Here is a 132045-nt window from a genome sequence, read left to right as displayed (position 1 = left end):
ATCCTTTAAAACCCCTCTCCCGAGATACGATTTGTTTCCTGTAGCTCCTCAGGAGCCTTTCTCTGCCCAAGTCTTGCTGGATTAGGGCTGACCAGAGCTGTGCCCAGCTCTGTGCCCACACAGAGCCAAAGCTCCACCAGTCCCCTGCCAATATCAGGGCTGTTCCTCATGACCATATTCCCTGTCTTTACCTGGAGAGATCCCAATTCACTGGAGATTCCCATCATTCATCTTTCCAGCAGCCAAGTTGCACCATTACTTGTGCCCCCACCACCTGAGCCCTTCCTCCTTGAACAGGAACCAAGAGATCCCAGCCAGTGCCTCCATGTGCACGTTCACAGTCTGCCTTAGAAATGTCATAACATTATTCCAGCCCTAAAATTTTCCACATGTTCATGCAAGGCTTTAATCCCACTTCAATCCAGGCAATTCCCTTGAATTTTGTGGCACTAACAGATTGCATTAGCCCATTCCCAGGCTTTGTGGTGGCAATTTGAGGAAACCTGCAGTGTGTAAGGCACTTCTTGTACCATCCTGAGTGCCAGTGTCCAGAAACTGCTCGTAATAATCATTCTGTCAGCCCTCACCTAATAAAAATGAACATCCAGTAGAATGATGATTTGATCAATATAACTCAGGTCTTATGTAAGGGAAACATAACAAGGAGCTTCTTCAATAAATAAAAACACTCCCACTTCTCTGCCAAACAATTTTTTTTTTTAATTACAGGTTATAAAGAAACAAAGCAGTGCTCTCAAATTCTGTGTTCTTGATACTTTAGGTATCAAGAAATGTTAGACTTAGAGCAGGCAGAAATTAGTTTTATGTGGGCTCAGTCTGTACCATGGTACAATGCAAAGAGTCCATTGTTTTATCACTAATCATTTAAAGCTGCTTCACAAAGGATATGTCTCCCTCAAAGCATGAAATAATCAAGAATAGTCAGATTATTTACTATGATTCTGTTGCAGCAGCACTTCCAACCCCAAGCACTCAAATGTCACGTCAACAACAAGTCATGAACTTGGCCTAATAACTACATTTTAGGTCAGTGTGTTTTCATGTCTTTTTAAAATTTTGTGTTTGTATTTGGAAGCTGTGAGATTCCTTTTTTCAGGGGATTTTTTTCCATCTTCTCTTTTCTAAAATTTTTTCTTCTCTTCTCCCTCCCCTTTCCATATTTTCATGTTGGACCATTGGGATAATGGCTGAGCTGGCCTGGAAAAGGCAAGGCTATACTGGGAGATGATTTAACAACTTCCCAAGGTTTCAATTCTCTGAACACCTGATAGCAAAGCAGCTCTCCCACTTCCTTCAATTTTATGCTGTTCTGTGCACTTTGCTGGAGTAACACATGGAGTGGAGCCACGTTTGAGGTCCCCCTCGGGGGAAAGTGAAGAGGTGTGGAGCCCAACATCATCTCTTTCCTGTGAAAATACCTTTAGGAGAAGACATTTTGGGGGAAGAGTGGGAGAAAAGAGTTCAGAGGTCTCTTTGGAGGTGGTGTTGTTTGTTTTTTTTCCCCCTCAGCATTCCAACCTAAAAGAGGGAACACCATGGGAGCCGAGTCCTCCCTGGAGAATCCACCACACAGGGACAGATTTTGATCCCAGCAGTGAACAAAGCACAGTCCTGTGCCATGATGTGGGTTTGGCTGAGTGGGTGAAAAACGGGATGTGTTTGTGTGTATTTATTTTTCAGCTGGATTATTGTGGTTTTTGGCGTGACTGTCCAACACATGGCAGTGGGAGAAAGAAATCTAACAATCAGCTTAGTTTGAAACACTCAATTTAGAGCACCTTTGGATTTTGGAAATGCTCTGAAGCTTGGTTGCTGGCATTGGGGCTTTGACCTGTGTTGGTTTCCATCGCTGGAACTGGGATTTGTATGTTATGAAGCTTATCATAACAGTAGTTGAAATGCCAGTGTATGAGGGAAAAGACAGCTGGAGCATCATTGTATTATGGCTTGTTGCTGACATGACAAGGTTATTTATCCTTTTATATGTAAACTTCATGAGACACTGCTTTGTCTCAGTGTCTGTTCATGAAAACTGCCTTAGCATTGTGAGGCAAATGCAATATCAGTGGCCCTCACCTGATAATGCAATGATAACTCATAGTTCAGTGCTTTAATACTTATTGGCAGAAGCTGTACAGATTTAATTGATCCCTTTCACATCCACTCCTGTAGCACAACTAACTAATGCCATCCAGTGGTAATGGTACAGCATAAATTGAATGTGTCAGGCTGCTCACCCAGGGCTGAGCTACTGCAAAACTTAATTAACCTGAAAAATACACTGATGAGTGGCAAGTGGTTCATTCCAGCAGATGGCAAAAGCAGGGAATGTATTTTATAATACCTAAATGACTGTAAGACCTCTCCCCTACTTACATAAAACCAACTAGTCAAGCTGGGCAAGATTACCTGGTAGAGAGGGGTGTGGGTGTTGAATTTTGAAATGAAATTATTTGTCACCCAAGTTTCTACTGCACAGAACTTAGATTTTATTGAAATGTTGACAAGATGTTTCACTCCGGGTGAAAGCCCAAGGTGTGGGTTGGTTTGAGGTTTTTTTGCATTCCTAATATGAAAAAATTGACTCAGATTTGGTTATTTCTGCCTAAAATGTGCTCGTATATGCAAGAAAAAGAAATCTAGAGAATTAATCTCTATAATGGAGACTTTTGCATGTCTCCAAGACTTCACTGTCTATAGCAATACATAAATCTTTTCTGTTTTCTACATGGAAAAATGGCCTCGCTCTACGTTCTTAATGAATGCAAAGTGCTTTGAAATCTGAGTAATTCTGTGTTTTGCTGTGGGGTTTTCAGCCATCTCTTACAGGCACTAATTGCTGCTGTTGTTGTATTCTTTGCAATTCCAACAGCCCTTGTATAACTGTGAAAATTATCCACTGCTGACACCGGTGGTGCAACCGAACTAAGGACAGACGTGTTGCAACTGCAAAAGCAGCCAGCAGAAAATAGTTGTGATGCTGAACCCTGGATTTCTGCACTGAGGGTAATCCTGGCTTCTTCTTCACCACACATGCTGAAAAATTAAAATTTTTAACAGCTCTGTTCTGTTCCTGTTAACAAGCACATGATATCAGCAAAAAAAGGCACATTTTATCCTCCTGTTAATGTCAGCTTATGCTTACTGTGCTAAGTTGAACAAAGGGCCCAAATTCAAGTATATCTAACCCCCAAATTTTATACAAAATTACTTGTAACCCTTATTTACAACTTTATCCATATCTCTAAGTAATATAATAACCAATTAATATTCACTACAGTAAATATTTTGGAAAAGGCACTTGAGATTTGATCAGGAATACCCAAGGATGGGAGCAAATGCCACCTGTGTGTCTTTGCCATCTGCATTGATCAAACAGAGTGTCTGAAGATAACTACAGAGTAAAAACTTGTTATTGAGTGCTGTCTTTGTGAATGCTGATCAATCAGTATTTGGTAAAGCACTGAGCTAACTTTTTAATTTATCAAGGTGTGTAACCAGCTGCTGAGTCAATATTTTAGACTCTGACCTATTTCCCACTGGGTATGTGAACACAGATCCCAAACTGAGGAGGGAAAACATTGCTTTTTCTGGCTTCAGTGGCAGAAAAGATTACTGCCTGAAGCTACTTGCCTTTTACTTTCTGTGCAGGAGTTTACTCTCTCCAATAAGTTAGCAAAGGTTTCATTTAGATAATTTAAATAGGTGGTCTGAGACAGTCTGCTTAATTTTTGCCTTAAAAATGAAGTGATTCATGTGAACTCCACTCCCAGGGGATCAGGAGGGTCATTGATGAGCACTTAGGGGCAATAACCTCTTCCACAGGCACATCTGGGTCTTGGAGGGAACATCTGCTCTCCATCTCTGGCTCTCTGGTATTAACCAGCTCGAGATCTACTGTATCAGAAGCAGAGATTGAGCTATAAACCAGAATTTCTGAGGCTGTCTCCTCTGCTTTTAATCCTTCCCTCAACTTGCTAGTACAGAACCCTACAAAACCCACACAGGCAATCCCACAGTACAATATTATGGCACAAAGGTGTGTTTGGTAGTGACATGAATCAACGTTTCTCCTTTCTCCCATCCATGCCTTGTGAGGGACAAAATATCCACAAGTTAGAACCTGCCTGCTTATAATTGCCAGAAACGCTCAGAATATAGGAAGAGTATCCTAAATATTATGATACCAATGGCACACATGCTGCCTAGTAATTTGCATGGTATAATAATGAAATTCTCTCTCTTGGACTATAGCTCTAAAAAAAAAAAAAAGCACATATTGTTTTCATCCTGCATGAAAACAACCACCCAGCCCTGAATGCTAAAATAGAATTATTTCCATTATGTTTTGCCACTGATTCTGGAAGACGAAGTGTGCAGACTTCAAACAAAAAAATGAAAAAAGAAGCCTGAATTATTTGTATAAGCTAAAAGGTCATGAGTAATTTTTCCTGCCAACTAATATCTATTGCCAAAAGAATATTCTATTCAGACTGAAGTATATTAAAAAATGTTGACAGCACAGAAGACCTTTATCTGGGAGAAAACAGTGTTAGTTATGCCACACTGATTTAAACTCATGGAGATCTGGTGCATCATTTAAAATTCATGCTGTTATTAGTTTGCCAGGTATGTTTTACAGCCATCACATTTAAGAAAATGCAAGTACTGCCAGGGCCATTGAATTGCTTGTCTTAAATATTTTTCAGGCTCCCTGTGTTTTTTGTTTTTGTTTTTTTTGTTGTTGTTGTTGTGTCTGTTTGTTTTGTTTCTTTTTAAAAGTTGTTTTCAAGTACTATTGAAGAGACCTTGGGCACAACAGTGAGGTGGGAATTGCTGGTGGGTGTCTGGAATAGAGCTCAGGGCTCTGAGCTGCACCTGATTCCCTCAGCTATGTCTCAGGGAAAACGGCTCTGCAAAGGGGACACGGAACCAGCACCAGCTTTAGCTCTTTGCAACAGCATTTAGGCAATTTTAGGTGGTAAAATAGTTATTCTGGAGAAGCCTAATACAGTGTGATGGCTAAAGCTGAATGAAGTTTTTTATGTAAAGCATAGATGTAATGATTTCATTTAAAAAATACTTGAAATTATGGTACTTGCTTCTGGAGCATATGATCAAGTAGATGTCACAATTAGGTTATTAATTAATACATCATTTTAAATAATGTGAAACTCAGAATCTTTTCTGTCCCTAAATATCTCAGTTCAGAAAGCTCACTTTATCATGGCAGGTGACCTGACAAAGATACAAAATTTGGCTTCCTGGTGCATTGTATAGTTTTAAAAAAGTTGTGTTATCAGTGGAAAAAATAGCTGCATGAGCGCCCAATTAATGTGTGCATGAGCACCCAATTACTTTATGCATGTATGCACAATCAATTTGTGCATGAGCACCCATTTACTTTATGCATGTATGCCCAATTAATTTGTGCGTGAGCACCCAGTTACTTTATGCATGTATGCACAATTAATCTGTGCATGAACACCCGCTAACCTGATGCACGAGCACCAAATTAATTTATTCATGGAGCACCCAATTAATTTCTGTATGAGCAGCCAATCTCTCCTTGCATGACTGACCAGCTCTCCTTGCTTGGGTGCTGCATTAGGGCACAGCTGAGCACCCCATTCCCTCCTGCACCAGCCTTGTGTGTCCATACATCTGGGATTCTGGGAGCTTTTGCACCCACTGACTTCTCCTGAGGCCTGGGATTGTCACAATTTGGGTTTATAACAAACATCTCATTATTATTCCTGTGCCAACAAGGTCTCAGCACAGCAGAGAGCTCGGGCTTTTCACATGCTGAACAATGTAAGTGCTGACAAATAATTTCCTGCGAGCGGCTCCTCCCGTTCTATTCTGGGCCCGGGGAAAGGTCAGGCCGTGTGCTGGTCATTCACACTCCTGATACAGTGAGAGTTTTGCAAAAGTAGTGTTTAAAAACTATCCTTGAAATGAATAGAATTCCTGGCTTCATCCTTCCAACAGGGCAGCACTATCTCTGCCTGCCTTGTTGCCCCCTCCAGCAGCTCCACGAAGGCTCCGTGAGGAGGTGAGGGCAGCCCTGGGCAGCAGAAGAAGGCACAGCCTGCACAGTGCAGGTGCTGCTGGCTCATGGCAAGAAATGAGGGTTCAAAAATAGCCACACTAATGCACTTTATCATTTACTGCCCTACTTAATCATTAGGATGCACAGCCACAGAGTTCTGTAATTTGTAACGTAGTAATGAATTAATTGCAGTCATCAGGCGGTTTTCCCCCATTTATTTAAACAGTATGAAATTGCTTGCTGCTATTTATGTTATCATTCTTCTTTTACACTTCTCCATCCTCCACGTAGTAATATTGATACAAATAATTCCTTTTGCCTGAAATGTGCATTTCTCAAGCCAAATCACATTAATGCTCCTATTGTACAGCTTTTAAATAAGCAGCCCTAAGCCCTACATTTACTTGATTTGCATATATAAAAATGCAAAAATGCACAAAGGTATTCTTCAAGCTTTTGTCACATTAGTTCCATTATACACTGGCTTCTGAAAATAAAGATTCAGGTGGCAGGTTTTTTTAAGTCTTCTTCTACCTTAAGCCGGGATTGTTTTAGAGTTGATTTGACATATAAAGGCAATTTTGTCTTTCCTTTTTTCTCCTCATGTATTCTCTGCTGAATCAGTAAACATCTCTAATTTCTGACAAGGTCACTTAATTATCAGCAGTGCTGGCTGAAAAAGAGCTGCCTTATCTCTGTTGCTTCTGCTTCCTTTGTGGAGCTGAGCATTACTGGGACACCTCATGCGTGTTCATTAATTACTATTCAGGAGCCACTCAGTGCATTAAAGCATTTTGCCTTCCTTAAGACTTCCATGTCACTGTGAGTTGATTGTCTCTGTGTTAAACATCTCTCTCTCTAGTGTGCCAGCCCCCCAAAGATACCAAGTTTGAGAAACAAAGATAAGCAAACAGTTTCAAGCCTCCTGACTAGTAGGAGTAGGTGGACATGGGAGAATTAAACAGTGTACAAGGAAATTAAGGAACGTTGGTTTCTCAGCTTGACTTTTCTTTCCCTAAGGAATAAGGAACAGTGGTTTGTGTTTGATGTTCCAGATTGTGACTTGGGAACTTCAGATTCAATTTCCACCTTCATAACAAATGTCTTATGAGACACTGTGCATAACATCAACTCTTCCTGTGTGCCATGACCTCATCTGTACAGTGGGGATAATAATCTTCCATTTATCCTCACCACTACACAATAGTAGCTGAGACATTTGTTAATGCAAGTAAAGATGGGGGCTCTGGATATCATCAAAATAAAATATAACTTGATCTCTTATTAAGATTCAACTGTTGGTATAAAGTATTACAGAACAAAACTATTGCCAGCCATTTACATGTCCTAAAATAAATAGCCACATGTGGTCTCTCCCTCCTCCCCCATCCATCTTCTGTTCCTTGCCAAACACATTTCAAGCAGTGAAATCAGCCCAGAGATTGTCTCTCCCAGAGCTTTCTGCTTGGGTGTGCTGTTAGTGTCCAAATTATTTGAAACCAGGTCACAGAAAGACTTGGGAATTGCTTTGGATAGTTGCAGGGAGCCTTCTGCTCAGTGTACAGCTGTGCTTCAAAAAAAAAAAGAATAAAAATGCTAGCTGATATGCAGAACAGGACAGAAAATGATATGGTGCCATTCCAGGCACAGACAGAGCAGACAGACAAGCCTCACACATTAAGAGATGCTGATTTCAATGGAATTATACTTGCATAAAATGACAGTTCTGCTGAATCAAATTATATATTTCAGATCTCTTAATTTTTTTCTCTTCTCCATCCAAAGGGAGAAAAAGGTCCTATTTAAGCAAACAGCCTCCCTATGAAATGAGGCTGAAAAGGATTAAGAATATTATCCTGGTGGAGAACCTCATAAAATAAGAATGTATAAGAAGTATGCAAAACAATACACAGCAGGTGGAAGGAAACTCCTATTTACCCTTTCTCACAATACAAGGACAAGCGAGATGGATCACTTACAAATTTTAAAAAGGCTAAAAGGAATCGGGGTTTTTACACAAAGAAAATTTACCCTGTGGGACAGATAAGGACTTAGTAGGATTCAAAAGGGATTAGACATTTGTATGGATAATAGGAACATCCACAGCTATGTTAGATAAGATTACAGAAGGGGAAAAAAGGTATAAGCACTCCTGCTTCAGGGCATCAGCCAATTACTGAGAGAGAGAGACAAATTTTCCAGTGGAATATTCTTCCCCTGGAAAATGTCTTTTTTGTAAAGTGTAAGGGTTGTGCAGCGATGTGTTCCTGTCAGTGAATCTTCTGATGGATTCAGCTTCAAAATTATTTCTATTTTCTTGGCAACTTACTCAAGACAAGGGATTCAAGAAAGTGGAGGATATGACGTGGAATGGTCTGTTGGCTAATCTGTTTCAGATGGTAAACCTCATTCCTGTCACTATATGCTATGATTAGGAAAATATTCTGCTGAATCTGGGAGGCAAAAAATGTCTCATTTTCTTCCCAACGTGGAATTGCAAAATTTTTGCAATTTAAAAATTTTTCTTGGAAGAAAAATTCATCTTTTAGCCTCAGAATTTGAGCTGGAGGCTAGTTATTCCCCATTTTTTTGTCAGATGTTACTGAACTTCTTGACATAAAGGCCTGGTAGCGAGCAGAGGACCTGGAGACACAGTTTAGTGAGGTGGTTCTGCTGTCAAGGGGTGTTCTCCCTGAAGATTGGCTTCAGATTAAGCTGGAGATTTTTGTTAGAGACGAGTGATTGCAGGTAGAGGAGAGAATTTCACCTTGAATTCATGTTACTACCTTACTGAAGACAGTAAGTAATGATATTTTACAATTATGTGAACTATCTCATCGCAATGCAGCCAAAAATTCTTTACAGGATTTCTGGAAATATCACCAAGGAAAGGTTTCTGTTTTGGGCCATGGCCCTCCTCAGTTTGCACTAACATTGGTAGGGTGGTGATTGTGGCTAAATCCACGTGTTTTCCATTCTTCCTGTTCATTTGCTGCTCCCCGTTTTCCTGCTCATTTCCACTGGGTCCTGTAACCTCCTGTGTGATGCTCAGTTTAACCTGTGAAGTCAAACTTTTTTTTCAGATCTCTGTAGCACTTAACCATGACAAATGGATGTCAGTGTGTTCTCCCTCCTGGCTTAAGCAGGAAAAAATGTGGCTGCAGGGACAAGTCTTAATTTTTGCTTTATGCCGTTTATAGATTACCCAGTTATTCATTGTGAATAATTAATGCCTGACCAACATCTGACCCAATCTGTTGATTTGTTGTGCAGGGTTTTTTTGTGTTTGTTTGTTTGTTTTTTTTTTGTTTAGTATTAGAAGAAAGAGAAATGGAGGAAGATAATTAAAGAGAATAGTTTAAATGCTTTTAGATCTAAGCTGCTGAAAGGCTAGCTGTGCAAAAGGAAAGTAACCATGATAAATATGGCATGGAAACAATAGAGAGCTCAGGCAGAAAAAGAATCTGGTGCAGTTGCACAAGACATTTTTGGCAACAATTCCATGTAAATCTCTCGAATGAGTTCAGGTACTTAACAGGCAATTAAAAAGACAGCCAATGTAAATGAATTAATAGCAGAGCCTTAAAATGCATTAGCAATGCTCTGTAATGAATAGAAATTATAAAGGAAATGAATGCTTGCTTACAGCCTTATTAAGATCTGAATGTTACATCACAGTCTGAATTGATTGGGATGATAAAAAATTCAGAGGAAAATATGGAAAGCACCATTAAATACTTGCCAAATCTCAGCAACATTTCAATAATGTGCAGTCACCATGCTATATTTCAGAATACTTATGCAAGATGACATTCAGAATATTTCAGTGTAGGTACTGAAGAGGTTTATCACAGTCCTTCAAGAACTGGGATGGCAATCATAAAGGCAGCTCAGTAGTCTAAGGTGGAAGGTCTCATGCATTATTCAATTAGCCCAGTAATAAATTAACTGCTGCATAAGCTCAGAATCAGTCTTGGATGTCCTAACACTGTAAAGCTCCATGAAATGCCCATCCATTAGCAAATCTCACTTCATTTTTCATTCCCAGGCTTAGTTCTGGGGCTTACCAGAGACACTGAAGGAGATTGTTTGGCTTTCAAACTGGTCTTCTGGCTCGAAGTCTCCTACTTTTTTCTTGTACAGTAGCGGCTCCCATATCAGAGGGCAGGGCTTTCTAACACCTTCTAGAAATATTCTGCCTTTTGTCAAATTTTGAGTGTGAACTCTTGGAGCAACAGCTGTCCATTGGTGAGTGCAAGCAGCAGTGCAGGTTTTGTACAGAATCACAACAGCCTGTGTGGGAGCAGAGCACTTTGCAGATGCTTCCTGACCTCAGAGAGAGAAAGGGAATGCTAATTGAATAGGTCTTTAAGTGGCATTCTGCCCCCAGAGCTGCTTTATAGAGATGTTAGTTGCCCATCTGACCTGTATAAAGTTGTTGATGTTTCCCTGGCAAACAGCTTGATGCAGCTAAATTAAAGGAAACGTAGTTCATATCCAGCATCCAGATCTTGAATAATAAGAAAGAATCACACAGAAATAGCAAAAAATCATTTTCAGAGTAAAGGAGAGAATAAGGAATATTAATTTCAAGGGAAATACCTGCCACTTCTGGAGTGATCTACAATGTTTGTCTGTGCATTACAGCAGAGGAGAGGAACAGATGTGAATGCTTGAGGCCAGGCATAGTTCTAATTGTATCCTGAGAAGTTCCGTGAATTTTAGAATGGGGCAAACTTAAAACTTGTGTATAAGAATAGAAGATAAAGCTTATAAGAATAGAAAAAAAAAAAAAAGAAAAGAGGCTGAGAGCTATTTCAAACTCTTTCTTTGCAAGTGGAGGTGCTGGAAAACTGCACTTATACTTAGTATTTCCACCTTATTCTTTTATATTCGTTTTCATGTCCCAAAGTTTCTTCAAGGATGACTGACCTTATAAGAGACTTTGTTGAAATGAAACATTCTGGGTAGAAGCTGTGAATGTTTTAACAGTCAACAACAGACCAACACAGAAATCCTCCTGCCATCTTCATAAGTTTTTTTTTTCTAATATTCCTTAGTCTTCTTGCTGTTACACAGATGTAAAATTCTTAGATGTGAGGTGTAAGGTTGAACTATGAGTTTTCAGTCATCACCAGCTGAGAAAGCTGCAGTTTTCTCTATCCAAAACTTTTGAAAGTTTTGCTGACCTTCTCTGGTCAAGTATCTCTTAACCTGATCTGAGTGATGTTACATTCTTTTAGATCCTCTTCTCTTCCATAAATTGTACCCTGTATCTGCTCAGTCTGTATAATACTGTACAAAATGATATGGATTCAATTTTATAGTAAAGTAATTGTTTTTCTGCCTTTAGTTGTTGCTAGTGATAGTTAATTGAAGTAAAACTTTTCAACAGTCTCTGCAAACTCATCCAGAGCAGGTGAAGGAGGGTCAGCAAAGAGCTGAAGTCCTTGTGAGCTGGGGTAGGTAACCATGGGAGCTGCCCAAGATACAAGCAAAAGACTAAAACCCTTTCCCTTGGGGTCAGAAGTAGGAAGATTAAAAATGTGCCACAAATAATATGGGTCAACATGGATAATGTGGGGGGTGAGAGCCTTGCAGACCTGTGTTGGAAAAGTTGGAATCTAGGGTTGGAATATCTTCTGAAAACTTCCAATTGCCTTTCAAGCCGTGGCCTTTTGGGTAGGTGCTGCCAGCACATAAACTTTATTAAGTTCTGTAGGGTTTTGTGGCTACAGGTTACACAGAGGCAAAAGAATGGAAAAAGAATAAAGACAAGAAAAATTGAAAGGATGAGGACGGTGGTGGTAGAAAGAAGATGTGAACAGCAGGAAGCGTTTCAAAGTCAAAAGGCTGCAAAGAATTTTAGATGCATCTAAACCACCTTCTGTTCTTGAATGGGAAAGCCAAGGTCTTGGTGGGTTCAGATGTGGGAAAGTGAAAGTTGCCTTAATATCCATCCTGACAAGCTGGAGGGTCTTGTGTATCCTGGGCTTCATTCTCTTGCCACGTGCTTGAAACTGTCTTAATCCTGTGTCCCACAAAATTTCTGTGTCCCACTGTATCCCTTCATTTTCACACACTTTCTTCCATGTATTTACATGAAGTTCCAAAGCAGCAAGGACCTTACACAGGAAATCTTTCCATTCAACAGATTCACCTACTGAGTAGCAATACTTGGAGTAGCTCTGCTGGTTTCAGCTGGACTATTTATGTTTTGAGTTGCTCAAATCAGCCAAAACTATACAGGCAGCAGAACTTTAATCTATGTGGGAGCTGACTTTTGGTGTTTGCTTACAGCAGTAGTTAAACAGAAAAATTCATCACAAATTATGAGATCCTGACGTGAAAAAGTCCAGAAGTCAATTTTTTAGTGGCTAAGTTTTCCTTTTGCCTCCTGTAAGTGTGGCTGAATGGGAGCTTTGTTTGTTCTGTGCTCCCTGTGCTTTTGGGAATTCATATCTACAATTTCTGTAGCCTCCATGTAGCCTGGAGAAGCTCACAAGTGAATTATAAAGATGGGAGAGAGGCGTTGGAGTGCACTCAGCGTGTTGGGTTGGTGAGCATGCCAGGAGCATTACAGAGCAGAGAGCTCTTTAGAAGTTGCTGACAGTCTTGTACCACACACATTTCAAGAAACATTGTCCCAGATGCCTGTACAAACCCCTGGTGCACAGCTCTGGTATAAATGGCACAGTAATTAGAAACCTGTCTTAAAAAATATCAGCCCTGGATTAATTCCCTGGATGGGAATTAATCTAAAGAACTCTGGAGACTCCATTTTATGCCTTGCTGGTTCTTTACAGGGCTAACCCTTGTGTCAGCTTGAAAAGCATCAAAACAAATCTTTTGCATGGCCAAATCATCAAAGGTTGTGTTATAAAGAGTGGGAAGTTTGCAATTAAACTCAAAATAAAACAAAGCTCCCTTGGCTTTTGAAGTTTGTTGCAACCTGAGTGAATGACAGTCATGAAAAGGATCTTAATGGTCATGTATTTTTTCCCAAACTGGAGTTCGTGGAAGGTCTTAACCTCACATGTAGTCTTGGATTAAAATCATGAGGCTACATGATAAATCAAAGAAGTTAAAAACACAACTGTGTCAAGCAAACTATTAAGTTTGCAAAAATAATATGAATGGCCATACTAATAGTAATAATAAACATTTGTAATTTCCCCCATTTATCAACTACAAATTTTGCCTTTTCAGCAACAACAAGGTTGAATAAGTTGAATGAGCAGACTAAGAAGTCACAACTGCAGATACTTAAGTAGCCACTGAAGTCCAAAGTGATGCACGACATTAAAGAATGCTGCTGGATTTGTCAAAAGCAAAAGATAGTCAATAAAGAATCAAGTTTAGATCGAGTTTACTTTCTCTGTCAAAGAAGGAGCTGATCAGACTTCCCTAAAAAAAAAAAAAAAAAGCTTCCCCCTGCTTGGAAACATATGTTTGTACTTGCAGCCTAACTGGATACTTGAACCTCTGTGAGTTAATAGATAAACTGTAGACAAGAGACCACCAGTGGAGAGAAAATGTATTTTGTATCTTAGAGTTAAGAGATCAATTGAGGGGTTTTGGTATCCTTCCCACACTGAGCCATTTCAAAGTAACAGAATAACCACAAGACAGCTTTGTGGTCTGGAATGCTGATTAAAAGGAGCCCTGAGCTTCCAAGAGGCAGAACTCAAGAGTGTGCAGAGAAAAAAAAATTGCTTCCAATTACCAGAAAAAGAAGTTTTAATTTCATTTTTTTTAAACCAAACCCTGTATGGATTAACCAGTGATAACTGTTTACATGATTGAACTGGAGAAAGAGGGCACTGAAGGAGCAGTGAAATGTTTCTCAAAGCCTCTCAGATCATGGCATAAAGGCAGCAGAAGGAACAAATGTTCTTGCTAGAAGTTTGTGATGGGCTGACTCTGACTGGACACCAAGTGCCCACCAAAGCTGCTCCATCCCTCCCCTCCTCAGATGAGCAGGGGAAACAAAATACAACAAAAGAGAAGGACAGGGACAGATCCCTCAGGAATTACTGTCAAAGGCAAAACAGGCTTGACTTGGGGAAAATTAATTTAATTTATTGCAAATCGAAGCAGAGAAGGGTAATGAGAAACAAAGCCAAATCTTAAAACACCTTCCCCCCACCCCTCCCTTGTTCCCAAGCTTAACAGTTCCCAGCAAGGCTGGGCTCAGGTGACAGACAAGGGTGGGCTCAGGCTGAGCATGAGATACAGGGGTCTGTGCTGCAGTGGTTGGAGGTGGGAAGAAGAGCCACCTCCTCATCTACACCTGCAGATATCCTGTGCAAGCCAAACAGACCAGAATTTTTTATATTTCTACATGTTTCCACCTTCCCTTTTGAGCTCACACTGTCATACAGTCACCTGCTGCAGCGCTGTCCCCACCAGAACTCTGCCAGTCCCAGGGCACTTCTACATTTACATAAACCAGGCAACATCTCTCCTTTGTTGCACAAAGGTGTTAATAAATGCCTGGCTTTGAATTAAAAGGTGATAATGGAAAACAGAGACCCCCAACGTGTCAATCCTTCTGATGCCTGCAAAACACCATCTGATGTCTCAAACAGCCCAAAACAGCTGTGCATGAGCTGAACAAAACCCTACTTATATGAACAAAACCTTAAAAAGCTTACAAGGGAGGAGAAGCTTGTGGCAGGTGGATATGGAGTAGAAGAACAACAGAAGCCTGAAATAAATGTGAGCAACAACTTTTAAAGGCTGCAGCAAAACTCTAAACCAATATTGCAAGGGAAGCCTGGCTGTTAGGTAGAAAATAAAGTTGGAAGGTTTATTCTTCACTGTATTACCACATTTAATCAAACTTTTGAACGTTGTAAGTGAAAGTTCTCCATTCCCCTACTGTCTCTCAGTATGATTCTACCTGCACTTTACTCAGTGCAAAGGTTTTTTCATTGGTTCTTAATTCAGATTTTGCAGTAGTTGAAAGGACTGAAGATTGCAAATTGTCTACAATTCTTGCATTTAAAAAATCTTGATCAGGAATCTTTGCTTGCTGACAGTAGTAGGAGCCTGTTAAAGCCTGGAGTAGCTTTTGTTTGGCAGTGGGACTGGAAAATCCACCCTGAGGTGTATCTGATGGAATAACTATTCAGACATGCCATTCATGGTGCCAGGTAGCCCAGCTTCATGAAGTTCTAGAAAGACTAAAACTTATTTTAGGAGAACCTTTAGTTCTACTAAAACCAATGCTGTGGCCCCTCACATATTTGGTGTGGTGATCACTAGATCCTGGTCTTCCATCTAGACCTCAGTGGGTTCTCTAAAACAACACCTAAACCAGCATAAAGGTGTTAATAAATCCCCAATTAATTTATGCATGAATGTCCAATTACTTCCTGCATGAATGCACAATTAGCTCATGCATGAGTGCCTAATTATTTTATCCATGAGTGCCCAGATAATTTATGCATGAGCACCCAATCAGTGTGTGCATGAGTTCCCAATTACTTCATGCATGAGCTACATCTTAAATACATGTGTGCAGTTTTACTTTGCATATGTAAAATTAATTCACTTGTTGTCATCACATATTCTGAATCAAATCAGAGACCAAGCAAACCTAAACTCTACTTTTTTATTTCTCTACACATACATGTATAAACCTAAGCATTTACTGAGGCAGGACTGTGATTCTGCCAGCTTTTTTTCTCAAAAGTAAAGCATCACAAAGTTAAAACTCTTGGCTGCTGGCTGAGTTATGGGCCTGATAACACATTGAAAGACCCCAGCCAGTGTGAGTACTCCTTTATATTTCAGAGATAGGAAGGGATAGAAAAGAGGAACATAAGATCCAACTGACTGACCACAGCACATCTGTGTCTGGGACTGCACTCGGAAAAGGCAGCGTGACCTCACCAGCTGCTGCATTAAGCAAAAGAGACAAAATTTTATACCAACTTAACACTTGCACTTTCCATTTTCAAAAGCAACCTGCAGTGGGTAGGAGTATTCTAAAGCCTTACCCCCTGAGCTCCTAAGCCACTCTTAAACCCATCTGCATCTCTCTCTGTGCTGCTTACACGTTGCTTCTTGCTGCAGTCCAGAAGTCATCAGTGGACGAGCCTGGGCAGAGGTGGAAGAGCTGGTTCACACTTCAATCTGTTCCTCCAAACTCCTTTCACCCAGTTGGAGTTGTTCATGTAAGACACAGGGACAGCAATGCAGATTGGCACGTGAGGAAACACAGAACCTTCATGTCGGGATCGGCCACCCCAAGTGTTCCCCTGGCACTGAGAATGGGTCTCTCCCAATATCCATGGGTAGGAGGGAACTGCAGCAACCACTTCCCAGCAAACCTATCCCTGCTGAGCAGTCTGGATAATAAAGCACCCCCCCAAAGCTGTGACCTGTGAAAGGAGCAAATTAATGTAGCCATCACAACTGCAGGCATCTGTCTGTAATTCTGTGTCTGCGTCGCTGCCCTGAGCTCCGGGAGGTGCCCTGGCAACCCATTGTGGTGTGAAACCTGTAATTACTCCGTGTACAACACTGAAGGAAAGACAGGCTGCCACAAGGTTAACAAATCAAGCTCTGGGAGACAAATAGGAGTGGTGAATTGTGAGCCCTTGGGCCCTTGTGACAAACATGGCACTGCAGAGTGCTTCCATTTGTTATCCAGGCAGTCCCAGCACCTGTTAGCACACGGGCGCCTCCGGGCTGGTGCCAGTTCCATGCCTTGCCTTTAAATCAGCTGTGCTCAACATTCAGCTACAGACCAAAAGGCTCTGGGAGATTCTACTTTGCCCGTTTCTTAGGTCTCCCAAGCACTGGCAGATGTATCTTCTAAAATATCACACAGTTTGGATCCAACATAGCGTAACAGGAACCTTTCTGTCTCCTTTTTCCTCTCTGTAGCTGCTAGATAAAGTTCAGATTATGTAAATCACTTATGCACCTTCTATTTACTTGATTACAAGATCCAGTCTGTTTCTTTCTTGCTTATGTGAGCATTAAAGTGGCAAACATTACTAACTTCAGTTAAACTTTTCCTGATCTACATCAGTATAGTTGAGAAGCAAATTGGAACCTTCATGAAGTAAACAAATCCCAGGATAAGTATCTTCTATTTCAGTCACTGTTCTTGCTGTTAATAAATTTTCCATTATCTGAGCAGCAAAATTATATCCTTTCATTTAAAATTGCAGGTCCTGACAAAAATGTGTATTATTGGGCTTTAAGAGACATTTTAAAATCTGTACTTGCAAAACAAGTCTTCGTATTTATTTTATCATCACAAACTTTTGGTTCAGTATCATTGTTGATTAAAGCATTAACTTCTGTGTGTCTGTTTGAATTTGCACAAATCATCCCACAGTGGTTAATGTGAACGTGGGTTAATGGCAGTGACTGGAAACTAAAGTGATTTCATCTTTTCAGCTGAAAAGCTTAATGTTCCTTTTGTCTCTCCTTGAAATAGGAACCTCCCAAAAATATTGTTGGACTTATTTTTTTGGTGGAAGGGATCTTCTTTCTTCATTGATTAGCTCCTGTTCTCTAAAATAATGAAGTTTCCTTTAATTGTCTTGCTATTTAAATTTGAGCAGATGAAAAACTGTTGGAGAGATCATCACAGGATGGGCAAGGCTTCATTTTTCTGGCTGTGCCAGGAACCTCTTTCGATGCTGGGGAAGTTGCTTTGATGTCCAAGCCAGTGACTGTTACTCTGCACCAGCTGAGCCCTAAGAATTCACTGACTGTGCATGGGCTTAGCCTCTTGCAAGCTGAAAATGGAGCTGGATGAACAGTGCACATTTCAGCTTGAATGGAAAAATTATATTAAAATACATTGGCTTCTATTAATCCAAAATAGGAAGTATTTTTGTTTGTCTGTGAAAATAAATCCCATGGATTTTATTTTGAGGCAATATTTTATACAATTAGCATTTTTTATTCTTGCTTCATATTAACCTTTTTTTAGCCTCTCTCTATAATCCCCACATCCTCTGTCATATAATCCCATTTTAAAAATGCAGTGTTGAAACCCAATGATGAAAGATTGCATTCTGGAAATTGTTCAAATTGTTCAAATTGTTCAAGCTATTAAATAAGACATCCACGATTTCTTGTTTTGCAGCGAGAAGTCGTGAAGTTTGTCTCTTCTGGTCTTCCCTGGAGAATATTAAAGTATTGTAGCAGAGTGTATTATTCCATCAAACTCTTCTGCACTCGCTTTTATGGCTGTTGGCCTGTGTTTTTTTGTGTGCTGCACCTTTCAGCTCTGACAGGCTCTGCTGTCTGCAGAGCTGCATGGGTGTTTGAGCTCGGGGTAGCCTGAGACAGACACCCACCTGAAAGCAACACTTTCAGGAAAACCTGTTTTGTTCCATCTTTTTTTTCCCTCTCCTTCCTCACGTCAAAGTCATTCAAACTGAAAATAGCTGTTGAACTTTGGTTCTGTAGAAATCCAGCACAGCAGAGACGCTTTTCACATTTTCCTGAGTTGTTTCCTTCCAACACTACGATGTTCAGGAGCAGTATTGTGTATAAAATGAATTTGGTGGCATTGGCTGAATTGATTCCATCATGATGAAATTCATTAATGAATCATTGTGGTTTTGTTATGATAGTGGTGATTAGTACCTGGATTTTCTAGTGAATTCTACCTAAGAATCAGTTGTGCTGTTGGTCTGATGGATTCTGTGTATTTATCAGACAATAATGGCCAATAAAGCCATGGGTTTGTACCAAGTACAATCAATCTCTGCTGGAATATCCAAGCCCAGGGAGTAGCTATGGGGGTGATAACAGCACTGTGAGCTAATTCCTTTTCACATCACAAGCTATTCACCAGAAACTGCCTCTTTATTATCCTTTCTCCGTGTGTTGAGCTTATTGACTGTTAATCTGGATTAACAATGCTGAGTGGTGACAATAAATGATAATCATTTTGCTCCATTAGATGATGTTGATTCTCTGTTACCTCTCCCCATCACAACGCACTGCTGAAGTTACTGATGCTCTGGTTCTTCTACAAATTACATTCTTTAGGGCAAAAAGAAAGTTCTTTGTGTACAGGGAGTTTGTGCTGCTAGAGATTTAAGGGATGTTGAAATCATGGGAAACAACAGAGTTCTTAAAGGCTGTGGTTGCTGGGTTTATTTTGAGATAGGCTGTTCCTATGTAATTATCTCTCCTGAGGAACTGGAAGGAGAGGGAGAGGAATGGGAATACCAAACAAAACACAAATGTATGCAAAATACAAATTTCTTTAATTGGAATTAGGGAAGTAGCAGGGAATTCAAAAACATTTAGAGGAGCAAATTCAAATTTTGTAAGCCCTGACCTAGAGAACAAAATAAAACAAAGAATGACAAGAAGAAAGAAAAACAACCTTCTGAACATATATGTGGGGCCAAATTTAGAAACAATGGGACATCTTCTTATCTACCAGTAAATAAAGACAATATGTTTTGATTGCTTTCAATTGGCACAGGCTGGATGAAAAGTTCAAATGCTGGGGAAGGAGAGGACATAAAAATGTATTTTTATGAATCAGAAATGCAGAAAACTGATTGTAATTCATAACTCCATGCTGGTTTTATTGTTTTCAAACCACACATCAGTGCTTATGCAACAGAATTCTCAGTTTAATATGTAATGAGTGTGCTGTTCAGTAGTATATTTTATTAGGCATTAGGAAGAGTTATGGAGCCATCCATATGACATGGATTACAGAACGTGTCAAGAAATCAAGGGTGATTTTTGCTTCTTTACCAAACAAAATATACTTTAAGTAATTGCTATTAACTGATATTACTTGCCAGGAGACCTATTTTTATATAACAGAACAAAATGGAAAAGGAGAAGAAGATTATGAAAAGTAAGTAAACACAGAGCTGGATTTCACAGAAAAAGGATTAGTTTTTTTTTTTTTATTTATTTTAACTAACATGCAATCTTAAATTAGATCTAGTGTAGAGAAATCAAAAGATGGAGCTTTAATGTTTCTTAATACTTAGTTTTCACAGAGGAAAACTCAATGTTCTCTAAATGTTTTTGGACCACTTCCACGGTTAGAAAAAAATTCTGTAGTTTAAAATAATAAAATTGGGCAGAACAAAAAACATAACAGGTCAGAAAAGTTTTCTTTGCATTTTGAGACACGTAGTTCTTTAAGGATGGAGATAACAGGGCTGCAGAGCTCTGGATTTGAATGTTTGGTTCAGTTGAAAACTTTCTGAATGTCCTTGGATAAATCAGCTGATAAATCCTAAAGACCTCACTTTTTTTTTTCTCTCTCTCTTTTTTTCCCCCCGATCTGATTCCCTTGATTGTTTGATTTTATTAGCACTGACTGTTGACTCGATCTTTGTGCAGCACCCAACACAGCAAGAGTTGTTTTGAATTTTAGTGGATGATGATTGAAGCCTCTATGCCCTGTTATAGTAATAAAAAATACTTATTAAATTTTGCAAACATTTGGCATAACCTCCATTCAGTGTAAATAGGAGAATCCACTGAAGCTTTTCTGTTACAATTTAGTTGCCTGCTGTATTTTTTCATTATATTTGAAGGCTGTGTGCCAGAACTCTCACGCTTCTCCAACAGAGTTTTAATGTCTATTTTCTTACCCTGAAAAGAAAAAGCATCTTCAGAATGAAATGAGTCACGACAAGAAAGGAAACCAAGATAATTGAAAAAAATAAATTAAATACTTTCTCAACTTATTCTATACTGTTACAGACTTCAGCCAAAACACAGCTTTGTTCTTACTGGTGTGAAGACTCTTGCAAAGGACCTGTGTATATCTGAACTGTAAGAACGTGTAGAGTTCAAATAAAGAGGTAAAATTTAGAATACAGCCAAGAAATGCTGTCTTGAGCTTCTTCACATAAAACAGAACTGTATCTTCATAACTTTAAAAAAGTCAGTTGCATCCTAAAAGACTTCCCCTGATAGAACAGATACTAAGGAAGGGGATTTGTGCACTGAAAACAAATAGAAATTCAACATTGATTATTCTTCCTCAAGCAAAAAAAGTCCTTCAACAAAGTATTCTGCTCCATGTAGTGTAAACCACTGAGCAGGTTCCTTAAGTACCAAAGTGCTTTATTTTATCACTTCCATCATATCCACAGAGAGAGTCATAATTAACCCACAAGTTCTTTAAAGCTATAAGCACCAATTCTTTTAATTGGTTAAATGTTAGAAACTTACATTATGTAAATGCAAGGAGGGTTTACTGAAATTTGTTCTAGTGATAATCCATCTGTCTTGGAGGAAGGCCAATGTACAAGCAATTGTGCCACTCTCAAAGAGCAGTAGAAGGAAGATTTCTCTTTCGTGTTCCACATGACTCAATGTGATCTCTGTATACTTTTATATTCCCAGCAACAATCACAATGGCTCTTCTGAGCAGGATGCCAGATAGTCTTTAACATGAGCAGCTTACACTGCTTGGAAATGGCACTATAAAAATGAATATGCTTTATTCTTTTAAAACATGCATAGTATCAACTCTTTGTGGCAGCTAACAATTTTCAAGCAGAGGAGGCTCAACCCAGTTAATTTTAAAAGCATTAAGACAGAAATATGTATTTTCCACAAGCATTCAAATGTTAAAGTAGCCAAGACAGAAAGACAAAACCCCTTTCTGCTGCCCTGCAGCAAGAGAATAGACAGATAAATTTTTTTGACTGCTGTGCTTGCTGCTTACATTTAAAGTGTTTGATAATGGCAGGATAATATCTTAAATTAGGGAGGCACATGCACAATTTCATTTCACTGGAAACATATATGCAGTACACTTTCTCAATTCTTTAGAAATATTTCTATAGCACACTTTAAGTAGTAGGAAGCTGCAATGATAATTTCATTTATCCTGCTTTAGAAGACAATTACATGTTGCTGTGTGAGGAGCCTGGCTTCTGTCTGGCATTTGTATTGAATTTGCTGTGTCCCAAGTGATGCTGTGAGGTGCCTGACAGCTGTAGGGAGCCATCCTGGCCAGACAGACTCCCTGGCAGCACAGGGCTTTCAACACCCCCTCCTTCAGAGGCAGCTCAGGCCTCTGAGCCTGCAAATCACAGTTGTGTAAAAATACCTTGAGTCTTGTGAACAGCTCCTCACAGTTCCGAGCATCAAGCACCACCCGAATTCAGTTTAACTGTGGGGGCCAAAGGGTCAAGGGTTTCCATGCAGGAAAGAAGCACTTTAACCCAAGGTGTGGTTGGTTTTGGGGGGCTGGAGGGACAGTGCAGTGGTTCTCACAGCTGTATAGTAGAATCATTTAGGTTGGAAAAGACCTTTAGGATCATCAAGTACAACTGTAAACCCACACTGCCAAGTCCACCACTAACACATCATCTGAGCTACCTGCACCACAGAGGGGAATGTTAACCCAGCTGAGTTACAGGCAGTCTTCACATCCAAAATACAGCAGAGAGATGCTACAATGAGAGTTAAGCAAGGAAAACTGAAGAGAAATGTTTTGGGATGTCCTCAGGGCACACCACATGTCCCAAACCTACCTTAACCTCCCCCTGACCCCAGAGTCACTGTGCCCAATGCTGTCCTTGCTTCACAGACGAGCATCATCCGTGTGTTTCCATTCCAGGTGGCACTGAGTCATTGAGAGTGAGTAAAATCCCACATTGGAGTGTCCCAGTTTGTTGTTACAAACACTGAAAAGTTCAGAAGATTGTTTTCTAAATTGTTTCTGAGATGCTATTACCTTCCTCCTCTTCCAGTGAATCTGCAGCAGCCAAATGCTCTGTGCTGTTAAAATGCTTCAGATGCTGCCTGTAGTTTATTGTTCCCTAGAAGCAATTTATTTCATTATAATGTACTCATGAAAGAACATTAGTGTTTAATTATCAGGAGAACTATTCTTAGCAAGGCTCAGGCTGAAGTATGAAGTCCTTGACTGTTAGTTGCTGCTCATCTACAAACTGATGGCTGACAGAGCAAATGTCAGGTGCGTTGGTTCAACGACCTCATGCAAATAATATCTGTTGTGAACTTTATCATTTTTTTTCCATTAAAATTCTTTTCGAGAATAAATCTTGCCAATTCGACATACTGTGGCTGGCAGAGTGAAAACTCACGTGAAGTAGCTTTGTACCACTGCAAGGAAAAGCTCAGTATGGTAATATCTGCGTGCACGGTGGTGGTGGTAACCCTGTGTGAAGGAGGGATAGAAGTGATCACGGATCCGCTTTTGCCCTCTGCACTGGGAGGAGAATTTCATTCTAGTTTGCTGTGTCAGTTACTGATGCTGATTCTCTAGCTATAAGCAAAAGATTCAAAGTAATAAACATGACAGACCTGAGGTAATATAAGGAAACCTTGATGGGAACCCTGGTCTTTCTCCTATAATGCTGTAGCTTAATAGCACTTCAGTTAAGGAGTTATTTTATCCATTTACCCTTAGTAATTTAAAGGCAGTAGCACCATTTTCTCAGTCAATAGATTATGGTCCCAAGTTTTGACCTGAATACCAAGGTATTCAGCAACTGCTGTACTCAGGAGTGTGAATCACACAAATTGTAACGAGTTGGTAGGTGGATCCATAGCTTTGGATGCAAAAGTCTGGCAGAGTACAACAGAATTACTCAGGAGTAAAACAGGGAAATAATCAAAAGCGTGGCAGAAAGTTTAGTTCTTGTCCATAAATCAACATGAACTGTTTGTTGAAAAATCAGTGAGCCATGATGATAAAAAAGTGATAAATATCATTACAAGCAAGTACTGAGCTATGCAAGATGATTTTATTCATTGCTTCTGTACATAGTACCTGAATATGCATGGCATTCTCTGGATACACTGGGATCAATACTGCAATGAATAAGCTCCTTTAACTTGAAATAGCAAAACACTGTTTTCCTGTCATTATGATTTCTGCATTTTAGTTTTAATCTTGCCCTATGTTGTCCCTCTTCCCTCCTCTGGTAGTAAAATCCTCTGTCCCATATGTGATGGAGAAGACAAACCTTCACGGAATTTAAAATACTCCTGGATTTCATAATCACTGACAAAAAGCAAAACACCTAATTTCTTTTGACTTCCCCACGAAGTCTAATTCTGTGAAAAAAATCCTGCCTTTATCAACAACATCAAAGCTGAAGTTTATTCTTCAAGGCCTCAGAACTTGGCCTTTAATCACAGGTTGGCTAAATACCACGCACGGTGCAAACCAAAATGAACCTCGAGTGCGAGTATGTCATTTGCAATCCCAGCTGATTAATCATTTTGTTGGTGTTATAAATGAATGTTAATTGCCACGTGTGCATCTCTGTGCCCAATGCATTAAAACACGAGGTGGGAATTTTCATCCTCTCTGGCTGAATGTTCCCCCAGGGCAGGACGCTGTCGCTGAGCAACGGGGAGAGCTGTCACCATCCCCCGGGCTGGGGTGGGACCCTTGTGCCAGCAGTGCTCTGGGCACGTGAGTGTGCCCTGAGTGTGAGCAGGGCACCCCATGTATAAACATGAACCCCTGTGAGCAGGGCACCCCACGTGTGACCACGTACCCCCTGAGCGACGCATCCCACGTGTGAGCAGTGCACCCCACGTGTGAGCAGTGCACCCCACGTGTGAGCAGTGCACCCCACATGTGAAACACACCTCATGTGTGAGCAGTGTATCCCATGTATGAGCAGTGCACTCCATATGAGAAATGCACCCCATGTATGAGCAGGGCACCCCACATATGAGCAGTGCACCCCACATGTGAAACGCACTTCACGTATGAGCAGTGCACCCCATGTATGACCATGCACCCCCTGTGAGCAACGAACCCCATGAGTAACACACCTCATGTGTGAACAGTGTATCCCATGTATGACCGTGCACCCCCTGTGAGCAATGAACCCCACGTGTGAGCAGTGCACCCCATGTATGACATGCCTCCTCTGTGAGCAGTGCACCCCATGTGTGAGCATGAATCCCTGTGAGCAGTGAACCCCATGTATGAGCAGTGTACCCCATGTATGAGCAGTGCACCCCATGTACAAGTAGTGCACCCCATACGTGAGCAGTGCACCCCATACGTGAGCAGTGCACCCCATGAGTGAGTAGTGCACCCCACACATGGGCAGTGCACCCCACACACAAGCCCTGCAACTCGTGCGGCTGCACTGAACACAATGCGCTCCCTCTGGGAGTGTTGGGAGCCCCTGTCCAAACGTGCCCCACATCATGTCACTGCTCCCCAAACACCAGAGTACCCCAGGTGGGCGCTGTTACCCATGTGGAGCTAATGAGATCTCATTATTGGCCCCACCTGTGCTGGGGGGATGCTGGGACACACCGGAGCACTCTAAAAGCCCCCTGGAACACAGCACAACCCTCCTGGAACACACCAGAACCCTCCCTTGTCACCTGCTGCTCCAGGAATCTCCTGCTCTGTGTGTTCTGGGCTCCTGTTGTGCTTCCAAAGGTAAGGGAAGGCTTAAACAAAAAAACTTGCTTCGAACCCTCAAAATAGATGTTGTTGTTGGAAGTTATTCTTGCCCTTGTTCTCCTTTTGCTTTGTTGTCACTTTTGGCCTCCTCAGTGGTGCTTTTTGTATCATGCTGTGCTAACGGGAGAGCTCACCCTGGCACAAGCTTTGTGGCTGTGTGGTGCTTTTGGAGGAATAAACAGGAGCTGTGTCCCTTCAGACACCTGTGTAGGGCTGCACAGTTACAGTGGTGGTTGTTCAGGGTGTCAGGAAGAAGTGACACTGTTTCCCCCCAGCAGCTCAGCTGCACAGCAGGTTTTGTGAAGAAAGCTGCTGCTGTGTCCAGGTTGCTTTTGTGTTTTTTTCTGAGGGAGTGAAAAAAGGAGTTTAGCACATGTGTCTTTGCTGCTTTAACTATAGCGCTCACTATCCCATGAATGCCATAATATGTATTGATTTGTTTGCTTTCCACTGTGAAGTGTTTAATGTTGCTACTTGAAAGATGATTTTTTAAAAGTGTGGTGTTATACTGAGTTGGTTCTGACATCAAAAAATCAAGGGAAAATGAGCAGAGGAGAGAGCAAGGATATCACAATGATTAATTGCTGCATTAGCATTCAGGCACTGAGTGTATTTTGCTTTACGGATGCTTGTTTCTAGGGGTATGATCGTGGCTTCTGGGTTCTATTAAAAGATGTGTGTCCTAGGTATTGAAGCTCAATTTCAGAGGGATTGCATTCCTGTAGAATGAAGGAAGGAAGCAGAGGAGAAGGGAAAAGAGAGAAAAAAGTTCTGTGGTTAAATACCAGCTCCAAACAATGCAGAGTGTGGAGCCTTGGACAAGTTTGATCAGCCAGCATTTGTGAAACTGAACTGCTACCAAAAAAATACACTCTTAAATTTATTTGGAAGTGCGTGAAAATTGTTTCTGCCACGTCTCTCACATGAAAAAAGTCAGCACTGTGCAGTCCCCTGAGCTTTTGATGGGGTTTGGGGTGATCTGCTGGATCTGTGTTTGCTTACTTCATCTGAGTTGAGGTCGGTTATTTGGTGAATTTTTTGGTGATGTTGTAGAGTTTGGAGAATTGTTCAGGAATCTTTAACTTAGTGATATATCTTCTGTTATGATTGTTTTTAAAAGTACCATTATGAATTGCTCAGTATGACTTCAAATGCAGGTACAGTCTCTGTTTTGGCTTGGTAGCTAAACCTATGTCTAATTTTATGTGTAAATCTAGTCCCACTGTTACCACTTGTGCTTAAAAGTAGGCACATGCTACTTTTTTGTAAAAGCCACATGCTTTTACATTTTATATATATATATATATATATATATAAAAGACCACAAAAATCCACAAGTGTTCCCCTGTGTTTTGATGCTGTTGCAACAGCACAGAAGCAACCAGGAGCCAGACCAAGCAGTTGACCGAAAGGCTGACCACAAACACATATCTGTGGCTTGGCTGTGTGCCAACAAATCCCAAGTCATTCGTGGTTTCATTCCCGGGCCATCCAAGTGTGTGTTTAACAATCCTTTCAGGAGCTTTGTGCCAAAGAACTTTTCATGAGTGAGGCATGCACGGCCTTCAATGGATTTGCAGCCCTGAAGTAAAGGATGCATCAGGGAATTCTGAGGTTCACTGCAGTTAAAGCCAGAAATGACCACTGGCTTCAGCACCCCTGGCTTGAGCCTCTGGCAATGCCCATTTTCAGATTAGGTGTGGATTTTGTGGACAGCACTGGTGAAATTCACTGTTGCAGCTGAGAACAGACAATGCTGAGCAGAGTGCCAAGAGCCACGGAGCTTCAGGTCTGTTTGTCACAAGGCAAGTTGTTTTTTATACATTCTCATCTTGTGGAACCAGCCATGCATGATTGTAATGAGTGATGGCCTGATTAAATCAAAAGCAGACATGGAAGAAACACTATTAATCTGTAAGCATATGTGATGCTAACAGCCATCAAAACATAATGTTGCAATTATCCTAGGTAGGCAAGAATAATTCTCTCTAATTAAATTCTGAGGATATATATTTGGATGCATGTTCTGGATCTTCTGTCATTTCTATACTGCTAGAAAGAAAGGTACCAGAATAATTCCTAGTTATCCTGACCGCATGCCTTTTGATTGCAAATTCATTTTAGCACAGCCTGCCTGGGGACAGGCTTTGTAAATACAATGTGCTATCAAAACAGATCATGTGTTCTCAAACATGTCAGTGGCATCAGTATCTTTTCTTTTCTCTTTTTTTTTTCCTCCTTCTGTGGCAAAATAAGATGTAATTTCATATCAGATCATACAGCTTCACAATAATATTTTTAGAAACATCAAAATAATAGTAAAGAATGTGTAATATACTGTAGCAAGTTGATTTAGATAAAGCAGCCTCGCTGTATACATCAGCTGCAGCTCCAAAGACTCCTTCTGGCAATTCTTGGAAAGTGGAGGGAGAAATACAGTTTTGTACTATTCCTTTCTGGGAGTTTTTTTGTATTTTTTTTTTCCCACTTTAAATCCCCTCTAGAAAATCTGCTGACTGCTTGTCACTCTTATTTTGATTAACAAATGCAGCAACCCTCCATGAATCCCCCAAAAGTCATTCTGGGCAGAAGTGTCACCTGCTGCACCTTGTGGCCATATCCTGGGGTCACCAAGGACAGACTTAGGGCTGATGTTGCAAAGTGCAGCACCCTGAGGAGCTTCATTTACAGTTTTGGTTGCTCATTATTTTGTTCCTTTTTTGCTGGTGGCTGAAATCCACCCTGATGCAAAATGCCAACACAAACCCCTTCATCCCTATTGGTCTGATCTTCTTCAGGTGCAAATAAAGTTCTAACAAGAAGTAGGAAATAGTTGTCTTCAAAGGTTTCTTGTGTCACTGAGGCCCAGGCACACACACAAAATTTTTAGAAATATTTCCCCTGTCATGTATCCCTTTCAGTGTCCAGATACTCTAATTTGCTGCTGGGCATGGTTTGGAGTTTGGGTGAAAAACTTGAAATTGCATTAGCCTTTATCACTTTTGAAAATCAAAAACAAAACAAAAATGGTGGCTAATGAGGATATTTGATGATTTGTGGTGACTTTGATATAATAATTGACTTCTAATATGTGGTTTCAAAGCAGTTGGATGAGATTCACTCTTGTGACTTCTGTATCTATTCTATTCTTATCTTCAATGTCTATTATAAAGAGACCTCTCCACGTCTTTGTACTAAAATTCCTTTTATCATTTGAAGATTCTTGAAAAGTATAATAGGAAAAAGAAATTACCAGGAACACACCTGATTAATTCACAAATTAATTGAGGCCAATTTAGATGACATTAGAGCATGATGACTTTCATTAATAAATAAAACTATTATCAAAAGGAACGAGCATTTTTTTCCTTACTTTGAGTATACCCGTTCAGTTCCCATAATTTAAATAATCCAACAGTTTCTCACTTCCCAGTGGTCACCAGGGGTGCAATTCATTGTGGTGGAATAGACCTGCTGCAGCTCAGATATTCAAAATAGTAGGAGATGTCTGGTGCATAAAGCTTTGTCCTAGATCCCTGCATGAGGGGGAATGTTTTAATTGTTCACATTACAGCTGCAGCTTTTGCCCCAGACACATATTCTGAAAAATATGCAGGCAAATATTGCTCCTGATGGCTTAGAAGTGTAGTTATGCTGCAGAGCTATTATTGGAAGGGAGGCAGAATCACTGTGGTGAGTCACTGATGGATCAGCCTGGGACGCTCTGTAATTCCTCATTTGCTGTAAAATCAACAGTGTTTTCCATCTGCCACTGTTGCCATTTGTGTGATGGTTGTTCCTAGAGCTTCTCTTGAGCTTGACTGGACAGATGTATTTGTCCAGTGCAAAGTGCAGGGGAAAAAAAAAATCCACCTTTCTAAGTAAGTTGTGATCTTAGAGGTGAAAGTGTGGAAAGGGACAGGTGAAACTCTTCACTGAGAGTTGCATAAATCAGTTAGAACTGAGACCTGAACCTGCCCGGGTCTGGAACCTCAACATGTAAGTCCAGGTGAGGAGAGGTCCTTCCAACTTCCATAAAAGTGGGATTCAACTCAAGCGTGTCAAGGGCATGGCAGCAATGTTACTGGGAAATGATAAACAAGGATACTTTGCCTGGATTTTTTAGTTCTTTTACCTTTCTTGGAGTTGGATGTATATTTACCATTCCTTCAAGCCTTGTGTGTAGTAACATTAATGGTAATTTAGAGTGTTATGTCCCATAGAAGAAGCAGTTCAAGACATTACCAACCATCCATTGCCTTAGCAATCAACCTGCAAACTCCAATAATGAATTGATATGCTGATATATATATATATGAATTTTCTGAGTGGCTCTGTTCACCCTAGTGTGCAGTAATGGTAATGGGAGAGGGTTTTACAGCCCTCCTCTCCCCCTCCACCCAGGCTGTATCTGACAACAGCCTCTGACCCCCCACTGTTATCATTATTTAGATGATAATGGTTCAGAGAGGAGCCAGCTGGAGGAGGGGTTATTTTTAGTTATTCTAAATACTTCAGAGTCTTACATAACTGGATTTGAGCAATAGTTGATGCCAGACAATCTCACATAATCAGTTACAGCGCTCCATCAGCTCTCTCCTTATATTCACAGAACAGTTTGTGCCCCAGAGAGGGGGTTAGGCAGCAAACATCACATCTAGAGCTGCAAAAACTGCAAGAAAAAAGCAATGGCTTGAAAACTCCTGAACAGTGAGAGCATACATTGGAAAATCAAGCCCTTTGGATAATTTCCAAAGGGGAAGAACTGCACTGGTAAATATGCTCAGGTTGAAGTTGTAAGGTTCAGTATTGGATGTTTTTTAACAAGCATCTGCTGGATCTGTTGATACCTTCATCTGTGGTGCTTGATCTAAGCCGTTCTGGTAGAGTTCCAGGCCTTGTGTTAGGAACAGGAGGATTGCTTTTACCCCTACAGGCGTGAACACCAGGAAACTCCCTCACAGTCCTGGTGTCTGGTTGTGCTCAGCATGACTTTCATTTGTGCAGTGGCTTATTTATGGCACTTTGCTTAGTTGATGGTCTTTGTAAACATTCCCGTGTTTAAACAAATAAATAAATTGTGCTCTTTCCATGAGGGACACGTGAGATCCAGCCTGAGGACTGCTGGTGTATTCTTACATTGCTCAGTTATGCTTAGTGTTGACAGAAGTTCGCTGCTGTTTGTTCCTCTCTATCCAGTTGTGTGGTATCACCTACTCAAACATTTGGGGGTCTCAGGAGGAATTGTAGAAATGGCCAGGAAAGATAAAAGTAGAAGGTCAAACAACAAACTGCACTGTGCAATTAGCCTGGCTGCTGTTCCTGAGTCACAAATGGAGGCTATTTTCCAAAAAAGGGATCAATATACAGTTTGTTATTGTTACACATGAAGGAAAAATAAATAGTGTCTTGAGCTTCTTTTCGTGAGGAATTCCTTATCACTCCTGAGCAGCTTGGGATAGCACAGAAGGCAAACAAGCCTTCAAAGGTTCCCCTTGCAGGGAGCGTGGCTGGAACATTCAAATGACATTGGTTCAGTTCCAAGTTCAGCTGATGTTGACTTTTAAACCTCAGCAACACAGAAGGTGTTGGGCTGTGGGAAAAGCAGTGCTCCAACCCGAGTGCCAAGGAAAGTTTGGCGTGACTGAGACCAGTCTCACATCTGTGCAGGTGAGCATCCAACCCCTGCATGCTGCATTCTTAGCATGAGTAGTAAGGCTGATGTGCAGACAAGCCAGATTTCAACTTATTTAAATATATTGCCATCTGTTGCCTCCTAGAGGAACCAGGACACTCAGGTCCTGCTTGGGCTTTGCACTGTCTTAGGGGTCTGTATCTGTGGTATGGGAAAATGCTGCTTGTTTTCCTGATGGTCTTCAGGTGAAACAGCAGGTGCTGATGAAATATGGAGCAGCTTAACATATCAGAAGTAACCCAGGGACTGTTCTGTTCTAATCCTCCACCACCCTTTGGATCAATTCCTGTCCCTGAACACCCACAGCTCATGGGCTTTTTGTGACGTGGTGATGGTGATAGCTACCCTTGAGAACCCAAGAGTAGGTAGGGGACTGCTTGACATTCTCCTACAAATGGATTTAGTGCATGAAAGAAGTACACAAACAGAAAAGAAGTGGGGGGAAAAAATATAATTGAAGGTCTATTCTAAGATGAGAGGCATCTGATTTTCTGGCTTTAAAAAAACCTGTTTGCCTTGTTTTTGCAAGGAAAGGCCATTTCTCTCTTTGTAGTGTCTATTTTTAAGCAGTTGAATTAAAATTAATTATCTCATGTCTGATAGCCGGTTTTGCACAGAGACCTGTCTGAAAGAGTCATTGATTTCCCTGCTCGCAGCGTGGTCACTGCCTGCACAACGAGTGCTTCATCTTTTAATCTCCACTATGAAAGGAACAACAGAGGTCACTGTGGACTTATATTGTTCAAAGTGATTACAGCAGAGCTGAGAGAGCTTGCAACAAGGCCAGCCTGCTCTTCATTTAAGTATATATATATATATTTATTTCTCTCTGCTCCCCCACCACCTGGGACCCACACATTTGTGAATCCAGGGAGAGCTAATTAAAATGGCTTGTTCCTTTTAAATAAGTCTGCAAGCAGCTTGGTACAAAGCCAGAGCAGGTATCATTTTCATATCCCTGCTTTAAAAAGGAGGATATTGTCCTTTCCTTTCTCTCGAGCAAAATGTCTCCTGGTTTTGTTCCTCCTTACCCCTACCTTTAATTACTATTTATTAGAGACATTGAGCTGCCCTGGAGACTTAAAAACCAAGCAAAGTGGACAATCTGTTGGAGAACCTGCTATAGCAAATGTCATGCCTTTTCCACCTCTGCTATCTTACCATAGACCCCGTGATAAGAAACAGTTCATGTCTGAAAGAACTTCCAATAACAGGCAGGAGATACAGGCATAAAGAAAAATAATTATACTGTAAATTATTTTCACACCATTTACCCATTCAAATCTGTTTGGAAAGCAAACACTGTCCTTGGACTTTCACATTCACTTGTGCTTTCAAAGATCCTGAAGCAAATGGACTAAGTGAAAGAAATTAAATATGCTTTCCCTGTAATGGAAAATACATAATGAGAGGCAGCATTTTCATGTCTGCTTGTAACCACAAGGATTGTTGCATTCCAGTATATTCCAGGGCTGGCAGTCAAATAATCAACAGCACACTGGATCTTTCAGATGAAAATGAATACACAGCTTTATCATTAGAATGACAGTCATCCCATCTTTACCATCCCTCATGCTGGTAACTTATATAGAATATTTACTTTTTTGAGTCTCTCTTTCGGTAGCTTTTACTGCAACCAAGACAAAACCCCCACAACCTTATTATATGAATATATTTTCAACTCCTGATCATCCAGTCACAGGGGGCCACTCGGTCTGACAGCTGCAAACACAACCAAACGTTGTGCTGCACGTGGACATTTCAGGCAAATGTTTAAATTGGCATTTGCAAAAGTTGGCTGTCTGCCAGCAGCAGTGAGAAACAAATATTGCTTATCAGATCATATTACACGTTCCATAAATGCCAAAGTCATCCCTTTCTGCTGCTCCAGTGCGGCAAAGAACTGGGATGAATCTGAGACCAAGAAGCTTCTTCTGGTTCTTTACATACTATAAAATACTGCTGTCTTTTCCCCACAGTTGCAGCACTCACCCATGGACTTGATGCTTCCATTACAAGAGAGTCATAAAAAAACCCTTGTAACTGTCCATTGTGGTGGCATATTCCCTCTCCATTCAATTATATGGGAAATTGTAGCCAGACCTAATATTAAAAATGCCTTCACACATTAACTTAATGCATTGCAGCTTCACTAATAGGATGCATTGGAAGCTAATTCTAACTTTTAAAATAGTAAATTCTATTAAATCGTAAATATGGCATCTTTGGTGTGATGCCTATTGTGTATAAATTACAGGGCAATGCTCTATTTGACTTCAGCGATTTCTTCCCTCTCTTGTTTGCATTATGCTTCCTGATCTGTTTTACAACAGTTTATTTTGCAGTTTATTTCTACAATAAATAGAAGAACCACTTTGACATGGGACAGCCCTTAATGCTTCTGTGTGAGCTGTCATTCCTCTGGGGATCGTGTTGGCTTCTCCAAAACTTCTCAGAACTGGTTAAGAAGGAATTCCAATTCTGTGCAGAGGAGAAGCACGAGGTCTCCTTTTTAACTACTCAGAACAGGGCTTAAATGTTGCAACAGGAATCCTTTGCCCAGGGTGAACTTCATCCTGACAGTAGGATGAAAACAATGTGGTCTGAACAAGCAAGCTCTTTTTTACTTCTAATTCTGTAATTCAAACCCAGGAAAGTGAGTGAAGTGCAATTGATTGCTCAGTAAAACACTCAATTAGAGTAGATTATCTGAAGTAAAAGAATGGCAAACAAGAATTTATTTTTCTTTGTCATTAAGGAAGCTTGCTAACAGAATCACTGCAGAACCAAAGGGGAAGTCATCAGCAGAGAATTATTTTATTTAAAAACGTGCATTGTGTTCCTTCTCAGAGGCTTGGGTTTTTTTGGAAGGGATGTTGAGTATTCTTGTTGCTTGTTTATTTGGGGGTTTTTTGGCTCTTGATTCTACGGACATGGCTTGGGCCTTCCTTTGCCTGCTGATGTCACCTCACCTTTGCTTCTTTACAGTGTTTGCTGGTCATTTGTACCAGCAATGGCAATAGTCAGTGGAATGTGATATACCCATTCAATACCATGCTCCCACTGATGGAAAAGTGGAAAGGTGTAATGGACTGTTGAAGACAGTCAGTCATTTCTCTTCCATTGGCTGCTCAAGCAAAATGCAGATTTCTCCCTCCTGAAACAGTACAAGTGGAAACTCAGCTATCGTCGCTGATCTTAGATATTAAAGTTTGTTGTTTTACGCATTTTCTTCTGCAAAATAACACTGACAGATTGATTTTTCTTGCTGTGTTTAGTGCTGGAATCAGTTTGTGCTGGTTTGTTGAGACTGCCCTTTGCCAGCATGGCAAGACCAGCGATGGGCCTCTCATCAAAATCCCGTGTCTCCCAGCACTCATTAGTGTTCTGGGATGGTTTCTCCCCCTCCCTTTTCTCCTGTGAATTAAACTGTCAAATTATTGAGCCAACAGTTCGTGACCAGTCTAAAAATACTGAGGAAAATAAGTTCTGCGTGGCTTATAAACAGAGTTATGGGTCACGTTGGATGACAGAGAGCAGCAGACATTAGATTACGGGGGTTTTTCACCGCCACCTCTTTCCTCTGATTATTCAGAGGGGTCAGGCTCTTGCTTGAGCTCCTCACCCTCCCAGGCTGCCTTCTGTTGCTCTCCCCACGTGCTGCAGAGCTGTTATTTGTGAAAGACAGGCGGCATCTGTGCGGGTGGGAGCAGAGCTGTGCCCCACAGACAGGGCAGTGCCTGCTGGGGAGGTGGGAGCCTTGGCCTGCTGATGTTGTTCCCAGCAATAAACAAACAGGAAGCAAAGTCCTGTTTGCTTGCTCCTGAGAGCCCCCACCATCTGTCATCCTCTATAGATTTTCAGACTCGCTGGTTTGCTAATTAATCATGTTGGGTGCGAGGGGAACGTGCATTTGGTGTTTCTGCAGGGAAACAAGGTAGAAGAGGGAAGTTGCTGCAGCGTCCCTGCCCTGATTAGCTTTGTGATAAGGGGCAGCTCATCAGGGATTGTGAGTACCTCCTGGCTGCTCTGTCCCCTATCAAGAGAGCAGGTGGTGAGTGGGAAGGCAGGGACAGGCTGTGTATGGAATTTCTGCTCTGCCTGCCCTGAAAACGTGAATCGGTGTTTATGATGGGAAAAATGATCTGTGCCAGATAAAGGGCTGGTGGAGATGACATCTCTAGGCATGACTTTGTGCTGATCTTCCAAAAATTTTGCAGTAGCTCCACAGATACCATGTCTTGGCTGAAAGACATGCTTAAAGGTGTCTGAATAGCTGACACAGTGTCACTGGTAAATGACATTGCAGTAAATGCAGAGGGAGAAGTTCTGTATTCCCAATATGTGTTGTATATGGTACGATGAGCACACACTGAAGAATGGGAAGCACATATTGCAGAATATAAAATGTCTCTGGCTGCACATAAACTGCACTTCAAGTATTCTGTGAAACTGGCCTATTTTTATGAATCTCAGATATATTGACAGACAATATATAGGCAAAATGCTATTGCAGCAGTTCTAAAAATCATTTTCATGATGTAAAGTAGCAATATTTTTCACCAGTTATAAAATTATATTGGCTTCCTATAATTCATTTAATGGCAATTATACTAAAAATACTTCCACTTGAAGTAAGTATCTGCAAGAGCTTCACAGAAGTGGGAATGTTTGCCAGATATTTGCTTACACAAGCTACACCTTCACAATGTAATCAAAGAAGCTGTTTTGCTATTAGTTCTGCATGAATTTGTAGCCTCCAAGCCACTGACAAGATGTGGATGAATAATGCCAGTGTCAAGGCACTGTGAAGGCTCAGAAGGAACCTAAAATTCCTTATATTTCAAATTACTCTCCAGAGCTTTCAAAATTGGATTCAATTGAATGAGTTCTTGGAAAGAGGAAGAAATAGCTTGTCTCCATTTGTAACTGGGCCAGGCATAAACTACAAGCTTTACTGCTGCTTCCTACACTGCTCAGGAATTCGAAAATGTATCTGAATGATGAGCAGCTGAAGAGGTTTTGCCAGGACTGGAACTGCGTTATCTCTGCCTTGAATCATTTTTAATGTTTGACTCTGCAGAGATTCAGATGAGGAATCAAAGGGCTGGATTCCTCTGTCTGCTAAATTGAACCGGCTGTTGAATTGGCTGTTCTGCTATAAATGGAATGTGTTTGGCCAGAAAACATCTCCCCAAGCTTCACATTTCTGTTAGTTGAGGTGCTTATCGTTGCTTTTCTGTAACTCCCCTCTCCCAAGCCCCACCAAATCTGGGCTGCCCAGAGCTGAGCAGAAAGGACACACAAGGAAGCAGGCGGGAGGGGGAAGAACATGGGAACAAGTTCAGGGTGGGAGGCTCAGCCACACCTCCTTATCAGCTGTTATCAGGTTGTGTCTGCCTTGAGTCTGCTTGGAGCAGATCAGGAGAACCAGGAACGAGGTGGCAGCAGCCACTTTCCTCTGGAACGTGTTGTTTCCCTGGTGTTTGGTTCCGTGTGGTGGAGAACTGAGTCAAACCCTCCTGCTGCTGTTCTGGGTGGGCTGTGCTGGTGACAGACACGGTGCTGGGGGCTTGGAGGGTGTTGCAGCTTGGATCTGCTGGTGTCTCTGGAAGTAGGAGGACAATGATAGTGCTGATAGTACCACTGTGTAATGTCAAGACAAAATCAAAGTTCCTGGGAAGTTTTGTGCTGTCACTGCCTTTGCCTGTGTAGTTTGTTCCGTGGGCTCTGACAATGATTAAAACATTCCATGCTATGAGAGTCTGTCCCTTTTTGAACTTTATCCTCTTCTTTGTCCTGGGTTAGAGAAGTAAAAAGTGCTTTTCACTTAGCATGATGAGTCGCTCCATTGTAATATCAAAATCTGGGCATTTATTTGGAATTGGAGTGAAATAATTTATAAAACCCTGTAGAAACTATCTTGATTCAAATGATAAAAAGATATCATTATAATTATTAAAATAGAAGGTACCTTTTTCAGAATACTTTGCCAGCCTGTTTAACTAAAGAATGGAAATACAGCTGTGCGTGAGAAAAATGATTTAAAAGAATTCTAATACTATTTAAGGGGCAATTTCATATCAGTCTGGATGAACAAGACTGCCTCATTTGTACCTACCACATGAAATTCTCTGAGTATATTGATTTAATTAATTGCACTAAATCGCAGAAAAATGTTTCTGGCTTTCTAGGAAGCCATAGCTAAAATATCTGACACCAAACTTTCTCACTTCACTCATTCCACTTAACATTAGTTCCCAATTTAGAGCAGCAGAAAAATGTTCTTTGCAGTTTAAGGAGAAAGGGGGGAAAAAAAAAAGCTTCCTAAAATAAGCAAAGTTAAAATGAATAACTTGTGGTAATCTTTGTGGCTCTTCTTAGAGGTCTCTAACTCTGTCAGAGGGGCTTTGTGCAGTGCAATGCAGCCCTCTGGAGAGTTCTCCAGGCAGCTGAATCCATCAGCCGTGTCCCATTAGCTCTGGCTGTGCTCCCTTCGTGTCTCATTTGGAGCCAGCCCTGAATATCCCCACACGGTCTCTGCAAACTCTTGGCCAGGTGACAGCATTGTCAGCTTGTGTGTGTGCTGGAGCAGATCCATGGGGAGCCTGTGTGTGTGATTCTGAGGATATCTGCAGAAGAAAACTCCAGCCCAGTTCTGTGTCGCCTTCTAAATATGTCCTGTGGAGGACAGAGCTGTGGAACAATTTGTGTTAGAAGATGGTGCTCCACCCCCAGCTTCAACCCTTCCACTCTCATGGGTCTCCTAGAACTAAACAGATGTGCTAGAACTGCTCCTTTGTTCTCTTTCTGTGGTTGAATCTATCCCCATTTTCCCAGGAATGATGCAGCCAGTTTTTGGCAGCTGCAGTGGCAATACTCATAGTTACATTTTGTGTTAATGATGCTGTGATAGATCAATAAATGAGTCCTTCAAAAGACAAAAGGACACTTTTAAGCTCATCTTTTTTCTCTTTGCTGTGATTCCCCACCACATAACATAAATTACTACTATATATGGTCTTCTCCGGAAAGTATATGGGGAATCATAGAATCATTTAGGTTGGAAAAGACTCTTAAGATCAAGTCTGACTGAAAAACTAACACTGCCAAGTCCTTCATTTACTTTAAAATCCCTAATAATAAGCTTAGTCATAAATATTAGTTGCAAATTTTAGAATAAATGCTTTGCAGGCCCTTTAATCTAACAGATTGTATCAGTGCTCAGAGGAAATCCAAATAACAAAAATAGAGGGCAGGGCTTGGCATTCTGTGGGAAGATTCCTGCATTGGATGTGCATCACAAATGGTCTGTGTGGCTCATGTGACCTCGGAATATGCTACCATAAGGGAAACTCAGGCAGCACAGAGCTAACATTTGAACATTTGCTGTTCTCTGCTTTGAAAGCATAAGGGCCATGCTGGAGGTGCAGGTCTGTCCTGCCTCTCCTGGCTGCCCAAACCACCAGTTTAGTTCCTGGCTTCACTGAGGTCGACCACCAAATATGAAAACAGGGAAAGATTTGGAAAGTTTGCTGCTACAGCAGTTATCAGGGACAAAGAATTGAGGTCTGAATTTCTGATTGTGCTTCAGAAGGCAGAATAAAAAGATCTGACTTGGTTTGGAGGGTGGCTTGGAAACTTATTTTATCCTAAATACAGTAAGTTAAGTAAGCTGGGCTCCTTGTCCAGAGTGTTTGTTCAACTGTGTTTAGACTTGATTTCTATAGTGCTCCTTTTGTTGATGGGCAGTTTTATCCTTCCTGTCTAACCTTGTGATGTCACCCAAACTTTGACTTGATTGAAACTTCCTAATTCATGCACAGTGATTTCTAAAGATGCTGCTCTACACATCATAAACACATGTGGTTTATATTGTAAACACATCTTTTTTTTTCTTGTGGACTTTCACTGTAGAATAAATTCTTTTCCAGCCACTAGTACTACTGGGTTGCACTGATAGTGGGATTCTTTTATTGTGGGGTTTTTGAAATTATTTTATAGATTACCTATCATTGCTTCCAACAGTAGATAGCTTTAGCTAATGTAGTGGAACTAGAATTTTTCCCCTTGATGTCTGCACTTTCTGGCCTTTTGTTCCATGTGTAATAGATGGGATGTAATAGAGAATCGTGCATCGACCCTCCAAATGTTGCAGTCAGCTGTGGCTTCAAACATGTGGTTCAAGGAATAAACAAGTGTCAGCTAATTTAACATCTGCCAATTTCCACTGAATTCTATGGGGTAGTTTCTTAGGGATGATATGATATCTACAGTTAAAGTCTCTTATCATTATTGGATGGTGAATGGGAGTACATGGCTGTTAACAACAGCCAATAAAGGCTCTTGCCCTGCCAGACAAGCTGTGTTATCCAGCTGAATTAGAGTCAGCTCAGCTCTATCCAGCCACACTGGCTCACTTGTGTCCTTCCAAATGCAGCATATGTGCTGGAGTTTGCTGCTAAGGATGAAGGGTGATGCTGGGAGAGGTTCTGTAGGGCAGGAGGGTGAAAGACCCATTAAATGTAGGTGAGGAATGAGGTGGTTAGAGCTGCACACCAGTGCCAGTAGCAAAGCCATACAGCACCTACTCTGTGATGAGGAAGTCTGGATTTAAATTAAGGGACAGTGGTGTTCAATATGATGTGTTTATTGAAACAAAACTTGTAGCATAATTATGTGTGATGTTGATAAAAAGCAGCTCTTCCCAACCAGCAGCTTTGGTGTGATGGGACAGAGGGAGCTGAGCCAGGGGGGTGCTCAGTGTCAGGTGGGCTGTGTCTGCTTTGGCTCTGCAGGACTCTGTGCCTCTCCAATGCTTCCAATGCCACAGCATTTTAGGAATCCTGCACCTGGAACAAGGACCAGGAGAGGCTGCCTGGGAATCAGCTTTTATCCAGCTGTCTAATGTTGTCAGTGCAATAACTTTTTCTCGTGAAAGTTTGTTATTTGGCAGGTCTGCACTGGAAGTGGAAACTGTACGGCATGAGAGCTACAAAATAGATGAATATACAAAAGGAGACAAAAGAGATGAGAACTGCTTTTAATCTTCTCATGCCACAGTAAATTACCGACTGACCCAAATGCTGTTTTGATCTACTTTAGTCTCTTGCAATGCTCTATGAGATGGATGAGCTTTTTGGTTGCAAACTCTTCATTAACACAGCAGAGAGACACAAATACCACTGCTATTGGAAAGGCAAAGGGCTGGAACTTGAATAGACCAAACCTCTTAAATCTGGAATTTAAAGAGAGCTAGGATCTTACAGGAGAAATTGTTTTCCATCTCTTTCACCCAATTCTCAGAATCATGTCTCTTGGATTTGTAAATTTTGGAACTTTGTTGTTGGAAAAAAATCATTTTACGTATGTCAGCACATTCTATAAGCTCTAACATGCCAGAAAACAGCAAGTGTGGTACATATACATGAAGGAAACTGGGAGACCTCAGACATGGTTGCATGTGGGGGAAGTGGGGTTGCTCTTGACAACAGCAGGCTGTTGGGTTCTTAGTTGGCTCTCCCCTTAGTTACTTGCCTAAAATGTTCACGTACCTCATTTCAGAGCAGTTTTGGATCATGCTACAAGTTTCTCACCTTGTCTGTTGTAGCTTCTGAGATATTTCAAGACTGCCCTACTTGCAGCAAATGGTGTGGGAACTGTTTCCCAGGGAGAAGTTAAACACTGGGTTTTTTTCTAAGGCAAAAAGCGTCTCCTTACAGTGCAGAGCACTCGCTGGGTGGGTTTGCTCTCAGCCTCTGCAGCTGTGGCTGGAACTCATCCACTGCCCAGCACCTCGGGTTTGATGAACCATCCAGAGCTGCAGACACGCAGTGACTGTCCATGGACTACTCAGGCAGGTTGTTGTTATCTCCTAAAGCCAGAACACGATAGATGTAAAGTGCTGAAAGGAGAATACCTGGGGCTGGCCCAGAGTTGTTTTATTGTTGGGTGCAGAGTGTGTGTTCAGCAGCACAAGGACAAGAACAGAATAATCTTCAGAGGCAAACTGTCAGATTTGTGGGTCCTCCTCTTCTGCATCACCATCAGAACAGCACTGAAAACACAATTGGCAAATAAGTGTGGTTCCCCAAATACCCAGAGTTATGCTGGGTCATCCCACTGATCTTTTTCTGTAAGGATCAGATTTACCTGATCAGAGAGAAACAAGTGACTTGATCCACTCTAGAATTAAACTGCTTAAAAGGTACAGAAATGTTTTCCGTAGTTTCTTTATACTCCTGTGGCTTGTTAGATGAGATGTCAGATGGTTTTCATGGTACACCACTGTACACAGAAATGAACTTTCAATATTTAACATTGCCTGCAATAAAGGCAGGTTTGGTTCCTGTCCTTTTCTGAATGTCCTGCTGACTTTGATGTGATTATGTACTCCGTGCTTTTCAGTGCTCAGATATAATTTGTTCCATTAATCTGTCACAAATTTCAACTTAGTGTGTGTGTGTGGATTCTGGAGCACCTGTGAAAGCCAGGAAGAGATTTGCACTGTAAACTATATTCTTGTAATTCTCAGCTCCTTGGTAGTCCTGTCAACATTGCATGATTATGGCTTGCAAGATTGGAATGACACAGATCAGTGAAGAGAGATCAGTCACATTGCTATAACAAACCAAATGAAATGAGATTGTTTGATACAAATAATAATTTTATTAGGGTTCTCATTAAAAAAAAAAGTTACCTACAACATCTCTGTCCTTCATCCTACACAAAGTTCATCCTTTAAAAAAATACTAAAAATAATAATTTTTTTTTTTCAGTGGAGCTTTGGTTCCATGCAGCTAATTTGTATCAAGAAAGTAGAGCTCTGTGTGAGTCCAAAGATGAATTGCCCCATGCTGTTTGAGTTTTAAATGTGACATTTTAAAGGTGAAATGCAGCTGGAAATAATGAGTGCATTGTTGTTTTTGTCAACACTTTTTAAGAAGCAAAGATATCTAAATTTCTCCAGCAACAAAAAGCCTGATTCTGACCTTATGCAAACTTCACATCAGTGTAATCTCAGTGGGTTTCTGTACATCAGGAATAACTTCAATGGTAGGTAAAGTCCACAGCACTGCATTCTGGATAACAATTTCCCCCTGTGTAAAATGTGAATGAACCAGAATAACACTGTAATGTCTCTCCAAATTCCCTTTGTTGAAATCACTATAGCAGACAGAAATATCCTGAGAGAAAATCAAGTCTAATAAAATTGGGCTTGTGTAAATAGCATGCAAGTGTGGAAATAATTAGATTTAAAGCTAAATAATTTTCCTTTTGTGCCTGTTTGGCTACTACTCAGATTCTTTTTTTATGCCTAGTAATGAATACATTTTGCTGGAAAGGGAAGTGTTATAAAGTGCTCAACCTGCCTGAAAATCTACCTGAGCAACCTATTTATCTAGTGACAGGAAGGTATAATTTTCTATTCTGAATATCCAGTAAAGGTAGAAAAAAACATTATCTAAAGTAGGTGCCTGACCACTGAAATCATGCAGACTAAGGAGTCTGGATAAAGACATAAATAACAAAAGAATTTGACTGTCTTCTTTCTGGAAAGGAAATGGGTGGTCAGCTCAACACGTGGCATTCTGAAAGCAAGTCATAAACTAAACAAATTGGCAGAGGTTTTTATCTGCTCCCTTGACTGGCAGTGGGACACAGTTCTCTTTCTAAAGAGCTTTTGGTTAGATCCCAGAAAGGTAAATATCACAGTGCCCATTCCAGGGGCTTGGGACTAAATTAATTTATTTGTCTATCGGTTTGCAAAGAAGGTTGTTACACAGATACGAATTAAACCTATTGTCTTCTTTCTCTGTCCAAAATGTCAACTATGCAAGCATTTTCCAATACATGGGTGGTTTTTATGTGTATTTTGGGTTTTTGGGGGGATGTTTTTGTGTGGTGTTTTTTTGGTTTGTTTCTTTACATCATAACATTTATTACTCTCCTCAATGCTGGTTGCATCATCACAAATCCCCAGGCTGGAACTGTGACATTCTTATCCAGCATCTCTCCTACTTTTTTTTGCTCTGACAAATCATCTACTTTTACCAGACAGGCCAAGAGCCATTCTGAAATTTTCACATGCCCCACTCAGTCAAGAGGCTGGTATTTTTCTTTTAACTGTCAGAGGAGAGAGGGAGAGCATGTGTGGCATTTTCTTGTCCAGACAAACTTGCAATTACTTCATGTATCTACCTTTAAAAATCAGTTACTCTCATTCCTCTCATCTCTGAAAGATTAATGTACCTTTGAGCCAGGGATAAACTTAAGGAGCCTCCTCTGAGAGCGGGGATAAGTAAATTCTGTGCCAACTTCCCCTTCTGTGACCTCAGTCTTGGCTCTGAGTAACAGAACTTCATTTTCATTGCCAGAATAGCTTCAGGGCTACTTTTCCAGAGCTTCTTACACATTCCCTTCCAGTCTAGTGCATGCTTCTCTGAATTATCATCCTGTGTAGCAGTAACAGCACAAAAATAGCTTTTCTAAGCCTTGGCACAGTATTGCCATGAAACAAGGGTGGTTGGGTGATGGCAGCTTTTGTGTGATGTTCAGTGTGAGCCACATCTCTACAGGTGATTTTGGGTGCCCAGAGTGGGGGTGATTTGGGGTGCAGTCTGACCTGATGGTTATGTGAGGAAATTGGGCATCTCACCAGGGTTCTCTACACTTTGACTCTAGGATCCAGTGATTCCACAAAGTGTGTAGCCAAAGGACTGAAGGAGCAGTGAACACAGCTTAGCTCCACTGGCCAGTGAGTGGATAAAGTACAGCTGGAGAGAGGGTAGGATAACCTGCTGCTGTTATAGATGTGGAGCAAATAATGAGCAGGGAAAAAACTGTACTTCATAGGAGTTTGTAAGTCACAGTGGCTGTTCAATCAACTGCACCAAGAGTGACAGCTCTAGGGGACCCTTGGTGGGAGGGCAGCCAGAATCCTGGTGTTCTCCTTCTCCTGGAGAGCCTGAGCAAGCCCAGGTTTCATGTTGTCCAAGCATTTGTCTTTATCCTGTGCCAGGTGATGTTGGATCTTTAAAAAAAAACCAAAAAAAACCCAAAACAAACAAGGAAACCAAAAAGTTTTTATTTTTGTCTCTCTGACATTAAAAATCCTAATGCAGATGGAGTAGTCAAAGGCTGCCCAGGGTGCTGCTGCCTGCCCCCAGAGCAGGTACACTTCAAAAGGTCCTCTAAAGCCATCTCACTCAGATATATGAGTCCTCTGAGAAACCAGCTGCTGTTGTACCACTGTGAGCTTGCTCTCACAGGCAGGGAATGTCAGCAGGCAGCAGTTTTGTCCTTGGGGCTAATTCCCCCCGTTGCTTTCTGTAGGATTGCAGACACTGTGCCCCTCAGTGCAGAGCTGTGTCACTGCCTGCACCTCTCCCTGCAGACCTTCCTTCCTTCACATCCTTAGACAGAGGCAGCCACAGCGATGCTGCAGCTGTGTGGGGTGTCCTGGAGTAAAACAGGGAATGCTTTAATTATTCAGATGGAATCAGGACATCTTCTGTGAAAGGTGTTGTTGAAAAATTAATTGCAGCATAATTTGACGCTGGATTCCCAACTTAATATAAATATCAATTCTATAGAGTGGTGTGTAGTTTTGAGTGAGAGACAGGTGTTTAAAAGGGGAAAATGGGAAACTTTTGAAGCTCTGAGGAATTAGTCTCACAGGAATCAATCTCAGTCTGGCTCTGCCCTCTCTGAGGTTGCCTCAGCCCCTCTTGCTGCCTACGGCTAAACCACTCTCGGGGTGCTCACAACACTTGCACTTCATCTCACTGTCACTACCTGAAATATTTAAACTCTGGAATGCTGGTTAGCTCCTGTTTTGTGACTAAATCCAAGGATTCCACTGGAAAAAAGAGTACTCATTTAGGAATCTGAGCATTTGGTTTCAAAGCTCAGTGACAGTGTTTGAAGGTTTCCTTGCTGCAATGCAGTTACCAGCATGTAACAGAGATGTTTGATTCAAGAATTGATGCCTACCAGCAGCTATTAGATAAGATACTCTATTGAATAAGCCAACATTACCCAAAAATATTGAAAAATACTACCTAATGAAAAAAGACTGGATGCTGCCATGGCCAATCCAGTTCACTGTAGCAGGAGCTTCCACCATTTTCTCTTGATCCACCTACAGATAAGAGAGGTAATAACTTTGCACTCACAAACCATGATGCTGGTAAGAGCCAGCTGTCTTGTGCTTCTGGTGTCCCAAGAGGAAGAAAGACCATGACCCCTCTTCTATACTGAAACCTTGCTATATATTATCCAGGCACAAGATGTCTCTGTGGGCTCTCCAGAAATTCTAGATTAAAAAAATAAAACAAAAAAAAAAACAAACCCAAGACAAATCTGTAGCTCAAGCTGTGTGGGAAGCCTGTCAGCTTGTGTTTGTGGTTTTGTTTGTTTTCTTTAACAAATACTTCCTGCATTAAGCAGGCTGATACATTATATTTTATAATTCCCCTGCTGCCCCAGTCCGTGGCAAAGGAGAGACACACATGAAGTGAGGGTAGTAAAGGACCTGCATGTGGTATAGATTGTTACTGCAGAGGTCTTGGGAAGGAGGTCCTCAGAGCTTAGGTAGGTAATAAAGCAGTTCATCCTCTATTTTCCATGTGAGAGAGTCATTCAAATTGCCTAATGCTAAATGTTTAGAACATCAATAAATACGGTGTTCATTGCAGCTGAATTAATAAAACTGAAGAGAACTCAAGTTTGAAATTTCCTAGAGTATGAGTGCTTGATTTGGCACCAGAGAATTTTTCGTTAAGAATTAATTCTGGTTTAAATATTGTTTAGAAATTTACTTGTTTTAAATAACAAATCAGTAGGACTTCTTTTTTAACCTTAAAAAAATTGCTGCAATCATGTGTTACACCGAAGCATTTAGCAATTTCCAAGAAAAGATTGTAAAAGCGATAACTTGTGACTGGCATTTCACCCCTGGATCTCAGATAAATAACTTTGCTTTCTAGATTTGATAATGACCCCTTTGGTCTTCCTGGTTATTAAAAAACCTGTTAACTAGAGCTGTGTTCAGTCATGCTCAGTGGAGCAAGTCATAGTTTTACACTGGGCACAAAGTGGCTTGATAAGTCACTGACTCTCATTTAGGCTGAATTCCACCCCGAAGTCTCTGGCCTGCCAAAAGTGTAACGGAATTATGGGTCTTAAAACCCCACATCTTTTCAGCATAAACAGGAAGCTCATCAAACCTTGCTCAAGTCACACTATTACATCACACACAACCAAAGGCAGGAGCTCTGCAAGACTCTCCCTTAACTCGAAATAAACTGAGTTTGAGTTTACATTTGATTAAAAAATACGGGTTTCTAGTTGCTCAAAAATCCACCAAAGTTGGAGAAAATACATTTTCATGTGAAGCTCGTTCAGACTGATTGCAGGTTCTCTTGCAGGATGATGGTTTTTAGAGCATGGCATTAAATTTTTATATGGTAGCCAAATTGTAATGATGATTATGTGGAGTAATTGCATTAGACTGTGCTGGAAAAATAATCTCCTTATGAACAATGCATGTGATAACTAAAAGATGAACACTTAATTCAGTTGTCTGTCACCATCCTCATACTGCTTACTTAGCCTTGCTTTACAGGCAATACATTTTTATTTTTGTAATGGAAGTGTTAGTTAATCTGCAAATGGTCATTGAATTGTTTGTAGATTTACTAACACTGTGATTACAAACTGGGGCAGTTCTCTTTAAAATCACTTTCCCAGATGAGATCTGAAGATGTGCCATACCCTACTGACACAAATTGTTCCCTCTGGGGCTGAAGAAAGTAAATAAGGTACAGGAAAAATGACCTCCTGGCATTAAATACTTAATCCTGTATCTTTGCTTTGAATCCTTTATCTTTGATTGGACCTAATACTGATGCAATTAAGAGATTCTCTCTCATTTACTTCATTGGATCTCATGTCTCCAGTCTTGTTTTACGATCCTGTCAATAGTAGGATTGACAACATTTCCACTTGAGGCATTGTGTGGTAGGACTTGATGCCAATCAGCAAAAATCCTGTGACAAAGCAACCCTAAAAATCTAATTGGTTTTATAAATTGCAAATATATTGTTAGAACTGTATAGGGAGCACATTTTTTTCTCTCCCCAGAAAAAAAAAAGAAAAAATAAAGAAAAAAAAGCTGTTAATTAGACTTTTGATGTGCAGTTTGAGGGGATGGATTTGTTAAAGAACTGGCCCTAGATGTTCTCAAGGAATCAGTAAGAAACAAGACAGACAATGAACAGGAATATTTCTCTTTCCTGATTAGACCAGTTGAAACTAAAGGGGGTATGTGTGGAATCTGAACAACTAATTTGAGAAAGGGGTTGAAAAACTGCCAAACCTGTGAGAACAGTTCAAGTGGTTGAAATGTCAGCTAGTGTTTAACCAAGGATTTCCATCAATCAGAGAAGTCCTGGGAATCAGGGAAAATACACACTGAACTGACAGTGGCCAACCTCCTCCCTTGTGCAGGTATCCCCGAGGGCTGTCACCTCTGCCAGGCTCCTGCAGTGCTCTGTGATAGGTGAGGAACTGATTAACTTGATTGTAAATTAAGTGTTTTACTATTAATCAATAGTGTTTAGAGTAATAAACCTTTCAGAGTCAAACATTCATGTTCAATTACATGATTTAATGAGACAGAGGAAGTTTCTTATTTGGAGGTGCTTTGTGTACAACCCTTCTGTTACAGACCCATTCTGTAATTTGAATTTGTATCAATTTGTAAGGTTTTACAGCAGACAGATATTTCCTTTGTGATGGTTTAGGGAGAGTTGGGAATAGAGGATGAAGACAGGTACAACACACTGTAGAAGCTCCAGATGGGGTATGTGTGTCATGGGCTTGAGGAGACTAAATCCTGAGTTTGGGTATTTAAAGCGTGTGTGGTTTTCATTTAGGAATATCACATGTGAGACATCTGTGTTCTATGAAAATGCAAAATTCCAGTGTTCTGAGTGGTTTTAGGCATGCTGTTTCCTTAATTTAGTGGGTAAATTTTTAGATTAAACAAAAGTTTGAATGGAATGTAGATTTTTCATGGAGTGTGTTTCCCTTGTCAGTTTGTGCCCCAGTGAGTTTCAAGTTAAACAAATGTATTCCCTTAAATGAGTGTTAGTCAGCAAAGCTCCATTTTCACTAATTTCAAATAAAATGTAAGGATTTTATAAACCTTCTAAGAGCTATAGAATTAGGACTGAAATAATAGAAGCCAGAAAAGGGTGAGGCTTTTGCTACACTTATATTTAAAGTGTGACTTATGAAAGGGAAATTAAGGAGTTGTAGTTGGACTTCAAAAATTAACCATTGATTAAATCTCTCGGGTTTGGGTTTCTTGTGTGCCTGTGTCTTTCTGGGAATGAATCCCAATTATTGCCAGTAACATGCTCGTAACATCCATGTGCTGTGGAAAGCAGCACCTGAAGAAACCTTGGTACTGAATCTCATTCCTTCTGCCCCTGAAACTTTTTGTTAACCTTAATAATAATACACTGATCACTCAGTCAACCTCTATAAAAGGCAACTTAATTGTAGTTCTTACAGTCTTAAGCTCTGCCAGGGGAGGTTTAGGTTGGATGTTAGGAAGAAATTTTTTACAGAGAGAGTGATCAGCCATTGGAATGGGCTGGATTCTCCATCCCTGGAGGTTTTTAAGATGAGACTGGATGTGGCATGAGTGCCATGGTCTGGGAACCACGGCAGGGTTGGATCAAGGGTTGGACTTGATGATCTCAGAGGTCTTTTCCAACCTGGTTGGTTCTATGATTCTTTTGGTTTATAGAACTTGCCTCAACAAGACTATTTACAACACATGGGTCAGGACCTTGAAGGCAAACATGAGACCAGATGAAGTGTAAATGTTCTAGTTTCCCTCAAGTATTGTATAAAAAAACCTGTATTTTAAGTTACAATATTTTTTTATTCGAAACTTGTGCTTTAGTTCCCAAGGCAACACAAACCAGGAATTATAATGTAGAGCTTCTCCTAAGTACCCTTTGATATGAAAGGGATGAGCAGTTGGAGATTTCCGATTTGTGGCTTGGAGACCTGGTAATGAAAGCTGTCACTTACAGAGCCCACAGTGTAACACAAACCCAATCCTTCAGCTTTGCCATTAATACACCCTGCACCAGAATTTTAGGGTTCTTTATTACAAACCACGGTAGGCCCTGCCACACTTCACTAATCTCTGCTGCCTGAAAGATGCTGGGAATAGTGAGTGTCTATACATCAGAGTAATTTTAAGTTTTGCTCTCATAATGAATGGAAATTGAATCAATCTCTTCTGGGACTTACTCCAAGATTAGACATTAAAGCAGGATTTTTACACACACACCCTACACACACTCCGGCAGTAAGCATAACTTCAGTTAATATTCCTAACAGCTACATTTTCTCCTCAAAACCTCACTCATTAGCTTGTAAAATATACAGGATTCAGGTGCTTGATAGCAAATAAAGCCTTTAAAAAATTATGTTTAACCGCTAGGGATTTTAGGAGCCTGACAAGAAACAGCTATTTCACATACAGCTTTTTTTTTTTTTGAGGCACTCTGGAGCAAGTTCAGAATTCTAATTTTGGAGTTAAAAATTTCAAGGTTGTTCCTAGGAGGAGACAGGAGGAGAATGTGCTGCTTGGAGGACCAAAGTCCTCTACTGCGAGTCAGAAAATGCCATGAGCTGTGACTGCCTCTAGGCAGAGACATAATTATACCTTCAGCAAGACAGAGAACTTTCAAGGATTTTTTTTGTTTTGTTTTGTTTCAAGAAGTGAAGAAAACCAAAAGTAAAAGGAAGAGGTGAAGGATTCCAAAAAGTTTAAGCCTCAGTTACTTTAGCACCTTAGGAAGGTGTTCTCTATGCAAATTTGAGGGGTGTTGAGAAAAGGTAAAAAACTTAGAAGTTTAAAAAGGAAAGCTTGTCCTTCCTTGTGGGATTTGGGTGAGATACAGACGTCATAATGAAATGTGAGCAGTGGGAATATGACATCTTCTGAAGGTTTTAAGGACTAAAGGGAAGTACAAACCATTTCCATAAATTATTTTGTGGAACACCTATATAAAACCAGGTGCTGATTTACTATTTCCTTCTTCATTGGTTTTTCTGTTGTTCTGACAAACACACTCATGAGTCTTTTAGCCCTAGTTCATAGCTCAGGCTCTACCCTGTCACATCCTTGTGCCAAAGAGGGGAGCCATTTCTGACTCTGATGGAGTGGTTCCATGTGCTCTGTAGCTTTCCATGTTTGCTTTCAGCTCCCTTTTGTTGAGAGGATCCCGGTGTTGTTCTGAACATGGAAAAGAAGCTGTAAAATCAGGACCTGTGCAGAGTTGGTGTCCTGGGATGACCTGTCTCAGTACATCAAACTCCAGCTTTTAGCCAAAGCCTCCTTGGTCTCGATCTGATTCCTTCAGCAAGGGAGTGGGACAAGGCAATGGACTATAAAAAGTGATGAGTATATGAGGATTTTAAATATAGAACTTAAGATGGTAAACTGGCACACTCCAAAACGTGGAAGTCCCCTGTTCTTAGAGAATTGCTCATTGTTAACTGATGGGCATGGAGGTTTTACACAGAATTGCACAATGGTTTGTGTTGGAAGGGACTGTGAGGCTCATCCCATGGGCAGGGACACCTTACACTACATCAGGTTGTTCCAAGCCCTGTCCAACCTGGCCTTGTGCACTTCCAGGAATGGGGGAACCACAGATTCTCTGGGCAACCTGTGCCAGTGTCTTACCACCCTTTTGCTACAGAGCTCTTAGCTGCAGCCTGTCTTCTGTTCTCCCAAATGCCACCACTTACTACATGCCTGTATTTTCATCTTGGTCAGGAGGTGAATCATCCATTTGATTGACACCAGCAATGAGAGCTGAGCAAACAGCTCTTTTTTTTTTTTTTTCCCCTGAAATGTTCTTAATATCACATGGTTAAAGTTTAATCTCTCCTGCACACAAATGTGCCAATGCAAAATGACTACCCCACTCTGAAAGTCCAGTACCATGTGCTGGAGTCATAGTCATGCTCCTCTCCTCCTCCCACCAACCCTGAAGTAGTCCCTGTTTCTTACTAAGATAAATAACTCCTGAGATTTGACGTGAACCTTGCAAAAATTACAGCAAAGGAAGGTTTGTGAATGCTGCACACATTGGCAGGGGGACATTCCCTGTCTCACATCTCCCACTTACACATTTAGGATACCCCATCAGTCATTGCTGGAAGCCTTTATCCCAGCAGATCCCTGCATTCCTTTGCAGCTCATTGCTTGCAAGGGCAGAGCTCCTTTCATCAAGACTTTTACGGCAAATATCATAGATTAATAAAAAGGTGAAAGAGCTCTGGTCCATTATTTATCCCTGACTGATATTTATTAGCCAAAAACAATTTATGCCGTGATTCCTTTATGGTTCTGCGATTGCAGTAGCTGGGGCAAGTGGTAATTAAAAAGCTGCCATGTGTCCTCTCACCTCAAAATTGGGCTTTAAAATGATGACAGGATAATGAATGGTGAAGTCTAATATCCATATTAATTTCTCTGGGTGTTCACATGTGTGGCTGTGTGCTGTGTAGGTGGCTGGAGGGTTCAGGCTGTTTGACAGCCAAGACACATTGCTGCTGGCAGAGCCCATCTGTCTGATCAGCCTTGGTGCTGGGATGTGAGTGTTGGTTTGCACACCAGCCCAAAGCTTTGGGCTTGGTTGTTCCCATCAATCTCCACCAGATTTCCTAATGAGCTGTTGCCACGTGCACATCTCCAGCTAACTTTGGTCAAGGAACATGTTAAAGCAGTACATTAATTTTAAGAGCTGGCAGAGTCCTGTGAGATGGATATTCCTCAAAGTTCACAAAAAAGGTAAACTGAGGCACAGGCTCAGGTTGTCCAAAATTAATTGTGGAAGCAAGCTTGGCCTTTGAACTGAGGAATGTTGGTTCAAGTTCATTGCCTGACCTCTGTTTCCCACTGAAAGCAAGAGCTGAAAAACTGCTTCTGAAAGTTTTTGGAGAGTCAGAATCTATTCTGTCACCTGGCCTAGGTCTGCTCACCTTGGGCTGTTCTCTGGATAGAGAACAGAGTGCCTTGGACTCCTGGCAGCCCTCAAGTGGGCATTGCATTGAATCCCTGGTAAGGCATTTTAGGCTCTTATCAGAAGTTATGGCCACAGCATTTATGTTATAGCAGGGACAAAGCTGACTCAGTTGATGAAAAGGGGATGAAAATTATGTCTGCCGGTACATTCTCTGAATTCAGTACAAAACCACTCTGTGGGGTAGGTCGAAGGTACACTGAAATGAGCCTTCTGCTGGCTGTGTAGGTGTGTTATGTGTATCTGAACTCAATGGGGAAACCAGCATCAGCAAGATGATTTTCCCAAAAAAGTGATTTACCTCTGTCTCTCCTTCCTATCTCACTTTGGCCTTTTGGAGTCAAAATAATGAAAGCAAAGAGGGGCCACACAGGTTTCACTCACCAAGGAGAGGCTTAACCTAAGGCAAGAAAGGAACATTTCTTACCTGCAGACCAACTCATAACTAATTGAAAGTGATCTAATCCTTTTGATCACATCTTAAGGGAGTTAGTCCAGGCTATTTATAAAAGCCTAGTGGGAATTTTTTTTTGTCATGTGGAAATTTCTCACATTTCATTATTTTTCTTACTCTCAATCAAGAAGAGAAGTAATGAATACAAATCCCTTCCTCTCTGGATTTGTGTTTTTAATAAATGAAGCAAAAGAATAGATTAGTCAAAATAATTGCGTTTAAATTCAACACCTTCTTTTCTGCAAGTAACCCTTCATGCTGATTTTTTTTAAATTTAAAGCATATCAACTGGGAGATTCTAACCAGTGCAGATGTTCTTCAAGTGGATGAATTCAATGAAATTGGCTCTTTACCCTCAACACTTTTGATTTCCGCTCCTTGGTACTTTGCAATATAGAATCCTGTGCAGCTCATGTTGCTGTTTTGTGTGTTAACAGCACAGCAGACCTTGCCAGTGGCAGCACAGTCAAAAAGACTTTAGAATGACTTCATCATTCTTGGAGGAGAGGAGCAACTCCTTCAGTTTTGCAGGACTATGTGCAAGCAGTTGCACCTGCAAAGGAGAACAAGCACAGCCCAATAAACTTTTTCTGTCCTATGAATTAGTTTTCAATTCAGTTTTAAACCTCCAAACAATTTTCACTTTCTTTTCTGCAGTCCCTAATTCTACCACCTAGAGTTGCAAAACACTTAGTAACTCCTCCTATCCCCTCAGTTTAGCAGCCTATTTTTAAAAACATCAAGAAAAGTAAATTCTAATGAAAAATGTATCTGTGCAATGACAAGGACTGTTGGTTTATGTTAATTCAACTGATCAGGCCATTAATGTCTCTACCCCTCAATTTGATATAGTTGCTTTACTATGAGGCAACATAATTTCTATGCTCAGAACACATTAGAATTTAATTAGTGCTGGCACAGAACAGTAGCACCTTGAGTAAAAGAAATACTAAATTGCTTCATTTCTGACATAGAAAATCAATGCATTCTCTATTCAAACTTGAATTTTGTTTCATTATGCTTCTAAATGGATTTACAGGAGTCTCTGTAGGACTTAAATATCACTAACACATTAAAAATTCAAATACAGTCAGGACTGGGTCAGCTACCCAGGTATCAAAAAAATGCATCATCATGGTTATTGAGTCTATTCATCCATTAAGTTCATGTACTTCTCACTTTTTTTGGTGGAAATGATTTTTACAGACTGACATAAATATTTCACCATCGTTCCCAACTGCAAAAAGTTTTCTCTCTTCTGGGTAAAGTGAGAATTAGTTGGATTCCCAGCTGCTGAGGTTTATATGAGGACTGGGAGATGGGAAGGAGCAATGGTTGCCTATCAGCTCTTTTCTGCAGTTATAGCAGGCTTAAAATTTTTGCTCTCCAACCTGAGCATCAGTGAAAAACTGGTGTGCAGTGCTCTCTGGCTGGTCCTGTCCTCACTTTCTAAGGCCCAAAGTTGAACTGAAAGTTTTTAGTGCAAGCTCCCTGTTTGCCCATAAGAAAATCCAGGGATTAATAAGATTTCTCTGAGGTTTGAGTAGTCTGGGCTCCGAGATGAAGTTTAATGGACCCAATTAATCGGCAGCCCCAACTTGCCTGTTGGGATGTGGCAGGTTGGTTACACCTGCCCAAGTGAGCGATTCACTCACATTATTCTCTCCCTGAAAATCAAATCCCTCCAGTAGAATGGAGCCCTCCCCTCTTGCTACATGAATCTCAATTATGTCCAAACACAGCCTGAAGGTAATATATCACCAAAGACAACTCTATTAGACAGTTGGTGTTGCTTTAAACCTCACCCATTTTACAAGGTCACTGTCTTTGCTCCCCTTCCTCTTCCCAGGAGCTGGTTGTTTTACCGTCTCATCAGCAACCTGCTGATTATTTTGTATTTTCTGAATACTTTTCTCAGTCTGTGCTGACTTCTGATCTCCTTTCACCTGCAGTTGAAGGGCATTCCACTGCTATATATTTTAATCAAGTCTCACTGGACTGCAGTTGTTTTCCAGCATTCAGGTATTGACTCCTGTTCCTGCCCACAGCCTTGTGTAGAAGTACTTATGAACTTTAAATATTTGAATATTCAGGGATAGCCTTTTAATCTCTAATGACCTTAACTTGCCATTTTCAAAAGATATGCATCATTTTCCCTTTTGGTTCATTTTCTGAGGTGGCAAGTTCTCAAGAGAGCGAAGGGAAATATGCATCCAGAAAAAAACAGTCTTTCAATAAATGTCAGTCTGCAGTAAAAAGTGTTTAGCAAAAAAGTTATCTTTCTGCAATCTTCAAAGCTTGTTACACAATTTTTGGAATTTAAAAACCCTTAATATGCTTCTTTTGGCTGTCAGTCAGCAGACAAGCAGATCCTGAGGGAATAAGCCCACATATAGTGTAATCTCCTTGACGTGGACCACAAAACACAATGCCAGCTCACACTCATTATGCCAATTACTTCGTAAGGAGGCAAGAAGCATCTGTTAAAACTATCAGACAGCTCTGTGGCAACACGCCTTTTTTACCTTCCTATTTGAAACTCGGAGCAATTAAGGGACGGCTCTTTGAAACAGTAATGAGAATGTTTGTAAATGCTCACACAGAAAGTGGGCGGAATTTGGGATTTTTGACATGCTTACTCCAAGATTAGTGCAGAAACTTTCCGAGGAAAGAGATTTGTCAGCAAATCCTCCCTGGCGGCAGATGTTCGCTTTGGAACGTTTCAGGTTTGATGAACTTCCCGCAGATCAGAGGCAGGGAATTCTGAGAGCTCGTGTTCCAGGCAGGCTGCAGAGCCTCCCTCAGGGCTGTGTTTGTCACCGTGTTTGTGTTTGCAGTGCTTACAGAGCTGTTTGAGCTTTGGCCGAGGGACCGAGCAGGAGGGTTCTGACCTTGGGACTGCAACGGCGCATCTTGGCTGGAGAGGGATTCCCTTGGAAAAGGAATTGCAGCATCACGAGTGAATGCAAGAGTTCAGGCTACCTTAAGGCTCTTCCAATAATCTAAATATTTATATCCCTTGAATTACAATGCTTATTCCTGCAAGGGTAACAGTCAGAACTGTAATTTGTAAGGAATAAACTTCTTCCAATTCAAGGAACTGCCGTGCTTTTAGTTCATGTCTGTCTAAAAGATTCATTTACGGGAACAGACTGTTAACTGATGCTTCTGGAAAGTTTTTCTGAGTTTTAATCTAATTGAAAATACAGTATTAAGTACTTTTTGTTCATCATTACAGACTTTCCTTTAGGGCCTATGGATCTTTGTAGGACAAGAACAGGATTTAGTTTTAAATACCAGGCTGAGACATGATGAAAGCAAGACGCAGAGGCTGAGACCTTAATTAAAACAGAGTTATATTTCAGAGAGTTATTGAAGAAGAAGGAGGTGCTAGGGGCTAGAGAGTAGCTATAAATGTTTTTCAAAGCCCATTTGTACAGTGAAACAGCCAATACAACAGCCCTATTACTCACCTTTGCCATGTTAGTATTTGTGAAAGGCAAACTTCAAACAGGCTCAGAGCCAGGAGCAGCCTGTCCGAGGGTGATGGGCACATCAAGGAGTAGGGATGAAGGAATGGATGCTAGCAGCTGGAAGCACAGAAGCTCCTCTGAAGTTTGCTAATGCTTTTTGACCTTGCTAGAATTCATTTCACTTCATGATCCTCTCGATTTCAGCGTAAGTTCTGGCAGCTTCTCTGCTCAGCCATCACTGCGAGGAGCTTTTCATTTATTGTAGCTCCCTGTTTGAATTCACTTGTGCTTGGTGCTTGTACCAGACTCCAGCATGACATCCTGCAAGATAAGGAGAAAGCAGTCAGGTTCCTTAGAGATGAAGCAAAGGTAAAGTTAAACCAAGCTGGTCAGAACTGGACAAAAACTCAGGTTGATCTGGTTTACTAAAAAACCCTGAAGATTTGGGGTATTTTTTTTATTCCTTCTGATCTGTAGCTATGCTGTATCAGGGTATTTTTCCTGCTATATGGATCAGAATTAGATCCTTACAATCTAATTTATAATCATATATATTTTAAAACCTATAAATAATTTTAAATCTTTCATTGGCAAGGAAATAATGGGGCAGACAGTGTATGGGAATCAGGACAGCAACGTTATATGTCCTGTGGACATGTCTCCCTACCATGCTTTCATTCTTCAGGAGGTATCCATGTCATCATCTTCTGGGAAGCAGTCTAAGGTCATCTCAGACATGCTCTCTGTATATTGTGGATTTGTCAGCCAGCTGCAGGCTCCTGAAGAGCAGGATCAGAATAACTTGTTACCCCGTGCCTTAAGATCCTCACAATCCAAAACTCAGAACACAGCCCAAGATCTTTGCATCTCTTCTGTGTGCTCATCTGAAGGATGGCTTTGCCCAAAGCTCAGGATATTCTCCTTAAACATGGAGTGTTGCTGTGCCGTGTGATTAACACGAGAGAGATGCTGGTTTCTTTGGGGAATTATCTGCTGAGCTATCACCACTTTTCCCTGCAGTTCTCTCGAGAGTAACTGAATTAAATATGATAAGAATTGATGAACTGTACTAGAAAACCCCTCAAGGCTATCAGATATCCATTTACAGGAGCAGAGAGAATCATTGTCCGTACCCTGCTTGTGTTTTATCACATTATTGATGCTTTAGAGACAACTTTGTGGATGCCATCTCATTTCAAAGTTGGGTTGGGTGGTTTTTTCTCATTAGAGCATGACATTTTTGGAAACTACTAAGAATTTATTTTTTGTGTCAGACCTTTGGATTCTTTTCTTCTAGAAGTCTGCTAATAGTTCCTAACAGGGGACTAATTTATGTGTACTCTGTGTGTGTGCATAGATAAAATATATATAATATGGAGGCATATAAGGGATTAAATTTCCTACATAAATTACTGACTTCCATTTAGATTTTTGCATAACTGGTTCTCAAGGAGGTGATGGTATTGTGTTTGGGGTTTTTTTTCGTTGTGATTTTTGTTGGGGATTTTTTTTTTGGTCTTGTTATTTATGAAGGCTTTGAAATACAGTTTCACTTTTTTGGTTCAGAATACCAAGGCTCTGGTTGTTGGCCAAAGGAAATATCTTCCAGTTAATAGTTGTCCACTCAAGCAATAAACACAAATAATTGATAAGTAACAATACAAGACAGTAAAGCTTCTAACTTCCTGGCAAGATTAGGAGAACAAGCCACTTAAGGCTTGTTGCTAACAGCCTCTTGCTTTATCACAGATTCAAGGGTCAGGCAGGAACAGATTTCTACAAAAGAGAGGGGTTTTCATGTGGTGACATTGTCATGTATCCAGAAACATGAACCCTGGTCCCATACTGACGTGAGATAATGTATTGCCTCAGGAACAGGGATCTGTGGCAGATACCTGTAACAGGGAGTTTTAACCAATAGGCCTGGTAGGAAATCTGCCTGTGGAATTCTCTGGATCTGCAGTCAGCCAGAAAAATTATTCTCTTTGTGAGTAGCTCATGAAACACAGTTTACTCAGTTACTAAAAATCTTGTATCCTGCAAATCTGTTGGGATGAGCTGTGCAGAAACTTGTTGTTCTGTGCATGTAACTGCAGTAGTTTCTGAAATAAATGCTGCATGTTTCAGATGGCTGGTAATTCCTGCTGCCTTGGTGAAAGCTATTAATAAAGGAGTTACAGGCTGAGTCATTCAATATGCTAAATGTTAGTGTACTCTCCCTCCAGACTAATAGAGGCACTACAGCATTTAAGCATTTGAATTCAACAATAGTTAAAAATTCCTACCCTAAAGTCCTCAGCATAATTTGATTTGGAGTAAATGAATTTCTTTCTAGGCTTAGTCAAAGCAATTACATTCAACTAGATGCTGTATTATGGCATAACATTTATCATCATTTAAGCACTGCAAAGTACCAGAGAACTCAAACTTATCTTTATTCCTGTGCTGGCAGTCTGGTGGTCAGGCTGACTTTGCATTCCCTCCTCTGTTCATTGGTAGGAAGAAACATGAAATTCAAGCAGAAGTTGAAATGTTAACCCAAATGGGAGCAAAGAATAGGCAGGCCTAGGTTGATATGAGGTTTGTTTACAAATCGAGTTTATATCACAAACCTCTTGGTTTTTGTTGTTGTTCCACGAGGTTGCTCCTAATATTAACAGGAGTTAATACAAAACATTTTTTCCTGTTCTTCTCTACTTACAACTTCATCTTCCAGCAGGATGTGATTGCAGATTTTTGCTAATGTGAGGTCTATTTTGAATTATTAAAGTGGGCATTGCTTGTGCACACTTGTACTGCTGTACAAAACTTGAAATGGTTGGAAGTACATATGGACTGTGATAATCTTCTGAAAGAGAAAAAAAAATTTAACTTCATTTTGGAACAGGGGATGTCTGCTGTGAAACATCCAAACGTTCTGTCCTCTTTATTGTACCAACAGTTGCACTAAACTTCAATTAAAGAAATAACAGGTATATAAAACGGAATATATATTTTATATGTATATAAAGGGAAAACTCATTTTAACTAATGAAAGCTAATGTTGAATTATGCCTTTCCCCCTCCTTATAATAGGTATAATAGAATTTTATTATAACTTGTAGTTTTTTCTTTTGCAACTCTAATTCCAGAACATGGTTGCTCAGAATTACTAGATGTTGTATTTTAGGTCAAACTTTGTTTTTTTTTTTTTCCCCATTAACAAGGAGAATGAAAAGGCATTTCATGCCACAGCTAATACACTAATGGCATGTTAACAAGCATGTAAAGCTTTCAATTTTTTGTTCAGTGGATAATGCAAAATGAGGCAGAAGCAAATTCAACTTGCAGTCAAAGAAGGTTATGCAAAGTCTTCTCTAGAATTTGAATTGTCTAATGAAAGACTCCACAGGCCAACTAAGTCTCAATTATTTGCAATAAATGCAGGATGCTGGAAATGTGTTTTGTAGATCCACAATTAATTTTACAATTGTAGTTAGACTGCATTGGGATATGTAACCAGGATGATCAATAAGAAAAAGTTGCTATTTTGAAACTTTCTGGGGTGTTTCACCCTCTCTGGAACAAACATTTCCCTGTACTTATCTTCCCCTCTTAGAACCAACCTTCAGATGCAAGTCTGGGGAAGGTGAACATCTCTATGTTCACCTTCTCATTACAGTCTTGCTATTAAGCTTCTTTGAAATTCTGGTTTCTTCCTCTCCCTGCACCTTGGAAATGCATTACCTTCTTTAGTATTGCTCCTGTTGCATCGATGCCAGAGGACAGAAAAGCTTCATTTAGTTTGCCCTTTTCGTTCATTTTCTCATGTGAGCCAAGTATGAAATGTTGAGACTCTTTTCATTAGTTCCCTTTTTAAAGAAAGGCTCTTGAAGTGATTAACATGCAGAACAACACATGCTTTGATGTGCATCTTTATGCTAACAGAGGAGATAGTTATTAGTTATTTTAACCCCTTTTTTTCCTCCTTAAGAGGAAAGGGCTGCACAGTCAGGAGACAGAGGTGCCGAACACCCAGAAGTTGTAGGAAACCTGACTGGTTTTAGTTTTTCAAGGTTTACCATGTTTGGGATTCTTCCTGACCTACCCCAGTAAAAACATGGAAGGATTAAGACCTGGTTCCTCAACACCTCATAGCATCATTTTCTTGCTTAGAGGCTCCTAGCCTCTTCTGAGGAATAAAGGCTTTGAATCAGCTTCCAAAAACTGTTGTAAAGTCACAGTTTTTTTCTACATCATACTTTGCCCTTCCTTTATTTTATTTATGGTGTAGTTTAGTCAAAAGGAAGTCCTTTTGCCTTTGTGTTATAAAAGAGAGTGTCTCCATCTACCTCCCTCAGAAGCAGGATGAGGCCTGAGCTCTGATCAAGGCAACAGTTAAGAATTCACCCTAATTTTCAGAGGTGCTGACCCCTCTTTGATCTCATTCTTTTGAAAGTGGGTTGAGAAACATCCAGGTAGGATCTGGGTCAAAGGCGATTAGAAACTCCAGTGCTTTTTAGGACAGCAGAGAATGTACTCTGAACTGTTGAAAACCCTCTTTCAAACCAGTGTTCTGAAACACGTGAATAAGAGTTTTGTCGTCCCTAATGGGAGGTGAAGCACTGAAAGATGAAACAGGAGGTTTATGACAGTGAGCTCTTGTCCCTTTGTCCTGCAGAAGGTTGCAGATCCCACGGTACGAGAGCTTGGCTTTGATTCATTAAAGCATCCAAGTATTCACGTCTTTCTGTTCAGTTCAGCTGCAGAGTCCTCTGGCCAGGAGAGTGGGATGGCTTCTCTCTCTCAGCCATCAAACTCCCTCCAGTGGAAGGTTTTCCTCATCCAGCAGTTTCCCGCTGGCACCTGGAGGCAGAGCTGGTGCCAGGCTGAGGCGTGTGGAGCCCAGTAAGTAAAATTCAGAGCTGACAGTGATGTGAAGAAGATTAAGTCTGGCAAAACTCGGGTTGCAGATTGTAAATGGTCTCTGTGACAGTGGTTTCCAAACCGGCTGGTTCTGGTTTCTCCCTGTTAGATTCTGTAGTTGCAGATTTATTCACATTGCTGTATCTTGTTAAAGACAATGCCCTGGGGGTACTGAGGTCTTGTCTGACTGCAGAGCTAAAATATAAAATTCCAAAATCCCCTCTCCATTGTACCTAATTAAGGAACCCCATTAACCCTCTCTGTGGATAGATTGAGGGGATGTCTCCTTTCTGCTAATAGGCTTTCTGGTAGAACAGCACACTTCCCTGACCCCTGGGATTAGGCACTGTGTTAAACGTGCTCTGCCAGCTCGTGGCAGTGACATTTCCTTTTTTGTCCATTCTTTCTGAGAAACTTCTCTGAACTAAACCTATTTTTCTCTTCTCTCATCTTGCTTCAGGAGCACTGCCAGTTCAAAAGCTGGGAAACCAGTTGCCCAATCTCATGGTATTTTTTGGGATTCAAAGGGCCAAGGATCTGCTGGGGGTTGGTGATGGTGAGCTAATATTTTGTCAGTTCCCTCAGTTGACTGTGCAAAGAGTACTGGTCCAACAAATTCAGCACAATGCTGGTCATAATTTTTCCTGCACATCATCTCTGCACCATGGAAATTTTTTGAGGCATATGTAGCAGGATGGTCTGTACTACACCAATGCCTCTTCTATATTTAGAAAGTTATCTGCTGTTCCATTTGTCAGGAAAGCAATGATCTGATATTTTTTTAACATTCAGATCTGCTGTCTGGGGGCTGCTGGAGAAAATCTGGATGCTGATAAGATGATAAAGGACTTGCTGCTGAGCATGGCACAGGAACAGTGCCCAGCTCCTGCAGGGAGCAGCTCCAGCCCAGCAGGGTTGAGCGATTCCCTCTCAGCATTAGCTCACCAGATTAATCCAACTTCAGCAGTCCCAGTGGGGTGTCTTCCTCCTGGGGTCCCCAGTGCTGAAGCACAAGGCTGGGTGCAGGTGCCTGTGCCAGAATTGCTTTCCTGGAGTGCCAGAATCTGGGAGCAGGGGCGTGGGCTCCCCGCTGCTCTGGCGTGGTGGGAGCCAACAGCCCAGCTGGGCTCCTGCTCCCTGTTTGGTGCAGGAAGAGGAGCTGTGTGTGGCTTTGCTGCAGCAACCAGAGCTGCTCACGGGGCACATGGAGGTGTTTCATCAGGTGCTGTGTGACTGAGGCTGCCCAGTCCCCTGATCCAAGGGAATATCTGGATGTGGGGAAGCAGCGCAGTATCATGTGGGCTTCTAAGCAGGCAGATGCTGATGGAAGATTACCAGAAAAAAAAGAGAAGCTAGAAACACCCCACATATTTAAAATACTTGGTCTGTACTGGAATTGAAGCGTGGAAACTTCAAAAATACCCCTGAATTTCTGTTTGCTCAATGGATATGTCTGTGGCTGAATTCGTACCCTAAGCTGCCATGAGGATTTGCTTATTAAGGAGAATGTACTATTTGCTTGGCCTTTCCCTTAGCAGATGGGGAACTGATTCTATTGAAGTGGGCTTTAAATAATTAAATGGAAAGCAAAAGGAAGAAACAAAGTTGCACTCATTTAGCACAAGTCCAAGAGGCTGCTCAAATTTAAGTAGTGAAAGGGCATGAGGAGAAATTATTTAATTTCCCATTCTTCACTGGATAAGAGGAGTTGAAATATTTACAAATGTGTTATTTGAACTAGCTGGTGTTATTGAAACCTGCAGAGAAGATTCACATTTTTGAAATGTTATAGAAATACTTGATTTTCACTAGGCAGAGCAGGCTGAACAAAACAGCAGGCAAGAGTAGCTGCCAGTTGGTAGCAAACATGGAGCACTTGCTGATTCATATTTATATAACAAAGGATGAGACAGGGTTGCCTGCTGCAGGCCACCATCATACCCACGTTAGTGTTTGAAGAAGTCCCCTGCAGTCAATATTTCTTGTTCAAATCCCTGCCCACACTGGTGTTCCTGTTTACTCTTCCCTGGGTCCTCACTCTTCCCAGCCCTTTCATCCCTCACGCTAATGGCCACAGGTAACTCTGTTGGGGTGATTCATGTGCATTACACCTCAAGGAGAATATGCTGTGAAGTGGAAGGACTGTTTTCCAGTCAATGATGATAAGCAAGAATCAATCATGTACCAACACCTGCATATATATATCACAGAAAAGGACATATATTGACCAAGCTCATGGCCTGAACAATACGCTGGCTTATTAATTTTCATGATTTTTTTCCAAAGACCCATTAACTTGGACAACACAAGGTCACCATGCTGAGAGCTGAACAGGGACTGCAAATCATTTTGCACAATTTTAAAAGAATTCTCTTATTCCCTGTTTATCCTTCTGTATTGTAATCTCCACAAAATCCCCAGTGGTGAAGTTCACTCCTTCCCCTGGCTTTGTGTGTGTTGTTCACGGCAACTTGCAGAACTAGTTCCTGCAAACAGTTTTTAAATGCTTTTGCATAACCATGAGTGCCAGCAATGGTACTGGAGAAACAATAGCACGTGAATTACCCAATTAATGAAGCCACCTGGGACTATAAAATTACCCAAGGGACCCTTTAGTTGAGTTGAATAAGGGAGGAAAAAAGTCACCTTAGCTATCAGAGTCAAGCACTAAGTGATTATATTTAAGTGAAATATCAAGACTGGTATTCAGATAAAACCGTTCCCCTGTGGCCTTTAAATCCACGGCCTTTAAATCATTTTCTTGCATCCATTGAGCTATTCTGAGGCACATAAGTTGTGCAAAGTTCTCTTAAACTATCAGAAAATATCGGTGCGATTTTTCCTCGTGATCCTTCCTGTTTGCCATGCAAAGGATGGAGTGGCAGAGAGGATGCCACATGACTCTGTGGCTGCTGGACCACACCTGGCTTGCAGGACAATGGTCTCTTACAGGGAGAGGTTTGGATTTGTTTGTACCTGCCCATTTTTTCCCAGGTAGAATGAGGTAAAGCTATGATTGGGCTCGTTAAATAGATTTTCAGTACTTAGATTTTTTCCTTCTACTGGACAGAACTTTTTATTATGGTGTATATCAGGAAAAAAACAGCATTAAAGAAGACACACTTTTAACAAGAAAATCTCTGCAAATCCAGATCATCACCTCTGTAACTTGGTAGATGCAAAAGAAAGATGCAGACAGAGCGAACAGCACTCACACAGAATGGAGTTTGTCTTTAAACCATCAATGTGCCTTTATAAACTGGACTAATTGGTTGTGTGTGTTATTTTGCTGGCTAACATAATATGTGCCTCATACTTACATAATACTGAACTTGAAAAATTCCTCAAGATTATACATTGGCTTTGCAAGACTCCTGGGAAACCCAGGCCTACTTGACTGGTGTAGGAAACCGAAAACATCCTAATTACCTAATTTACAAATATTTCAGACCTGACGTATTGATGAACCACAAGGTTAATTGCTCTTCTAACTCAATTAGTAGGAACCTTATGCTCTTTATTACATTAAAGTAAGCCATTATCACTTTCTGCATTTTATATTTGAGGTTCAATAATGACAAAACTTTTATCTCAACTCTGCAAACCTTAATTGGTTTCCATCTGAATGCCTGTTTCTTCACAAAACCCCAAATCTCAGTATCTTGTCCATGTATATTTGCTCTGTGATTCCAAAATGGGATTCTGAAGTAGGATTTATGTACATTTTCTAGGTGTTCTGCTTCAGTTCTTTTTGGAAGCTTTCAAATTTCTACAAATTCATCTTCTCTACAGTCGCTGGCTTAGTTGGCTGTGAAAAGATAATTTTTGCCCAGTAGGTCAGAGATGGAACTTATCAAAGATTTTTTTCTAGCATCTGTCAGACCTTACCTTTTTCCAGAGCCTATTTTATTTTTTATTTTATTTTGTTGTGGTTGCTCAGATTTCTTGACCAGATCAAAGGGAGTGTTTTAGATATATTGGGAAACAGCATTAGAAATTTTCATTTCGAAATGACCTTTCAATGGCAAAGTATTCTGTATCGAGGAAAAAAAAAGTCAAAATTGACATATAAAACATTTTGATTTAACTGAAAAAAAATTTGGGAAAGTTCTCCCTTGAAAAAAAACCCCAAAATTTTTCTTGTGCTCTTCTTTGGAACAGGTGAATAGAACAAACTTGGGAATTGTTGTTGTTTTTTTTTTTTTCCCCCTGGAAATAGAAGTTCCCTTTCCTTCTCAAATTTAGTCAAACCCACTAAGTTGGCGGGTTTCCACCTTTGCTCTGCAGGACCCAATGGGGTGCATGAGTTCCTCTGAAGGGTCTGTGTGAGACAACTCATAAAAACTGGGCTATCACTGACAAACTGAAATTCATTATCTGTTCCTCAGCTGCAAAACTCAGGCCTTGCAGACTGGAAAACAGTAGTTTTCAAGCTCCCAAGGCAACAATTTCTGAATATGTTCCTCTACACATTAGTAGATGGTGGAACAAATAATTTATAAGTAAATGGTGGTTGCTGTTGGAAGCCTTTTGATGCTGCACACTTATTACCATCAGTGCCTGCTTTTTGTCATTGTTTGTTTAGTGTTGGGAGGATTTATGTCATTTCAAATCATCCTGCGGTAGCTGATAATGTTTTTGTTTAAGTAGGTTAACTTGTCTAAATAATGAAATACTTGCAGATGCTTTGACCCAAACTCAATTGAACACAGATGGGCTGTCTGTGATGAAAGAGGGAATCAATAGGAGATTCCAGCCTGAATAAGTCAGTGAGTCAGATTTCATCTTCCTGATGCTACACCTCTCTGATCTTTATCACTTCTGAAATAACATTATGCTCAGTTCATATCCTAAAGAAAAGAAACATATTTTCCCAGTCCACCTTCTTAGCAGAGGTCATCCTGTGCTGCTGTCTAAGTGTTACTGGGCTACAGACATTACTGGAATAGCTGTCACTTTGCATGTTAGTGCCCTGCATATTATGTGTTCATCAGCATTTGAGTTTGCTGTTGGGGGATAGGAAGAAAAGTACAAAATTGTCAAATCCAAATTCATTATAATTCTGAGAGATTGAAAGCAAAAAGCCATCTTCATGCAGTGTGGGGCAGCTGTGGGGGGGTGGGATCTGGCCAGGAGAGCTCACCTGGAAGCCGGTTCAGAGCAGAACAAAATGTTTCTGTGTGTCTTTGTTTGTCTCATCATAAATACTCAGGACAACAGTTCCTCTGCTGGGAAGGGCCCTGTGATGTTACTGCACAGGTAGCAAGTCATGGGGCATTCCTGCTCCCTGGGTTTCCCATCTATTCTGCCAGGTGACCTGAGCTGTGCTGAAGTCAAGGCTGAGCTCTGATCTTCCCCTGAGCTCACAGAGGGGTTTTCAGGCTCTGAACAGCACATTCTCCATCGCTGTTTTTCCACCCTCCACTGAGGTTCCGTGGACACTCTTCACTCTCTCATATTTAGATGGGCACCCTCATCCTCTTCAGATAGCGTTAGGAAGAAAGTGTTTGGTTCTGTAGCTTCAAATCAACTCTTGTTAGCATGTTACTGAGCAGTCTCCTTGATTGTATTCTGTTTTGGAACAGCCCCTCTGATTCTGCCTGCAGTGAATGTGCTTGTGCCTTCTCATTTTCACTGTCATTTTATCTGAGCCACTTACCCCTTCAGTCAACCTGCATGCCCCTGGAAACAGAAGAGAAAACCTCCAGAAAGGTTTGATTCCCTGTCACTCCCACAATTGGAAACATGTTTTTCGGGGTTTTCCCCTACTGTTGTGGGGTCAAAGAGTGGTGATGTAAATCAGAACTGATAGGAAGCAACCGAAATCTTGGTCAGGACTAGGAGTGGCCTTAAGAACCAAGTAAATAAACTTTCCTGAACCCAGAGAAGCTCCCAAACTGGAGAGAATGAAACCCTGCATCTTCACCTTTGCCTTTTCTATATATCTGGATATGCCATGCTAAAAAAAGAAATGCAATCATCAGAACAGTAAGTATCCTTCCAAACTATTTTATTTCATCTGAGATTCTCAAAGCATTTCTCAGGCCAGAGCCACCACCCAGTATCGATACCGTGGCACGATTTCTGTGCCTGTTCCATCAGTGCTCAGACCACACAAATGCTGCAGTGGAGTATTTACACACCTAATCCATAGGAATCAACAAGTGCAATCCAACAGCACTGCTCCTGATGCTTTCTACCAACCATCTGTGTGGAGAAAAGAAGATCCCCCCTCTCCCCACTGCTTTCTTTTGGGCTGTGGTTTGCCCAAGAAGCGATTTGTGATTGCTGAGATGTGGATATCAAGAGGAGTTCAGTCCCCACTTTGGCGTGATAAGGCAACTCACAATGCAAAACTAGTTTATAATGCAAACCACAGCCTTTTCTAACTGCTCTGAGAATTTCCATGTATCATGAGAGAGCACTGGTGTCGTTCCTGACTCGGTGCATTCCTGTCAGCCCTGCTCAGCAGGGGCTCTCTGGAGCAAGGCTGCACTTGGAGGCACATCAGCACAGCACTGCTCTGTGTGCTGGTGGATCTTCTTCTACCCTCAGGGTATTTGTATTCCTCTGTGTAACTTGGCTGTCCCAATATTTTTCTGAAGTAATTTCAAATGCAGTCAAGTCTCTACAATACAGATTGCAAGCAAATTCTCTTTCATGTCTGTGGTGTGGAGGCTTGCTATTATTCTGTAACATCTTATTTATGTATTTCTTGTGCTGTTTCTAAAGGGCTGTCAAATCACTGTCAGTGATTTATTCACATCAGGTGGAGCAGATGTAGAGGAATTGCCATATCCAAAGTTAAAGAGCACTATGTTAAAACTTTGTAGGAAAGAAATAATTCAAATTTTAATAACCCTACCTTTTACTCGTGTTTTTTTTCCCCATTTCTAAGCTTTTTAGCGTGGGTTGATTATGATACACATTGCTGTAGGTGATTTTGTTTGAAGGTAGTTGAGTGAAAAATAAAGATTAATCCTGACTGAATTTTTAATCATGTTTGCAAATGAATTGCAGCAGCCAAATATCAGCTGGTGTGGAAATGCAGTTATTAAGAACATATGGAACTGAAAGCATTCAGAATTGAAACTGAGACACTTGGTAACTTTACCAGCTTAAGAAGCTCCTCATGACTTATTCTATAAAATTATTCATTTGGTAAATGATGTGGCTGTCTTTAAGTAACCAGCATTGGGGAAAACCTTATATATGGCAGTGTGTGATGATGGAAAAGAGCAGGGGTGGGAGAGTGGGTGGCACTGTTGGGAGACTGGTGAGGCTGCATTCAAGCCTCTGTTCTTTCAGGTTTTCTGTAGCAGCAAATTCCTTATTCCTTTGCTGCTGCTCATTTTTATGTAAAATGGAGAGGGAGGCACTGAGAGGTGTCATGTGATGCTTGGATAATGTCCTGATGGAGGACCCAAAGCTGATGTAAAAATGTATTTGAAAGGGCTGAATGAAGTGGAATCACGGACAGCCGGGCTGATGCGTGTGGCATGAAGATGTGCTTTGAGCAGCCCTTCAAATCCCTCGCCATAAATCGCCAGCCCTGGTGTTCCTGAAGGTCCAAGGGGACAGATTTGTCTCCTGCCTGTCATCCCTCCTAGGAGCAGTTGTCAGCTGCCTCATTCCCTCTCTTGTTGCAATGTATCTTTGGGTACCTGAAGTGCCATTGACTCACCTCAACCATTCCTGCCTGCCCAGTTCTGCTTCTGGTAATCCTTTTGAAATACAAAGATCCCAAGTTCCTGACTGGGCTGTGGCACAATCCCTCAGAACTTTTGGCAGAAACGTGGTCTGAAGGAGTTTCTTTTGGGACATTGTAACTTTTGTTGATATTGCTCAGTCATTCTGTACAGAAGAGGTTTTGGGAATTCTTTAGGATAGTTTTGGTCAGACGCTGCTCCTGTCGAAATTAGTGTGATAGTGATTAGTGATTCAAAGGAAGCTCAGTATTTTTATTAACAAATCCCACTTCTACATTTTGAGTCATTGTAGTTTGCTCAAATTAGCCCATACCATCAACCCACAGATTTCATCTCTGTTTTCTCAGACATTGGTACCTTGGGTAAAATGCCTGAGTCTGTTTATTTTTCTATAAGGCAAATCCAACTGACTGAAACTGGCAGATCTGAATCTCATTTTCATTGTTTCATCCTTACTTAGAAGGTTATAAATGGTCTGAGGCAGAAAAAAAAAACTTCCTTATGTCAGTTTATCTTTTCCTGAACCACTTGGGACTGGCAACTGACAGTGAGAGACCATTTCAGCCAGTCTGTGATGAGAAGTCCCCTCTTCTGTCTTTCCACGCTTCCAAGGGGCACATCATTTAGATTGAGTTGTTTTAGGTTTTTGTTTGTGTTTTTTTAGTTGTTGTTGGTTTTACCTTCCCCTCCACTCCTTAACCTAAGGAAAACATTTAGGGGATTTTTTTTCTGTTTTCACTTTAAAATCATCAAATAACCTTGCAGTGTTCATCACTTTCCCCGTATTATCGTTGTAGACAGTGCTAGGATTCTAACTGATTGAGTTTATTGATTTCTGAGTGATCTCTTGAGTGCTATTTCACATTCATGATCTGTCAGCATTGTGTAGACAGCCTGTGTTAGAGAATTTTGTATTTATTATACATAAAACTACTTCTCTGCAAAATTCCCATTTCAGGGCGTTGAATGGATGCAGGAACACAAGAGACAACATGCACAGTCTCTACAAACCACTTTGTATTTGAGTATTTAAAAAAACACAATTAAGAATACTTGGAAAAGTATATTCAGAGCATATTTCCTTCTTATTTTCTATAGTAACTAAGTCAAGCCTAAGAGCACAGCCACATACTAATTTGGACAACCAGGGGAGGAAGGGAAACAAAACATGCTGTCCTGAATTCTTTGTGTTGGGCACATTTTTTCCATAAAAACATTTATTTATTTTATATGTATAACAAATAGTTTTCATATTTTCTGCACCAATATTTTCTAATTAATGTTTTGAACTCATTTCTGAACCACGTACTGACCGTAGAAACCTGCTGCAAACCTTGACCTGCTTCGTTCCTGTCCAAAGCTCGGCAATAACGTTTTATGAAGAAATATTTGGAAGTGTCATTGTGATATTCAAGGCTTCCCATCTTCCTTGTGCCCTGGAGCAATGCTGCTGCTTACCAGGATGCCTTTCCCTTTCCACTTGTCTCTGAGCTATTTTAGGCAACAGCCAGGTAATGCTTTTCTCTAACAAAACACCTCAAAGGGCTTGCCCTGAGCTGTAATGTTGCACTCTCTTAAAAGGATGTTCTTACAGTGCAGTGACCAAAATGCCTTTTGGAAACAGCTCAGAAATATGTTCTGCATCACGTTACTCCTGCTTTTCCAGAGACCTTGATGTTAGCAAGTCAGAGCATGTCTATCAGCATGGTGCACATTAAACTTGCCCCATTGGGTCATTTCAGAAAGCAAGTGTTAAAAATGCCAGGAAATTGCACAACTGTTTGAAATCAATGGAATTCAACAATCTTTAAAAAAAAAAGGCAAGTTTTAATTCTCAACATCATGCACAGTTTGCATATTCTTCAGTGGGACTCCTGAGGACACAAGATAGGTTTATATCAGTCAGCAATTGCCCATCCTGGACTACTTAGAAGGTTTATGCCATTCATTTTCCTGTTGCTTGGTTGATTACAATGATCACCAGGAGCAATGTTTTATAGGGAGAGGAATGGGGAGTTGTGTTAGACCACTGGCAAAATGCTCTTCAAGGGAAAAACTCAGATTATCCACTTTGAATGAGTAGAGAGCAATCACAGAAATCTATGAAAGTAATTTTCTCATGTATTGAGTGTTTTGGTTTTTTTTTTTTTCCCCTTATCAAGTATTTTTTCCTGCTTATCCTTGGCTGGCAACTCCAGTCTCTCACATGATGTAAACAGCAGCTACCCAACCAAGAGCTACATCCATCTTGTCTGTCATTAACTTTCCACTTTCCCATCTGCCATCAAACTGGGCTGTGGATCCTCGAAATATCAGTCTGATCTGTCAGCAGCTTCCCTCTGTTTCTCTTAGTCACTCAGTCCAGTCACAGATTGCTATTTTTTTGTTCTCACAGAATGATGTTTTTCTTGTATTCTTCTATGAAATCTCATACCTGTCTGCTGTGACTTTTTTTCCTTGCTGTGACTGTGTTGCAATTAGTGAGGAGTCAGATTTAAAGAGTTGGCTCAGGTTCCCCAGAGTTCAGAGGTTCATCTGTTTTTAGTACAAGCCCCGTGACATGACCCACAGGGGAATATGACAAACCACTTACACAGCCATGGGTTTCATATGTATTGGTTTTGTTCCTAACATTACTCCCTCATTTTAGAGTACACTGATTGCTTAACTCAATTTGATTTTCACTGGTGGTGGTTGAAATTTAGTGTGTTTTATTAACTCCCAGTAATATTTTGTAATATTCTTCTTTAAAAGCAATGATTGGAAACATTAATTTTAAAATAATTGCATAAAGTTAAATTATGAAGCTGAGCCAATTCACTGGGATTTGAGGCAGCTGAGCCATTTCTGCTCTTTTAACTCGTTTCTTTTTCTAGTTACTGAATGAAGGTTAAAATAACATTTCAAGATGACAGAAGTGAATCACCTACAAAAACACAATGGAAGGTGATTGTAAGAGTGTGGTGTGATAGAAGACCCAGGGCACTGCTATTGCATGACAGACTTTTGTAATAGACAGGAGCGAGGTCAAAGGCAGAACCCCCAGTGATTAAGATGTATTGCCAGAGAAACAGGAAATCTTTTGGGAAACATGCAATCGTGAACTAAATGCCAATAGATGTAACAAAAAGTAGACAAGATACATGTTAAAGAGAGGAACCGGGGGATTCATGGGCTGGGGAGGTGTGTGAAGAGTGTTTTGGGAAAAGGGGATTCTCGTGAGAGTGTGGTAGAACTTTTTCCAGCAGCGTAAGAGGCAGCAGTGTTGGTCAAAACAGATACTGCAACTTGAAAAAAACACTTACTAGAATTCAATTCTGTCTCAAAGGGCATTTGTGCCATTTCCTTATGCCTCTGGTTGGTTTTGCTATGACATAAATATTGCTTGATGGATCCAGTGTAGTCGAGCGCAAGGAGGGATGAGCGACTGAGGATGATCTTTGTTTTCTTTCATCCCTACTCAATTCTATAAGGAATTGAACTGATTTCAATGGTTTTAAAGACTTTGGCATTCATGACTTCTCTAATTTGTAGCATTTTCAATGTATTTGATCTGTAATTGTATTGGAATGCAAATTTGATCTGTCAGGGTTCAGAATTTAGGGCAAAAGAAGGTAACTGTAACTGCTGTCAGTCTTTACTTCCTGTAAAGGGGTCCATAGGAATGCCCCATTCACACCCCTGAGCTCCTGTAATGCTGGTGTTCAGCCCTGCCAACAGTGCTCACCCCTGTGGAGCTATTTGGAATATTATCAGTCCCTATCCAAGGGGGTTTTATGGCATTCCATTGGTTGAGGGGAAAGGTAGGTATGGCAAATTCCTGCCCTCTGTTTATAGAAACGTATTTTAGATTTTGTATTCTTCCTTTAAAAGTAATATTAACTGAGCATTTCAATTTTTGTTAATATAATGAACAGGTAAAGATCTTTTTTTCTCCTGCATGACCATTTTTAACAAGGCTTTCTCCTTACAAGTGGCACCTTTCAAACAGCTGCAGTGCTGCCAGCTGTGTTATTACTGTGCTTTTATGTAAATACAGCCTAGCACTTAAAGCTTGTACCATTCTTTCATTCTGGCAGAAGTTGTTTTCTTCACACTCTTTTCATTATTTTTAAACCATTGAACTCCCATTCCTACAAATTCTAAAACTGCACAAAGGCCAAGCAAAGCAAGAGCATTGATTTGCCATTGGCAGTGGGAAGGGCGAGTATTTTCCTCGGTACTGGATTCACGGCACAAAGTCAATAACAAAGCAATATTTATAGAACTTGGAGATGATTGTAAACATACTTCAAAAAAATTCTCTTCAGCAGCACTGAAAATGTAATAATCAGTGATCACGAGTGCTTGAGTTATTTTTTCTGTTCTCGCAGCCAGGCACTCTTATAGTACTGTTCTTGCTGTTTCCACTCCTATATTAATATAATTTTGCTGCAAACAATAAACATAGCAGGAAACCAATTAATCAGGCATGTTGGTGAAGTGCAGCCTCCAACAGTTAGCAGTGTTCAAGACAAGGTTCAACTTAGCTTTGAACCTTTGAAATACCATCTATGATGCATGTTTAGTGCTCCTGCATCTTATACACGTTCTTTTTTTAATGAAAGTGCTCCAATAAAACATGATTTGTGTGGTCTTTTGGGGCACAAAAACTACTACTTTCTTTGTTCAGTGCCTATTCACATCCATCACCAGAACTTTATGGCCTTGCTGTATTGGAACTCATACCTAATTTAACTCTTATAGAACTGGCTCAGTGGCCAGATAATAATAATTTTGCTAGTAAGACTCCACAACTTAACAGAGAAGGCTGAACACAGACCAGTTTCCTGCACACCAGAGCACCCAACACCAAAGAGGAGATTTTTGCCTAACCCCCAGAGGCTTTTCTGTGATCCATACAATAACTGTGTATGGATATGGCCATATCTGTTGCAGCAAAACCTCCAGCTTTGCAGTGAGAAAAGGACTCAGGCAGTTAGAGAGGCATGGAGATGGAGCTAGTCTGAACTAGTCTCCCACCATCTGCACCTCCTGAGTCAAGAATTTAATCAGAAAGGGTAAGTGGTAAGATTATGATTTTTACGTGAAACTGGAGCCTTAGTGTGTGGGAAACAGCATTGTTCTGATATCCCATGGAGAGGTGCTGGGAGCTGACTGCCCAATAGAGCTCTCTCCTCCATCCTGGATGACAGAGCCAGGTACTGGCAAGTCAAATTAAATGAGACATCATCTGAACTATCCACGTAGAATGTGGTGCAGAAGTAACCTTGGTGATTTGTGTAGGAGGTAAACCAGTCCTGCCCATGGAAATACAGCCACAGCCACCAAGAGAACAAAAAAATGCTCATGTGTTTTGGTTGGATTTGTTTCTTCAAGAGATACTGTCTTTCTATAGAAGACCTGATACAGTTTGGCTGTCTATGTATAGATTTCTTTATAAGTGGGGTCAATATTCATGGAATCAGTTTAGTAGTAAATATGATTCGCCTAGAAGTGAGAAATAGCTTAATTTAGCCCAGAGACCAATTGTCAGTGCTGAGGGGTCAGAGATGCACAAGATCATCAAAATAGGTATCAGTTCCTCCTTAGCTTGGGAATCAGTTTGTTCTCCTTGTTAGAGTTCACCAAGCAGTTTCATATATTTTTCATAATGTGCACGTTGGTATGGGGGTCTCAGTCACCAATTCTGCACACACATATGTGTTTGCTTAAGCATGGAAATAATCCTGCTGGAAGGAGTGAGTGCAGTCAAACCCTGCAGTTAAGCAAGGTATGTGGCAAGTTCATGGCTTTGGTCAAGGGCATCCCAGTAATGGAAGGGTTGGATTTGGCTTGTAGGGCAGTTTTTCTTGGCCTCTAGAAATGTTATCTGACTGGTAGGAAGGCAAACAGCACTGAGGATTTTGCTCTGCATGCAAAAGCAGATAACACCTAGCAGGATGTTAAATGCTGTATTTTACCTCCTGGATTTCATTGTCTTGGTCTGACCCTGCCAAGGTAGCTGGGGTTGAGGGGGTGTGTGAGTGAGAGGGTTTAACTGGCCTGGCCAGTCAAGAACATGAGCCTTGAAAACAAGCAAGCCAAGCCTGCACGATCTTCAGCAATTTGGGACTATTTCACTTTGTCTCAGTGTTTGACAAAACAGTACAATCTTCCTCCAGTGTATCAGTCAGCTTTACATAGGATTGTTGTCCCTTAAAAAAACATTTTTTTTCCAGGCTGTTCCTTAGTACTGTGCCACTGCTTGTTTTTTTCTCTCATTTTTAACTTGCGTAACTCAAAGTAGAGTTTGATCCTGTGCATAAATCTTGTGCTTGACAAAATCACAAAGCAGCATTAACAAAAGGCAGCAGTAATTGCAGCATATCCTCACTAATTGATAGGTGCAGTTACAATATACTGTACCCAGCAAAGCTGTGTCAGAGCTACAGAATTTCTTCTTTCTATTACTCACAAATAAAACTTCCACCACAACAGTGCTCGTGCTGGAAAAACAGATGTGGGGAAGGTGGGAAATGCTTACAACATGTCAGCCAGTCCTTCCTCCTACCCTCAGTCTTTTCATTTCCATCCCTGTCCCCTCAGCCAGCGAGTCTCTGCTTTCATTTATCGTGTGGGCAGGTACACAAATATGAAAAAAAGTAAGAAAATAATTCTTTTAAAATGTCCTTTCGCTTGCCATGGTGGAAGGAGCAGGTTGGTTGTTTAGTGATTGTCAGACTGGGTTAAATTTGTCCAGCTGCTGCAGACAAAAGCTGTAGGAACTCAAAAGGGCTGAACATCAGGGAGAAGTGATACAGACCATCCCAAAGAGCTGCCCCAAAACAAAGCAGGTCACGTTCAGAGAGCAAAACCTGCTGGTTTTGTGGAGGTGCACTGAAAACACAGCCCCCCTTTCTGCTCTGCCTCACAACCAGTATTACATCTTGGGTTAAATCTTGGGTTCCCTTCAGCTTTTCTGTTTCAGCAGCTTCATTAAAGCCTGCCATTAAATTATGTGAGAACCATTTTGATAGTCAGTAGTGGCTCAGTTAGAGTGGGTGGCAGCAAATCTTTGGATAGTTTTTCTTTATTTGTAGGGCAAAATGCTCTCCTAGCATAAATCTCTGTAACTCCAATGATACCCAGGAAAAAATTGATTTATACAGAGTAAGATCCAGCCCTATGTCTTTTAGACTTTGATTGACACTTGTTAGTACATTTGAAACATCTTCACTTTGCCGTTTTAGAGGAAAACCCTTGAAAAACAGACAGACTTTCAGAGGCAACAGATGACAGAATAAAGCACTAATAACTTAAAAAACTACTAAGTGATTTGTTAAAAAAAAAAAGGCAATAACTGTAGTGAACAGATCAGTACTCTGTGGAGATCATTCACATCTGGAAGCAAAGGTCAGAATGGGATCACATAGAAGTTCTCCCACCTGGGTGTTCAGGTTAAAAAGATGTTTTATGAGAAGTCCTCCTCTGTTATCAGGCTCTTAAAGGCTGCTGCAGAGTGCTTTGCTCCTTTGCTATCACATGGCAATTTTCCAAAGGCAGGGGATAGCCTGGTGCTTAATTTACTGCAGTTTCTGCTGTTTATGCAGAAGCCAAATGTTTGGTATTGTTTGGGGGAGAACATCAATAACATCAAAGTGGTTTAATGAAAATCAACATCTGCAAGGCTCAGCCTAAGCATGGAGATCAGCCTTTTTTTTTTCTCTCCTCTTGCTCTCTATTAAGATAATATATCTGCTTTGATACTTAGCTATCTTATTATATTTAGCTTTGTCTCTGGGGTTCCAAAAACTTACTACGTGTGTACTTTACATAATGAAGAAAGATCTGTCAGTGTATTATTTGTTCTGGGTGCAGAGACAGGATTAGATCTGTCCCTCTGGCCTTGCTTGCATAATGGAAGAGACCCTGGAGTACATTCTACAGCCAGTTCTCCCTGTCCCTCATTGGTTTATACAATGCTCAGCCTGGCCAGAGATCCCAAAAAAACACCTCTGCTGTACCTCTGCTGTACCTCTGCTTTCATGTTTAGGGCAGAATTTGGCTAAGGTTTTGTCTACTGAAAGTTTTGGTCCCTGACTTAACACACAGTTTCTAGTCTATGAAGCAGTGATGTGTTTGAATCTCTCTTGGGTTTTTTTTTTATGAAACTGTGGGGTTTCTGAATTCAGCTTTTAACATCTGACAAAGCAGCTCTCAGAAGCCAAAGATAAGCTGCCTCTTGACTTCAAAGGGCGTCTATCAGACCTTCATTTTCTGCTGTTTATCAGGAGGAAACTCTTAATTTTTGAACACAGGAAAGTATTTTGAAGTAAACAATACAATTAGGAGAAGAAAACCAAAATTTTTTAAGATATGTAGATCTGAGCTCTGTAAGTCCTTGAAATAAAATACACTGATGCATTTTTAATAACATTTTATGTTAGGGTGAGAAATTTTGACTTCGCTAATGCTGACATTCTCATTATGCCTCCCTGTGTTTTATCTTAATCACTTGGGGTATCATAATGCTGATTAATTTGTCTCCTGGAGGATCTCTTTTATATTAAAGTTCTGTCTTTTTCTATTTTTTTAAAGCACTGCACAAAGAAACAAACTAATTAATTGCATTAATAACATTTTTTAGGTGCCTGTACTTTATCTCACACTCAGCCTTTGCCATCAGGTCTGCTGCATAATGCACTGCTGGGATTTTAAGATGATAATAATCCATGTATTTTGTAAGTGGGCTTCCCTATTCTGCCTGTGCCTGTAATGCATATTTAGTTTTTGTAGTTCATGATCAAATTCACAATAAAACTGAGTTCTCAGCATGATTCATCTGAATGTATTGCTTGGATGGGCTGCAGGGTATGGAACAGAAGCAATGCACTCACTGTGGCCGTGCTTTATGCTTATTGAGTAGCAGGTTAATACATGATGGACAAAATCCTGAGCTGAGATCAAAATTACCTCGGGACAGTGGTGGAAATATTTGTTCCAATGGATGACTATTCATACAAGTATTCTTATATGGAGCTGCTGTAGCTGGGTGAACATAAATTCCCAGAAATACAGTATTCCAGATTTACACTGACTCAAATTGTTTAACAGCTGTAAGTTACTTTGTGTGCAATTGGAGTGTAAACCCGCCTGTCTCAAAATTCTACAATGTAGTTGAAAGCAAGCAAATCTTAATCCTCTTTCACTTCCCATAACATAAGACAAGCTAATGCCTTAGGCCTGTCAGCAGCACAGAAGGAGAAAAGAAATATATTTTGCCATAATTGAGCTTTCCTTCAGTAGCAGCCATTGGGAAGTGGATGGAGCTTTGGGAGCATTAGAGCATAATGCTACCCATTGGGTGTCAGCCTCGGACAATTAGTAAGCAAAAGCTATCACCAGAAGGCAAGGAAAGAAAAGAGATTAAAAAGAATTAAATGAGGCAAAAGAAATTCAATAATTTCCATATGTAAGGAAAGGATATAATAAGACAGTGATGCACTGCAGATTTATCTCTGGAGTAAAAATCAGTCTTTATAAACATACAATGCCTTCCTTTACCATCCTGTGGTATCCTTCACTCCACGGATCTCAGTCACACAATTCAGGGGTAAACTCGTGACATCAGGCTGTAGAAAGAGTGGCATTCACATTGATGCTAAGCAGAGGTAATTTATCTTCATACAACTGGTTAGTGGCCCTTAAAGAATTTTCTATTAGCGACAAATCCTGTGTATAAAAAGATGAAATTGTGCATACAGTAATGGCCAACCAGTTATCTCTTTCCAAGGAGAACAGCAGCTACTGACTGTGGTATTATGGGATGGGATCAGCATTCCTGTAGGCAGCCAATTTAAAAAATATACCCAAACCCACAAAATGATAGGTAAATAACACCAATATTAATGTAATTCACCAGTTGCTCACTTTTCCTGGATCAGTGAGGCAAAAAGGCTTCTGCCCTGGAGATTTAAATGTCCCTCTGGGTGTTTGAGTATTCCACTCTCACGCTGCAATCACAAGCAGCAAAGCCAAGAGAAAGGAACATTCTCCTGCAGTCTGATATGATAGAGTTCCCTATCTCTCAGCTGTGCTGCCTGAGATCGTGGCATGAGGAATTGGGGACCAATGGGTATAGAAACAATCCATTAAAAGAGCAGGACTCTCTTTGTCAGAGTGCTGTCTTGAGATCTTTTATCAAGGTGTAGCATAGCTCTGCTTCCAGAGAGAATGGCTGATGGATAACCTGAACCCACAGTAAGAAAAAAATCAAGCAGGAAAAGAAAGATTAGAAACAAACATTTTGCAGTGGAGCACATCCTGCTTCCAGACAGACCAGTGGCTGCTCACTGCAGCATTCCTGAATCCCAGTAATGGTGCTTGGCTCTCTGAAGCCAAGTGCTTCCAGTCCAAACTGGCCACGTCGTTTGGGTTTGTTTTGTTTTTTTTTCTTAGGGGGATGGAATAAATTAGTGGAAATGCCTGGAAATGGGATTCAAGCAGCAGCATTGGCATTTGATTCAAACACATTACAGGGACGAGATGTTTGGTTGTTGGGGGGGATTTTTTACATTTCCACAGGACATGTTGCTAAATAGCCTGGGCATGAGAACAAAGCAGCTGCAAAATAAATGAGGCAGAGATAAAGCTAAAACCTGGCCTTATTGGGAAAGAAGTGCAAAGAGATCTTGCCAAGACCAGGCACAAAGAAAGGAGGACTGGTGAGCTGGAAAAAGAGACTTGGAAAGAATAATTTCTTTGGGATACAATGAAGAGGCAAAGATTATTGTAGAGAGACACGTAGTGCTGGGGAAAAGAGAGACAGAAGCAAACGTTCTGTAACAGAACCCAGTTCAGTGTGTCAGTCGAAATGGGGACGAGGCTGAAAAGTAATGAGGTCAGAGAGAGTTTTAAAATCCCGTGTTTTAACACCTCCAAGAGTGGAAGTTGAATTGCTAAAAGTCATACAAACCATAAATACCTGTTATTAGTGTCATGCTTATAATATACAGGTTATAGGTTATCTGTAAAAAGGAAAAGAAGCTAATAAGTTTTACTCTGGAGCTCCCAGTAGCCTTTTTCCCACTGACAGCACAGGACTGTCTGTATTAATATTAACTACTGGCTCCCTCTAGTATGCAACATAGGAGAAAACTCTCATAATATAAGCTTAATTACTTCTTTCTTTAAGCCCTAGTTTTCAAAGAGATTCTTGAAAGCTTCATTTTGAACTAAAATAGGAATTTGAACTCCTTTTTTTTTTGTTTTAAGTAGGAAAAAACACTGGAAAAAGATTATTTGAAGAATAAAGAATAATTTAATATATAAGGTTTACTGTGATGTTTTAATATGTAAGGTGTGATGCTATATACGGTGCTAAAACAAATCAACACTGTACACATCATAAAATCATCAGGGCTTATAAAAATGTCCTAGTAACCAGCAACCAGGGAGCCACAGAAATCTGAAACTATGGCAACTCTGTGTAGGAAGAAGCATTCATTGGAGAGAGAGAGAGAGATTAAAAACAATAGCCCCTCAATCTCTGTATCAGCTTGGGTCCTCATTTTCTCAGCAGCTTAAACCTTTTCAGCTTCCCAAGTAGAAATCTTTTCCTGCAGCTTTCAGAACAGCTGTCCTTGTAGTTATTTTGAGGAAAACTTAGTGGTTTCCAACAATACAGTTGCCTGGGAGGGCGATTCTGGCAGCGTGCTCCTCTATGCTCTGATTTGTGAAATGAAGAGACAAAGAATAATTTTGCTGAAAGCATAAAAAGTGCAGAGGAAAAAAAAAAACAGGAAAATATCAACTTCTTCCCTTCCGGGACGTTTCCAGTCCTTGCTCTTCCAGGAGGATTTGGTTTGCAGTCTGTGGGGCTGGTTTGCACCACTGAGGTTTCTTTGTCCCCTGGCAGAGTTCAGCAGCTGGGGGTCAGCAGAGGAGCGGGATGTGGGCTGACAATTTAAAAACAGTCTGAAACTTTCCATGGCTGATTGTTCTTTTCTTCCCTGACTGTGTTCTAGTTTAATCCAGCTCCTGACAAATCATAACTAGATGGGTTTTTTCTGTTTCACAGGAATATAAGGTAACAGATTTTTGGCTCTGTGTCTCTAAAGGGCACATGGATGTGAACTGCAGACAACTGAGAGGATTTTCTATAGATTCAGATATATGAGTGTGTGTCTAAATGAGAGGCTTGCATCAGTTCACCTGGTGGCCAACATACTTTTCTGGGTCAGTAAACCATTCTATTTTTATTTTTCTTTTAATCATGTTTTTGCACAGTTAACACTCCTCTTTCATGATATATTCTCTTCAAATAATTCATCTCCTTTCTACAGCCGTTTTCAGTATGTACTTAGTGAATGGAAAGTGCAACTTATTTCAGATACTCCATGTTGCAGGGTACAAAGCTTCATGTGTGTTGTACTTGCTCGGATGCCTTTCACCAGCACTACTGCTGTTTGCACAGTAGGAGGCTAAAGAATGTCCCCATGGCTTGAAAGTAAGGACATATATGCATGTCTGATCATGCTTTTGGAAAGTATGGTCTTATTTGACCTAAATTGTAAGAGTATTTTGATGTTCTTTTTATGTGTGGATACATTTCAGCAGTGAATGACATTCTTATACCTGTCCAGAAAACTAAATAATAACCTCATTGAAGATGCTGGTCAATGATGCCCCCAAAATTGTATTTAAACATCACAGTACAGCAGCAACAATGTGCTCAAACTCAGAAAGAAGCCACTAGAAGCTCTGCATAAAGAGTATTTGGCTGGTGTGGTCTTTTGTTTGAAAACCTTCTTAAAATTCTGTAGATGAAGAAACTCTGTCTACATATCATCCCAAGCAAGGAGAGTTGCCAAAAAAAATCTGATGGTATAGCTTATTTATCTTCTTGTTTGAAACACTAGGGGAATTTATGTATGGCTTAGCAAGGTGCATTCCTGATCTATAGCACTTAGCTGTCAGATTCTCAGATGTGTTCAAATATCCTGTCTACTTTCCTGATAAGTTAGTGGAGCATTAATGGAGTTTTGCTAATTTTTAAGTATGACAGTTACATGAACTGTTTTGTCTATAAATTTTCAATGTGTAGGTTTGGAGTAACTTATGCTCTTCTAAAGAGCTCAAGTCTGAGCAGCTCCACTGTGCTGGTGTCACAGCAGAAGATCCAGTACCCTGTGTAATGTTCTGATGTGTATAAATGCCATTCCTCATCAGCACACTGCCAGCCATGGTCATCCCTGCTTGGCTTTCCAGCAGGGAACCAGTGGGGAGGGCACGGAGCTGACAGAGCTCTCCCAGGGGAGTGGGAGCCTGCAGGGAAGGGAAACAGGCTCCACCACAAACCAGTATTTCAGTGGGTGCTCTCAAACCACCTGCAGTTACTGGGGGTGTTGAGCAGCGAGTAACAAATGCCTGTGCTGGGGGCCCACCTGAGGCAGGTAATCAGGGCTCAGGCAGCATCCCCTGGAATGAACCATAAAACTGAATATCACTGAACTCATGACGTGGTACAAGCTTACTGTGAAAGGGGGGCAACCAGCTGAAAAGGTATAAACCCAAGTGATGAATGTATTTGTATGTTGGAGGGAGGACTGGCAGCAAGACAGTCCTGACTGTGTTGGATCAGAGTGAGCATCCACCTCGTGTGACCTGTGTTCATCCACAGCCTGCACACAAAAGTAGTGAGGCACTGAGTCATTTCTGATCTTATCCTGGAGTATTTTTCTGTGCAGAACTCAGTTGTGTAATATATGCTTTCTTTAAAAAGTGAGCTGCTGATAGCTGTGTTCAAAGACAAATGTGTTGAATTGAGTGGCATTCTCTGACAATACAGGGTTAATTCCCACATATTTGTGAGAATGGGGGAAAGCCAAAGGCTTATTAAACTTTAATAAATTGGAGAAACTTGAAAACAGTAAGACAAACTCTGTCATAGTTTTGCTTTTATTTTTAGATGATCTCTTTGACTATAGAAAAGACTCTGCTTTGAATTAATGAGACAGTCCTGTGAATAGGATTTTTGGGACTTGATTATGAAAATCATCTCTTTACTCTGAAGAAAAAAAAAAAAAGAGAGCAACTTCCAAGGTATCTTGTTTTGCTGGACATTTAACACTCCAGGCAGTGGTGTGAGACCATCTTATTTTTCCTTATAGATTAAAAACAAACTTCTGATGTTAACAACTTTCAGTCCTTCTCCCCCTCAATTGCTGCTGCACTGCCCTGAAGCAAGAAAGCTCCGTAGTCAGTTAATAAGTCTCCCTTTCTAAGGAAAGTAAGGCTTTTATTTTTAGACCATCAAAAATTGGCTGCTTTGTGCAGGTTGCCTAATGAAGGTGGAGTACAATCCCCGATCACCTCTATTCAGAGGTGTTTATATAGAGTTTAACCAGCAATAATTCAAAGACCTGCTGATATAATTAGAAAAGTGCTGGCTGAGCGTGGGTGTGCTCTGCAGTTTTCAAAGATATCTGGAGCCCTCATAATCTCAGCCTACTTGGAGGAAGAAAAAAGCCTTTGAGGGGAGGCATATTCACAAAATGTACAATATAGGAGGTCTCAAGAAACTGGTTATTTTTTCACCTAAGCCTTCTACAAATCTTGTCTCCTTTGGAACATTCAGATTAAAAGAAATCTTATTGCTAAGTGCCAGCCAGGCACAATTCTCAGCAATGGAACAGACTGGCTGCTTGGAAGTCAAAACACATTCCTCAGAAATCCCAGATTGAGATACAGCAACAATCTCTGAGATCACTTTTTTCTCTCTATCAAAATAATTTATACTATTGAATCAGGTGAACATGAAAGCTTTCTAAGACACCACGAGCTTTGGGAACCCTTTCTTTTAAGCCTTTTTAAACCCCGCTGCATATCTCGCATTGATTTTTCCCACATATATTTATATTTGGGTTTCATTTCGTTTTGCTTTCACTCAAGTCAGCAAATCCCTTAATTACCTTGCTGCTTATAGCTGCCCACAGCTGTCTGTCTTGAGTCCAAGGAGGCTGCAGGTTTGCTGCAAATCTCAGAAACACAATGGGCAAAGGACAGATTTGGCTGGGCGGTGTCACCTTTGAAGCTGAACACATAAATTCATGTAGGTGTGGTTGAATTAGAAAACTTTAGTTACGCTGCACATTGCACTGGGCATGCTGTATTTACTCACAGGCTTCTGTGAAAGGAGTGGCCAGAAGAAAATTGCCTTGTTCTCAGCCACTTGCATTTGGGGTTCTGTGTTAAATGGGTTTTTCATGCTGCCTTCTGAGTGCCACCATGGTACAATGAGCCACAGATTCCCTATGGAAAATCAGAGAAAGAGAGGAGCCTCTGGAGATGGGTTTTGGTTTTGGGTACTCTGGTTTAGATTTGAACTGAAGTAGAAGGAGATACATTAAGTTTCATTAATATTTCATTATCAGTTTTGTGAACTAGCACATCTTTCTTGGGAGGAAGAAACACTTAAATGTTTCCTCTGTAGGGAGTGGGAGAGGAAAGGGGAAGGATAAGCTTTGCTAATGCAAAGAGCAGGGAGACCAAAATGAGAGTTCCCCAGAGTCCAGAGGGAAAAGGTTCCCTAAATATCTTCTCCCATTTCATAGAGTTACAGAATAGTTTGGCTTGGAAAGGATCTTAAACATCATCTTGTTCCATGGGCAGGGACACCTTCCACTAGACCAGGTTGCTCAGAGTAACCTGGTAAGTAACTAAAAAGTTCTATCCAAAAGTAAGCAAAAGTTCTATAATTTGTACAAGGTATTTCAGAGATTCGTTAAGTTTAATAGGAATTTCATTTTTATATAAGCAGTGCAGCTTTGCAGGTCTCAGCCCTGGGACACTGGGGTGACACTGGGTTTTAGTGGCAGGAATGAGCCACTCCAGTGACCAGCTCTTCACTGGATGCTGAGGCACTGGATCCTTTGAGTATTTCAAGTCCTAAATTTTGCCTTCAGGAATGAGTGAGATATTGACAGGAGTGCAAGCAATCACCATGGAGCCAAAACTGCCGAGTTATTTAGATTCCCAAGGATGCCAGTGAGATAACTGAGCATCTCTGCTGGTGGTGTGTGTGGTAGGACTCATCTGTAGAGCATTTTGGAGTTTGGTCTGAGGGAAATAAAAGACCATCCAGCAGGTAATTCTGCCAGCCCTGTGTTCCATTTGTCCTGGAGTTTTTACCATTACTGGTTTGGTAGGCTTTGCCATACCCATTCCCACTGTGGACCAACCTGCAAGGAAGTTTGGTGAGTGAAAGACACTTTTCAGCAGTAGATGTCCACTGAAGTTAGTGGTGAAATGTATTTTATTAGCCTGGCACAAATAATAGATGTGCATCTAAATCTTTGAAAGGACATATTCATAAGGCAGCCTTACACATAGTACAGATTTTTTACAACAAAGTTAACATAAAAATTGTCCCCAAACAGCAGCTGGGTCATTATGGAGTAGCTTTTGAAATGAAAAAGGTCGGAGAAATAACCAGCTGCTTCCTCATCCTGCCTGTGCTTTCACTCTGGGCTAAATTATTATTTCCCTAATTAATAATCTGCATGCAGATTAAAATGATTACTCTACAATATATATTGCATGACAATAAAACAGTGACAGCAAATTATGCTTCAGTGTGCATAACAGCTTAACTCTCTAAACAGAAGATGTTTTCTAACACTCAATTCGTGTCCTTCTGCTGATGATTAAACCCTCACTGATTTTGTTTTTATTAGTCCTCACTCATTATTGTTCCTTTATCACTATGGGGTCTTTAGAATTAGCCATAATGGCTCAGAAGCATGGTTGCTGCTGCATTCCTTTATTAAATCAGGTTACCTCTGTAGTTGTCAGGGACTAAAATCAAACCCCTTTGTTATAATGTTCCACAACCCTTTAAATATTGATTATTAAGACTATGTAGAGCTGCCGAAAATTTATTTTTGTCTAGACTTGTTCAGAATGGGAAAAACTTCCATGACAACAGTGACAATGTGGCTGCTGTTTTCTCCTTGGAAAGAACAGCCTGGATTCTTCTCCTTGCAGCCCTGGTGTCCCAGGGGCTCCTACCTGCCCTCTGGAGCCTGTGCCCTGCTAACTGCAAGCTGAGAATAATTTTTAATAGGTTTGAGTTTTGCTTAGTTTGCACTGGATTGCCAAACCAGCAATTCTTTAGCAGTCTTGAAAAAGAGTCATTTAGGGAGACTTTTAAGGGCTCCTTGGTGGCTGGTGGAAGTTGAAGTGCCATCAGTGCAGGTTCCTTTCAGTGCTGTGGGTGAGCTGTGAGTTCCAGGGAAAGGTGACCTGGACTAGTAGCTACTTGCTCAAGAGGACACAGTCAGGCAGTGGCAGAAATGACAAACAAACCAGTGAACTGCTCACACTGCATGTGATGAGGTTGCTTAATTGTCTAACTAGTCACTGTCCTCTCTGAATGCAGCCAGAAATAGATTTTCTGATATTTCTTTCCTATACTTGAGCTTAATTAGCTGAATAAAACCTGCCTCATCTTTTCTCACCATTAACTAAGAAGAACAGAGGTCAAGCAGTGTAACTAAATGTGTCATTTCCATCCTTCAGCAGAGTGTGGGTTCATTTATATTGAGGTGCCCCTGAGAAAAGAATCTAAAATCATTGAAAGCTAAAATCATTGTGGTCATTTAAGGAACTCCCCTCATTTTTCATGTCCTTGCTACTTTATCTTAATTCTCAGACACACTGTCTTTGTTTCAAAGTATTTACAAAGCTGTTAATGCTGTTGAATGGAACAAGTTAGGTAAATGAAAAACATTTGTATTAATACCTGTCTCCTTTCTGATAGGAAGCTTAAGAGGAGCATTGGCACATGAAAGTTTCCCCTGTGCTCTGTGTGCCTTTCCCACTGAAGGGTGTTACAGAAAGCCCAAGGACTGTAAAGTCATCTATAAAGGAGGTTCAGGGTGTATAACATCAGGGAGGTAGGACAACTGCTGACTTCTGCTCCTCAGGGTTCTAGCCAGGACTACTCTTCTTTTACAGGGTTTGTCATATATCCAATTAAAAATCTCGCTGCAGAATGCTTAGCCATAAATGCAGGAACATATTTTCCTTCCAAAATTCCCTTTCTGCTTCAACAACACTTATAATCCAATTTTCACCAGCAGAGATGAATCACGTCCCTCACCAACATGTTTACAGTGGATGGAGAAGAGCAATCACACATATTGATTTCCTTTCCTTCCTATCTGTTCCTGGTTTGTTTTTTCTGAGAGTACTATAAGTAATTCAGCTTCTGTTTCTCTTTCCTGCTGCTAGTTCTAGCCTCAGGTAAATAATAAATATCTTCAGGAGAGTTTGTGGGAAGAAGATGGTCCTAGTAGCCCTTGTGTGCTAGGTATTAACAGTGCCTTGTAGGCTCCCTTTGTTGCAAGCCAGGGACAGGCAGTGGCAGAAGACAGAGAAAAGCTTCTGTTCCTTTCTTTTAATAGAATTCTTGGAGAAGACCTTTAAGATCACTGAGTTCAACCCAACCCCTCAGTTCCCCTCCTGTGGTAGTAATGGCTATGAAATAAGTTGCTTTCCATAGTAGGGAAGTGTAGGAATAAGGCAGCTCTTTGAGTCCCATCCCCTTCCCTGGGGGGCTTTGGAGACAGTGCAGATATTTTCTGTACTTACAAATAACAAACATGAATAAATGAGAGAGCCTGTAAGATGGCATTCTCTGAGTTCAAAGCTCGAAATCCCATTATTCCAACTGATTTACATGGTGGATGAATTTGACCTGCTGACTCATACACTGATGTTTCTGCAGAAATGATTTTCAGAAAACATCTCCTTTGCAGACCAGATGCAGTAGCCCTGTTATTGTCACAACTCAAAAATAATAGATGTCTCTTAAAGAATATAGTTTGCCCATAAGTTCATTACTGGTTTTGAATATGTATTTATTCTGTTTTGTGCATCAACAACAACAGAAGTTTGTTCAAAGTTGTCAGTAAACCTTCTGTTTAAAAGTAAACATGAATAGGTATCATCTCACGTAATGTGTGCATTTGGCGTGTCCTACTTTTATTTATCTGTCCCAAAATCAGCGTTGTTTCATGTTAGGAGGAATCCCAGCACTTTTGTTTCTGTCATGCTTTGTTCTGATTTTGGTGAAGCCAAGGGGACACTGTTCTCTAACAAGGAGGAAAAAGCCAAGCAGGACCAGGTCCCCTGGGAGTCAGAGACGGGAAAGGCTGAGTGCCGGTGGGGAAGGTTTGGATGGTCCCCACGGGCTGGGGACCTGCCTGCATCAGTGTGCAGCCTGCAACTGCAGAGCTGCTCTGTTCTGTGCTGAGGAGAGATGAGAAACCTCTCCAGCAGGGCTTGTCCCCTTGCTTTGTGGACTCACCAGCACACATTAGGGTGAAATTGGGCCTCCCTGCACTTTGTCTTATTTTGGCGCGTTGACGCGCCCTCAGTTTACAGGTGTCACGACTCTTTTACAAAACACAGAAGATTTACTTCTCTCCTGCTCTTTCTGTGTCAGAATTCGAGGTATACCTCCCCAGGCTCCAATATATAAAACACTGAGAGATGGGGGTTTCAGGAGTGCAATTCAGAGCACTTAAATTAGCTCCTGCTCTGAACTGCCCTCTGAAGGAGCCTGTCTCTTTCTATTGATTACAGAAAGTGCTTACAGAGAGCAGGCTTCTGTGCCCAAAATTAGCCTTTGTGAAGACCCCTCTGTGCATTCTTATTGCAACCTATACTGGAATGGTAGCAGACAATAATTTCTTTGGTTATTGCATTCTTTGCTCTCCTTCGATTTGATGATATTGAAACCCTATACAAACAGGAACAATTTGAGTCTTTCGGTGCCCATTTGGTGTAAATAAGGGTTATTAAGCCTACATTAGGACAAGGCTCTTTGTTGTTGGCTTTAATAAACGTAGTGAATCAGAGCAGTGTTAGAAACCCAACCAATGCAATAAAATAGACTTCTGACAAGTCGAAGTAAATGAAAAGAAGTCACCTCGTAGGAAGGTAGCAACCAACTTATTAATAAGAAAATCTTCAACTGAATTATTCTCTATGTTCTCTCATTTCTCACTGCTGAAGTTCTTTTTCTGGTAAACTGTTTCTTCCAGACTAGAGAGGACTCACAGATTTTGCCAGACTGAGCAGGGCAGCCTGGGAACACTTCTCTAAATGTGGCTGTTTATTATGATTCTGCAAAACAACAACAGCAAAAGCAACTTAGGACCCTAATGAAAAATTAGACTTAACTATTAGGCTCTCACTTGTTGTTTTTTGCAAGGAGTTGAACCATTGTCAATGTGCATTCCTTATGCAGTACAGAGGGACTTCATTCAGCACTGGCTGGGTGCTTGGAGTCCTCTGTGTCCCCCACTTCTTGTGAGAGGGTGACATTCACTCTCCTCCCCATCCCCAGGTGACAGATGTCCAGAGCCATCAGCCACCTGCCAGAAAAGCTTTGGGGGGGGTTCATATTAAACATTTTTATTTTTAATAAAAAATGTTAGAAAAAAAATCCTTATTCTGACTTCCCATTTCACAGCCATTTGCAGTTGTTTTGATACCCCCCCGGGGTCAGGAGGTTCTTTTCAACTTGGATGATGAGGACTAAGAATGGGCAGTGGGAAATGAGGGGGGAAGATATAGATGATACAGTTTTTGTTACTGTTGTGTGTTGTTTAACTGACAGAGCCAGTTATGAAAGGGCTATAAATTATTACATCCAGAGAAAAGAAGTCTGTAAATGATAATTTGCTTTTTAAGGGCAGAGACAATATAATTTGCAGCACAAGCGGGAGAAATTACTTAAGAGCTCTAAAAGCAAACCAGAATAAAATTTACATTGTCTCCTTTTTTTTCCCTTCCCTTTGTTTCCTCGGCTTTCTGAATTATTCCTCACTTACTTTTCCCCTCCAAACATCACAGTTTTAATTTTCCTCTCTCTATTTTCTATAAATGGCCTAATGGTAAAAAGCCTCCAGAATATTTCCACCAAGCCCCTTTGATTTCATTAATGGAAAAGTTATACCTTAAATTAAGTATTTCAGGAGCTGGAAAATTAAAAAAATTACTTGCAGGACTTGCCAGTTGAGCATTGCCAAACAGGAGTGATGGAGGGTATTTCACAGGTCAAAACGTGCCTTGGACTTGGGCAAATGTAGAGTTTCAAGTAAAAGCAAGACGAATGCATGTGTTCAGAGATGGTTGACCACAGAATCCAGTAATGCAGACAATCAGTTTTCTATGGGAATTTACAAAATAGGTGTCTGCCTTTTGGGGTTTTTTTCATGTTTATTCTGTATTTCTGTCCATTATTTAAGTAAAAAAAAAAAAAAAAGGTGAAGGATAGTGTTTAACTTTCAGAGCTATGTGACAAATTGAAATCTTTTTCTTCTGAATTTTAAAATTGAAAAATTATTTTTTTTTCTTATGTGGAAAAAATGTGTTTTCCTGAAGAATTTTGATGTCTTACAAGAAGATTAGCATGCAACAGTGATAAGGCTGTATCTGAAAGCAAACAGAGATTATTGGTTACTTTAATTTTTTGAAAATGGGAGTTTTCAGTGGCCATAACCCAGTGAAAAACAATTTCCCTATAATACAGCAGCATTTTCTGAAAGGAAAGACATTATCAGAGACACTGTGGCCAATACCATAATTGGACTGACCAAACACGTAAGGGATGGGATGGGACAGGTCTGTCCTTCATTATGAACAAACATGAGAGGAAAGTATAAGTAATTAAGGATTGCTAATCCTTTCAATGGCTATTTAATTATACTGACTATACCCTGCATTCAGATAGGTGGAGTCCTTTAAATAATCATTTGAGCACTAATTCAGTGCAATAGCAGTTATTACAACTCCCTTTGGTTCAGTGCTGTGCTGGATTGGAGGTGCTGCAGAAGAGAAGAACGAATGTTAAGTGTGTGAGAAATTACAGTCGTGTCACCCAGGCTGACAGGTTCACTCAAAACAGCCTTTCCTGACAATTTTTTTTTGCAATCTGTAATTTTTGTTTAATTCTCAGCGCTGCAGGTTTTTATGGATGTTTTTAAGTTGCCTAAATCACTGATATGACTTTTATAATGATGTCGACATTGATTGTTTCTCCTAATTCGTCACGCTTCACTTCTGCTGAATCCCTTTGACTTGTCTCACTGATGCTCCCTTTGTGTTAGAGTTGTGCAGTGCCAGAACACAGCACACTGTCAACCACTCCACTTAATTTTAGAAAAGGAAGCAAATAATCACTCTGAGGAATAGCATGGCTCTAACTTGATTACTACTGTAATCAATGTGAGGTATTAGTTTGACTTTAGTGTCTGTTGGAGCAACTGCTATTTATTTCTTTTTATTTTCTTGAGCAGAGAAAAGAGAACAGCTTTTAACATATGTCTCTTTCTTGTGTGAGCTGCCACACAGTTCCAACTCCAATACATACACAGAGAAGACATATGGTTAAAAAAAAAGTTATTTTTCTTCGAAGAAATCCAGAAAGAAAACTCTCTTTTTAAAAAGAGAAATTATACTTTTACCACATGTCTTCTGGTACATATGTTGAGAGTAAGGAACAAAGACAACTTATACCAGATGTGTTAAACTCACTGCTCTTCAAAATAAAAAAAGCCAAACCAAAACATACTTCTAGGCCTAATTTTAACCTACATATCTACTGGATATGTGTGTGCCACTGTTGTCATTGTGATGGTTTATGAAGCTTTGAGTGCTAACAGTGCACTGCAGCAGGGGGTTGGATGTTCAGGCAGGCTTGTTAGAAGGTTTTGTTGGTGTATGCAAGGAAACAGAAGTGTGTTCTGTTGACCTTCTCTGGGTTTTTTGCTCACTTTGAGAGGACTATTACATAAAGAGAACCATGTAGCCTTTGCCAACATTAAATAAACGGCATTGGTGTAACTGAAATTCAGGGAGAGTGTTGCAATTTACTTTTGAACAGAAAACTCTCAGGGAGGTGGCAGGTATTCAGGAAACAATGATGCTGATGGCTCCTGGCTCACAGGAGATGGAACTTGATCTTGGAAAATTAATGCCTGTCAAGCCAGCATAAACCTCTGTTTCCTGCAGGGTTATTTGCTATTGAAAATAATACTGATCATTTTTATATTTGACTTAAAAAGCTAAAAAATATCATGATATGAGATTAGAGTATCCCAGTCTCGCTAAATGCAAGGAAAACATAGTAGAAAACTACTATCAGCAAGGCAATCCACTCAGAAATATTGTCAGATTTCGATAAATTTGTAGTGATGATCAATTCACATTTTCTGTATTTGCAGTTGCTTCTCTTTGGTTTAGGTTTTCATTATTGACTATGTTTTGTTTCCCTCTGGAATGGAGGAAACACTGGGGAGTATGTCACTGGATGCCTGAACAGTGACAAATGCAACCATTTCATACACAGTGGGGTCCCTGGCAAGGCTTTGATCCCAATATATCAAGAATCAAGAGACAGCGGACAAAATCCATCTCTAATACAAACTTCATTGGATTCCTACCGAGCTACACTAAGGATGAATTTGATGCAGGGTTCTTGACAAGTCTGAGTTACCTGTGTTTATGGTTTGAAGGGATGATACACAGTAATTTTGTGTGCAAATTCACAGGTAGTAACTTTAAGAGCTTGACAGTCACTGTGGAAGGGTTGCTGTGCTGCAGTCACTCAGCTGAACTGAATATGTTAAAAAATGTTATTGCAAGACATGACAGAGCGTGATGGTAAATCCCGTCTGACAAAGAGGATGGGTGGTGTTATTAAGGCTCAAGACTGTGTGTGAGGAGTCTTCACTTCCCTCTCTGGCACTGGCATTCACCCCAAGGCACTCTGAAAGGCTGCTCCGTGCATGGGAGGGGGAGGTGGGTCACATGCCAGTAGATGGTGCTCAAAAATCAGCAGCTTTGCACGTAGAGTCTGCAGTACCTGGGCACTGCTGTGCCCTGCAAATGGCTCCTCTTGTTTCCCTCCTTCCACAGGCTCCATCTGGGAGCTGGAGGATGGGTGATATTCAGTAGACACATTTCAGCAGCTTGTGTTCAGGTTCTCTCCAGCCCTCCAGCATGGCCCTGGGCATGTTGCTTATGCCTACATTCATCTCCTGTAGCTGAGATGCCTGGACTGCCAGTGCATTGCTAAGAAGGGAAAGGAGATTCTGCTGCAGGGCAAGTGCTCGGGTGCAGGACTCTCAGCCATCCCAAGGAAGAACCTGTTCTACTCCACAGACCATGAGGAGTGTCTGGGCTCCAACTCAGCTTCGAGCTGCAGTTCAGTAACCTCAGCCCTTTTGGCTGCACATCAGTTCTGTATCCATAAAATGAGGCTGCACATCCTCAGTGCACAGGGCAGTGGTAAAGAGGAGCTGGTGGGAGACAGGAGGTGCACCAGTAATGCATTCTCTGTGCTGGCTTGGGCAAGAGTTCCATGATTCTGTGTGTGAGTTGCCCTGCAAGCAGAACAGCAATGCCAACACGGGACCTGCAGGGAGATTCATTTGTAGCCTTAGGCTGCACTGAGCTCCCGGGGTAGGAGCTACGACAGAAGAAAAATACGTATTTCATTAGCACTAAAATTTCTCCCTGCTGCTGAAATTTTTAAATGATAAAGTAGTACCTTTGTCACAGAAAAAAGCTTTTCTTAATAGAAGCTCTTTTCCATAGTGGGATCTTCATTAAATTGGAACTTGGAGCCATTTAGAACCAAGAATGTGATTTGTGTTTCACAACGCCAAGGTTTACTATTAAGCATGCAGCTTATACAACTAATGGACATAGTCATATAACTTCCATTATATCAGTAACTTTTAGGCAGTAGAGTTGCAAGAGCTTAGGAACTCATGACATCCTTCAGACCATTATCACACAAGGGAGCTACGTGTTCATTACAGCTGAAAACACACCCCATCACACCCTCTTTGGCATTTCTTTCCCGGTGTTCTCCAGCCTCAGCCGTGCACACTGTGGTACTGACAGCCCTGAGACACACTAACACCAGGCTTTTGACTCATTCCCAGCCACAGACACAGAAGATGTCAATGAAAAAGATCTTTGGAACCTTGTTTGAAAAGCTTTCACCTGTGACTGGGTACTAATGAGTAGCAGAGCAAGATCTGTATCTAACAAAACCATTGCTTACATGATTAATGTAATGGTTAGGGGTTGGTTCCTGTATTTTTCTAGTCGTTCCAGCACATGGCATGTCATATAATGAAATATTTGTATGTTGGAGATAGGGAAAAACTTTCAGAGCAAGAATGTGTTCTATAGCTTAGAGAGCAGGTGCTTGATCAAAAGTATTCTCTCAGCCACTGGCAGCTGTATATTTCCAGAATCAGACCTGCTCTTATTTTTTCTAAGTTTAAGAGAAATCTGACAAAGAGAATTCTGTGTCAAAAGTACAGAACAAGAGCAATTCATGTTACAGAAAAGCTTCTAGCAGATATTGTAATCCAATTTTAGTTAAAATTTAAAAAAATCTGCCATCAGCAGCAAAGTGTGGTGCTTATTTCTAATAATAAAATAATCAGAAATATATTCTAGAATAACACATATGTGCTTAGTGCCCCATGTAAACTCTCACACATCTTCAATGATGGCTTGCAATGAGCACCAATCAGTATGGTCTGAAGATGGGTATTTGCTAAGATTAAATATATTGTTTAAAAACAAAAGGCATATTCAGAAGCATGGAGAGCTCAGCTAACTCATAACCAGGGAATATCAAATTAAATCAAGAAAGACTGAAGTAGAAGATGTTCTAAGTAAATGACATTTAATAATCATTCTTATCAATTCAGAAACAGAGGCTGAATATGCTGCATAAGTTATTTGCTCCACATGTTCTAGTTAAAACATTGGTTTGAATGAATAGTCTACAACCTGCAAATGCACAGAGTTGCTGTATGAACTCCATCATGCAGCAATCACACCCAAACATCCATTCTTTGTGCTGCTGTGCCACCCCTTGTATCCATTTCTCATCTGATTAATGGCCCTTCAAAATTGGAGAGCCACTGCTTCAAGAAGAAACCACGAGTCCTTTCTCCAGAAGCCAGAGCTCTGTCTGGGAGCTGGGAGCAGGTCAGGGAGTCCCTGATCTCAGCCTGAGATAGAGAAGGAGGGGGGGTGAAGGAGGAGGATGTCTCTCTCCTAGAGTTGCCTGGATTCCACAGGTCCAGAAAGATGGCACAGTTTGGGAACTGTGTGTGATTTCCATTGCTCTTGCTGACCCACCAGGTCTCCAGCATGCTGTGGTGTTTGGTTTTTAGCTCACTCCCCCCTTCTCATCTGATGTCAACATTTCCTGAGTTAGCATCTTAAATAATTTTGCTGCTCTCAGGAGCTCTGCTCACTAGTTCTGGAGGTTTTCAGCAACTTTACTGCACCTTACGTTTGTGATAAAGTTTCAGGTGGAGGAAAAATGATGATGTAGATGATAGAGTGTAATATATGGTAGGTATGGTAGGAAAAACTGAGTACTGTGATCATATCTAGGCACTGAGACACTTGTGCTTTGTAAAGAGTCAGCAGGCTACAGAACTTATGGAATTCTGCTGCAAGGAACTGCTAGCAGCAATTATGATATCTCTGCTTATTTTTTTATTTCTTTGATGTAGCATTAAGCATTTTTACTACAGCCCACTTTCTGAGATGTTCTTGCTTGCCTTGATGTCTCTACAACACACCAGCACACGTTGTCATGTGTGTGCACAACTTTGATGACTGGAAGGAGGAAGAGAGGATGTAGATGCCGAGGAAATGGCTTTAGAGATGGAGATCAGCATCTGCACTGAGCTCCCCAGTTCACTGAGCTTTGCCAAGGCCATACTTGGAGGTATTTTTTCAGTGGCAGCACCGATTTCCATAATTGCTGCTCCCTGCGGCTCATTTCCTAACACGCCGCAGCAAATCTCCATATCTCTGGCAGGCTCTTTGTCAGCTGCTCCCAATCCAGGTCACTGTGCAGAAGCCCTGGTGTTATTCCAGTGGGTAGTGCTGTGCCAGGGTGGGATGGTCTGGCTGAGGGGAACCATCCAAAGGAAGGGGACCAGGGCTCCTCGTGCCACCTCCTCTGGTCACGCCAGCCAGGGGCAGAGCTGCCAGTGAATTCTGTGTTGCTGTGCTCCATCACAACCCTCCTGCTCCCACCACAGCCAGGTTTTTCAGTTGCTGTGATAGCAAAAGGCTGCACACACCTGAACAGAAGTGTTAGAGCCCCTTCCTGTTGCTTCAGCCCTTTTCCAGAAGCACCAAAGAGTGATGTCTCCATTGGATTTTGGTTGTACCCAAGCTGGGTGTGCTCCGTGTGATCCTATTGCTCCACCTTTCTGATTGCCAGAACAGAAGGAAGGGAGCTCTGAGAGTTAGTTAATAAACTTTGTTCTGATCTTGGTTGATTGATAGAGCACCCTAGAACTTTTCTTTCACTTTACAATGACACTTGGGCAGATTATTACATGGACTCACATGATTTAGAACTGGAAGGGAAACTATAGAAGATGCTTCTTTTTTACAATTGAAAAAATAAAGCAATTCTTAAAATTTGTCTTTATCAAAAACAATTACTTCTATTTTGTAGAAACTTTGTAGAAATTGGAAGCAGAAAAGTGGCACAATTATTAAAAATGAGAAATATGGTTGTTAATGAGAAATGTCAGTCAATTAACCTTTCCTTCCAATTATTGTATATTTGTAACCTCCTGCTTGCTGAGGTAAGCACAGGATCTCACTTCTGACTCCTGGTAGGGCTGGCATTAGTTTGATTGCAGCTCCAGAGCTCAATCAGGAGCTGCAATTAGTATCCCCCAGTGTGATTACAGCATCTCTTTGCTTGGCCATCTGACAGATTTCTGTTTTCCAAGTTTCTTGTGGATGGGGAAAAAGAAGAGACCTTATAATTTTCACTTCTCAAAATAAATGCACAACGTACAGTGGCTTTGGTTGCAAAACTAGTTTGGGTTTCTACAGAGTGTTATCTTTTGAAATCTAACTTCAGATAAACTCAGAAAAACCTTCTACTCATCAAAACTAAAGAAAACTACAAATAGCTTGTAACACTTCAGATGAATCTGGATTGTCTTGAAAGGTTCATGAACTTGAGGAGTTCAGCACAGAATATAAGATGTAGTTTTCCCTTGGCTCCTGAATCACTGTCTGGGGGAAGTTATTGGCAGGGCAGGTACCCATCCATACAAACAGGAAATCAAGTCAACAGGTTGTTGATGTCCCTTCCAACCCAAACCATTCTATGATTCTATGTTTGGGGTTTTTTTCTGGCTTCATACTTTCAAGTTTCATCTGGGAGCATAAGATCACAGTAATTAAGGCTGTAAAGCACCTCATGAGATCTGCCATTTGCCTGCCCACGCTGAGGTAGGATCAGGTTTCCCAAATTATGTTTCTTTCACCTGTTTATAAAATTCCTGAGATGCTGCTTTTTTTTCCTTCTTGTATCTTGAGTAAAACTCCATTTAATGTACCCCAGACTGGGATTTGCCTGTTTTGGGGTCAGTGACATGTTTATTCATTCACAGTTCATGGAGTAACAGCTCCTCTGCTACAGTATTGTTGCTTACCCATTAATTCCCTATTTTGTACTTGGGCAGTTGTTTCCCTCTTACTAAATGTAGTGTTTTGCACTTGTCTGTTGACTTTCATCCCATTGATCTTGGTCCATTTCTCTGGCTGTCCAGATCACTTTGGATTCTGATCTCCTCCTCTGAAGCAGTGCAGAGTCCTCCAATCTCCATATCTGATAAGGGAGCCTGATTTGTCATTAAAAAATTAACCAAGTTATTCTTTGAGGGGTCAAGCTGATCAAGCCTGGTTTCCTAAGGACTTTGTTCCACATCCAACTCCTCACAATATCCCCAGGTAAATACAGGCAAAGAAATACTTAGCACTGGGACAAAACACAACGTAACCACTTGTCATACACATCAAATACCCTTGTCCCAGCTGTGTCCTTGGAAGTGAGTTAAGACTCTGAAAGAGAAACATCTGCAAGAGACATGCAGTTTATATTCTTATATGCTCTTCCTTGTTTGAATTTCTCAAGTTTGTGGTTCTTTAGGCTCCACTGCGAAACTTTGAAGGTCATTTTAATTGCACTCTTATTTATAAATGGCTTTCTTGGCCACACGGTTCCACTCACTGCAGATTAAACCTGAGACTCTATCTCTGCCTTTGTTTTATGGGAAAGATTGATAAGTGATTTACTCTCAGTAGAATGGTTTAGAAATTAGCTCTTAGATAAGTGTTTAGAAAAAGAGGGTTTTTTCCATATGGAATTATTTTCCACAGAGAACAAATGGCTTGTGTTTCTAAATACTAACATAAAGGATGCAGGGACCAGATTCTCAGCTGGAGTAAGTTAACAGAGTCAATATTGATTTACACCAGCTGCAAATATTTTTCCCATAATATTTTTCCTTGTACTGTAATTTTCTCTAATGCAAACCCTAATTTCTTCTCCCTGAACTCAAATTCTGAACTCCCATAATTCCTGCATCTGTTTATTTACTTTCTGGTTTGTATTCTTTTAGCTGGGTTTATTAACATACTGTATTTTTCTCCCCTCTTCAACAGTATGTGCACTGCACGTTTAAGCTCTCATTTATAGTCCATGTTTGCTTTCTGTGATATTGTTATGTTGAAAATCAATAAAAAGGCAATTTAGGAAAAAAAAAAATATGATTTTCTCTGAAGTCTAGTTAAAGAAGCTGCCAATAATTAACAAGGGAGACCAACCCTGCTGCCTGGAAGCCCTCGGATTTCTTAGTGACTTCAGTAGGATTTAGTGGGGTCCATGGTCTCCAGACCATTAATCCTTTGTCATAGCTGGGAGCTGGGCCTATGCAAGAAAATTAGGCTTAGCTCTGTGCAAGTCATTTCAGCTCCAGCAAAAAGGAAAATGCTCCTGGCCTTCTCCTCCAGATATGAAATATAAGAATATGATTTTGTAATTCCAGTTCCTAACGGAAAGAAGTTCTAAAATATCTGTTTAAAAGGCCTCAGATTTTTTTGGTACTTACTTGGCAAATGTTCAGTCCTGCAGGCTGGACAGCTGGAAGGGAGTTACCCAAAGCCACAACAAACTTTGGCATTGGAGTGTGCAGATGTCAGGGTCTACACTACACATCAAGAGTACAGGTGATTTGAAAGCTTCAACCAGTAGTTTGGCAGACATGGAAATTCTGTGTGATGGAACTCGATTCAAATTTGACTTGAAATGTGCACAGCTGTACACAGCTTTTGGGGGCTTTTTTTCCTCCCCCAAAAAGCTGAAAATAATGCACTAAATAAATGTCTGCTTCAATAGACAACTGGTATTGTGTGATGAACAAAACTGTACCTGCAGTTCTGTCTACCCCACGCACTAAGTGCACAGGTAAATGCATTTTAATAATTTATTGTCATTTATCTTCAGTGCAGCTCTATTATGCTTTTCATTCTTGCTGTAAATATGTAAAATGCTGTTAATCAACCTTTGTTAGTGAATATTTGATGAATAGGCAGCAGATGTACTTGCCCCTGTGTATACTGCGTTAAATGCAATGTACCAACACATAATTCATTATTTTAATAACACACTGGGCCAATAAATCAAAGGAACGCTTGAGAATGCAACAGCCAGAATTACCAAAGGAATAGCTGTGCATTGTTTTAAAAGTAATAAATTTGTGCATTGTTAAGTCTGGTGGGGACTTAGAAATCAGGTACCTGTGAGCCCTAATATGACACTCCTGTGGGGATGACTAAGGACTAGCAAAGAACTGCTCATTTCTCCCAACCCCCCTTCTGTTAGAGAGCAAAAATCAATCCCAGACCCAAAGACCTTACAAATCCAAAGAGACAGGATGAATAAAGGGTGAGGAAAAGGAACAGCAGGTCCTGATGAGCTCACAATACGATGTCTGCAAACACCCTTTTCACTCCGTGATGGGTGTAATTTCAGTCCTGCCAGTGGGTTCAAGTTAGGGAGGTGATAGAGAAACCAGAGGAGAGGGAGGATGTTGCAGTAAAAAGCCAAACAGAAAGAGGAGAGAATAGTAAGTCAGAAGTGGTGTAGGGAGCAGCCAGATGACCCCATCAGTGTCCATCAGTGCCTGTCCAAACAGCTGCACACTCCATTGAAATGTACAAGTGATGCTCAGTTTGAGCAACCTGCTATTTTCTTTAATGGGCAATCACCAAAGTTCTGTGTTCAAAATCTTTTCTCAGTGTTAAGCATTGACATTCTCCTGTGACAGCTGCATTACTGAACAAGCCCCTCCTGGTGACATATGTCATTCAGTTCCTGAAATTCAGTGCAAGTTGAATAGCTCCATGGGGGAGGCCAATATTGTGATTCAGGGTTAGTTCCAATTATAGAGCCAAAGCAGACAAAGATGAGGTAATTTGCACAAATTCTAAGACTAAGCCAAGAACAGAGCTTAAATTCCTTAACTCCCACAGGAGCATTCTCTCCTTCCTTAACCCTGCCCATTTCTAATGGAAAATATTTCTTATTTATGATAATATCGTAGTTGTGGATATGTTTAATGGCAAGTGCTATACTGTATATATAGTAAAATGCACATATCCACCAACACAGTTGTACATGTGATTTACTATTCTCTGATATATTTCATACACTGCTTATTTTTGGTGACCTTGGCAATGTGTTTGATTCAATAAGGGATTATCAGTTTTGATAGGCCCTGTATTTAATTCTGTAGCTTGGCTGAAAGCTACACTGCCTTGCATTGATTTCCATGTGCAATTAATACGTTTTGCCAGCAACAAATGCGTGCAGAGATAATATACTCTACTCATTTTAATCTCTCCTGTGTACATTCTAAATCAAAATAGCACCTGGTGGCCGAGCCCTCCTGAGAAGTGGTGGATTTAACATGGAAAAGTAGCATTAAGACTTGCTTGCATAATATTATACTAATTTTCAGTAGTGAAATAATAAATAATTCCCTAGAAATCTGAGTAACTCAAAAGCTCAGACACCTTCAAATCAGCGCTGTGGTTAAATGGCTTTGTTGTACTGGGTCTTGCTCGTGCTCACAATACAATTGAATGTCAAATTAGATGAATAACACAGGAAATGATCCCCTGAAATGTGTAGTGTCTTCACTCTGATACTCCTTCAAGACATGACCCCTGTACAACTAACAGATAACAGCAGGGTAAATGGTCATATTGATATCCTGAATGGAGCTGGATCTGAAATGGGATTTGAGCTCCTTGAGGACGTGTCACTTCTTACTCTGAGTTTGTTCAAAATAGGAAAAAAAAACCCCACTGAAATTCCTTTGAAGTCTCAGAGATCTTATAATTAACTTTGTGAAATATTTAATCTCAGTGTTTCTGACTTATTACAGTTGTATCTTCTTGACAGGTGTCATTCAACATACAATCTAAAAATCACAGCTACCTGAAACATTTAGTTCATGCTTCGAGACAAACAAATGTTTCAACCTTATTCAATTGATTTTTATCTACGGTATTCAAGAGTTTGTGAAGAGCTTCAATTCTGTCAAATCTGTGTTTTCAGACATAAGACTCTTCCATTTAGAAGCAGAGTGGTCTCTTGGCTGCAATCTGTGAAGCTGGAAACTTTTTCATCTGCCCAATATAGAAATGGACCATGACTGATAAGAGTGTTTCAGTACTACTCCTGTCAGACTTCACAGAATTGAGACTATTAGAATGTAGATCAAAATCCTCTCCCTTTGTTTCTTTTTCAAAAACATCCAAATAAAAAAGTTGCTTTGTAGGATTGCCTTTGATATTTTATAGAACTCCCTTTAGAGCTGCAGTTCACATGAACCTTTAAGTCCTGATAGGAAAAATAAAACTAGTGTTGAAAGCTAGACCACAAATAAATAATAATAATAATGATAAAAAAAACCCCTCTGCCTCTTTTTAATCTGTTTATATTCTTACAGAGCTGTTGTTAGTACAATTGCATGTGACTGCCTCTGAAACAGTAATGGATGATGTCTTCATTGTGCAGCAGTGCAACTGGAAATGTTATTCCCAGTTTGCTGACAGATACTCAGAAAAAAAGGTAGAAAAATGGTGAGGCTTATCTCACATAACTTTAGACATATGAAAAATAGATTTCTGGTCTAAATAAAATAGACTGCCTCTACATTCAGTAAAGAGAAAGGAACTTTCAGGGCGTGATTTATTCTACTTATTTCAAGAGGTATCATTTGTCTTGTGGAGGTAACCTAGACAACTCTCACAGCCACTCAGCATTCAGAGACTGATGGGAATCAAAGGAATCTGCACAATTAAAACAAGGTCTCCAGAGCTGTAATCCAGTGAGAAAGCTATAAATCCCATAATGAAGTGGTTAAATGTTGCTACTTGGTTAAATTTTCCTTTCCCCTGGTTTGATATCTGATCGGCCCTGGAGAACAGGACTGTTGGATCAGCTCTGGGTTAACTGTTGTACTCCATGATCTTAAAGGTCCTTTCCAACCTAAACAATGCCATGATTCTCTCATTATCCTCTTGCATTCCAGCACACACCTATAGCAACTAATCACAGTCACCCCTTCTCTTAGAGCCTCATATCCTGTAACCCTTGGAGCAGAGTAACTAAATTAGGAGGGGTATTTACCAAATCAGGGTATATATGTTCCATCTGCTCTTCCAAACCCTCTGTTTCCACACTGAAAGAAAAACTGCACCTCTGCCAAGCCTTCTCATTCATTTTGCATTCAGAGATGTTTTATTGGCTGCATTTACCTGTGCTCTTTGAAATCTTTCTTCATTAGCAGCCTCTGGCATCTGACAGGTAATTTGCCTGCCTACAGCTTCCCCTATTAACACTGCCTTTAGACTGAGCACATGGAAGGAAATGGCTGTTGTGCCATTTAATGCAGTATCTGTCCCTCACCTGTTTTCAGTCTGTCCTGTCCTTCCCAACTCTTTCCTGTGCCAGTACTGGGAGGAGGGGGAGCTGCTTACACCAGTGTGGATGTTTCTATTGCACAGATGTTTGTCCTAAACCAGCGTGTGCTGCTTGTTATTCAAAAACATCACTTCTGCAGATGTTCCTATCGCTCTGCCCTCCCATCTTTGCCTCTGTCCCTCTCTCATGCATGAACAGATTGCAGTGAATTTTTCCTTTTTTCCCCTCCAGAGAACTAAATCCCAAACCAGCCCTCTAGATTTCCTTTACTTATTCCTGAGCAGCAGTTCATTCAGGCATATGGCTCTCTCTCCTTCCTCACTGCTTGGACAGATGTTTTCTCTTGACTAAGTACATTCTTAATCCATGAGAGAAATGAGAAAACTTGCATGATTTGTTAAGAAAAAAGAAAAAGCCCATTTTTTTTTTCTGGTGCAAACTGCTTCACAGTCCCATGTTCCTTTAATGCCATGATTTTCATATCAAAACCAGTCAATATAACAGGACCAGAAGGTTTGTTCTGAACCCCAGTGTGGAAGGTGCTCTACAAGAACTCAAGAAGAAAGATTTCCCTCTGCCTGAAATAGCTTCTACACATGAAAGGACAGCAGGCACTGTAACAACCAGATGAGAGGATCCAAGGTGGAAATGGGACTGTGCTCCACATATTAAGCCGTGGTCAAAGCACCCTTGCTGCCTAATTATAATGATTGGTTTACAGGTGAATGTTTGAGAGATAAGAAGTTATTAGTAATAAATGTCTGATTAGCAGGCAGAAAATGCTGAAGGTATATTTAAACAATCAGACTAAAACCTTTGAAATTATTTCTGGGCCATTTTAAGGTCAGCATTAGCAGTAGTTTTTCAAGAATTCATTTTCTGGTATATTCATCTGTTATTGAGGGAAGAGGAATATTAATATATTCCCTGCTTGTGTGGAAACATACTTTCTTACAACGATATGATTTTTTATTTGCTCTTAATTTCTTCATGTAATGGGCTATTTCTCACACTGGTGTTATGATAAGAAGGTACTTATGCATGCAAGGAAAATATGGAAAAGTTTCCCAAACACTCAGCTGAGAGCTGAGTGTCCATGCACATGTGCAGGGCTTTTTATTCATGTTGTCTGTCTCTGTTACAGACGTATAAATGAATGAAAGGGTCTGTCTCTAAACCCTTAGCTCTTCACTGCTTGCTATACCTATCCTTAAATTAATGATTACAACCAAGATTTTAATATGATACCCTTGTTCTTTCTCACCGTAAGCATCCCACACACATTCACACCTCCCACTGTGACAGCTGAAGGAGCAAGAATGAGCACAGCCCCAGTGTAAGCAGAATCAAAGAGATTTATTCAAGGGTTATGCAGTTTTTGACGCAAGAAACTCTTCTTGTGACAATGGGCTGTTGGCGAACGTTCAAGGTGATCTTCCCTGAGCCTCATTAAGCTGTCTTCTGTAGTTAGGTTTCAAATGGGAGGCTGGTGGCTTCCTTAGCTATCTGAGAGAAGAAAGGATGAGATTCATCTCTGCTTGCAGTTCTTTTATGACTGAGTAAAGTGCCCTGACTGATATTCAGAGTGACTGAATACAGAGTGAAGAATGCTGGCTCCAGTGAAGCCGACACAAGAGATATAAACTCTGCTGAATTAGCTCTTCAAATATTTTGAAACCCTGCTGTATTAATAGGCTTATTTTTCAACATGACCCTGAAGAGCCCCAAAAGAGTATGGATGTGTTTGAGGCACACAGTAAAAGGGATGGAAAGTTACACATTTTCTGGGTACTAGAATCAGCAGGGCTGCTGCTGTGACCTTCAGATCTGGCTGGGAATAAGAGCTTTAGACTAGAGTGAGATCTTATTTAATACGTGGGCAGGAGGAAAAGCTTGTATAGGGAGAACCTTGGTGGTCTGTGGGGTTCACAGCACTTGGGCTATCTGAAGGATGAGCCTTCAGAATTGTGATTTCTTGTCTGTCTTTCCTTCTGAAAAGCATCTAGAAGAGACAGAATCATGAAGGGCAACATTAGCCAACATTGCTAAATCCCAGGCATTGCCAGATTCTCTTCACCTCCTTAAACAACTGAGACAATGGAGCTGGAGGAAATGCATGTCCCAAGATTTTAAAAGCCTCCTTCTTTTCAGGCATTACGTGCAGTGCCTGTTTCAGATAAAGAATTCCAAGAATAAGGGATAAGAATGAATACACAGGGAGAGTAGAGAGGCAGCATGCTGGCCCTGGGTCTAAAGCAGAGAAAGAGCACACAGAATAAACCCCAAAGACAGACAGAAATTGGTATTCTTTGTATTTGGTGTTGCCTTTCTGCTTGAGGGAGATATGGGGTTTTTTTATATTCCTAATATCATTCTCAAACATGACAGTGCATCTCCCCAGTGCCCTTCCTGGGTGTCGGGTGTCGGGTTGGAGCTTTAGGCAAAGAGGGGTTCTTTGGGCTTTTATTTTGAACCTCTGAAGTCAGATGTGCTGTTTAAGCTGCCTGTGTTTTCTGGAATTCACATTCTCTGTTTTCACTGTTCGTGGCATGTATTTAAAGCAGCAGGAACTGCAAATATTAATTATGGTGCAGGTACCTGACTGAGGTAACCCCTCTGAAGTCAGCTGAATGTGCTGCACTTGTGTAGTGGGACACATGATGGATCAAAGACACAGGAATTCTTCTCAGAAGAATTATTCTTATCCTCCAAATATTATTTATTTGGGTCGGAATTGGTCTATTCAGCTACAGTGATATTCTTCAAACCCCAGCACTGTGATACAATATTGCACATTTATTAAGCCATAATACTGGTAGATTGTTTTAAGCCCCACGCTGTGAATCTCTTGCAGATGAAACGCTGCAGCAGGAATATCTGTATGATAAGGAGATTTTGAGGATGCTTTCCTTCAGAGCTTTATCACTGCAACGGTCTGGAGGGTCTGGGTGATTGAAAACCAGGAAGTAAATAAAGCCCCATCCATTACATCCCCAAGTGCTGGGTATTGAGTGGTGGGGAGGAATGTTTAAACCATCATGTGAGGCTAAACGGTGCTGCACGGACTGAGTGACTGAAACAGCATCCTAATCAAACCTGACAGCTCTATTGCCTTATAATTATAGGCTGCCAGAGGCGCTTTTTAGACTATCAGTACTTTTGGGATAGTTTGCATCTAAATTAAAATTGAACTTCAAAGCAGTTTGATGGAGATGTGTTTCCAAGGAGTTTCAAAAATGTGAAAGACACTAAACTGATTAGCATGATGCACTGTACCAGCTGGTTGCTACTGTAAAAAAAATAAACTAAAAAGTAGCAGCCATGCTAATAATCAGAAAGTGTATCTCGAATCCTATTAATTTTCTTTTCTTTTGAATTATTTATGGGGGGTTTTGTTCCAGTCGTGCACTTCCTTTCAAATGTTTATTTAGTTTCTCTCTAAAGGAAAAAAAATGGGGAGAAAGAGAGAGAAATCTGGAAAATCTCCAAGGGTTAGCTCACCAGCAATCTGTTTGGATGTCCTCTTCTCAACTGAGCCCTGCTCTGCTAAATATTTATGGCAATGTTTAACAAATAAATCTCGCCCACCTCCCCATTTACAGTAAAGCAGAAGATAGAACTGCTTTAAGGGGAGATTAACTCAGTTTTTTTACCGTGAGGGGAAAAGAAATTCCATGAATATATGTTAATATCTGGGAAAAGAAGCTAAAGCACAGAACTGCAAGTGCAGACATCTGCCTGTCCACATTACAGATGTTCTGCCTGAAGCTTTATTTCTGATCTCATCTCTAGACAACAACAACAGAAAGAGTTCACAGCTCCAGACTGTTTCCTTTTTCTTGTCTTATTGTATGAACACTAATTGGAAGCAGCAGACAGATTCTCAGGACTAGATCCTGTCTTCTGCTCCGTGCACACGTCGCTTGGCACCTTGTCCAGCCAGCCGGGCCCTCAGCCAGACTCAGGAGGTGCTGCAGGGCAGGCTCTGTGCTGGAGGGAGGGAATGGAGCCCTTTAGATACCTAAATCCAGCTCAGGTGACTCCACTGATTCCAAATGGAGGTTAAATTTTCTAAATCTCCATGTGTTTCTATGCCAGTTGCTCATCAGCTCCCGTACTTTGATACGAAGCGTTCTGTAACAAAGATCTCTTTTGGCTTAATTGTTTTTGTTATGCTTCACCACCTTTGCTGGATTCACCCAGCTCCAAATCCTTTAAGGGATGCCTGGTGAGACAGAATACAGTATGTCTCTGTCCAGCAATGCCAGAGTCTGAATTCTTCATGAGAGAATCAAATCACTGAGAGACATAGATTATATTTTTATAATACATTTATTCCTGGCTGAAAACAGTGACTAGATGGAGCACTTATAGGGGGATTTATAGGACTTTAAAATTTTATTGAGTTTGATGGCTGCAGGAGAAAGAAATACCAGTTGCATAATTCAGGAATGTACAGCTTGGCTTCTGTATTTCCAATACTGTCGATTGGTATCTGTGAGCCCTGTCAAGATTTTTCTCAGGATACTGAATCCATGTGAATGCCTCCACACTTATCTGCCTGCCTATATTCTGCCAATCTGTACAAATGTGGTGCATGCAGAATCCATGTAAACAGCTTGTGCTGAGGAATTTGAAGTTTACTTACCATTAGAGCAAATTTTAATAGACAACATTTTTAGCAAAAATGTCTAACCTTTTCTGTCCTGATGGATTGATTCCCACCCTGACTCGTAGTGTGTTCGGAATACCTCTTCAAAAAAAGACAATGTTTCTTTTGGAGTTTCATTACTATTACTTTCTTTTGTGGCTGACTTTGGATGTTGGTGTTTATTCATGATAATTTATTCATTACTTCATTTGCAGATAGTGCATGTAGTTAATAGCATACAGGAACTCCTTCCAAAAATTCGAACCTGTTAAATGAAAGTACCCTTCAGGACTGCACCATCCCTATTTTCTAAGCCAGAGCCTTTATTCTCACAGAATTGGTTTGCAAAGTTTCTCAGGGAAAGAGAGATGGTCAGAAACCAATGCATCTTTCATGAAACGTTTTCTGAGAAGTTATTTACTGTTTTACGAGAAAAATGTTGAAAACTCATCAGGTGTCTTTCAGAAATGATGCATTTCATTTTCATCAGAGCCAAGTGGATGTGCAGAGGTGCACAAGCAACACAGGCCTAACTTGTCCACCCATCACTGTAGGTGCACGTGTGGCCAGATGTTACATGTACTATGACCAAAATCTGGGCTCCTTCAGCTGCAGACCTTTGAATATTCACCTTTATTCAGGGGGAAGAGTGAGGAGCTTAATAGCACAAACTCAGATTTCAGTGGCAGCTTTGTCAGCTCTAATTGCAAGTTAGGATGCTGAGCACTTAAGCTTGGAAAGATTAAAGATACATGCTTAGCCTCCCTAGTGCTCACTGGATCCCTAAATAAGGGGTCCTAGACAGACCCAGCTTGCAGCACACACGGACACACGTGTGTCCTGCTGGACTGCAGGTGTTGGGAGTACCTGGGGGTGTTGCTGCCCAGAGATCATTCATAAACCAGTACCTTCCTCCTTAGATCTCACTTCAGAGCCCATTCGAGAGCTGCTTTGTGGCAGACAGCTCACAGACAGACAGAACTTGTTTCTTGCCCAGTTATCTTGTTTTTTTCCTCTCAACTGACACAGATTCTGTGACCCAGCAGCACGGGATCTTATTTTTCCTAATTCCAACAGTGTATTTTACTGTGTAGAATTACCACCACAAATCACTGCTGTGGAAGCTCTTTTCACCAGGAAATGACAAGTTATTAAAGAAAAACACTTCAAGACATTTAAACAGAAAACCAGTATTCCCATTTACCCTTTGACAACATTTCAGCTGCTCCCAGAGACAGGATGAGGCAATTTTTATGGAGCCTCTCTGCTTTACTGCAATCGCTTTCCCTCCTCCACCTGCTTTCCTCTCTCTCACTTACCACATGGAAATTCAGAACATTTCCCCAAAAATAGAGTTCAGATCTGAAGGCTGGGTATGTATGTGCTGGTAGCTTGTAATTCTTGACATACTTTTGGTAGCTTCAAAGAGTAGCTGCCAACTGCTGGCCTGGAAGCAGCCAGACCAGCTCAGAGCTGCAGGATCTGAGAAGCACCATCCCATGGAGTCTCCTGCCTGGTGAAAGCCATTCAAGTCCAAGGCACTGCAGAGCTCTGAAATGGTGATTTAACATGAGTTTGTCCAGCTGTGAACTTATCTTATTCCTTCTTCCCACTCTGGTAGTTCACTTTGTAGTAATTTACCTGCACTTCTCCCTACTCAGGACTCAGCCTTGGAAATAAGCTCTGGTTGAGTGAAAGACAGAAGGGAGCTTGTGTGGAAATTCCCATGTGCCAGGGTTGTTTTTACTGTGGCCCATCCCCTTTTCCTGTCTGCTTTCCTTTCTGGTTAGGCAGTTCAAGGGAAAACCAACATAAAAAGCTGTGGTTAGAAAGATGTGTCCCTGTCCTTTTGCCCAGCAAACTCCTGGGTGCAGTGGAGATACATGGAATGTGCACAGATCCTGTTCCTTTTAGAACCTCTGTTTCACTGAGTAAAACAGTCTTCAGGTAAATGTTTTAGCTAATAGCAGTTTTTAAGAAAATAACTAGTTGGGACCCGTTCCTTCAACTGATTAACACTCTTCATGTTCAAATCCTATGCTTTTGATTTCTGTAGCAATTTATTCATTTATAAAACACTTTTTTTAAGTAGAGCTCTGTATGTACACATAAAATGATATTATAAACATGATTACTCTTACAAGGAAGGACAGGAAAATCTTTGCTACCTCTCCGAATACAAAGAAAACTGGAGAATGAATCAAACTCATTAATTAACTGCTTGTAACAGGGTTATTCGCCTTTTGGGGGAATGTTTCTTCTAATTGAACCTGGATAAGTGACTTTTAGACAGTTAACATGTATAAAATATATCAGAGTGGTGTAACTCTCCATTCCTGTTGGCATCATCGGAGATTGAGTCCTTGGGAACATATGGAGTGCACTGAGTGAGAATAGATTCCGTGATGCTCTTCGTGTCTGCTGGCTGGAAAGTAATTGCAGCAGAAAAAGAAGAAACCACCAACTTGTACTGGCATGTTCTTCTGCCTGCTTAGATTTATAAATGTAAGTATCCATGGCCAGCAAAGACTTGGCAATAAGTGAATGCTGACTTCAGGCAGCTATCCCTGAATGAGATGTGGTGGTGACAACATACCCTTGTGTAATTTGGCTACAAAGAGTTGCTATGAATCTATTCCAAAACAATGAAATAGCTGTTGTCCCCAGAAGTTTTCTGGCCTGCTATGGCACATAATTAAACAATTTAAGATGTTTTGGTGCTTATTGTAGCAAACTTGGTTTTAAGTGCTCTCAGCTGAGTTCCTGGTTTGCCACAGACTTTCAGTCTGACCGAGAATAAACTGCTTAACCTCACTGTGCCAGACAGGAGTGTTGTGAGGATGCATTGGTAGGTCTGCAGGAGGCACATGGATATCATGGCCATAGGTAATGTATAAAATAGCACAACAGTTACAGCTTGGAACTGGCAGATATTTCACCAGGTGGAGTCTCCCAATCAGAGGAGAACATTTACCCACACCATGGGAAGAACTGCAGCTCGTGTGTGAAAGCTGTGGCAAGGTGTGCTTACAAAGTCATTCCAGAAAATGAAGGAAACAGTTTTCTTGTGTGATGGCAGGTTCAGACCACAATCATAAACCAGAAAATGTGCATCTGCATTTTGGGTGGGTTGATGTTGGCCAGCTACCAGATGCCTACCCAGCCATTCTCACTCCACTTCCTCGACAGGACAAAGAGAAAAAAACCTGTGGCTCAATATACAGACAGGGAAATGACTTAAAAATCATGTGGAATGGTGGGCTGTGGTCAGTCCCTAAGAGCTTCATCCTCCTCACAGCCTTCCCTGCTCCCCACAGCCTCTCCCTCATGGTACAGGAGACTCCTCTTCCTCCCCCAGCTCGGACCTGGGTGCTCACAGGGTCATTTCTCGCACCTTTTTCCTCACTCCAAGCAGGTTTTGCCCTTTCTGAAATGTCCTTCCCTAATACCCCCCCAGCCTGGTTGAGGTCTCAGCTGTGTCTCTGCTGGGGGGACCAGCCTGGACCAGCCCTGGGGTCCCCTCACAGAGCCTCCACAGCCCCCAGCACCAGGGTATGGACACCCAGGGCAGGAGTGCATTGGCAGGAGCTGGCACTGACCCTGCTCCCCAAGCCTCTGCTGGTGAGGTTCTGAGCAATAAATCAGTACTCCATCATTTTGCTCACTAAACAGCCGTTCCGTGTTCCTGTGGGAGCACTGTATGGATTTTTTTTCTCTATAGAAGCTATAGGGAATAAGGGAGCTCTGCTGATCAGGACTGTGAGTCACTGAATGATTGATTTAAGAGTGCTTTGTCCTCAGAGGTTCTCTGATCTTAATTCTAAATGCTAATGGGTAGTAATGTGCTGTCTTAAGGAGCGAGGTACTGCCAACTTCACATCTCAGAAGAAATTCCAGATGCTTTGGAAAAACAGTGGTGCAGCCTCAGCCCAGGGAAAACTGAGCTTGTTAAAGATCTAAGATTTATTAAGAAAATACAGGTGATTGATAAAAGCATTTGTTTACAGGAGCAATTCATTGGTGATAAAATCAGAGCTGGGCCCCAAGTCTGCTGTGGTTCTCTAAACCTCACCCATATCCAGTGACATACTCTGTGTAGGGAGTCTGCACTTGAAGTTTTTGATAATCTGGCTGTACAGAGCCAGAGTCATCTCAAATAGGGGTGAGAACCAAAGCCTGCAAGTCAGTTTTCTTGAAACAGTCAAACATTCCCATTTGGGAATGCGACTGTCACAGCATCCTCAGCTTGTGCTGGAGAGCAAGTTCAGAGTGATGATAAAGACAAGGAGATCAGAGGGGCCCATGCATGTATTCAAGGTAATGGATGGATACCCAGGGGACAATCAGGCATTTTGGGTTCAGCTCACCTCATAATTTACCATTAGAAACTTCTCCAGCTGAACCCCCGTTGGATCTGAAAGGCAGAAGAAAGAAATGAGCAATAGGAAGAGGGAGCAGAGCCTTTCCTTTGAGTATGGAAATTATTCTTCAAATGTCTTTGTTGACAGCTGGCGTGGCACAAAATAAACACAGGTCTATTTGCAAGTAAGCAGGAATTAGCATAAACAGCAGCTGCTGTATTACCAGAAAACACGTAACAATAAAGAATTTTTTTCTGCCTTCAGAAACAAAGGTAGGTAAAAAGCCTGCATGAAATAATGAGTTAGTTAACCACCTGTTAAAGTTCTGAACACCAACAAAATGGAAGAGCTATTGGTTGATGACATAAGTATTTTTCTGAATCAAGCTTTCTAATTGAAACTCAACCTATCCTTGTCATACATAAAATCCAGTGCAGTATCAAAAATATCCTCTTGCTCAGCCCTCCTCTCTCCCAAATCAGGGGATTTCCTACACTTGCCTTTTCAGTTGCCTTCTTGCTGCATCTAGATAATAGTTTTCAAATTTTTCCGAGGTGGTTTGGATGTTATTTCTTACTCCATCTCGAGCTGTATAGAATAGAAAGTCAAGTCAGGTCATATAGTTGTATTTATGGCCAGATCACACTCAGCAGGATAAGTTTAGGGTCTTTTGTATCTATTTCTTTCCCTGGTAAAAGCTAGTTAGTAGCACACTCAACAGCATTGTCATATATTAATAAAAACTAATGATCCAACTCAGTGCAATGCAGAAACAAGAGAAGAAGCAATTTTAAAGTGCATAATTTTAGATTGATGGTGCTTGAATTTATAGCTTAATCTGTCTCCCATGGGGGATGGCTTTACCTGTCCAATTAACTTGCCAGTGTAAGTCGTGCACTCAGCCATCTGCAGGTTCTGTAGATCCACTTATCTAGATTTGCTTTGTACTTCAGCACTGTGATCCACATCTGGTGTGCATTTGTTTGGAACTGCAGCTATTTGTCTCTGGATTTTTCTGCAAATAGGACGTTTTTTTAAAACAAAAGCACACTAAGTAAAATAGCCCTGTTTAGAGTTTGTATAGAGAGTTATGTCTACAAAAACATATTTATTTAACATAAGGCCCAATACACAGTGGCTTGAAATCAGTGAGTTTTGGTTCAGAGTGGTTTTGTCAGACCTTGATACTGTTTCTTACCAGATGATTCACTTTGTTTTATAAGTCAATAAAATTAGTTGAGTAAAATATTACTTACACTCCATCAGAATCTGACTAAATAGACATCCAGTGCTTGGGGGGAGCGTGAAGGGCTGTGTTCATGGCCATGTAAAAAGTCTGTGTCAATACCAGGATGAGAGTTTAGGAATTTCTTCTTTAAATGTTCTTTTTGTTCTTTCCTTTCTCGCTATTTGTAAGTTTAAAAATGTGTTTTATTTTGGGCGGGTTTTCTTATATCAATAGGCACTTGTTTTTACTGGTAAAAGGATTTTTGACAATATTTTGTGTGGGAAGAGTTGTGTGGCCTGTGTGGAATAATTGTGAAGCAACACGTTCTTCATTTGATCACAGTTTTGTAGTATCTCTTCTGTTTCCACTGTCAGCTTCTGTTTTCAAGGTAACTGTATTTCAAAAGTGTGGTATCATTTTCCTGAGTGAAATACTTTGGAAGCTTTTGAAATAAAAAAACATACAAAAATTTTCTACAGTAGGTTTCTTTAATGAGCAGAGAGCATCAGATCTCTTAATTTGCTTACACATTGGGCCAAATTTTCTTCAATATCAGTTATTAAAAATACATTGCTGTTCGGCTGTTGTTTGGGGTTTTTTTGGAAGTTAGAAATCCTCAGTTATTTACATTATAGATGGAGACATCAGCATCTCAGCCACAGAGGTCATAGTAATTTTATTGTGATACCATTCATAAAGGTAGGGGGTTTTTTCCCCACAGTTTTACTTTTGAATTTTTTTTCTCTCTGAAAACATTTCATCCACTATATATGTCTGCTAGTTATCTTTGTATCTGAAGAAATGTCTGGGCATATAAGTCTATATTTATGCAGAAAGAGGCATAGAATCCTCATTCTATGTCTGCCTAATAAATTGAAAGGTGTGAAGTCCCAGAGCAGACCTCACTGTGGCCAAACACTATTTTATTTTAGGTGAGAACATTTTTCTCTCTCTTTCCTTACACTGATTTGGACTCTAATTCTTACAGCACCTCAGCCCATGAAGAGCTGTGTATAATCTCCATGGAGCTGCTCTTGGATAAAGTAGTTTGCAAAGGTGCAAGAGTATCATCCTTTGGTCTCCTTGACTTACCAGTGACAACAGCAGTTGAACAAGATTTGATCAAATCTCAAGTCAGAATGGGAGACATTTGCCTCTTCTGTTCCTGTTTTTACATCAGGCAGATATCAATCTGATACCAGACTTAAGTTCAGACTGAAAATAGAAGAGTTAAGATCTTGCCAGATTAAGATTTTCTCACTATACAGGAGAGATAAAATATTCTAGGTAGAAAATATGTCAAGGTGTGGGAAGGGTAGCAAGAGAACTCGATAAAACCTGAATTCACTGAAGATACTGAAGTTTTCCTTTTGATTTTAGTAAGTCCAGCATGTTACACTTGAATTTAATTCTTTAGTGGACTCCTTGAAAGATCTGATGTGATTCAGCATGGACAGGGTTGACATCTGTTTTCCTGCCTCTGTTATGTGCCTAATTCTTTCTTCCCACGTAAGATTGGTGGGAGAATAATCACTTTGGTGATTTGTTGGGGTCAGAAATGACACTGCTACATAAGCAGATGCAACACAGTAGGAATACCAATGTGATCTGTGTCTGGACCCTGGTTTTCTCTTCAAAGGGAATCTTGTTCTGAGGTCTTTTCTTTGGCCTCTCTTTTCTTTTTTTGGCCCACCTTCTCCCCTACATTTGCAGGGCTCTACATCAAACAATAAAAACCTTGTCCTTTTGCATCTCAGGCAGCTGAGCTCCTCTGCCCACCCATTTACCTGTCCTTCACTCCTGCACTAGAAGAGGAAAATCAAATTTTTTTCTCACATCAATTTACTTGCAATTTCATCTCCTCAACAAATTCCCCCAAATTCCACAGACTGTCATTTTGTATTTTTGGATCTGTTCGTGGCTTTGTATATGACTCTGTGTATGACCTTGGATATGTTTCTTGACAGCTTTGTGCCTCAATTTACTTTTCAATAACAAACAATGTTATTTATTGCCATTCTTGGACATTTGCTGAACTGCCACTAGGAAATGCCCATATAGAGCCCATTGCTGGTTTTAAAAGGTTTTAAGTCCTTCCAGCTGAGCTGGAGGTTTATTCCTTATTGCCGGTGGAAATAAGGGAAATCTCCCCTCTTGCTGCATCTCAAGGACCTTCAGTTCCTTATTAGCACAGGAAAAATCCACAGCAAAACCCCAAACTGAACCTCAGTGTCTTGAGTCTTATGCATTAACCAGACTGTAGCCTCTCCCTTCTCCACTTTGGTTTATTTTGCCTTGAAATGTATTTGATTTTCAATGAGTTCCTCATTTGAGTACATCTTCATGCTGTGATCTTCCCCATGCCATCACTTCCTTACCCCTTCAGAGCTCAGCAAGGACAGGGACTGGCACAGGCACAGCAGAGCAGGCACGAGTCACTCCCTTTGCTCACGTTTTGGCTTTTCTTGATCTTTTGTGCTTTCCCTTCCACTCTGCCAATCATTCAGTAAGGGGTTTTTATTCTTCTGTCTGGTGTTCCTCCAGTGAATGACTTCACTATCTGATGGGGTCCTAGTAATTCACTGCTTTTTTATTTTAATGAAAAACCCCAATTCTCTTGATATCAGGCCTCTCAGAGCTGGGAGCGTGCAAACCCCTTCTCATCTGCTTGTTCTCTGAAACCCATATTCCACAGGGATCCTGCACTCTATTATTCTTCCCCCTCTGCCTCTGGTGCTGCAGCCAGTCTTGAAAGGAAGCCACTTGAAAAGGGAGAGAAGCAGCAACATGGCTTGTGAATTCCCAGCACACTGCTTTGCCCTGAAGGATATATTAAACAATAAGCACTTTTTAAACAAAGAGCTCTGGTAACCTCACCGCAGGCACTGACTCTGCTGATATATTATTAATTTTAGGCACTAGCTTCAAATTAGCTGACTGAAACACCACTTATCTGCTCTTGGTCATCAGAAAGATATTAGCTCTTGCTGATATGCTCCTTTCCTTTCTTATCTGACTGTTGAAGGAGTGTAAACTCGGGTTTCCCTAAGTGACAGCAGCCCAACATTCAGCACAGGGAATAATCTCTCTCCTTAAAGCCCACAAATCATGAGAAGAATAAATATTATCTAAAATTGAACGTTGTTAAATATCAAGAGTCACATTTCTGGTAAACAAATATACACATTTCCTTTTTCACACTAAGCATGTAGATAAGGTACTGAGTCTTAAACTTTCATCAGACTCTTACACAGAACTGCTGTGTGTTTGGATTTTTATTTATATTTATTGTCCAAAGGCAATAAATATTCATCAGTTGAGACCATGCTAAACTACTGCTTTTCCAAAAGGTCTTCTGGATCATAATGCTGATGTTACTATAAGACATAAAATACTCATTATTTAAAATATAAATTACAAACATACTTCTAGCAGGAGGAATGGGTCTCAAGGAAACAGACTGTATTTCAGGGCACTTTTAGTTGTTCTGGATTTGGGGAGGACATACCAAGGCCCTCTCTTGAGTGTATGTGTCAACTACAAAAAATTCCTACAGCTCTGCCACTGGAACCACGTTGAAAATCATAACCCTACCTGTTATATTGTTAGGTCTTTATTTTACCCATTAGGTGGGAAGTAAATGATTTCCTTCCTTTGACGTGTTGATAAATCTACCATTAGGCATCCAATGTGTTTCTGAATTTCCTCTCTGTTGGGGTTTCAGAGGCTTCCTTCATGCTGTAGCTCAGGGTTCCCTGTTCCTCTGCAGCCTGGAATTGCAATTTCTCCCACTGTGACAAGAGGAATGTCACCACTCCCCCCTGCTCCTGGGCAGTAGGCACAGCCTGAGCTCTTGGTGGGTTTATGCTGCAGTTCCCACAAGGATGGGAATGCCTGTGGATTGAGGAAGAGCTGTGCAGACTATGGAACCAAACTTTCCAAGAGCTCAGTTGTGTCCCAGGCCCATCTTCAGCCTTAGATGTTGCTGCTTCATTGCAGTCACTGATCTCCTAACTTTGCAAGCTGAATAGGCTCTAAAGTTTCACGTTTACAGTGTGTTAATTATCTTAATCATATTATAGTATAGAAGAAACTTCAGTGAGGAAAATAAAACCACACTGCTCTTGTTGGGCAAACTTTATTTCCTTTAATATTCTGTGTTTGTGTCTTATTGCCTGGACCTCTCCCACTAATAAGCTTTTAATGACTGTTCCCACTGATATCAGAGCAGCTGATTTGTTTGCATGCTGTCTTTGTTTCCTGCAATAAAATCAATTAAGCTCCTTGTCTCTCTGACCCCGTCTTATATTAAGGCTTAGCACAGCAATTAGGAGCACATTATGGTCTTCATTCTTTTATAATTTTAGTTCTACAGACATTGCAGCAAGTCAGGTGTCAGTGCAAAGATTAACTTGAATGCAACACGACGTAGTGGGTGCATTAAAAGTCTGCAGTGATTTAATTGTTATACTTACACACTTCACTTTTGCAAAAAAACGATTTAATGAGCCTATGACACCTTTCAACAGCCTTCTTGAGGTTTTTTTTTTGGTGACTATTCCAATGGACAAAGTGATAAATTTGTGGCAGGCAATTTTGAAGATTTTTCACAGACTTAAAATATCGAGCTGTTGGAAAGATGCTTCTAGAACACAACAGAGTATTTCGACAAGCAACAAAACTTCTGTTGCTTGTTGAGATATTTTGTTTCCAAATTAACTTAGAGAAAGTTGAAGATTTCAAATTGAAGTTTTTCAAGCATGAGCTTTTGCTGAAAGATGGTTTTTTCCTGTCAAAACTCCTTCAACTTATTTTTGACCAGCTGTAGAGAAACTGTTCTTCAGTTATCATAGCTAATGGCATGATCACTTCATTGCTGTAGTGAAAATCAGCACTCTTCTTCACCTTCTTTTTTAAAATTGCATTTAACTTTAAGCAGGGTATGGGACCTAATTGATCAGCTCCTGCAATCTCTTGCTGCTAATTGGCTAAATGCCAGATGATAAAGGGAATATTATCAGTTGCCATCATTTCACAGGAGACATTTTGTACTGAATGTTTCCTTTTCTCATCAAATGCAGCATATGTGGTTCTTCTGTAATAAGTCACAAGAGCAACCAGGAGAAGAAAAAGGGTAAAGGAGCATCTGAATTTAGTTTGTTCACTTGCATTACAGAAAAGTGGTCCTATCCTACAACTATCAAGATTTAATTAAAAAATGAAAAGAACAGAACCAAATTGAACTGCAAACTTGGTCATGTTATCACCAATTCTGCCTTGGCAGTTTCTAGAATACTGAATAAATTGCTGTACTTGCTGTGATAGCCTCTGTTGAAAACCTTGGTGACATTTCACTTTGAAAACGGAATTCATTGTTCCCCCCAAACGTGGTGCTCGCAAAGTCAGATTTCCCTTTCATGTCCGTAAGCAAAATTTTCAAAGAATTTTTTTAATAATTGGACAGAGCTGTTCACAGGACTTAATTCTCTTCAGAGAACTCTGGCTTTGTTCCTGGCTGGAATGTGGCTTGGAAAAATGAACAATGGAGCCTCTGGGTTGCGGACACGTCCTGCCTCCCTTACTGTGAGGACACTGAAGGGTGGGTTTGAGTTGTTGCAGTTCCCTGTGGTGAAGGACAGCACATCCCTCAAACCACACAGGACAGAATCATGAACCAGAGTCAACTGGTCCCACCTTTGCCTCTGCCAGGGCTGCCTCCCATCCCTGCAGGGATCTGACACAGCCCATCCCTCCTGCTGTGCCTCCTGAACAAGGCAGGTCATCCCCACGACAAAGGGGTGGCAATGGGACACCAGTGATCATTACTCTGTCACTTCCCAGCCCCTGCTTTCCAACACAAGGAGGCCAGTGATCCAAAATCTGGCCCCAGTGTAGGAAGAGATGGCAGCAGAATGGGGACATATCTGATAAATGTGGGTAAAGGACTGTAGAATACTGTATAAATACAGGGCTGTGTTCCTCTTCCAGATGGAAACATGAAGATTCTTGTCTTTCAAAGGCAAAAAGTCAATTGTGCAAATGCCATCTGAGGCTGACAGCTGTGCTTCTGCACACCAGGCAGTGCTGCTTTTCCAGTTTGGATTAGGGAGTATTTACCCCACAGCCTGGTCTTAAAGTATTTGTGAAACCGAGAGTGACAACAAACCTCCAAAGTGTCTGGATCTCTAGTATTTGTAGAAATGATGCTGGATTTTAATCAAGAGCAAGCAGAGATGGACATGAAGTCTCTTATCTGAATCCTGAACTGCTCATGGGAGACTGTGAAAATAAGGCAGCTATGGAAATAATTTGATTAAATCTTTCCTAAGTCAGTACTTTGCTTGATTAGTGTCTTCTGCCCAGATCCTCTGTGAAAGGAGCCAGAAGTGCATAGGTGACAGGAACACACTTTACTGCAGTATCACCAACACTGTAATTTGTCTAAATGTTGTATTGACTGGTCTAGTCACTGGTATCTGGGATGCAGTTTACAACACTGCAGAGCTTCTCTGGGTGGGTGGGAAACATTTAAAGTAGAGAAAGAAATGTGTTTTCTGACCATCTTCTGCTTTCAAGTGCTTTTGTAGCTGATTTTATCAGAGAAGTGCAGCCTGGTCTCAGGTTGGGGACTTGAGTAGACAGCTGCCTGCCTCTCAAACAGCTTGCACAGAGTCAAGTTCTCATTATTTCTAGACAGGTATCTGAAAAGCCTTCTTGCTTAGGCTCTGACACAAGCTCTAATTATGAGGTGGAGCAAAGTGTTTTAAAGAGAAATTGAGTTGTGATTATTCTATTGATGTTAAGACTTGCTTTCATACAATAGCATCTCACATTACAGCTACTAAAATTCTTACAGGGCCTTACAGTCTCCTAAGCAACTGCACTCTCTGCCATCAGGAAGAGATTATCTGCTCTGGAGAGGTGCAGAAAGAGCCTTTGTCTCTGCTGGAGGCTACAGTAGCTGAAAAGAGAGCAAAGAAAATTAGTATATATTGTTAATAGTATTCAATATAGAGAATCTAGTGATGGTAAATACCTGAAAATTGAAAACACGGAAAAAGAAAGTAATTTTTTGGCTGCAACAAAAGTGTTATTTTAACATTGGTATGCTTGACTATACAGCTGGGAAACAATAGTTTATAACTTGCAACATCAAGGATATCTCAGTAGTTCATGGTGTTCAAGAACCAGTGGAGCAATGTTTAGAAAATCCTGCTATGACAGTACAGAAGAGCTGATGGAATGACCTTTAATTCTTTTTGCCTCCTCCCATGATGTTCAAATCCTTCTTATTCTTCCATAGGTGATGACACTGTTGACATAAATGGGACTTTCTTGCCAAATTCCACCTACAGTAAACCTTTTCTTGTCTTATTTATTCTGTGTATTTCTGCCTTCCCACCCCCACTCAACATCACAAGGCCATCAAGGAAATTAGATCACTCGTAATTCGCACCTTTTTACACAGGGCTTCTCTATACAGTTATAAATCTTTTTGTTTTCCTTAATTAACCTTAAAACATTTTAAGTGTGATTATTTTTGAAGTCCCTCGAAATGAATTGACAACCGTAACTGTGCTATTCTGAATTCTGATCATTATATTTCTCTAAAAATAAAAGCTCAATATAAGATTCATTTAGAGCTGTGCACCTGGGGAACCTCTGATTACTGCCTGAGGTATTCAAGGCTATTAAAATATTCACGGTGAATGTGCCTCTTGCACCAAGGGAGAACTTCAGCTCCTCCAGGACTGGGGAGCAGTAAGAGTGTTCACTGCTGCTGTGGCACAGACCTGGCTTACTTGGGAGGGTGGGGAGACAGATCCAAAATCAAGAAGTTCCTTCATGAGGCATTTCAGGTTGTGAACTCTTCCTTCCCATGGCAAAGAAACAATTTGGCCATCAGAGCAGCTCTAGCAGCAGGGCAGGGGCTGGTTTTGTTAAGACTCTTTTGGTAATGCAGGAGCTTCTGCCTGTGCTGTAATTTGTGGGTTTGGGTTCACTACGAACCCCATGATCACAGCCTTAAAAGGAATTTGATTTCCCACAGGATTTTTTTGCCAGTCTCTTCGGAGCTCTCAGTTTGCAAGGATTGCTGCAAATCCACTAAAAATGTTGTCCATTCCATGAAAATGCCAATTTCTATTTGTGCCTTGAGGCACTTGGCTTTTCAGTTGTTCTTCTCTCTGATCCAGTAGCAATATGAAGCCAGGAGGATCAGCACCACTTTTTATATACACTTGCTGCAGGTGGGAGGTAGAGGCAATAAATAAATATTTGTTGTCTTGTTTTCAGCAAGACTAAACCAAGTTGATATACTGAAATAGCTGCTCTGATGTAACTGTGACTGCAAAAAGGCAAGAATACATGTTGGGAGGAGATGCAGAGAATTGGTCCAGAGGAAAACCAGGCATTCAGAGGGAACTGTGGGTTTTACACTTTGTGCATCTGCCAGACATTGAAGTTAATTCAAGTTCTCACTATACTGGAGTCTTGTTTGGCAGAAGTTTTTTTCCCTTCAGTTAAGTTAATACACAGTGTTTAGTATTTGGCCCCATATAACTCAAGCTCTCTCAGTACAACTTAAAACTCAAGGAAGTCAAAGGTGTTGCCATTTTCACATATTGAGCCGTAACAGTGATGAAAAAATAATTATTTATTAAAGCCCCTTTTCCTTCCCTTATTTAGGCATTGGAGAGAGCTAGAAAAACTATTAAAACGCAATAAAGTTCAAGCAGAAAAATAAACTAAAGAGCTGAAACATAATTATCTCTTCCTGCAAATGGTGCACAAGCAGCATGTAAAGCTACCAAACAAATGATACGAGTAATTTGATAGTGTATTAGGACACTGAGGAAATTTAGATACAGGACCAAATTACACCCGGATGAAATCCCACCGACATTATTGAAGTTGAACTCAAAAAGAGTTTGTCATATGCATGGTCCTAATATTCTGTAATTTTAGCCTGTAATTTTTAACCTGCCTTAATTAAATATTAGCAGCATGTGTACTTTGTACTTGGAGCCTAACAAATCTGAATTTTGAAAAGCTTTTGCTTAAAATGGCTTTTCATACACACACAAGCAAACGAGCCCATAGTTCTTGGCTAATTACCACTGATGTTGGCTCACCTTGCTGCTGCTGTTGGTAGGAGAATAATTGTCTCAGAGGCTTCCATCATTTCTCTGAAAATGTCTTTTTCTTTCCACTGACTGCTCACCTTTTCAGCCTAAATATTTATTGGTTTCCCTATCGTGGTGATTTATTTCTATTTGTTTTTAGTTTCCTTGTGCAGTGTTTCAAATGGTACCACAAGCTATGAGTGGATTGGTGTTAAATTACGTAGAGGTGCCACATTGCTCCTGAATGCGTGTTTTTGATGAGGTTATTAAAACTTTGACAATACAAATTACCATAGCAACAAAAAGCATAAATTCACAGCCTATTCCAACCTCTGGAGTATGAAAATATTTTAGAGCACTCAAACACTTTGCAGCATAGCACAGCTCATGTGCCTTGGCTCGCACTCTTTGTCATTATGTCCTAAAATATATCAGTATTCACTGGTCCTCGATCTCTCAAACAGGCAAGAAGTCGTGACTTTGTTCTTTTTTTAAATTTATTTATTTTTTTTAATGTAAAGCATTTGATCCAGCTCCATTCCTTGCTGGTGACTTTCCGTGTGACCTTCAGGAGATAATTTGAGCATCTCACTTAGGCAAAGAAAGAGAGAAACAAATCTGCGAACAGGATTGTCTCTGCTGGTGGCAGTGGAGTGGGGCTGTGGGTTTGGGTACCATCAAAGGGCTCAGACAATAACTTCTAGTTTTTGTTTTAGTGTTTTAAGATCTCTGGTTTTGGAAATGGCTCTGCTGTGCAAGGTGCTGTAAAAATGCTGCCAATCCTTACTTTATAAAAAGGTATTAGTGAACAGGTCTCAAAACAATTCTGGAACCCAGGAATTTTTACTTTACAGTGATGGAAAAGTTGAAGGTGGAACTGGGATTAGGAGAGCTCCTTCCATTTTTCCCAACCCATTTCATAGCAGTTATTTTACTCCTAATCAGCATTTGGTGATTGGAGATAGTTCCACTGGCACCTGTCCTTTTATGTGCTGGGATGTGAAGACTGAGGTTAAAATGCCATCTCTTCTCTATGTGTTCAGACTGACCTTGGCATACATTTAAAATAATTGTCTAGTTCTGAGTGGGTTGGTTGGGCAAGACAATGTATGTGTTTGTAGGAGGCAGAGAGAGCAAAGAACACGAGTTCCTGGGGTTTTCGATGTCTTTCTGGTTATTGATGCAAGTAATTTCCCTGAAGTCAATAGTACAGTCAGAGAAGCAAGAAGAAGTGATTTAGATTAAATTCTTATAAGAACAGGAAAGCAGTGGCCATTATTTCATGCCTTTGTGCTCTATAGGTCAGTGTTGTGTTCCAAGGTTTATGGGGACATTCAGTGGTGACCATATGGTCTATTAAGGTAACCCCACTGCTTCTATCTAATGCTTCTGTTGTGGAATCACTCTGCACCCAGTGAATTTAATCTGGAAATATGTCCCTATTTCCCCAAGACCTCTCTCTCTATACTGATGTTTATTACCACAGCCTGTATAATACGCTTGGCAACTGATGCTTCCATTAAAACACTGTATACTTAACTCTGCAAGAGTTTGAGTACTCAGCTGTACCATCCAGGTTTCCTACCTGCTCTAAATGAACAGTGTCCCTTTCCCAGACAAGGACAGTAAAAATATCAGCAGGTTTGATCACTGGCTAAAATGGACACTGCATTTATAGTTTATGGTTTGCTTTAGTGAGATACATGTATTAGGATTCTGCTGGTTCAATCATGAACAAGAAAATAAGAATCGGGTTTCAACAGCCAAGTAGATTATTTAGAACCTGCATAATCTGTTTTTATCTCTCTGAATCTAACTATAGAGCACATAATCAGATTTATTTTATGGAAAGAAAGTGCTAATTTTAAGCATTTTATACCATTTAAAAATTTAAGTAGTTTCAAACTGTTTATTGCTTTATTAATAGACTGTAATTCAACTTGGGAACAAATAACATTCCTAATCTGCAGAGCAATAACATGGAAGATTCTGCTTTACAGCTCATTTGCTTTATTCCTGTGTCTAAATGTCAGCAAATAACAGAACAAGTCTCCACTTGTTGCAGGCTGAAGGAAAAGCTTCCTGACACAAAGGATATACATGTAGTCAGAATGGGTGATGTGTTTTAAAATTATAATAGTTAAAAAACTTTCCAATTCCTATTTTCTCATCACTTCTACCTTTCAGTGCAAAATTGGTGTAATTTTACTATGTAAATAAGTCACTCTTATCATGGCTGGAGTTCAACCACAAGATATTCTGTTCAATCAGTAGTAAAGGATCAAACTTGGTCTTTCTTTTTATTTCCTCTGAAAGTGAAAAAGCAATGCCATCTTCCATTTCTTTTTCTGGCATTGACTTGCAGAAACCAACAGGAACATAACCTCCTCTGCAATACCATGGCAGAAAAAAGTGAGTTTTTAGCCAAAAATCCAGTTGTCATATTAGCAACATTAAAAAAACAGTTCTGTTTGTGCCAGACTTGTCATAAACAGTGGTGACAATGCATGAAATGCTGTATTATTTCTTCTTCTGTGTCAAAGAGCTGAAGCATTACCCTACCAAAGCAACCAAAATTCTGCACTAAGGGCTTCCAGAGAACTGAAATGAACACTGCAGTGTGTGTAAGGAATGGAAGGCAGGGCATATAAAACCAAAACAAGGAATTTTTTTATTTTAAAAAGTGTGGGAGAAACTTGAGAAACTACAAACCAGCAAATCTGACTTTTTTCCTGGACAAAATGGTAGAAAAGTGTAGTAAACAGAGTTGATAGACACCTAGATAAATATACTGGAGAAAAGACAACATTGTTTTTGTAGAGGAAAGTCATATTTCACAAATCCATTAGAGTTTTTTGATGGAATCAATAAATATGTGAAGGGTGATCTGGTTTGTGCTGCATTAGATGGATTTGCAAAAAACTTCAAAGTGAGATTCATCATCAAAACTTTTGAAAGTAGCTGAGCTGTCATGGGCTAAGGGGAAGGCACTTTCTGTGGACTAACTGCTTTAAGAAATAGGAAACAGAGGGTTCTTTTAGATCCCTGTTCCTGTTTTAGTGTCATATCCATACTCTGAGCAGGGTTGAAGCAGGTAACTTCCTTAGATTCCTCCCATCCTAAATTACACTGAGATTGTGTGGCTGAGGAAGCTGTGCAAGGGGAAGCAGAGCTGGGCAGGGTTGCATCACTGGTGCCAAAGCAGGACTTGGGACACCAGCCTATCATCCCTTCTTAAGAATAAAATGCTTGTTCTGATTCAAACTTAAAGAATATATGTATATACACTATCTATATATTTAAATATATATATATATATATAAATGCATCGGTTTTTCCTTAACTGCATGGTCCTTTTGAAGCCTGTCGATGTGTAGAATAACTGAGTGGGCTGCAGGCTGGAAAAGCTTTCAAAGTGAAGAAATTGGTGTTCAGCCTCTGAAGTTGATGTCACAAGTGGATGCTGGAAAGAGCTGCTGGTCCCTCCGATCTCGTTTTCATGCTGGTGCAAGGAATGAAATGATCATAAATTTGGAACCAAGTGCATGGGATTTGAATTTAACCCCCATTCAGACAATAAAGGTGACCCTCTCAGGGAGTTTTCTCTTTGTTTTAATTTGGATAGGAGCACTCAGAAAAGGATTCTCCAAGGGCCTGTGCTGTGGGGAAAGGTGGCAGCTGAGCAAAGGGATCATCAGAGTGAGACCTGATGGTGCAAACAGAGGTTAAAAGGAGTATGATGGGACCAGATCTGAGAGGAGAATCATTTCACAGAATTATTTGACATCACAAAGCACTTTATTTTCTTTCCCCCACAGTAAACTTGAATGCTCTTAAATGACAGAAAATGAGATCCAGCAGGTGTAAACTACAGCAGTTAAATATTCATGAGTGAAAGTAAAAGCAGGAACTGAATTTAAGTCCGGGGTCAGTACAGGGTAAGATTCTTCAGGGCACTGAAGCAAAATAGCTGTCAGACTGCAGTGCAGACAGTGATGAAAGGACAGCTTGAAAGAAAATGGTAATGGCCAAAGTCAGCTTATAGATAAAACTACGAGGAAGAGACAGATTGAAAAATGTTCTCTCAATGTGGCTGAACCATTTCTAGGGATGTGAAGTTCTTTGCCAGAGAATTCAAAAGAAGCACAGGAGTAAAATTCCAATGAGATATGAAGACATGGAGGGGTTGACTTCTGACCTTCTGCACATTTCCTGAGATCATTTCCTTGGTCACTGTTGATGAACCTGCAACCTTTCTTGCAAGTAAATGTCCCAAATCAGAAAAACTAATAAAAATTCCGAGGGGTGGTTCTTCTCCCTGATTTTCATCTAGGGAATGTCACTAGGAGAGGAAAGCAATCCTGAAAATGATAAAATACTGAGATCAAACATTTAAAGTAAGAAAAATAAGCTGGAGAATTTAAACTGAGACCTGGCTCTGTGGTATGATTTGAAGAAACCATTTTTTTCTTGATAACAAAGCAGGACTGATTCCATTGGAGCCTGAAATAACATCTTTGTGTGTTAGGACAATTTGATGATGTGTTCTAACAAGTAGCTGTTCCAGATATTGTGTGCAAAAGTCAGGATGTCAGATGTTGCCAAAGACTTAATACCTTTAAAATAGCAAAATTTCATGTAATGTGACCTGGAAGTGCTTCACAAAACCAGTGCTCAGTAGAGTGAATCCAGAAGGGCTTCTTGTTCCAAACATTTCTGTGCCATTGTGTACCTGAAGAGCATGAGTTGAAAAAAAATGGTTAAAAAATCTCCTCAAATTTGACCAAGGATCTCAGCTGGGTGTGTGTCAAGGGAATAAACACAACTGCTTTCACTTATAGAAAGCTTCACCATCTAATAATATCTAGATTAAAAAAAAAACATGGCATAGATACCCTTTAGAGCACAGCTTTTATTTTTATGGATTGTGGACCCTTCATATCCTGTAGCAGCTGCCAAATGTGTTCATCTACTTCTCTTGTTGGTATCACACCCTCACCTGTGTCACCCTCCTCAAAATTATTGCATAAGGAATATGGAATATTCCAGCCTCTTCATGTTTAACTGGAAAAGAATCAGCAGTGCATCTCTGCATATAAGTCTGTGATTCAAATATTTTATGATTTTGGTGTGTATCTGACACAAGCAGCATGGCCAAAGTTTTGTTAGGTCTTCCAAGCCTGGCCAGCTCTCAGGAGGAGGTGGCTCCTCTCTGTTCTTGGAACTTCTCAGGATGGAGTTCCCAATGACTTTCAGAAGGTTTCAGGAATCAGGACTTTTTCATTTTATCTACAAGTGCACAGACTTCTAACCTTCCCCTTGCAGAAACTTGCAGCTGACAGCCCTCAATTTACTGCAGTGCTGGGAAACTTGGCACAGACAAAAATCTCAGGCTGGGCTATTTTAAGCATGTCTGCCAGGCTCCATAAAGAAAAGGTGTAATCCCTTCCAGACTGCTCAAACTAACCCCTGCATTCCACAGCTAGTTCACAAATTTAGGCCTTTAAATAATATGTTTGGGCTTTGATTATTTGATGCTGGTTTAGGTTTTTTTAAATTAGAAATAGGAAGAAGGTCTCCAAACTTACTGAACAATTTACGAATCGAGAAAATGGTATCAGATCTATTCACTGATCTCCTGCTTTATGTTCTGTCAGGTTTTCTGTTCTTAGCGAGATAAATCTGGATTTTTGATTCTAGTTATAAAGATGTGCTTGAAGTTGTCTTCATCTTTCAGGCAAAGTTACTTGCTTAAATGTTGGATCTCTTAGGCTGTTTCATTACCTTCTTGGCTATTTGGTTGGTTGGTTGGTTTTTTTAATAGTTGGGTGTAATTCTTATTTTTCTCTCAGAACAATAATATCTTAATCTTCCTGAAGTGTTGCCTAAAGTGCCAAGTTCCTTTTCTGCAGGAGGATTTTAGAAGCTTGCAGAGAACTGTCTTTTCATTCAAACACCCCTTCTAAAGCAGCAGCAAACATTGCTTCATACCACTGCTGCTTTACTGAGACATTGTCTGCACAGAGGGAAGAGGCACCACAGACAAAGAACAGTTCTACATGGTTTTTCTCATTCTTTGTAACAAATTGAAATAATTCAACTGGGAAGTCCTGGTAGCTAATTTCAGACTATTTATTTCCATGATGAGCTACTTCTGGGAACGCAGGTCTGCTGGTAAGATTCATAATTTGAATATATTTACAAAAAGCCTTGTGTTCCCCGGAATCAGGGAAAGTAATCCCAGTTAAATGTGGAGTGACTCAAAGAACCTGTGAGACCCCCAGCAGTGGTGCTCTCTAGTTTGGGGGGGGTTTCCATGCAGGGAAATCCCTCTCAATTATTCAATGCATTCCATTCTCTGGCTTTGTTTTTGCCATTTATGGTTCAAATGTGATGGTGTCGGTCGTGTAACAGAAGAATATGAACACAATTAGCACGTTTAATTACCTGTCTTGTTTGGGGATGAACATCAACCCTGGACTGAAATGAAAGTCCAGATTGCCTGTGGTTTTAAAAATATAACGTGGCACAAGAAGCAGCTTGTATAGCAGCTTGAAAAGTGCAGTGGATGGTTGTAGCTAAAATATTGCAAAAGATTTAGGTTGCTCCCTAAGACACCGATATCTCAGGATTGTACACCTGAAAGTAGGGCTAGGAACTGCTGGTATTCCAGCCCTGGGAAGACTGGATGATGGAAAAGCCAATCAATGAAAAAAGTAGTTTTAAACATGTACCAGTATCCAGAAAACAGGTGAGTGAGCTACAGGAATGGCTGCTAACTGTTCAAACTATTCCAATAAAAATTGTGTTTAACAGTCATGGTCAGTAAAAAGCAGGCAGGCAGTACAGCAAGAGAAATCTGAGGCCTCTGGTCAGTATGTATTTTATAAGGATCCTTAAAAGGTATAATACTGAAAGATGTGCCACAGAGGTATTGTTAAAAGAGTGATTTTTACTTCAGTTTCTCCAACTGCCCTGGGACAGCAAGATAAACCTTCCCCCAAAATAATGTAGTGCAGGGATGGATCCCAGTTTTGGTTCAATGGGTGTGTCAGAATGATCCCTGGGAATCTGGGAATGCCAGCTTAGTAAAAGGGGTGTGTTTAGGGGGAGCTTCCATTCCCACAGCTGAAATTTGAAATGGTTATCCCATTTTTGCAGCTGTAGGTTTGTTAGGCACGTTCCAGGCCCGTATGTACATCAGAGCCTTCATAGGAAACCAGAATTCCTGTCCAAAGGCAGGAGGAATTCTATTTGCAAGGATTGGAATGACTCAGGGGTCTTCGAAAGTGTCATTGGGTTCATTTTAAAGCAGTCTTTTTTCATCTAGTAACCTTATGTAGTGTGCATCCATGGAGGGAAGGAGTTGAATTCATTCTCTAAATGTTAATACACTAAAGAAATGAGAAAAATTGACCCTATCCTTGAAAAATCATTACAGTAAGATAAATCACATTTAGTATGACATCTGATGAGCTAGAAATGAAGCTGTCATAGAGTGACTTAAACCAAGAAAGTACTAGAAGACGTTCTGGCTCTCCTGAGATTCCAAATATTACTTGAGAATATTGGTTTTCCATTATTGACTCTTTTAGACTGGGCAGTGTTCATGTATCCCAGCCCTGGTGCCCAAAGCCCTGAATGCATAAGGATATGCCCTCGTTTCTGAGTTAATTTTGCAATAGATGTGTTTGGCATCCAGCTCATGTACATGATTTAATGAGCTCTGTGTAACCTACCAAAAAGCAAATGTGGTTAGAGCAGTTCTTTTTGCTCCCCCACTCAAATGTTATGGAACACTGGGGAAAGAAATGGAGCATTTATGACAAAATTTTCAGCCTGTTTACATTTTTGGATGAATGTTAGTTAGAGGCAGAAGCCTGGAAACACTGGGTATTATCTTGCATTTATAAAGTAGATACTGTTCCAAAGGATTCCCAAGCATGTTATAAAACTAAATGGGATTTTCAAGAGTAAGTTTTAGATAAGAATTAAATCTGCTGGGGAGGGAACAAATCAGATGAAGAAAATCTATTGCCCCATTCTTCAATATATGTACAGAGAGTAGCAGGATTATTTTTCTCTCCACTGATAAATATATTTGCCACTCTCATTTTGCAGTTTCCCTCAGAAGACTTTAAAACACTTCTGGGATGTGGGTGTCATTGTCCTGTTCTTGTAGAAAAGGAAACTGAGGCAGAAGGACACAGAATGACTTTTGCCACAGTCACACTGGAAATCACTGTAGAGGCAGAAGGGAATCCTGATATTCCCAGATCCACATCAGATCTTAATCTACTACTGGTCTGGCCTATTGGAGGCCAGATTTAAATTGATATAAAACTCTGTATGTGCCCAGGAATTCATGGAGAGAAGGCACTATAAAGCACCTGAGTGTCTGACTGCAAGTTGTGATACTTGTTCGTGTGTGGAACAGATCCCGTTTGTTTTACCTTTAGAGCAGCAAGTGCTGATTCACTGGGATGGGCAAAGCTGGGTTTGGTCTGTACTGCTGTCCCTTCACAGGGGATTCCCACACTGGATTGGACATTCCAAGATAGATCTGTCAGCTTCTTTTACTGAATTCACATGTTTTATAAAGTTCAAACCAGCCACAGTGTGAATATGGAATAAGTATCACTTTTCTTTGGTCCTCTCGATCTGGAATGTCCATCACATCCTGGACAAAGCTCTATGACATGCAAGGAAATTTTCAAATACATACCTATGTTATGTATATTTGTATTTTTTAAAAAAATTTTCTCTTTTTGATGAGAGTTTTCCCCTATGGATAGGAAAACTTGTGTGAAAGATAGCTGAACTCAAATGCTTTGTCTTCTCTGTTGCTTTATTAATCATGGTTGGCTGGATGTTTTCTATGGAATCAGCAGGTTTCATTTGCAGGAGAGGCTCGCTAAAGACATAATCATGCACTGCACAGAAATAACAGAACTCATAGCTAGGACTAAAAATTAGTCCTAACTAAGGAATAAAGGCTGAAAAGACATTACTTCCTGTTGCTACTCTAATAAATGGCATCTACTAAATAATGGCAGTAGAGGATACTATCTAAATTAGTTTTGAGAGCTGTATTTGAATCTTGTGGGTAGTTGCCAGGTTTGGGGTGCTGTGCAGAGAGAAGGTGTCAGACAGTGGCTTCTTCTTGTGGCCTCTCTAGTCCCCAATAAGGCAAAAAATGACCCAGAGGATTGATGCCATCCTGGGTGATCACAGGGGAAGAGATAATTGTTGAGAAATGAGCTGTAGACCTTTCTTTCATTAGGTGCCTTGAAAGTATGAGCCAAGCTGTGCATGTCCTTGTACAACTCTTGCAATGTGTGATTCCCATTTCTCTGTGAAAATTGGAAAGGAGGAACGATGAACCGATTCGCCCAAGTTTACACAGAATATCTAAATTTAACCAAGGAGTTTCACCTACCTCTTTTCAGTCTTGATCCATTCCATATCCAATTTCCTACCTTATAGGACCTCACACTTCAATTTGCTAGAACCACAGCTACCATATGTAATTACTATTTATAGATAATCAGAAGGTAATTCAGGGTATTATATAGTGTAATATTTCTTCTAAATAGAACTTACCCCTTTTGCACAGCTCAGGGTGAGAGCTCTGTTAGTTGGACACCTCCTCTCCCTGCCTTTCCCCACGGATCCAGTATCCTCCTCCAGAGTGAGAAACTCACTGTTTCACCTGTTCTGGAGTGAAGCAGCTGAACTCCTCATGTTGTGTCTCAGTGGAAAAGGGTACTGTCATTGTGAGGAAGTGGTGTCCTTCTCTGTGAGTGGAACCTTTTAGAAACGTAGACTATTGTACAGGAAACAAAAGAGATTGTTTCCATAGCTACTTAGATTCCATCATGAAATTGCT

At 40.6% G+C, this 132045-nt stretch overlaps 1 long non-coding RNA gene across 1 annotated transcript; it reads left to right on the top strand.

The window, feature by feature from the left end:
• Positions 1 to 25409: 25409 nt before the first annotated feature.
• On the top strand, positions 25410 to 130510 carry LOC113970481. Its single transcript, XR_003535186.1, has 3 exons — positions 25410 to 25496; positions 109761 to 109947; positions 130278 to 130510. It is a non-coding gene; the product is annotated as an uncharacterized LOC113970481 (long non-coding RNA).
• Positions 130511 to 132045: the final 1535 nt, after the last annotated feature.

This window comes from Neopelma chrysocephalum, unplaced genomic scaffold (assembly GCF_003984885.1).
Source record: "Neopelma chrysocephalum unplaced genomic scaffold, ASM398488v2 Primary Assembly neopelma1_77, whole genome shotgun sequence".
Lineage (NCBI taxonomy): Eukaryota > Metazoa > Chordata > Aves > Passeriformes > Pipridae > Neopelma > Neopelma chrysocephalum.
This window is presented reverse-complemented; position numbering and strand designations above follow the sequence as displayed.